Consider the following 121,896-nt stretch of genomic DNA (forward strand, 5'->3'; position numbering starts at 1 on the left):
CATGGGAACATGACAGGAGCCCCCATGGATGTCTCCCCGGCAGTAGTGATGTCACCAGCTAACTCTTTCAACCCAGAAGTGTCTTAAACAGTGCCTCTGACAGAAATGAGAACAGGGTCCCATTAACTTATATACAGATTGTAGTCCAGTGTTAACCTGAGATTATTTGATTATTCGTTGTTGGTAACCAGCTGCCAACCAGCAATAGAACAATTAATAGCCATCATGTGCCTTGAGGCAGAACAGCATTTATCATTGACAAGAATGAATGGATTTGATTTCTTCTACATTAACTGAATGAACTTCAGCAGAAGGAGCTTTCCCAGAATTGAGATGCTTAAGAGCTACAGGTTTCCTAAGAGATAAGCAGTGATGGGCTGCTACCGGTTTGGACTGGTTCTAGCAACCCGGTACGACTTGTTCAGAGTTTTGCAGCGTTAATTCAGTGCCAGAAAAATAAACTGATGGCTGATGCTTCATTTAACATCTTTATAAACATATTAAATTTTTACAATACCAGTTGTAGATTCTTCAAAATGGAGCAAACTCAAACAGAAGTAAACATTTTGCAACCAATTCAATTTCAGCAGCAACTCAGGAGCTCAGAAACAGACATCAGTTTCACTTTAGTTCAGCAGGCAAGCAGAGGAGAGAAGCAGTTTCATTTCAATAGATAGACTCAGAGCTTAACATAGCTTCAGAGTTGCAGAGCTTAACATAGAGTCACGCCTAGGCTACTTCTTGTTTCAGTTTCCAAAACAGTCCTCATTGGCTGACTTAGTTGCTATGCCTATTCATTAGCTGACCTTGTTACCATGCTCTATTCCAGTTCATGAATATACTCTGACATGACTGACAATCAGCTGGCCCCACCCACCTGCACCCGCCCTATCCAGTCTTACATTTCCTCCTTTTGCAGCTCAGCTGATTCACGCAGAAAGTGGATTACCGTGTCTCAGCTGTTCTACTTGGGAAGTCTAGAAGGTGAGCTGGAGAGGTTCAAATTGGTGTTTACTGAATGCATGCGCAAAGCGTGCGCCTACAGAGCCGGTTGTTAAACCAATTGCAGCCCACCACTAGAGCTAAGTCTGCACATAGCATTTCTGCTCTAATATCAACTAGCAGAGGTGTTCCTTTCTGAAGCCCAGTGATCAAATGAAAACCAAACATAACAGATTCTTGCCTTTCTTACTATGACTACACTGCAAGGCCTTTCCTGTAGAGCAGAGATAGGGAACGATGGCCCCTTTAGGACTTGTGGAATTCTGGGAGTTGAAGTCCACAAGTCATAAAGCGCCCATCATTCCCTACCCTTGCTGTAGTAGAATATCTGAGAAACTTGCACTTTTTTCTTTTTTTGCATTTTCAGAGCATTTAATACTACTGTAATTTTCGATTACAGTAACTTTCGACAGGTAGTAAATTATTATTATTATTATATTTTTTGTTATGAATCGTGCAGTATTGAGAAATTGCTGCCTGGAAAACTGAGTTCCTGGGATCCCAGAAGAAGAGGAAAATGAGGATTTGCTCATGTTATGCCCGCTTTGGAGGTCACTAAGAAGAATACGAAATATGCACACACAGCACTTTGTCAATACTACATGTGTACATGTTTAATATTCTTTTTAGTGACCTGCAGAATGAGGCATATGTCTATGTGATCCAGGTAACATCAGGTGAGCAAACCTTTCTTTTTATACTCTTTCTCCTCTCCCCAAGGAAGACAAGTACTGGCACATTTCCTACCTCCTAGAAGATAACAAGATCATTTTATCTATAATGTAGCCTAATTTTGTCTCACTGCCAGGCAGCAAATATTGTCCAATAAAACTGCTTTTTTTATACCTTCAAAACTTTATCCTCTCTCTCCCTCCTTTTTCTTTTCAACTTTATAAAATTGCTATTTTTATGAGCTATGTAGAGTTTTACGTACTGTGCAGCAATATATGTAGGTCAAAGACATTAAGTTTACTAACCTATCCTCTGGGATCCACTAATATTTGACCCGCATTTGCAGTTTCCCAAATATTAAATGCATATCTATAATTATTTCTGATGAAATATTCTTCTGTTCTTTCTCGTGAGAGTTAACGGCATCCACTGCAGAAAAGTGCTTTGTCTATTTTCTGGAGGTCACCTACTTGATCTTGCAAAGGTTTTTGAAGACATTATCCATTCGTTTTTGAAGTTCTTTGCAAAACTGTCAGAAAAGAGGCTGCTTTCTTGTTTAGAGAATAACACTTCCACCATTCCAATTTTTTTTAGAAGCAGAAGGAATCATGTTCACAGAATTAGTAGAGGAACTGGTTGAAGAAGATGAAGAGATGGCTATGGAAATTCTCTGTCATCCAGATAATAGTTGTCCCGAAAAGTGCTTTTTCAAGAGGCACTGGGCTTTCTTGTTTTGCTTTGAAGACGTTTTGATCCCAAAAGCTTCTTCAACTCTGACAGGATGGTAGGGAATGAAAGGATCAGAGCTGAAGAAGCTTCTTGGATGAGAAACAAAATGTTTTCAAAGAAAAACAAAGTCCAGTTGCCTACTGAAAAAAGCACCTTTGGGACAAGATGAAGAGAGGGTTTTAAAAGTGCTCCAACAAAACTTTGTCTTCAAGCTGCTCCAGGTTGCCCTTCATCAATGTTCATTATAAGAACTATGGGGGGAAAAAACTGAGAAATATAGTCCTCAACTTAAAACCACAATTGAGCCCAAAATTTCTATTGCTAAGTGAGACATTTGTCAGGTGAGCTTTGCAATCTTTCATGCCACAATTGTTAACTGAACCACTGCAGTTGTTAAGTCTGTAACACGGTTGTTAAGTGAATCTGGCTTCCCCATTAATTTTGCTTGACTTTGCCAAATGCCCAAATTTTGATCGCATGACCATGGAGATGCTGCAGTAGTTGTAAGGGTGAAAAGGGGTCATGTCGCTTTTTTCAGTGCCATTATAACTTCAAACATTTACTATATGAACTGTTGTAAGTACATGTAAATTTCATTCAGCCAAGAAAAACCCAGGAAGGTTTACACATCCATCTTGATTTAAAGCTTGCCACACTTCCCCAAATAATATTGGGGGAGGGAGGGCAGATGAATATCTTCCAAAATATATATAGAGAATAATTAGCAACACTTCTATGTAGAGTTATTTACGAATAAGCATTATTGCATGCATATCAGATTATTGTTTTGGTAGAAAAACATTCTCCTTGAAATTTGACATTGGTGATCGATCAGGAGGAGAAACCATTTTACAAAAATGACAGAGGGGAGATCAAAGCCACAATTTTGGAAGAAAAAGACACAATACCTTTCACTGTATCATATATCCTGGCACAAATTACCCTTTTGTTTGTGTTCTGGGTTAAAGCCATGGATACTATTCCTCTTCATCCAGTATCACAATTCTTAATCAAATAATCAAAATCATAATTCTTTACCTCAGTAAGAACCTTCAATATATGACCTTAAACATCAACTCAATCACTCCTTCAATTCAATTCAATCTTTATTATGGTCCGCAGACCAGCACAAAAAAAATCTAAATATCTAAACTAAACTAAACAGAACCAAACAAAACAAGGCATTGTGATATATTACAATTGATGGTGAAATCAATAGATGACCAAAATTTGCCCAGTTTTATAGACAGTAACAAAACTTAGCTATGTGTCCGAGGAACTGAATCATACTCATGTGATAATAATAGTTTTACATAAAAATGATAATAGTTTCCAGGATATTTAGCCAGGTAAGGTGTTACAAGTCTTAGAGTCCCTATAGTGGCAGCCATACAACGGGACATGAGTCAATCAATCATTCAATTACTGCTGTTAATTAATGCATGCTTAAAAAAATAGGGCATAGTCCAGGGGTAAGCTACTACTGGTTTGCACTGGTTCGAGTAAACTGGATGTTAATTTTACATCTGGTTCACCAAGCTGATAGTTGCAACAACTGAGTGTCCCCGCCCACCCTGCTCCATCCCTCCCAAGATTCTCCACATGGCCCATTTTGGATCCCAGGTAAGTTCAGGGCCTGCGCAGAGGCTTGGGGAGGGTGAAAAACAGGCCTCCCAGAGGCTCTGGAAGGCCGGAAATGGGCCGGTTTCCGGCCTCTGGAGCCTGGGAAGGCCGTTTTTGCCCTCCTGGAGGTTTGAGGAAAGCCTCCAGAGCCCGGGGAGGGTGAAAATGCCCCACCTCCTGCTGTGGTGCAGGAGGCTGACTGGACTAGACCCACCATGGCCACGCCCACCCAGCAACTGGGCACAGAACCGGTTGCTAAATTTTTTGAAGCCCACCCCAGGCATACTCTGATCCAGAACATAGATATCTACAATTCCATCGCCTGAGTTTATCATCTCTCACCCCTTGTAGCAGAAAATTACAGAGACCTGTAAAAAAACTCTGCCATGAACAGCCATAAGCGAGAACATTCCAGCCTGAGATGGACAGGAAATAGGTTTGCTTAAGTGCAGAAAGGCAAGGCCACCTTTCCTAACCTCTTCCTGTATTTGCAGTTTTGCTGCAGCTTCCTTTTATGATAAAAAGGAAAAGAACAGAATTCCTCCCTTTTGGCAGATGGGCCTTTTTTTTTTTTTCCCGCCAGAGATGAGCTCCGCTCTTAAACTAATGGGAGATTACAATACGGTATTATATATAAAGTGTCTCTTCCAAAGCTCTTGAGTTCAACTTCTTAATTGTGTGACTGTCGTAGTGTAAATAGCCTGAAGATAAGGTTGCATTGATGTGCAAACTTTTCTGATGAATTAAAAAAAAAAAAATAGCAAATTTTCCAGAAAAGGCAGAGACACAGATTATTTTACCAGAATATAACAGAAAGCATACAGCAGTCTTCTCCAACTCCAAAATGCATTTAAAGTACAGATAATCTGTTTACAGCCATTCATTTAGTGAATGTTCAAATTTACAACAGCACTGGCCTTATGACCATTTTTCACACCTAATGACTATTGCAACGCCCTCGTGGTCACATGATCAAAATTTGGATGCTTGGCAATATTCACGTATTTATGAATAAGTGAATGTTGGCACAGTGGTTAGAGTGCAGTACTGCAGGCTACTTTGGCTGCCTGCCGGCCGCCTGCAATTTGGCAGTTCAAATCTCATCGGGCTCAAGGTTGACTCAACTTTCCATCCTTCCAAGGTGGGTAAAAAGAGGATCCAGATTGTTGGGGGTGATAGGCTGACTCTGTAAACCGCCTAGAGAATGCTGTAAAGCACTATAAAGCAGTCTATAAATCTATGTGCTGTTGCTATGACAGTGGCAATGTCCCGGGGTCATATTATCACCATTTGTGACCTTCTGACAAGCAAAGTCAATGGGGAAGCCAGATTTATTTAGCAACCGCGCTGCAATGATTCACTTAGCAAGAAAAGTTGCAAAACGGGACCAAACTGACTTAACAATTGTCTCGCTTAACGACAGAAATGGGGCAGGGGCAATTGTTATTGCAAATCGGGGAATAACTTGTATAATTTCCAGCATGTGAGCTTACAGTGCCAATATAGCTAGAGAGTATAGTGGTTCTGGTGATAATGGTTGTAATGGAAGATGTTTTCCCGCTAGTTGATGACATTGGGAAGCGGAGAGAAAAGAAAGCTGAGGGAATAACTAATTACAGGAAGTCCTTGACTTACAACAAACAGTTCATTTAGTGACCGTTTGAAGTTACAACAGCACTGGAAAAAGTGACACTTTTGATCATTGCAGTGTTCCCATGGTCATGTGATTTACAACTTAACTGTCTCGCTTAGCAACGGAAATTTTGGGCTCAATGGTAGTCATAAATCAAAGACTACCTGTATTCTAAAAGGGATACATTTTTAGTTTTGAGTTGACTTGCTATATGTATTATTATGCTACCAATCTACAAGGTTTTTCAGGGGAATTTTGTATGTGAATTAGCACCGGTGGAAAAGAGGAGTTAGAGATAAAACAAATGACATGATCTATGTCTTTTATGTTTGTAAATAAAAGGATCGAAGATTGTAAGATTGAATTAAATAAATATTTCCCAAAGCCTGCCAAGATAATAACAAAAGAAGAAATTATTTTGGGTAATAATTCAAGAAGAAGGAAATAAAAGACCATCGCGGGTGGGGATGGGCACTCTTTCATATTTCAATACAGGCACGCAGGCAGGAATTTGGCTGAGAGAAAGCTTAAGGGTGTGAGGAATCATCATAGAACAGCTGGAACATAAATATACTCTACAATGCTGAAATGGGTGTAATTGTATTATTTCCTACCGGACCATTTGGTAGAAGGCTGCAGGCAAACTTGGTCTTCATTTCAGCACAATTAAAAAAAAAAATTGAGAGATTTATGACAACCACGGCTTTTGCCACCTAATGAAAAATAATAGTTTGAAAGCTGAAATGTTCTCAAGGGAGGACCTGATATATTCTTGAAGAAACCTGCTGTTTCAGTGGGGAAAATGGGATGGAGATTGAAGTAAGGCTGATGCTCTGGCTCCTTTCCAGATCAATCATTGTTACATTTTGAAAGGTAGTCCCATCGGAAAATCTTGGTTATAATTGTTTCCTATTTTGTACTGCTGAAGCTCGCATGCTGCCTTTCTTCTGAAGACCTTGGTCTTCCCTATATGATAGTCAGGTGAGCTAGATTAAACCATCACAACAATTGGGGTCAAGCAGACTAAAGTGAAAGATGATAACTGATGGATGCAAAAGAGATCGGAGGTCAATGTATTGTAAAGGTTTCTATAACATATATATTCAGTAGATGTACAGTATTTTACTATCTTCCCAACCACAGAAGGAGTGAGAATTTCTTATGTCCACAATCTATTAAGAAAGTTACCCAGACAGTAAGGTTTTGTTCTGATTTCTAGTAATGACTGTAATATTGTCCTGGTAATTACAAAACAATTTTCTTGTGATCTTCTTGGGGATTAGATTCAGAGATTCAGGGAAAGCTCTGATTTGTGGTTTGATGGATCTTCCTTTTCCCCCTTTCTAAAGATAAAAATAGGGAACAGTTTGGAACCTTGCAAAAACCCAGCTCCTTTAATTATTGAAATATAGGTTCTTTCTGTGCATTCCTGCAAAGCTTTGCAAAGCATTCCTGTAAATGCTTTGCGAAGCTTTGATTAATACATTTCCGGACTTCCCAAGGTTTTCTGGGTTGGAAACTTCTAGAAAAAAAAATGGTAATCTAATAGCCTTTTAATATGATGAAACACATTGACCAGCTGGTCACAGGACAGGTTACATGCAATAACCAGCCAGTCAAATGTCACATCACACAGCTTGACCTGCCAGTCATATGACCCACCGACCACATGACCACATGAGATCAATAAAAGCATTAAAGATCTGGAACAAGACACTTTAACTGAAGTCGTGCTGAGGATGTTACCTAGAACATGGTGTGACCAAAATGTTCAGAAGCTAAACAGCAAGCTCAAAGAACAAACCACTTGAGCTACAAATATTTTCATTCCTAACATATTTTAACTATTTTATCACTAGAATACACTCAGATCTAAAATGTTTACGTTAACATCTTCAACCTGCATGTCCTTTGCTTGCTTTTTCCATAGGCCTATTGCAAAATAGAGACTAGATTTCATTTCCTTCTCTTACCATTTTTCTTATAACGTTTTTTAGTTCCCCTTCTGCCTGAGCCTCTGGTCTTACATCTCTTCATAGTTTAATTCATCCACGATTTATAAGTAAACAGCTTTGGTTAAGGATAATAAAAGCAGTGATGAATCTGGGTCAGTGAGGACATTACTGGGTTTAAAACTAATAATTGCAGTAAGCTAATATAAAAGGAAGACTCAATTTTATAAATTGCATGAATGCCTGAAACATCTTCCATTGTTATTATTATTCTCTTTCTGTTCTTTCTCAATACAGGTAAGTCCTCAACTTATAACAGTTCATTTACTGACCGTTCGAAGTTGCAGCACTTAAAAAAGTGACTTATGACCATTTTTCACACTTAGGATTGTTGCAGCTTCCCCATGGTTACGTGATCAAAATTCAGACACTTGGCCACTGACTCATATTTACAACCATTGCAAGTCAATGTGATTGGCTTTTGCAATCTTTTGACAAGCAAAGTCAATGGGGAATCCTGATTCACTTAACAACCATTTTACTAACTGAACAACTGCAGTTAACAACTGTGGCAAGAAAGGTTGTAAAATGGGGCAAAATTCACTTACCAACTGTCTCAATTAGCAACAGAAAATTTGAGTTCAGTTGTGGTCGTAATTGAGAACTACCTGTATTACATTTTTATCCTGCATTTATTATTTTACAAGTAACTTAACTACAAGTAAAATAATGTTCTTAAATAGACATGTTTTATGCAATATATATATATATCTGAGGACAATATCATATGTTTGAAAGTGTATGAGCATGTATCACTTCAAATAATCCAGTGTGACTTATTAATTTAATATTATTTGGCAAATACTGGGCATGAGCTACAAAATTACAGCAATGGAACTTTTATCCAGTCAGATGTCTCCTAGCTACCATGATGCAAATTAATCTCAATACACCAGATTCTAATTGTAATGTTCCCTTTTCGTTCTGGCAAATTCAATTGATTGACTCCTCCCAAAGAAAAATAAAACATTTGCCTGAGCCTGCAAAGCCTTGTTCTGTATATGTTTAAAAAAAAAACCGACACCATTTTGGCCTCTGTGCTTTTCATTCATCTTCATGCTCTCCTCTCTTCTGTATAAATAATAATGCTCAGCCTTGTTTACAGGTTTATTATCACTAGTAATTAGCATTTTAATTTGATTTTAAATTAAACTACCCAACTCTGGCTGGTTGCCAACTGTAACAACAAGCTTATTATTAGAACTATTCAATTTGTTTTTATGCTCTTGGTTTATGGGGCTGCATGATATGAGGTTTTTGAGTACTATATTTTGGAATGAAGGATACGGAGTTGAAAAGGGTTTTTGCAGCTTTTGGTTAGTGATTTAATATCTGTTTTTGCAGCTTTTGGTTAGTGATTTAATATCTGGAGAGGGTTGATTGTTGAAAAAAATTAAAGGTGTTGTTGAACTATGTGATTATTAAAATTCAGTTTGTCTTTTTATAACTGCCTCTCTTATTCACTCCTGTGATACTATTGATAATCTCTAAAGAGAAGTAAAAAAAATAAAATGAGCATATAGATATACGTAATTCAATATTAATTAGTAACATTTTATTAACAGCCAGAATGTTAATTACTGTAATGTTAAGTAATAATAGACCAACAAATTACATTCTAAATTGCTGTTCAAAGTAGACGCGATAAGTAAAAGATATACATTACATAGACTCATAAACTATAACAAAGTTATGTTTTAATCTACAATACTAATTACTTCATTTTTCCCCCTGAACATTCTGAACCAACATTTCCCAATCTTGGCAACTTCAAGAGGTATGGACTTCAAATCCCACAATTCCCCAGCCAGAATTCAGGTTGATGGCTATGCTGACTGGGGAATTCTGGGAATTGAAGTCCACACAACTTGGAGAGATAGACGAATGACGTTTCCCGGATTTTACTATGGAATGATTCTTCACCGTTTACATATATCAGTGCCAAAAATTTAGCCTCACCATGCAAATTGCAAGCAAACAAGCGAGGGGCATATTTTAATTTAGAAACATCACTAAATACAGATATATGTATTTTTTAAAAGAAGGTTGCACCTTTTTTCAATTCTAGCTTTTCTGTGATATTGTAAAACTGCTCTGCCCAATTTACTAGCAAAAATGTCATATCAATGAACAGACTTTGGGGAGCTTCTGTCTGTTTCCCTGAAATCTGTGCTGTTGGTAGAACGATTAGATTTACTTGTACCAGATTGCTTGGTCTTTGCAGCCAAGTTTAATTTGCATTACTAGTATAAATCTCCTGTTTGCATGGAACAAACTCTGTCCAAGGGACTGATTAATCTCTGCTATATACCATATTTTTTTTTGTTCTATCTACAGCAAAGTATTTACATACCGTACAGTGATTCAGATCTCACAACGGAATCCATTTAAGTATAGCAGTTGTTCTTTTGTTGAGGCATTTTCTCTTAGGTCTTAAAAGACATAAAAATAGTTCATCCATAAAAGCACCTTGAGAAAATATGCTGTAGGTGTCTTTTGGTGACATATGATCATACTGCTGCATTTAATTAAAGTCTGGAATACCAGTTTCATTAAACATTTAATAAACTAATTCAAAATCCATGTAAGCATGAAAGGATTTAGGCCATACCCTACCCGGAATATATTTCTTTTTTCATATTGCCAGAATAGAAGGAGTTCCTGCAATGTGAGTACAAAGGTACATGCTTGGTAGTTTTAAACAGCTGTGAATTCACTTATTGGCTTTCTGTAGCAACATAAAGAAGATCCACATTCTATTTGAGGTTAATCATATTTTATATTTGAATTGTATTAGGTTCTCTTAGCTCCTTATTGTGTATGTGTGAGTCAGTGATGGGATTCAAAACTTTTTACTCCCGGTTCTGTGGGCATGACTTGGTAGGTGTGGCTTGGTGGGCGTGGCTTGGCGGGCGTGGCTTGGCGGGCTTGGCAGGGGAAGGTTACTGCAAAATCCCCATTCCCTCCCCACCCTACTAATCTGCTTTCCAGCTCCGTTCTCCTGTGCAGGGCAACAAAAGAAGACCCAGCCAATCAGCTGGGACTCACGAGGCAGAGAATAGATGGGGGCAGGGCCAGTCAGAGGTGGTATTTGCTGATTCTCCAAACTACTCAAAATTTCCACTACCAGTTCTCCAGAACTGGTCAGAACCTGCTGAATACCACCTCTGGTGTGAGTGAGCAAATGCGTGTATGAATAAAAGGAGTGTAGACCAACATCTTAAATGGTTTGTTACAGGTAATCCTCGACTTAACAACAGTTCATTTAGTGACCATTCAAAGTTATAATGGCAAAATCAAAATTCAGATGTTTGTCAGCTGACGGTTGCAGTGTCCTGGGGTCATGTGATCACTTTTTGCTGATAAAAAAAGTCACTGGGGAAGCCAGATTCACTCAACAACCATGTTACTAACTTATCAACTGCAGTGATTCACTTAAAGACTATGTCAAGAAAGTTCATAAAATGGAGCAAAGTTCACTGAACAAATACCTCACTAAACAATATAAATGTTGGGCTCAATTGTGGTCATAAGTTAAGGAATGTCTTCTGCTCATTGTTTTAAATGTCTTCTGCTCATAACTTCCTCTGAATAGGTATACATAAGATGGCTCTGCGAAAATAGTATTGAACCATCATGGAGTTTAATGTCTTCTATTAAACATAAAATTATTATAAATCGACAGCGATTGAAGACTGCAAAAGTTGGCTTTTTTTTTTTTTAGACTTAAATTGTATCTGCATTGCTATGAATGTACAGGAGAAAAACTGACATCCACAGCTGGCTAGTCTATATGTAGGACAGATTCAAATATCATTCTCATCCATGAATGAAGCATGGCACCTGATCACATACAGAATCAGACTATCCCAGTCTCTCCATTTGCTAGAAAAAGAGATTTTGGAATCCTTTGTGGTGGGGAAGACAAAATTTGAGGAAAAATCTGTGGACTGAGGTTGGATAAGGGTGAGGATTTATCATGCCTTCCGCAACCTCTTCCTAAAACAGAATTTCCCTCAAGTCTGGAGAAAGTTCAAGTAAATGAAGCAGAAGTCTAAATACTTCAATTTCAAATTATTCGAAGTTATAACAGTACTGAAAAAAATTGACTTATGACCATTTTTCACACTTACAACCACTGCAGCATCCCTACAGGCAAATGATCACAATTCAGATGCTTGACAACTGTTTTAAAACTATGAATTGGTCTATAATGCCCTTAATAAATAAAATAGTAAGTTGTACATGAAAATAACAGGTTATAAACCTCTTTATTGCTTTACCTTCATCCCTTAAAAGATATTTATTGAAAATACAAAAATCATCACTAAAATAATAACAAACACAATGTAACAAAAAGGAAGAAAGAGTACTGTATTTATTAAAATGATTAGTTTTCCATAGACATTTAGTTAAAGCAATGGCAAAAATATTGGATTTTTAGAAATGTACCATTTTCACATTATTGTTGATCGTCTACTATATGAGGTCTACTATTCTAATGTGATGCAATAGGATATCTATATCAAAAATTAAATACGAGTTTTTTTTCAAGTATTCATTAGTCAATTATGATCTCCAAACCCAGGCTGAAAATTATTGCCATTGGATAATAGCAATGCTTTGGTTTTTTTTTTTCTCCTGGCTGAATATATTATATTTTAAGTTCTACATTTATTTTCATTTTTAAAAAAGTTAAAAGCTCTTCATTGAAAATTCTTACCTTTAATATTGCTTGAAATGTCCAGAAATTGTAATGACCTAAATAATAAAGCAAAATAAAAACATCTGGAGAGTTTTAGAAAATGTGCTCGGATGAGTCCATTTTACCTAGTTTTCCCAAACGGCAATAATAGGGAACCTTTCAAGTTATAAATAAGGCTGCTGAAGCATAGCAATCTTTCTGAACTATATCAGAGTACTGCCAAACTACCTGTTGATTTAAAACTCTAAACTCTTTGAAGCTCATAACCAGCAAAGCAGAAAGTATGATTTACCTTAATTTCCCACTGAAGCATTTCCTATAAATCATTTGTCAGAGAAGTCTTTTCCTTAAATAGTGAAAGATCGCTAAAAGGCTTCTGGAGTGGTTCTCTATCCCTTCGCCTACGGTTCGCCTACGGTGCAGAGGTATAATTGCCATATAATTTTGTTCTGCCCTCAAACACGAGAATCGTTCTGGTTCAAGAGCAGAAAGTCAATTAACCTTCAGAGCTCTTCCACTTGATTCCATGGTAGAACTATCAGGTTTATTTGCAATGCTACTAGTGCATTGACACACGGGGATGAGGAGCCCTGCAGTGGTGGGATTCAACCGGTATAACAACAGATTCGGTGAGCGTGCAAAACATGGAAATAAAGGACAGACTAGGGCAGGGGTGGGACTATCGATTTGCCCGAACCAGTCCAAACCGGTGGAATCCCACCCCTGGAGTTCTGGAGCCCTGTCTATGTATTACAATGTTCAGGTATCCAAAAGGAGCAAGAAGATGATGTCCATCTCATTTCTCTTGAGGGCTGAAAAGAGCTACCAGGGGGGCGGTTGGATTCTAGAGCATGGCTGTCAAACTCGAGGTCCACGGGCCGGATCCAGCCCACAGGGTGCTTAGATCTGGCCTGCAGGGCCACCCTGGAAACAGTGAAGGACCAGCCTGCAGTGCCTCTGCCAGCAAAAATGGAGGTCGGGAGGGCTGCATGCTGCCCTCTTGAGCTCTGTTTTCACTTGCAGAAGGTTGCAGGAGGCCATCACAGCCAAAACAGAGATTGGGAGTCTGTTTTTACTGGCAGAGCACTTGGACCAGCACAGGTGCGCCTGGCACAAGTGATGTCAAGCTGGCCACGCCCACCTGGCTCCCTGAGGTCAAACACAACCCTGATGCAACCCTCAGTGAAATCGAGTTTGACAGCCCTGTTGTAGAGGAACCCATAATCTTTATAATCTTTCCATAATATTCAATATATCTGTAACTAAGTTCAATGGAAGTAAAGGTAAGTAATGTCTTCCTTCTGGAAACTAAAATATTGTCCTACATTGTATCTCAAAAGAGGGGAAATGCCTCTCTAAGATGCCATTCAAACTATAATGAATAGCCCGACATTCTCAGTTTCTTTTTCTCAAATTATCCTACACACACCATAGACAGCCTTGGAAGGAAGAACATGGGAGGGAATGACTGCTAATAATGGAACTTCAGGTGTGTAGATTTGTTCTGAGTGATTCAAATGATCAGGATTTATTTCTTAATTAGACATTACAGATCCCAAAGGAGCTTTTTCAAGGGGCAACTGGATTTTCTGGTTTTTTTCTTTGAAGACGTTTCGCTTCTCATCCAAGAAGCTTCTTCAGAGGTTTTTGGGTTTTTTTCAGAATTTTGATCACATAATCATAGAAATTCTGTAACGGTGGTAAATGGGAAAAATGGTCATAAATCACTTTTTTCAGTGTTGTTGTAACTTCGAACAGTCACTAAACAAACTGTTGTAAGTTGAGAACTAGCTGTAAATAATATCTATGGAGATTCTAAGTCATCCAAGTCATGAACTGAAGAAGCTTCTAGGATGAGAAGCAAAACTTCTTCAAAGAAAACCCCCAGAAAGTCCAGTTGAAAAAAGGCAACTCTGGCACAGCCATGACCTCTGGACAATTGAGAATCTCCATAGACATTTAGAGTTACACGGTACAGTGCGATGTTCTTTCTCTGAAATGTGCTGGCTGAGAAATTCTGGGAGTTGAAGTACATACATCTTAAAGTTGCCAAGTTTGAAAAACACTTCTATACAGCTAGTTTTCGACTTAACAACCAGACAAGAATTTCCATTGTTAAGTCAGGCAGTTGTAAAGGGAATTGTGCCCAATTTTTTGACCATTTTTTGCCACGGTTGTTAAGTGAAATGATTCCCGTGGTCATTGAGCAAATCCAGCTTACCCCATTGACTTTTCATGTCAGAAAACAAGCAACTGGAGACCCTGGGATGCTGCAACCATCATCATCACACAAAAAACACCACCACCACCAAACCCACTATAAAATACATGCTGGTTGCCAGGGGCTCAGATTTTGAGCATATGAGTGTCGAAATACTGCAATGATTGAAAATGGGAATACCTGTTGTAAGTCACTATTTCAGTGATATCGTAACTATGAACAGTCACTAAACAAATGGTTGTAAATGGAAGACTACCTGTACAGTATTTTCAGATTTATTTCAGCCTCTGCCTCCTGAAGGGACAGCCTCATCTTGCTCAGACTTTGCTCATCTCTTTCTTATTAATTCGTGTATATTTTCTACCTATTACTTCTTGAAAGACAATAAACTTCATCTCGTTCTATTCAAATTTAAATTTCCTTCTCCAGCCTGACTCATAGGACCGCTATAGCGCTACCTGGTTGGTTATATTTTCAGAACAGACATGCTAGATCCTTCTTTGATCACTCTGTTGATTGTTCATAATGATTTCCGCTTAGCCTCTTTAATAGGATTAAAATCCGTGTATTTAACAACTGGGTGAGTAGGTAAATAAAATATGTTTCCAAGTTATTGTTAACCTATTGGAAATACCAGTGCCCATCTTGCTCCAGCAAATTGTAATTGACAAGAAAGTAATTTTGGTGGATTTAGTTACTTTATAGAGATTAAGTCAATGTACTGTAATGTCATTATTGCTAAGTAAATACTTCCTTTTATTATAGTTGCAGAGCCCTGTCACCAGGCTCCGTCTCAAAATCCCAGCTCTACCTGTGAGCAATTGCTACAGAATAAAAGACGAGATTTGCTTCTGAGAAAATACAGGCAGGATTGGATACTGTAGCTAATTTTACCCAATTACTGTACAGAATCATTTCTGTTGTTTTCTAAAGCTGTCAGATGGCTCATCAGCTTCACATCCACAAGTTCTTCTTACGTTCTTGTAATTCCCATGCTGGAAAGCCTAGTGTGACAGATAACATCAACTTATTCCTTTTATTACAACAGAGAGATCTTAGTTCTGTTTCTTCTCCACACAGAGTTGAGTTATCTTATCTTCTGAGATTTGCAGTAATGTTGCCAGGACAAACAAGGCTTCTGGGCAAGATCCACATGGGCATTTTTGAATCTCCTGTTTTTCCTCTTTCTTTCTCATTTTACTTCCTGGCACTTTCCCCTCTCTTTCTCTTCCAACCTTTTTTGGTCTTCTTTCTCCCACTCCACCAAGCTGTCAAATTGCAATGCACTGCCCCCTCTCTCTTTAAAACAGCTTGGATGTACTGTGAAGAAAACATTTTGGCTTGCTGGGAGGGAAGAAAGAAAAAGAAAAGATAGCAGGATAAATCCACTTCTGATCTGGGCAGGGCATAGGACTTGGATGCCCATCTAAGGTGTGAGAAGAAAAATCCAGTCTGGTTTCAATCTGGGAGAAAGAGCTGGCAATAAAACAGAGGCTGACTGACTGCAAGGAAAGAAAGTTTATTTGATTTCCAGAAACTTCAATGACAACAGAAATGTTTCTGGGGTAGCTGACCCCTTGGCGTAGCAATGGATGGACTTTTATAGGGTTCTGAGATGCTCCAGGGAGTTGTGCAATGTAGTGAGCCTTGTGCCTTTTGTTATTTTAATGGTGATGGGGTAATCCTATTATGTCCTAGAGGTCATGTCCTGATGTTAGAATTTGGGTGGGGGATGTAAATTCTTAATCCCAGCCCGGGGAAGCTGTGGCTGATGGCGTTTTGTTTATGAATAGGATGGCCCAGCCTTTATGAATGAATACAAAATCTGCATTCCTAAAGACCAGTCTCTTCTGCTTGCGGCCGTTTTACTATGCAGGAAGACTAGGGTTGCTTTCTGCCTTTATGAACATGTTTCTCCATTTCTCCCTTGGGAAATATAATATTCTGCCTTTTTTAATATTCCCCAAAATATTTCATTCTCGGGGGGGGGGGGGCCTTCCTACAAAGGGTAGGCACATTTTTTGCTTCTTGTAACATATTCAATTTTATTCTAGCTTTTTTTCCCCTTGCCAAATAAACTTTAGGATCAATTTGTTTAAACCCTCAAAAAACTTTTTTTCTAGTTTTATCAGAATTGTTTGGAACAAGAATAAGAGCTTCGGCAGGATGTTCATTTTAATTGTAGCTATTCTTCCAACCATCAACGACTGTACATTTTTCAATTTTTCCAGGTCTAACTTTATTTGGTGTATCAGTTTAGAATAATTATCTTCTTTAATAGTTGCACATCTCGCTGTTAACCAGATTCCTAAATATTTTACTTTTTTAGTTATCTGAATGCCCATCTTTTCCATCAATCCTTTTTCTGTTTATTTGTAAGATTCTTGACCAACATCTTAGTCTTTTCTTTGTTTATTTTTAATCCTGCCACTTCCACAAAGTCTTCTATTTTTTTTGTATCAATTTCAATCCTATTTCCAGTGGTTCTTCTAGAATAAATAAAGTCGTCTGCAAATGCCTGTGATTTGTAGTTTTCTTTTTTTATTTCCATACCTTTTATTTCTGGATCTTGTCTGATCTTTCTAATCAAAACTTCCAAAATTAGTATAAATAATAGGGGAGACAGTGGACCTCCTTATCTTGTACCCTTGTTTATGTTAAAATTCTCTGTCATATCTGCATTTACTATCACTTTTGCCATTTGTTTATACATTTTTCGCCAAAGTCCATACATTTTAGTTGTTGAATCATAAATTGCCATTTCAAATTATCAAAGGTTTTCTGTGCATTTAAGAAGATCAGCGTTGTTTCTCAGAGTGTACTTTATAATATTCCAATGTATTCAAGACGATTCTCATCTTATTTTTAATTTGCCTTTTGGGTAAAAAAACTGTTCTGGTTGTGTGTATAAATTCATTCAAGAATCTTTTCAATCTGTCTGCTACTATTGAGGTATATATTTTGTAATCTTCATTTCATAATGATATTGGTCTATAGTTTTTTATCTGCTGTAAATCTGAGTATTCCTTTGGTATTAGAGTAATATTTGCTTCTGCCCATGTTTTAGGAAGATTAGCCCTTAACAACACATCATTATAGACTTCCAAAATTGGCAAACCTTGAAAATGTTTATAAACTTCTGCCGGAAGTCTGTCTGGTCCAAGCGTTTTAATGTTGTTTTGTAATTTTTTTACCCATCTGTTTCATGTTCAGTTTTAATTGAAATTTTGGTACTACCTGTGCCTTGTAGTTGACAAGCTGCAATATATAACTAAATAAATAAGTAGCTGTCCTTTTGCAACAACTTCATGTTTTTTTCCATTAAAGTGGCTTTCTTATTGCTTTTATTTTGCTATAATCTAGGTACAACCTCCATTGACCATTGATTCTTCTATTATTTCCCAATTTGAATTGGATTTGGTGTCAATACAGCCCACAGAGGATGACTATATCTCTTTGTTTTGCTGATCCATCTGATATCTGGGTTGATGAGATACAAAAATCAAAAGTGATAGAAAATCTGGCATTCCTTAATTTATTTTTTAACAAGATGAGACACAGCGCATAAGAAAAAAAAATCGGCTGAAGTAAAATGTTCAGCTAAGAAGATAAAATATCATAAGTAATAAGAACTCTCAGGAGCAAATTAAATATGCCAAAGAATTTTATCTTGCCACTAAACACCTGTTTCAATTTAGCAATAAACCTGTCACCAGAGACTATTCCCCACTTTTTTTATATATTATTCTCAAATTTATAACATGAAATTGAACACTACTTTGAAAGATAAAAATCCCTAATAACTCCAGAATCTATTCTATTCCTAGATTAGCAGTAAACCTCCAGTAGAACAGAAATGTGCATCCATTCTTAAAATCCAGGAGCTTTTTTTTCCCCATGAGGATGGGGGGGGGGGGGAAACACCTGGATTTTAAGAATAGATATAAGTTAATGATATAAGAATGGATATAACCCAAAGCAGTGTTCCATTCATGATGCTCCTACTGGTACAAAGTGGATAGAGAGGTGGTTTTTATGATCTCTTCTCTTGAATCCCCACTGCTGTTTCATCTACCCTTCCAGTAGGAGGGGGAGAGTATCCCAAATATACCAGGACCATATTTGGCACATTAGACTAAAAAGAGAGAAGTACAGGTAGTCCTTGACATACCACCACAATTGAGTTCGGAATTTATTTTGCTACGTGAGAAATTGGTTAAGTGAGTTTTGCCCCATTTTGACGACTTTTCTTGCCACATTTGTTAAGTGAATCACTGCAGTTGTTAAATTAGTGCCATGGGTTGTTAAGTGAAACTGGCTTCCCTGTTGACTTTGCTTGTCAGAAGGTTGCATAAGGAGATCACGTGACCTCGGGACACTGCAACCGTCGTAAATATGAACCACCTGTTAAGCATCTGAATATAACTCACATGACCATGGGGAGGCTGCAATGGTTGTAAGTGTGAAAAAGGGTCATAACTCACTTTTTTCAGTGCTGTTGTAACTTCGATTACTAAATGAATGGTTGGAAGTTGAGAACTGCCTATGATCTCTCTACCCACTACCTACTCCGCTCAGCTTTTTCTACCATCAGAATTTCTCTGCCATTTGTATGAGTGTATGACAATTGGAGGGACGCGGTGGCTCAGCGGCTAATACGCTGAGCTTGTCGATCAGAAAGGTCGGCAGTTCAGGCGTTTGAATCCCTAGCACCGCATAATGGAGTGAGCTCCCATTACTTGTCCCAGCTTCTGCCAACCTAAAAGTTCGTAAAGCATGTAAAAATGCAAATAGAAAAATAGAGACCACTTTGATGGGAAGGTAACAGTGTTCCATGAACCTTCAGCATTTAGTCATGCTGGCCACATAACCACAAAGACTTCTTAGGACAGCACTGGCTCTTTAGCTTTGTAACAGAGATGAGCACCAACCCCTAGAACTGGAAATGACTAGCACGTATGTGCGAGGGGAACCTTTGACTATTTGATACAGCCAACTTGCCATGGCCAACTACTGCATGGTCAACTTGCTACAGCCAACTCGCTGCAGGACAAGAATTATTCCAATCATTTAAAAAAGGATGCAAAAGGACGGACAGAATGTAATGTGAATGGCAAAAATTTAAATAATTTTTATTTACTTTGAATAATTACATAGAATTGTTAAATTGTCCCAGAATGAGTTGTCTCGTAGTGAGTTGGCCGCAGCCAGTTGGCTATGGCAACTTGCCCCATTCTCCTTTTGTATGCTGAACCCAACTTTTATTGCATTTAATTTCAGATAAAAGGGGAGACTATTTAAAATGTTTCCTCCAACCACTCTGCAATCTCTTTTCAAGATCCTTTCTCCTCTTCCTTGAAGAGGTCTAATGGTTTACAGCCTCAAACCCAGTAATTGTTTCCTTATTTAAAGTTGATTTGGTGCTTAACAAATTCTCTCAGATGAGCTAGAAATTGTCTCGGCTCCGGCAGCTGGTCCAAACACTTCAATTAACAGATGTTGCAACTGCACCTATTACCAGCTGTGCTCAAATGTAAACCGATATTTATTTGTAAATAGTTCGTAAGCCAGTAGACCAAAAAAGCCAAAGCCTCAACTGCCATGAAGCACATAAAAGAGGAGATATGGGGGGGAGGATAGTGACTAGATAAAAATGGGCATTTTTATGCAACATAAAATTACAGAGAGCTTTCATTCTTCAAAGCACGCAGCTATTGCAAGCAAAAAAACAGCTGGGCAGACAACCGAAAATACCAAAAGTGATTTGTAGCTCAAGAAGCCTTCTATTGAGAAGCAATTCGCTATTCTCTCTTTTTTTTAATCATTTTTATTACAAAGTTATCTAATTGTCCATCCCGTTCAATACAATCTCTTAATCTAAAATCCAATTGACCGTCATCATAATTCAACTATACTGCTTCTGTCATGTGCATTCATAATTCAGTCAGCCTAAGACAGGGGTGTCAAACTCAAGGCCTGAGGGCTAGATCTAGTCCACGGGGTGCTTAGATCTGGCCCACGGGGCTGCCCTGGAAATAGCGAATGAGTAGACTGTGATTCCTTTGCCAGAAAAAAATGGAGCTCACAAGGGCCACGAGGGTTGCAGGAGGCCGTCAGAGCCATAAACAGAGCTCAGGAGCCCGTTTTCGCTGGCAGAGTGCTTGGGCCACCACAGGTGCCCCCTGACACAAGTGACATCATGCTGGCCACACCCAACCTGGCACACACACACACACACACCCCTCCCCCCAAGGTCAAACACAACCCTGATGCGGCCCTCAATGAAATCAAGTTTGACATCCCTGGTCTAAGAACAAAACAATCCCTACAATGAAATCTGAAAAACACACCTATACACACAATACATAATCTGATCACAGAATTATGGGAAAGGAAATTGTGCTGTCTTCAAAGCATGTTCATAATTTAATTGGAGGCCCTAATAGTTAGGTCGCTTTAAAATCAGCTAAAACTAATTGATAAAAATAGGGAAAATATTGTATCACAGTAAAACCAGATATGGCTACATTGACTCAAGTGGGATTTGAAGCCAAATATAAGTGTCCCAAGATAATGTTGCCGGATGAGCAGCCTAGAGGTGGAGGTCTCACCTCACAGTCAGGAGGCTGTGAGTTCGATCCGAGGTAGAGGCAGATATTTCTCTCTCTCTGGGCACAATGAAAATATATCTGCTGAAAAAAAACACTCCGCATTGGCAACAGGAAGGGCATCCGGCCAGTAAACACTCAGCTTCATTCAGTTGCCCAGACTCCACCCCGCAAGGGTTTATGGGATCATTAAAAAAAAGATGATAGTAATGTTGTCAGATCCAATCTGAGTAGGTCACTGGAACCAAAGGTTTATTCTTCCAAGTTTTGGTGCATGTGCCGGAGTCCATGATCAGGGAATTTGTCCAGAATAAGAGAGAAATTCCCTGATGATTGGCTCCAGCATGAGCCCAAAAGCTTGAAAGAATAAACCTTTGATCCTGGTGACCTGCTCAGACTGGATCTTGCAAGTGTTGTTGGTTCTAGCTGGCAAGTGTGAAAATTCTGGCATTGATATCTCTTGACTTGCTGCTATGTTTTTAAAGTCTGGGTTTGAGAAATTACCAGCTAAAGCAGTTTTTCTCATTAATATCTTGTGCTGACCGGAGACAACGCCATGAAACCTATGTCTTTCTATTGCGCCACTATTATAAGAATGTAACAAGAATTAGCATTTTCTACCCAAATCATGTGGGGAAAAATGATTGCTCCTGTGGCATTAAGATACGCTAGAAATAATGACAAGAGATTTGGGGATGCTTGGCTTGTCGTTGTAAAACAACAGCAACAAGAATAAATGCCTCATTTCTGGCAATTGGCTTTCAGTGACTGTATCTTGTTTCCACAAATTTGGAGTCCATATGGTGGGAAAGAAAGACAGTAAAAGACATCTTTTTGTTGTGATCTGGAAATTCGGTAATAAATGGCAACTTTGAATCAGTGTAAAAATTCACTAACTTTCTTAAATGGACCCTTATCAGCTCACTAGGTAAACCAGACTAGGAAATCAACTCACAGGAAGGCTAAAGCTTATTTTATCGGCATTGGCTGTAAAGATAGAATCTTGCAAGTCTGATTGTACTATACATACCCTTGTTATACTCCAGTGAATCAGGAAGGCATATTAGGCAGGTAAGTGGCTGCTGCTGGTGGCAGGGGGACAATGACAGTGACAAGGGATTGCAAGACTGACGAGGAAACTCTCACAAAATCCTGAAAATGAAGATCATGAGGAGCAACCCAGCAGTGCAACAGCCACCAGTAGCACTGAAGCAGCCTTACCTTTCTCAAATTTCATTCCCTTGGGAGTCATGGGTCCCAGATTTTGGACACATGCTGTAAGTTAATGGTTGCTGGTCAAGAAGGAGGCACAGAGCTATGGGAGAGATGGTGCACCAGTAGGGAATGGCATGGAGGTGGATGATTGGGTAGGGAAGGGTACCGGAGATGCTTGGGAGTGTGAGAAGTAAGGGACGGCATGCAGATGGTGATAGCACAGCTCAGGAATGGTGGGGGTGCCAAAGAAGTGCCATGGTTCAAGGAAGGTTGGCAGGTTGGGGAGGGTGTGTGGAGGTGTACATGAGGTGCTGCACAGATAAGGGAAGTCTCAGGGAGTAGCATGGGTCAGGAAGGATCCATAGGGACATTCAAGAGGGGCCATACAGGTTATGGAAGGTTTACGAGGTATGGCACAGGTCAGGAAAGGTGCATGGGGTGCCTAAGACGTAAGGAAAATGGGGGGACAGCACATGGTGGAGAAGCTTGCAAGGGGTCGTGGCATGGGCCAGGAAGAGTACAGTGGGGTTCCTTCTTTCCTTTTCAGGAGGCAGGTAAGCGACTGCTGCTGAGTGGGCAGAGAGAAAAGCATTGTGAGACTGGCTGGGAAACTGATACAGAACATTAAAAATAAAGATTGTATGACCACAGCGGCAGCCCAGCAGAAGCCAGAAGCAGAAATTTGGGGCAGCTGCCACAACATCCCCAAATTTCATTCCCTCGCAAGTCATGGGTCCTGGATTTTGGACATATTCAATAAGTTAGCCCCTGTGAGTTACCTTTGTTCAAAAATTGTTTTCCTATAATGGGCTGTTTCACCCAGGTAAATGTGACGACAATTATAGTTTTAATTCTGGAACATTGTGTACAGTAAGATAGCTGGAGATGCACAACCATGAGATGCCAAAGAAAAATTCTTTCCTGAAATCAGCATTATTTTTTCCCCCCACTGAATTTCTGCACTGTGTGTTCTGCCTCCAGGGCATAAATCTTTGTAATTAAATGAGGATTCTTCATTTCAGCAAATAAAAAACTGTCACCTGGTGGCAAATGATGGAAATGAATTTCTTTGGTGGCCCCATTTTAGAAAGACGATAAGTAATGCTACTTAAGAATAAGTCTTATTCAAGGTTGAGGCCCATCAAGGTTGCTCCTGGAGTAGATTTGAATTGGCTTGGGGAACAAAACAACTGTATTTCGGGATGTCTTCAAACACCAGAGCACAAGAATGATAAAGATCTGATGTCAAAGACTTTGCTGCTTCTATCCTGCCCTTTTGTTTTAAATTAAATCTGCAGTTTGCAGTCTCTTTCTTTCTTTCTTTTTCTCCCTTCAATTGCATTTTGCGGCGTTTTTCAGATTTGAGAGAATAACATTCATTTTAAAGGCTGCCGTTAGAAAATAGGAAATAAATAAAGCAGGACAAATAACAAGCACCAAGGAAACCAGTAAATTAGTAAAAGGACATTGTGCAGAATTTGGTTAGATGTTTTTTTCTTAGACAGAAAATGCTCGTTGATGGAAAAGCTCCAGGAACTAAGCTATTATTCTTATTAACTGAGGGCATTGCATATAGTCTTCTGCTACTGCTTTTTACATTGGCTTAGGATTGTGAACACGTCTGACAAGCCAAGTCAATGGGGAAGCCAGATTCATTTAACAACCGGGGTACTAAATTAACAACTGCAGTGGTTCACTTAACAACTGTGGCAAGAAAGGTCATAAAATGGAGCAAAACTAACAAAGCAACCAAAATTTTAGGCTCAAATGTGATTGTAATTCGAGGACTACCTATACATCTCGAGTCTCTTTTTGCACTTTCTTTTACCTTACGCCTAAATTTTGTATGGTATGTCTTTTGTTGAGATCAATGTCTGCCTATCAATGTTTTTTTTTTATATCCACATTAAAAGTGGGAGCTGAATGGATAAGCAGTATTTCACATGTAGCAATGGCAACTCGTACATAAGGAGAATGCCATTCCTAGATGTTTCATAACTATGAAAACATTTTTTCCACTGTGTTACATATTATGTGAGCAAATTGTCCCAGGAGGTTTTGTCAATTTTTCCATAAAACCAAACCGTAGCAAGCTGCGACTTAAGTTGGTTTTACAGAGATCCAGATATGAGGCCAGGAATGTAGGGTATATCAGTACCAATTTGGAACAGATTGCTAGTACCTAATTATCATAACAGAGGAATAATAATGGGGGGGGGAAGTAATCGGTGCAAGTCGCTTATTAAATGAATTCTTAGCCTTCCAACTGAAATGCACATATTAGATTACACATGATGATGATGATGATCACATTTGAAATTCATGTGCTTCAAACAAAAAAATATCAGGGATTCTTTTAAAAAAAAATTTTTTTTTAAAAAAATAACCTTAATAAAGAATTTTACAATTTCCATCGGAATTCTCTTGGAGGAAAAATGACTATTATCCAGATTTCAAGGGACTCTGTTGTGCGGAAGAATTCCTACTGCTCATCCTGAAAATCCACTTACCCGTTCCCAAATCTATCTACCCCAATGCTGTCAACGCTTCTTCATTTTACCACATTTAAAATAAAAGATTATCACAAGAATGGCAGAATGCCACCCTCTCTGCCACCGCCCTTTCTTCTTAAACCTATTTCTACCATATTATAGAATTAAGGGGTGGTTTTAAAAAAGGGAGTTTTATATGCCTTGTGTGAAAATATTCTTTCAAAGGAAGCAAGGAAGAAAAGAGGGATTTCACAGGGTGAGTGTGTGCTTCTAAATATTTTGGATTAAATGTTTGTTCTCTAATAGTCCCAGTGATCTTACCTTCTGGTGTGATCTACGTTTTCATTAAAAGCACCACCAACCTTGCTCAATTCTTTATAAGAAATGTTGGTGTATGAAACTGGCCTGGAAGAATGTTCTTAAGGGGCTTTTAGATGCCGGCCTCCTTTACAATAAGGGATTTGAGGCTTTGTCCCTTTCCACTCCTCTGGTTCAGACAGCACATCTTTAAATCTTTACCTATGAACATTTACGAGGGCTCTCAGACAGGCTTGGCTTAAAGCCATTGACCTCTGTGGCCTGTCTTATTGACCAGAACGCAGCATCCACATCCCACGTACTATCTGTCTCTTTTTATCTTTCCGCAAGAAGAGGAAATGGCTCTTCAGATTACCAGGAACACAGTAATAAAGACAGGAGTTACTTTTCCATTCTCTTGGGGGGGCGGGGGGCGGCGGCTAGTCCTTATGAAGATAGTCTGCAGACAAAGTTCTGACTGCCTTCCTCTATTCACTCATTTGAGAACAAGCCTCTCTGGAAATTGGTGCATTTGCAACATGTAATTACCACACGAGTGACATTGTTTATGGCTAATCAATAGCCAATAAGATAGACTGCAGCTCAGTCAGGGCTGACTTACAGTAATCCCCAAGAGAGCACTTAGTAATGTCCAATCTGTGAAACCGCTGCAATTTCAAACATCTGCATTCAGGGCACATAGTCCGTAAATATTCACCCGTTGGCTTCTGTGCTCATGAATGAAACGCGTCGCTTTGGTTATTTATTCATCTTATTTATCCATTGCTTCACTCGTAGCTTAGTCCTTTCTGCACGCAGATACATTTTCTCCATCACTTCTGCAGCTTCTGGCATTACCATTTTAAAAGGTGCAGCCGATCAGTACAGCCGATCCATCTTTCCTTCTTTAATTAATCCCCCCTCCCCCGATAAGAGCAGAAATGGAAGGAGAGGTCATACAAAATTCCACACTCAAAGGAGGAGGGTGGCAAAAATTAAAGCACTATCTTGGAAACAGGGTTAGTTATTCAGAGGCCACATTAGCTCTCTGTCTCGTTTATCATAACTGCTTGAAGAAGTAAACCATCCCATTCTCACAAGTCAAAGCATGCAGAATCACCCAAAGTCAAAAGTTGATGGAGTTAGCAGAGATGGCTAAATTGACTGCTTTGGTCAAAGAAAATACAATTAATTTCGTTTCAATTTGGAAACTACTTAAGGACTTTGTGCTTGAAAACAATGGAAGTTTGATTTTGGGTTTTGCTGATTAGATAGGTTTGTTGTTATAGAAAGGGCTATTGTATATTATTATGTAAAAGTTAAACATTGAGGTTGTGTGTTATTACTTTATTCTACTGTGCCAAAAGGAGTTGGAAGTCATGCCTTTCTTTTTCTTCTCCCCTTTACCCTACACTTTTCTCTGTTCCATTATTTCACCTTTATTTTCATTTTTCTTTGTATTTTATATTTTGATAAACTAATACAAAGTATTTGAATCGCAGAATCACCCAAGGTTAAACGCAGCATTGAGCAAGCTAACAAAATGAAGGGCAAATAAGAGAAATGCAAAACAATCTCAGTTAATCATCCTTTCTCTACATTTGGCTTCTTTCTCATTTATTTTTCACATCCATTGTCATCTGTATAACTAAACCCTTCCAGAAAGATTGGAGAATGAATGGTGGAAGTAAACTGATAAGTCTATCCGTTTGCCCAAGTAAAACAAAAAAATTTTTCAAAAAGATGTCTGCATTTTTTTGTCCTTGAACTGGAGAGACTGTTCATTTCCCAAAACACTCTTATGTCAGCTTTTGCAGACCAGCTTTGAACCTGCTTTCCATGTGCAAATAATCTACTCCTCCAGACTGCAGGCAGAAGGAAAAAAAACTCCCTGATTTAGATAGAGGTGGCTGGACTTACCTGCATATTCTCTTCTATCAATTTAGCTGCATTGTTTTCTTTTATCTCTGTATTGCTAATTTACTCGCTTTCTCTCTGGATCAGTCTCCCACCCTCATTTGCTCACGTTGTCCTGCCATGCAATTTGCAAAAAAACTACATTTCAGTGGACAAAAAGGATGACCACAAACAACGTGAGGACAATTAACCAGTGGAACAGAGCTTGTCTTCGGAAGTTGTGGGGGCTTCATCCCTGGGGGGCTTTATAAGAAGAGACTGAACAGCCATTTTCAGCCACAGTCTGAAATGGTATAGGATTTCCTGCCTTCAGGGGCTGGACTAGAAGACCTCCAAGGTTCCTTCCAGCTCTGTTCTGATTCAATTGAAACATGTCACTTACTGAAATAGTTTCAACTAGTACTTAAATTATTAAGTAGTTTCTCTAGCTTTTGCTTTGACCAAAAGCCAACGTAGATTGTGTTAAAATCTTATGCTTGGCACTCTGGTGTACATTTGAATTCTGCACAGTTTCAGTTATGTCCGATTTTGTTAGGAGCAAATGGCTGAAATGAAGTAAAACTCAATTATTTGCAAGCATCACGTTGGAAAACTGTACAGCTGGCATCCACCCTTTTTTTTTTCCTCCTGTATTCTTGCTTGTAGAACTGAAGGAGGAAAATTCCCCATCATCCAATTTAGAGTGGAGACCACACATAAACTTGCTCGAGCTAAGTTTATCTAAACAGCAATAGGGATGGAGTACAGGATTCAACCCACTGAAGGAGGTTACAAGCAACCTTTATATACAGGTAGTACTCAATTTACAACCATAATTGAGCCCAGCAATTATGGTCATAAATCATGATGGTTGTAAAGCGAGTCAACACCTTTTGCCAGGCCTCATTTTGCAACCTCTTTTGTTTTAGTTGTTAAGCAAACCATAAAGCATGGTCATAGAGCAAAGATTGTGGTTTAAGTTAACACTATGGATATTAAGAATTTAGAATTAGAATTTAGAATTTACCTTTATTGTCATTGCATTCCTCAAATACAATGAAATTTGAAGGCCACTCCAGCACAGTGCCCCAAACACCACATCACAATCACACAAGTATTTAAAAATTAAAATAATTAAAGTAATAATAATAATAATAATAATTAAAAACCCAGTCTAAAACCTATCTAAAACATTTAGAAAGTTAAATAGTTTAACAATTCCACTATATACATAGGACTAGATCACAAATGTACTGTTTGATTCAAGACAATTATTGCCTTGGAAAAGAAACTGTTTCTCAGTCTATTAGTCCTCATTTTAAGACACCTATAAGGTCTCCCTGATGGTAACAGTTCAAAATATGAATGACCAGGATGAGAACGGTCTGAGGAGATTTTTAGTGCTCAAGAGAGGAGTCTGGTCTTCGCAATCTCTTCCAAAGAAGAAAGAGAGCAACCAATGATTTTTTGTTCTGTGTTTATAACTCTCTGGAGCATCTTCTTATCCACTACAGAGCATCCAGCATACCACACCGTTACACAGTATGCCAAAATGCTCTCGATGGTAGAACGGTAAAAAGTAACCAGCAAACCTATGGGACATTTTTTTCTGGAAACAGGAAATAAATGTTGGTTTTTGGGGGGGAGGGGGAAAGAGGGGGTAATCTGTGCAGAGTTGTTGGATATGAGATGGGTGGCAAATAATTGTTATCAATAAATAAATAATCATGGTCATGTGATCAGGAGGCACTGTAGGACAGCTGTAAATGCGGGCTAGTTGCCATGCCCTCAAAATGTGCTCATGTAACTATAAGGAGGGGCAGACTTCAGAGCTTTTGAGGATGGTCTATCATAACTTCAAACACTCTCTAAGTAACCAGTCATAAGTCAAGGACTACTTATAGTCATATAATAAATGATGGCTAGTAATGATGTCGAACGTCATAACATGGCTTAGATTTTCTCCTTACAGCTTGTTGTGCTTAAAAAACAGAATATTAACTGGAAGTCAGCACTAGTTGCCTTTTGAGGTTAGTTACTTCCTAGTGCCTGTTTTAAAATACTAGTCCTGATTTAAGGTAATTTGTGAGCCAGAATGTTCAAAAAGCTAAGCAAGCTACTAAAGTGCCTTACTTGAATTCAGGGATCTTGATAGTTTGGAAGTTTTGGTTCGGGCCCTCCTTCACTTCTGTCTAGCTTTTAATAAGATTTTTTTCACAGGGTTGGTTGGCTTTCCTTTATTGATAGCTCTTACAGTGCTGCTCTTTAAATCAAGGTTTAAAAAAAAGAGTGGCCATGGGTATAAGGATTCATGCTTGCCCAAATGTAGAAGATACACGCACAGTCGTGGCATTCTCCGCTTTTCGAAATCCCCACCAGTCTTTAAAATCTTCAGGAAATGTATTCATTTCCTTCTCCCTGTGTCATATTGATTACCATTCTAATCATCCGGGAACTGTGGCCTATATCGCTTCTCCACTGAAATTGCTGGTTTTATTCGCTATAACTGTTCACTGTGCAAAGACTGGAAGTGGCTGAAATGACACAAGAGCGAATGAATCCATCACTCCAGAGCGTTTCCATCCCCCTCTTTTTTAACTGCTGCCCACCAGGAAAGTCACAATTATAGGTGCAGGGAGACGGTAACTGCTCATTTTGCATAGCCAAGAGCGCATTTTCAACAGATGCCGATCAGCTGGCTAACAATACTTGGATGCAGAGAAGTATATCATTATATGTCACTCTATAATACCGCGTCTACTCCTGTATTGGAAAGATCAGGACAGACAGAGGTGAAGGTGAGTCTGGGCTGATGCAAACTCTCCCGGATTTCATCTTCTGTAAAAGCAAAGGAAACAAAAGCTGGTTTTTCAGGCTGTATCTCAAATCTCTGTTCTCCTCTCTCAAAACATAAACATGTCTTTCATTCTCTCCAGGGGATATGGGATAGCGAAGAGACAATATTGATTTTTCTTTTCTCCCTCCCTCCCTCTCTCTCTCTCTCTCTCTCTCTTTCTGGAGAGAAAAGCTCCAGTAATTTATTGCTTTCATTTTGGGAATCGTGACAATTGGAATTATGTCTGAGTTTCCAGGCCTGACCTTCCGTGCAATACGCAGATAGTTTTATTATTGAATTGAGTATCCAACTGATTTCAGTGAAATAGGTTTTCATGGCATGTCCGGTTCTGTTTTGTTGCTTTTTAAAAAAAAATTTTTTTCCTAACCACAGATTGCTTTTAAATTATAGATCGTTTCTTTTCTTTTTTTCTTTTTGCTCCCATTTTCAATGGCTCAGCAGTCATTCATATATTCAGACACCTTATTTCAGTTATAAGTTCTGCCATTTCCATGAACATTTTGCATACATTATTGAATATAAGAAGTACCGAGGGCCAATTTTATAGTTCACATCCAGCTTCAGGTGATGTGAAGGCTGGATGATTGCCACTCTGGAAGAATAATCAAAAACCCTTATCTTTCTTACAGTATACCATACATAATATTACAATCCTGTTGCAATTTATGACATTTGAGCGAGAAAATACAAATTATGGTTAAGCTACTAAAAAAAAAATGGATTAACCCCAAAGACTTTCAAATTGCTTTGTAATCATAAAGAAATTACATTCTTCATTTGATTTTACTCACTATTTGTCCCAAAGAATAAATTTGAAAGCATAATTTTGTAATTGGGATCTAAAAGGTCTATTAGAGGATTTGCCAACCGTGGCAACTTTAAGATCAGTGGTGGTATGCTACCGGTTTGGACCGGTTCATCCAAACAGGTAGTAAAAAAAAGCTGATGATCAGCTGAGAGGAGGAAAAAAAAATCCTGGGACAATCAGCTGAGAGGAAAAAGCAGGATTGGCTCTCTCGCCTACCTCTGCGCTTTACTCTTCTTTATCCTCTCAGCTGATTGGCGGAAAGCTGCGTGCCTGCTTAGGCAAAGCATGCCCACCAAGCCACGCCCACCACATCGGTGATAAAACAATTTGAACCCCCACCACTATTTAAGATGTGTGGACTTCAACTCCCAGAATTCCCCCAGCCACCACCGCTGGTTGGGGGATTCTGGGGGTTGAAGTCCATGCGTCTTAAAGTTGGCACGTTTGGGAAGCCCTAGTGCAGGGGTGTCCAACCTTGGTAACGTTAAGCCTGGAGGACTTCAACTCCCAGAATTCCCCCAGCCACCACCGCTGGTTGGGGGATTCTGGGGGTTGAAGTCCATGCGTCTTAAAGTTGGCAAGTTTGGGAAACCCTAGTGCTTTGCTGGCTGGGGTATTCTGGGAGTTGAAGTCCTCCAGGCTTAACGTTACCAAGGTTGGACACCCCTGCCCTAGTGTATGAGATATGGTAGAGGTTTTCTTAGGGTGTTGCAAGCTGAGCTAGATAACAATGTTTGGAATTGCTGGCACAATACACTCTTGTGTAGCCCTGCTAGTGGGAGAACCCAACTAGGGTAAAACATGCAATAAAAACATACCCCATATAGTGAGACATTCTTCATATGAGCTTGTTGATACTAGCTTTACACTAGTGATAAATACAAGAATTAAAATGAGGAACCCACATATGATTATGTCCTATCACAGGTAAGGCTATAAAAGGGTAAGCTATACTTCACCGCCCACCCTCTTCTGTTTTCAATGCAATATTTACCATATTCACAGTTAATTTCTATTCAATTATTCTTACCCGGTCCCATTGGCATCTTGAATTACTGTTTCCCAAACAGGCTATTCACCTTTCTGTAACTGTTGGAAATCTCTTTCCCCATGCATTAAATTAGCCGTCTGTTCCTCTTTCCATTCCTAAGCCTAGGGCAGATTTTCTGAATGTTTCCCTGATGCCTTAGCTGACTATGCCACGAATTGGACACAGTCTGATGAAAGTTGGGTAAATCACAATGGCTTCTTCTGCCTTCTACTTGGTCTTAATCTATGTATCGGTTTGGAAACACCCAACTAAGCAGGGAGGAGGCGTCAAGCATGGAATTAGACTTGAATTCTTGCACAGTCACAAGAGGTCCAGAATCAACCCCATTAAGCTCTACAGAACTTGATCTATTCCCAGGGTAAAGCTGGCAGTCTGGAGGATCCCTTTGTCAGAGGCAAAATATAACATAGGTAGTCCTTAACTTACAACAGTTCATTTAGTGACCACTCAAAGTTATGACGACTCTGAAAAAAGTGACGTGATTGTTTTTCACAGTTACGATCTATGCAGCATCCCCATGGTCACATGATCAAAATTCAGATGCTTGGCGACTGGTTCATATTTATGGCCATTGCTCTACCCCAAGGTCATGTGATCCCCTTTTGTGACCTAACAAGCGAAGTCAATGGGGATACATTCATTTAACAACCGGGTTACTAACTTATCAACCGCAGTGATTCACTTAACAACTGAGGCAAGAAAGGTGGTAAAATGGGACAAATGTCTCGCTTAACAACAGACATCTTGGGCTTAATGGTGGTCACAAGTCGAGGACTATATTTCTGAGGGGAAACAAGTCAGCAAGTTCATAATACATAGATCTTTGAGGGGATTTTCAAAATTCTGGTCTGATCTTCAAAACAACAACATAACTTGGGGATTATTTTAAATTTTGGCAAGCACCCATTAAATTGCAAGACCAAAATTTTAGACTGGTGGTTTTTTTTCTGTGCCCTCTCCTCTTAGTCTCCCTTCTTCATGGCCGTGCCATTGAATGCTGGGCACAGTCTCCAACGTTGTAAATTTTCCTCTTTGTAGATGTTGGTAAACAATATCCCTATATCCTATAGTCCAGACTATAGTAAATTTCTTAATAGCCCTTGCGACGGGCACTGTCCTGAACTCAGAAGTCATGCAGGGAACCTCTGGGTTTGATCTTCCACTTAGACTAGTTGAACACCGAGTCTTACAGACGATCGCACTTGTGTGGTTGTCTGCCTTTACAACTGCCATCCCAGCCACTACATTGTGAATCACCCCAAGGGTGAATTAACCGAAGAATAAGAATATAGACTAATATAGACCAGTGGTGGGATTCAAACATTTTTACTACCGGTTCTGTGGGCTTGGTAGGCATGGCTTAGTGGGCGTGGCAGGGGAAGGATACTGCAAATCTCCATTCCCATCCCACTCCAGGGGAAGGATACTGCAAAATCCCCATTCCCTCCCCACCCTACTAACCTGCTTTGCAGCTCCGTTCTCCTGTGCAGGGCAACAAAAGAAGACCCAGCCATTCAGCTGGGACTCAGGAGGCACAGAATAGATGGGGGCAGGGCCAGTCAGAGGCGGTATTTGCTGGTCTCCGAACTACTCAAAATTTCCACTACCAGTTCTCCAGAATTGGTCAGAACCTGTTGAATATCACTGCTGATATAGACCTATTGATATCAGTTAACACGACACTATAGGAATCCCCTTCAGTTATTTGCCTCTTTTCCATCCATTGCTCAAGGATGTGTATCCAATCCTTAAAGCCCAATTCATAGTATCTTGTCTTATTTCTGGGTGGGGCTACTTCTAAAGCTCTATCATCTCGCCACTCGCCACTCAATTGACCTCCCCTCATTTCAAAGCTGCTGTTTCCATTCTCGTACTGTAAAAAATCATGTTGATTTCTCTTTGGTAATCAGCTTCAATTACTCCTCCCAGTTCTCAAGTTCCCTTCACTGCCAAATTCATTTTCTCTGTCAACCACGTATGTAATTGAAGGCATTATCCCCAATACGCTACAGGGAGTCCTCGACTTAAATCAACGGAGGTTGATCTTTTTCTGCCCCCTTGCAACTTCGACCAGGGATGATCTTATTCGTTCATTCTTTCATTCATTCATTCGTTTATCAAATTTCATTCCTCCTTTTATTCATTCATTTCATAAATCTATGCCCTGCCCATCTCACCCGCGTGACTCGGGGCAGTTTTATAAATAAAATCATACCGTCGTATAAAAGATAGGGGCATAAAAACAGAATTCAGAAAGGAATTACAGGTAGTCCCCGACTTACGACCACAATGGAGCCCAGCACTTCTGTTGCTAAGTGAGACATTTGTTAAGTGAGTTTTGCCCCCATTTTATGACCTTTCTGGCCACCGCAGTTAAGTGAATCACTGCAGTTGTTAAGTTGTTAAGTGAATCTGACTTTGCTTATCAGAAGGTTGCCAAAGGTGATCACATGACTGCAATCATCATAAATATGAACCAGTTGCCAAGCGTCCAAAGTTTGAACACGTAGCCATAGGGATGCTATAACGGTCGTAATTGTGAAAAATGCTCATAAGACACTTTTTTCAGTGCCGTTGTAACTTTAAACAGTTACTAAGCAAGCTGTTGTAAGTTGAGGACTACCTGTGTTATCCCTAGAACCCAGAACCAAGTCTATTTGAAATGCATAGGTAAAGATTTTATCCAGCATTGTATCATTTGAGGCTCTAGTAAGCAAGTTCCCATTGATTGCAATCTTTCCCTACAAAGCCAACTGTGGCGAACCTGCGAGGAGCATTTGATGAAAGGCCATGCTGGCCCCTACTGGTCAGTGATTCAAAGGCATTAAAACATTTTACAGCACTTTCCTCCTCCTTGTCTTTGGAGCCGGATCTCCTTTGGCTTTTTAATTAGGGTTTGGTTTTTTTTTCCCCTCCAGCAATCCATTACAGCTTTCCATAAATCAGTGGCTTGAGAATAACTAGCCAGGTGAAAAGTCCACAACTGAGTTGTTTGAGGCTGCTCGTTGTATATGCAGCATCTCCCTTGCACGGTAGGTCTGAATTAGGAATAAGTATCCACATCCGTCAGCGTGTAGCATCTTCTGTTTTCTTAACAGAATAACAGAGTTGGAAGGGACCTTGGAGGTTTTCTAGTCAAAGCAGGAGGTCCTATACCATTTCAGACAAATGATTGTCCAGTCTCTTCTTAAAAACCTCCAGTGTTGGAGCATTCACAACTTGATTGTTCGAACTCCTCTGGAAAATTCTCCTTAGTTCTAGGTTGCTTCTCTCCTTGATCAGTTTCCGTCCATTGCTTCTTGTCCTGCCTCCTGTTGCTTTGGAGAATAGATTGACTTCCTCTTCTCTGAGGCAGCCTCTTAGATATTGGAACACTGCTATCATGTCTCCCCTAGTCCTTCTTTTCATTAAAATAAATATACCTAGTTCCTGCAACTATTCTTCATGTGTTTTAGCCTCCAGTGCAGGGGTGGTGTTCAGCTGGTTCTGACCGGTTCTGGAGAACCGGTAGCGGACATTTTGAGTTGTTCAGAGAACCGGCAAATACCACCTCTGACTGGCCCCGCCCCCATCTCTTCTCTGCCTCCCATTGAGTCCCAGCTGATCGGCTGGGTCTCCTTTGATTGCCCTGCACAGGAGAACGGAGCTGGAAAGCAGGTTAGCGGGGTGTGGAGGGAATGGGGATTTTTGCACTATCCTTCCCCTGCCACGCCCACCAAGCCACACCCATAGAACCAGTAGTAAAAAAAATTGAATACCACCACAGCTCCAGTCCTCTAATCATCTTCGTTGCTCTTCCCTGCCCTCTTTCTAGAGTCTCAACATCTTTTTTTATATATCATGGTGACCTAAACTGGGTGCAGTATTCCAAGTATGGTCTTACCAAGGCATTATGAAGTGGTGGTAACACTTCATATTCTATCCCTCTGTTAATGCGGCCTAAAACTGTGTTGGCTTTTGGGGCAGCTGCAGGCACACCGCTGGCTCGTATTTAAATGATTATCCACTAGGATTCCAAGATCTTTCTCACAATTACTACCGTACTATTGAGTCATCATTACTCTTGAGAGTAAACCCACGTCATCTACATGCCCCACTTGCCCAGCAGATCTCCTCTGCTGGTATGTCCCAAAGGATGGTTTTGCAATTGAATTTCATAGATATTTTTGAACCATTTCACATTTTTCAATAATGGTGCCTGGTAATTCCCTCTTAGGAGGTCTACCAAATTGCCCAATCCATTTGAGATTTTCTTCTGTACCAAAATGCCCACTTAGTTCATGGCCTCATCAAGTTAAAGCTATTGCTGTGCTTCTATGACTTTTAATGATATCCACAGAGCTGCATCTGCATTGTTGTGCTAATTGTGCGGTGTTGTGCTATTCCTCTGTTCACAAGGGCTTGAAAACATGGGCATCCATGATGCACTCCATATATTTCACCGTCACGGTTATCACTAAGGCAGCTGTTTTTAATTCTGTATATCAACTAGAAGAGCTTTGCTCTTTCAGAGGCAAAAGTTAGCCTTGCAGAGGGGTTAAATGCTTCCTCTTTCCACTGCTCCTTATCTACTTCATGATAAGCAGAGTCGCCTGTGAAGCAAAATGTCCCTTCTCCTCCTCAGATGCCAAAGCTCCTTTAAGTGGACTTGCTTTGAAGGCTGCCAAAGGAGAGGGACTTTCTACCTTGCAGAGGTAATTCTTTGCACTGTTATCTGGGTAAATCCCAGAAGATCCTATCCCTTTAATCAGTACTTTCCCGCCCCCCTGGAAATAAACTAAAAAATAAACGTTTTTTGTCCTGATGCAACAATTCAAGGTCCCATCATCTCACTCTTCCTGCAATTGGCAAATAGTCCCAAAGGTGCTTTTTTTTTTTTCTTGCAAAAGGCAACTGGACTTTCTGGTTGTTGTTTTTTTGGAGATGTTTCACTTCTCATCCAAGAAGCTTCTTCAGCACTAAAAGTCCAGTTGCCTCTCGAAAAAGCATCTTTACAGTGGTGAGATTCAAAAAATTTTTACTACCGGTTCTGTGGGGGTGGCTTGGTGGGGGTGGCAGGGGAAGGAGACTGTAAAATCTCCAGTCAGAGGTGGGATTTGCCGGTTCTCCAAACTACTCAAAATTTCCACTACTGGTTCTCCAGAACTGGTCAGAACCTGCTGAATACCACCTCTTGTTTTGGGACAATCATGACCTGGATGACCAAATCTCCATAGACAATTGGCAAATAGGTTCCCTCCCGCACTTAACCTCTGTGCCTGGCTGTAGTTAAATCAACTGGAGTTTATCTTTTTCTGCCCCCTTGCACCTTCGACCAGCAACGATCTTATTCGTTCATTCTTCCATTCATTTGTTTATCAAATTTCATTCCTTCTTTTAATTCATTCATTTAATAAATTTATGCCCTGCCCATCTCACCCGCGTGACTCTGGGCAGTTTTATAAATAAAATCATACCGTCATATAAAGGATAGGGGCATAAAAACAGAATTCAGAAAGGAATTACAGATAGTCCTCGACTTAGGACCACAATTGAGCCCAGCATTTCTGTTGCTAAGTGAAACATTTGTTGAGTGAGTTTTGCCCCATTTGACAACCTTTCTTGCCACCGTTGCTAAGTGGATCACTGCAGTTGTTAAGTTAGTAACATGCTTCATTGTTAAGTGAATCTGGCTTCCCCATTGACTTTGCTTGTCAGAAGGTCACAAAAGGGGATCCTATGACCTCAGGACATTGCAACTGCCATCAATATGAGTCAGTTTCCAAAAATCTGACTTTTGATCACATGACCCTGGGATGCTACAATGGTTGTGTTAAAAACAGTCATAAGTCAATTTTTAGTACCGCTGTCACTTTGAACAGTCACTAAGTGAGCTGTTGTAAGTTGAGGACTCTCTGTATTTACCTTCTGGTACAAACGGTGGAAGCAGAGGTGGTATTCAGCAGGTTCTGACCAGTTCTGGAGAACCGGTAGCGGAAATTTTGAGTAGTTCAGAGAACCAATAGCAGAAATTTTGAGTAGTTCGGAGAACCGGCAAATACCACCTCTGACTGGCCCCTCCCACATCTATTCTCTACCTGCCGAGTCCCAGCTGATTGGCTGGGTCTTCTTTTGTTGCCCAGCACAGGAGAACAGAGCTGGAAAGCAGGTTAGTGGGGTGGGGAGGGAATGGGGATTTTACAGTATCCTTCCCCTGCCGTGCCCACCAAGCCATGCTCACAGAACCGGTAGTATAAAATTTTGAACCCCACCACTGTCTGGAAGGCACAACAGTTGCATCTACTTCAAAAGGCTTTCTGAATGTTAAAAGTCCCAACCACTTCCTGAGTACTCTCCAAAGGGCCTATTTACTAGGAATCTTTTTAGAAGTTTTCTTCTTTCTCTTAATTCCATAACCCTGATTTATCTTGAAATAATAAAATAATAGAAATATTGGCACTCAGGTCAGAGATTTTTTTAAAAAAAAAGTTTTAAAGGAAACACAAGGTACAATCCTAGGGAGATTTATTCTGAAGCCACTTCTCTTACATTCTTCTGGAATTATTCTTTGGAAGTGCTGCAGAATTGCAGATTTAAGGTGTTCTCTGCAGTAAAAGACGAACGCTAGACTGAACTTACTTTGATGATAGGATTTTTTCACCACTAGGTGGTGACAAACGACTATTCCACCCACCTGAAACCTGAAACAAAGAATAACAGAGAATCTTTCTTTATAGCACATATAAATGCACACGCACAGCAGATATTTTCCATATGTTGTTCTTTAATTGTTTTTTTTTCTTTTGCAGAAAAGAAAAATCAAAGTCATGGTTAAAAACATGGGAAGAGTGCAAAGAGCCTTTGTAAAATTCCAGATTGAGGCTGGGCATAATAAAACCCTTATCTGGAATCATCCTGCCCATTAAACTGCATTGAATGACTGCGATATGATTGCCGCAAGAAATATTACAATATATTGCTTGAAAATCAGCTGCAGGCTTTGATTTTATATGGGATGTTCTTTGGCGGCCTGCAGATGAAATGGTGGTGTGTCCCTTGCCAGACTTCCAAAATGGGCTCCCACAGATATTCCTGGAAGTGGTGGGATCAGAGTTATTTTTAGCTCAGCCTTGAATAAATTACCCAAAGGCACACGGACACTTCAAGCAATTGCAGAAGTTTGCAGAAATAGGGACAGGATAGGAAGAAAATCAACAATCTAAATAAACAACAAGGGAAAAGCTGGACTAACTGCTAACAGCTGCTTCGTGTACTGGGCTGTCATGTGACTCAGAGGTCACATCAGTCCAGTGATTAGATGTGCTTAATGACACAATTAGAGCTTCAGCTTTGGGCCCTTGATCTGCTGTCCTTTTTTTCTCTCGGTAGACTCTGCATGCCATGTTACACACAAAATATTTATACAACACGCTCAGTCGTGGTTTCTTCCGCTGAGACTGATTGCCTAAAACCTTATTGGCTGGATGAACGTCCTCATTAAATCATAATTCATGTCTGAGTCCGCATACAAAACCCTAACCAAAAAGATTACAGCCAATAATACTTCGTGCACGGTGTCGGAGCCCAATCTGATTGCAGGATCTAATCTGGGTCGGTCCCCAGGATCAGACGTTCTGTCTTGCGAGCTTTCGGACTCGTGTTGGAATCCAACTTTAGGGAATTTCTCTCTCACCAGAATGTATCCTGGGACAAGTATATTTTCCCAGTCTGGTTATACAAAGTGTAGTTGGACTAACTGAGTCGTCTAAATGAGAAATAGTTCGAATTTTGATTAAAGAGAACCACCTTACAGACATAGTTGTGGTAGTTGGTAGTAGGTAAGCTTATTTTGACAAAGCCCATCCAAGCTAATAAATAGTAATTTTAGGGTTCTCGGATAAATGAGCCAGCATAGAGGAAGTAGATACAAAGTGGACTTACAGTTTCCTACATTAGACCAATGACTGTCTTAAGTAATCCTTAAGTCTTTTAAGGTGGAGTTATAGGTTTAGTTCATATCACAGCAATTTATCAGATTCTTTCATTTTAGAGAAGTTTTGCTGCTACAATAAACAAGCAATTTTTGTCTCCAAAGATCTTTTTTTCTAGATTATTTGTTAATTTAGTTTAGCCTGGAAAGTTACATTAAAACTTACAGTAGCACTGTATAATTTTAAAAACTTAGATGAAACAGAAATCTGGGGAAAGTTTAGCGAGATCTGGCTCAGCCTAGATCATGAATCTGCAGCTTTGGCAACTTTAAAACGTGTGGACTTCAGCTCCAAGAATTTGGGATTGGCTGGCTGGGGAATTCTAGGAGTTGAAGTCCACAAATTTTAAAGTTGCCAAGGTTGGACACTTGTGATCTAGATGGTTTGCTGAAGCAGCTTTTAATTGTCATCCTGTATCTTGATAGTTTCAGATCTTCTGCTGTACGTTTGAAAGGCACCCCATCACCACCAATAAGGAACTTTCCCATCAAAATATCTGCGGCACACAGGAGAGACTAAATTATGAATTTTGGACTGATCATCACTAACACAGGAAAGGCAATGATTCTTTCAGAAACTCAAAATGAGGGCAAATATTTTCTACATTGACTTCATACTTCTCAAATACAGGGAAATTGGGCTCATAGCCACATGCCTGGGGAGGCATATTTCAGGAACTTCAGGATCTCATCATTGGTGGGATTTTCCTGGTGACCACCTAACTTATACATATAAAGAAGGTACTAGCTGCTACAATTCATTCTTCTCCATTCTGTAGGGTTCCTTAGCTCAGTAAGATAAGCCATGGACTGTTATGTAAAGCATATTCAGTAAGGGATGGCCTTGATGATGATTGATGTTAAACCATGCTTTGCCTATGAACAGCCAGTGAATTTTTCTTACTTATTCAAGGAATGTCTGTGTGTGTGTGTGGGTGTGGGTGTGTATTATACATAGATAAATAGGCAGTAGGCAGATAGATAGATAGATAGATAGATAGATAGATAGATAGATAGATAGATAGATAGATAGATAGATAGAGATAGATGATAGATAGATAGATAGATAGATAGATAGATAGATAGATAGATAGATAGATAGATAGATAGATAGATAGATGATAGATAGACAGACAGATTCATTGGGTGAATTCTGTCTTAGCTGCAACACTATTATTTCGATTTCATTAAGAAGAAGCTTTGATCCTCTCTGAATTTTTTGCACTTCCTCCATTCGATTGGAATCCTGCAGCCATTCAGGGCTGAGACTGATAATGCTAACTATTCCTTACCTTATAGGGTAATTATTCTTTTCTAATGGGCCTTTTGCAGACTCCTGGGAATTAATGAATTTCAGGCTCTGCTGTTACTTTTATGCTGCATTTATTTTGTACCTTTCTGACATTCTCCTAAATGAGCATTGATTAGCTGATGACCTACTCTTAATGGTGGAAAATGGAGCCAGAGCTTGCCGCAGTAATTTCATTACTAATCTTTTTGCATTGGTTATAAGCACTTTAATTTTTTTTGCTCTTCAAGTTTTTTTTAAATGTGTCTTGAATTTAATATGGCTAATATGGCAAAGCATCTGGCTGTAAAAAACACCATGATTGACTTTCTGTTAAGGACTGCTGTGACTTTTCTGAGATATACTGGGATATTGTTGTTTCTAGGAAGGGATATATATGTGGGAAACCTTGCTCCTAAATGGAAATCTACATTATTTCAACGAGTTAATGGTTGCAATAACAGACCTTTGATAAGAAGGAATTTGGGATGGGTTTGTCAAACTATGTTAGAAAAAATGGTAGCTACAAATAATTCCAGTTTGCATAGTTTGCATAATACAGAAGTATCATTCCTTCTACGGAGTCATTTTATAGTAGGCTCTGTAATAAGTTACCTGAAAAACTAAGCACCTTGTTGTCTATGGAGATGCTCAGTCATCCAGGTCGTGGTTGTCCCAAACATGCTTTTTGAAGAGGCAACTGGACTTTCTGGTTTTTTTCTTTGAACACATTTCACTTCTCATCCAAGAAGCATCTCCGGCTCTGATCCTTCCATTCCCCACCATCCAGTCAGATAGATAGATAGATAGATAGATAGATAGATAGATAGATAGATAGATAGATAGATATTCTTAAGTTTTCGTGGGTACTTACATGTATGGTATTCAGCTTTCTTCGGGTATTTTCCCACGTCATTATAGTTGTGCTTTTAAAGTTGTAGCAATGTTTCGGCAGAATCTCATCTGCTATCATCAGGCTCGTGTATTGGGTTCGTCTTCATTGTGTGTGTCAGGCTTTCACAGCCGTTTCTGTTTTAAATTTGGTGCTAGCCTCGTGCTTTGTTTGAATGGTTTTTTCTTCATCCTGATTGGTTGGGAGTCTTGATCTGTGTTTATTGGCCTTAGAGTTGGCTGTGTTCTGCTTGATTGGTGTTTCTAATATCTTTTGTCTGTTTTGTAGTGTGTTTTTTTTTTGTCTTGATTAGTTGGCAACATTGTGTTTCATTTATTGGGGGCTTTCAGCGCAGCTTGGCTTTGGGTGAATGGCCAGCTGTCGTTTATTAGGAAGCTAGGTTTCATCTGGGTGGCTGGCTGAGGTGAAACCTGGCTTCCTAGCTTCCAATACTGCGAAAGCCTGACACACACAATGAAGACGAACCCAATACACGATCCTGATGATGGCAGATGATATTCTGCCAAATATATATATAAACACTATACATATAAATATATATAAACACTATACATAAGCCTGGTGATGGCAGATGAGATTCTGCCAAAACATTGCTACAACTTTAAAAGCACAACTATAATGACGTGGGAAAATACCCGAACAAAGCTGAATACCATACATATATACACACATATATGTTCTGTCTCACTTGTAGCCACAAGTGAGAGTCCAATGTCCCCAAAGAAATAAACACGAACAAATAATACCAGAAACCACAGAGTTAACTTTTCTCTGTAATCGTCCTTGGCAGCTCTCCCAGAAACTGTCTTCAAGCCGAGATAACGAGCCACAAGATAATTCAGGAACAAAAAGGCAAACAGGAGGCTTCTTCAAAGCTGCAAAGTAACTAACAAAGTTTGATCCAGACAAGGATCGTTAACTAGCACGCCTCCTTATATTCCTTGAAGGGGCGAGTCAGTCTCTCTAATTAGTCTCTGACTTGACGTTTCTTTTCAAATTGTGCTTGACGTCTCAACCGCGTCTAGTCCTTGCATCAACCCAACATTCGTCATTTTGGTCATCACTCAAGGACTCTGGTATGTTCTGTGGATCAGCTGCTGACACCTGAGGCATGATTGATGTGGAAGGTTCAGGAGAGGATGGCGATTCCCCTCATCCTCATCCTCCTGGCTCACGTCTGCATCTCTCATTAAAGCAGGTGCCAATTCCAATGCCAAACCTTCCTCATCACTCGAACCTGTGTCTTCTGATACATCAGACTCAAAGCTCACAGCAGGCTCAAACCTTCCAGTCACAACACACACACACACACACACACACACACATATATATATACCTCAGAAAACCTCAGAAAACCTCAGAAAATATATATATATATATATATATATATATATATATATATATATATATATATATATATATATATATATATATATATATATATATATATAGTCTCTTGACTTTGTGACAAATAACTTAGAATACATTGGCTGTTTGCATTATACACTAATAATAATTATTAAACTCACATGTCCTCCAACTCTCAACACCTTTGGGCTGCTCACAACAATCAAATTACAATCAAATCAAGACAGCATAAGAAGTAAAGATTTGGCAAGCATTATGAAGTGAGAGATTTCACTGTCCTGAATGAAGATCCAAGTTGTGGAAGTTAATCCTGTTAATTAATCCCTCTGCTTCATGCCACACTGTTCCTACAAGCAGACTAATTACCAGATAGTAATTGCCCTTTCCTGCCTCTGAGATCCAGACTAAGTTCTACACAGTTCCTGCTGAAATGAGCTTCTTTAGGAATTCCATGTTGTTGTTTTATTCCTCTCCTTTGGCTGAATGAAAAGGAGTTGGATGAGGAAGCCATCCAAACAAATGTTGGCATCAATTATGATAATCAGACACTACAGTATAGCTTTCCTGTTGTTGTTTTCCTCTTTAATTAAAAAAAATTAAAGTCTGTAAATAACAAGCTCTGATTTTCCTCCCTTTGCAATAGGTAGGAGGACTGAAGAAATGGTTGATGCCCAGTTAATCCTGTCAACTTGGATGGAGGTGGGGGATCATTGTCAGTCATCTTGTGTGAAAATTTCCATTGTCTTGGATGGCAATTTTCTCTCCATGCATTGCACAGAATGAAGTGTTGTCTCATAAAACAGGATGTACAAAATATTGGCCAGTGCAACAAGCTGCAGAATTAAGTTCCGGAGTCTTTTGCTGGAAGACTTCTGGTGGTCATCTGTCAGAGGTGTTCCCTCGATCCTGCACTGAGCAGAGGAACTGGATGACTTCTAAGATCCCTTGCAAACGTATGATGCAGTTCTGTAGCCAGTTTTCTGCTCATGTTCCCTTCGTTGCCTCAACCACATTTGTTTTGCAAAAAGGAATAAGAAAACCCAACTACCGTTCCCAGGAGCTGCCCTTTGGATCAACCAGAAAGAACAGGGCATAGCACTATGGCCCTTTGCCTCTGGGGGCTAGAGGGGGAAATCCTGACAGGCTGGACAAAGCAAGAGCTCCCTTTGCTAGGAAACTGGAACTGTAAGGTGGACAAGAAATATTTTCACAGCATTCCCTCTAGAGCAGGGGTCTCCAACCTTGGCAACTTTCAGCCTGGAGGACTTCAACTCCCAGAATTCCCCAGCCAGCTTTGCTGCAAATTCTGGGAGTTGAAGTCCTCCAGGCTGAAAGTTGCCAAGGTTGGAGACCCCTGCTCTAGAGCAGAATTCCCCAAACTTTCCGGCTTTGTGGACCTGCCTCTCAGGCAAAGGGAGCATGCATGCATGTACTCACTTGCTGCTTGTGCAATTGTGGATGTGCATGCGTGTACACAGTTGCACCGGCCACTTTTGCAGCCCACTAGTGCAATCTCCTCATGGGCCACTAGTGAGCCACGGCCCACAGGTCGGGACCCCTGCTCTAGAGCTATATGTGGGAAGCCCCCTCCCAGAAGAATGAAATATTTTGGAAAACATTAGAAAGGCAGAATATTATCTTTCCCCGAAGGGAGAAATGGAGAAACATGCTCTTAAAGACAGACAGCAGACTCGGCCTTTTTTTTAACAGCCCCCCCACCCCCCAGCAGATATTTTGTGCCCATTAAGAAACACTGGGTCAGCCTAAATACAAAACAAAAGACCTTCAGCTCCAGGTGATGGGATTAATAACAGGACATGATCCTTCAGGACATAATAGGAATAACCCACTACCATTTAGCAGAAGACACCGAGCTCACTACATTGAACAATCTCCTAAGAGCATTTTCAGACATTGCACAAACCTCTCGCCCTAGTAGGATCTCCGAAACTTATAAAAATCCATGTACTCATCAAACCAATTGGTCAGCTGCATCAGAACCACAAACCCTGGCGGTTCTGTTCATCAATAAGTGGAGCTTTCTTTCCAATCAGCCTCCATTTTATTTCCAGCATCTTTCTCCCAGCTTGGAACTGAACCAGATGGATTCTCTTTCCAACAGCTACAATGGAACACACAGTACTTTCCCTTCCTGTTAGTTAACTTTACAAAGACCTAGGGGAGCATTTTGGGTGGTCACAGAAACTTACTAATGCCTTTCAGTAACAAACCTGACTATCCAAAGCACACCCAGAGGTATATTTGACGACTGCCCAGTAGCACTAAGTAGAGGCTTACTGAAATCTGAGCCTTTCTTTATAGCTTCGAGAAGTACGGTGAAATATTCTTATTTGGGATTGGCTTTTATTAGCAGGATTCAGCTAGTGGTGTCAGCTATAATTTCCATACTGTACTTTTTCTAAATTACCATTGGTTCTTTTTACAAAGTGAGTTATTATATAAGTATATCATCTACATGATTTTTTTTTTCTTAATTACAAGAATTACAAAAGAAGAATGAGAAATGACTGCATGCATGGAAAAGCTTCCATTGTGCTTCATGGGCAACACTTGATGAAGAATTAGCAAAACACCCAGGGAAAGTGACAAGGCTATGTATGAAAATGTAGAGAAAAATAGAAGGTCAAATGTAAGCATTTAAACTGATGGATAGCTGTTAGTCTTTTGCAGCAAAAAAATAGCAAAGTTATGTGATTTGAGCATCAAAAATTTATGGTAGCAAACATTTATTTTTAATCTAGGTACCACAATGCACAACAAACAAAAGATGTCTGGCTGCCTTGGACTTTATAGAAGAAATTTTGTATCACATTTTTTTTAAAAAATTGAACACTGGGGGATTTAAAAATACTTATCTTTGCTTGAATGACGCTATTAGTAATTGAGGAACCATAGAGAAATGCAAATAGAGGCAAGGGAAATCTTAGCAGCTCTAAATATTGGAATACTATATTTTCCAGCCATAATGTTATTGTACTTGGGCTTCAAAAATAGGCCACTTCCACATATGACATAAAACAGGGATCCTCTGATAATTATATGATGCCTACCTAAAATGATAAATGGACTAGTGGATGCACCTTCCCCAAAGGCCTTAATTTGGTTGTTTGTGCACTTGTTTTTGTTTCTTTTAGTCAGAAAACCAAGATACAGGTAGTCCTCGACTTACAACCATTCATTTAGTGACCATTCAAAGTTGCAAGGGCACTGGAAAAAGTGACTTAGGACCATTTTCACACTTACAACCATTGCAGCATTCCCTGCGGTCACGTGATCAAAAATCAGATGCTTGGCAACCGACTCATGTTTATGAAGGTTGAAGGGTCCTGGGATCACTTGATCTCCTTTTGGGATCTTCCAAGAAGCAAAGTCAGCGGGGAAACCAGATTCACTTAACAACCGTGTGACTAACTTAACAACTGCAGTGATTCGCTTAACAACTGTGGCAAGAAAAGTAGTACAATGGGGAAAATTTCACTTAACAAGTACCTCACTTAGCAACGTATATTTTATTCATAAGTTGAGGACTACCTGTATTTCAAAGACCGAGTTCTGTTGAAGCATTAAGTCTTACCATTCTGATCTCTCTCTCTCTCTCTCTCTCTCTCTGTGTGTGTGTGTGTGTGTGTGTGTGTGGCAGTTTTAGATTTTCTGTGTTTAATGCTAGGACACTGATACAGCCACACAATCAGAAAGATGTGATAGGAATACTAAGCCAAGCTTATCTTTGCTGAGTTGGCCAAAGTAGAGTGATTATTAATTGCAACAGCATAAATATATTTGTTACCTATATTTTGCATTTTGTTTAGAATCAATGCAGCATAATTGAAGCTTCCCCCTTCCATTTTTTTTTTTTCACAAGCCCAAACTTGTGGTTGGATCAAAAGAATATAAATGGCCCCTAGTGAGTCTCCTAGAAGTTCCCTAGTGAGCTGCTTTGACTGAAATTGGACCTAAACATATATTGGACCTAAACATATATTAACATATATTGTTGGCCACATGGTTACAATTATGGAACTGAGCTGCAAAATCCAGGCCATCACTAGATGGTACCAATGTCATAGAAAAACATGAACCCTTTGCTGTCATATAGTGGTTGTCCAAATGTTTGCAATCTGGATCTCATAGTCCTTAGCATAGTCATCATTCTGTTGAATTATACATTCAGTATTGTGAATGTAGACTATTTAAATGTGATACATGTCTTTTAAAATAGAGGGCAACTCAAAATTGACCCGTGACTCCAGCATATATTTGATTATTTGCAAGACTACAGTGAATGTTATCCAAAGAATTCAGCCATTTAAAGCCTGGCTTTGAATATTATTGAATTCCACTGAATAATTCTTTCTGCCTGAGCATAAAGCAGATTATTTCTATAAGGTTATTTTCTCTGTGAAATTAGTGGAGTTACTAGTATGTAAAATATAGAAGCTTATCCACATTTTTATCTAACTGTACAAACTGTGTGCGCAAAAAATATCTTTTTTTCCCCATTTCATTAATTGAAAACCCTTCAGGATTAAACTTTTTTGTTTGTTCACTTGTTTTGTTTAGGTGTGAAGCTGACTTGACAAGAAAATACCTTGTGTAATTTATCTCTGTTTACCAGGCAAATCTTAAATGGCACACTGTGCATCTTTTGGGTATTACAATGGCAATGTGACCTAGTAAACATTGGCATGTGAGGCATAGGATTTGGGGAAGCAGCTGCAGATGGGAATTAACTGGCTTTACACCTACGTTATTTGTTAGAGAATATATGCAGTGCAAGATACTCAGCATATTTTCAGTAGACAAAAATATCCTGGTTTTAACCACAATCATTATTATTTTCTAAGCTTATCAACCTGAAATGCGGCTTATTTTTCACAATTTTATACAAATGCATCTTTTCCTATATGTACGTTTGATTCTTGACACTTTTGACCTTGCTTATAGCATGTACCTTTGTATGTACATTGTATGTATTTGTATGTACATTGTATGTAGCTTGTATGTACCTTTGCATGTACCTTCACTGGATTACTGAAGGATGCTTTGCTTTCTCCATTATAACCTGGGAAATTATTATTCATATCTCTATTCACGTCATATAATTTACATTTTGTTTCCTCTAGCTCTGTTCTTTAAAGAGGGCATGAGTTAGGAAGTAATAGGAACATGATTACAGTTTCGATCCTCTTCTATTTCTCAATTGCAATTAGCATTTAAAAGCCTAACCCCAATTTGTATTTAAATATGCCACTTTTGTAGTCATGGTAATCTCGCTCATCAGCATTTTCAAGTTTAGCATTTACTGCTTTTAGCAACTATTTAGATGTTCTCATTTGGTCCTCTTTTTTCCCCAGTCTTCCCCATAAAGAGTTGTTTATACAACTCAAAAGTATAATTTAGGTCAGTAGTCTCCAACCTTTCTGGCTTGGTGGGGGCGGAGAGAAAAGGCTGGTTCTGCACGAGCCGAAGGCACATGCACCTGTCTGCTCTGCGCCCAAGTGGAGCTGCATGCATGCTCGCCTGCAGTTTCTGCAGCCTGGTACTAAACGAACCACAGCCCAATTTAGGTAATCAGTTCATTTAAATCTAAATATAGAAAAAATATGATCAATGCTGACAAATTATATGCTATTAACTCATTGTCCACTCCTACCAACCACATAGACAGATGTTTTCCACAATGATCTATCCCTAACCTCATTTTTTAGGTCTTCTAATGGTGTGTGTCCATCACACTGTAATTGAATCCATCCATCTTGCTGTTGGTCTTCCTCTTTTTCTCTTTCCTTTCACTTTTCTCAGCTTTAGAACTTTCTCCAGAGAACAAATGTGTCCAAAGAGAACCTGATCATTTGTGCCTTGAGTAAGAATTCTGGGTTGATTTCTTCAATGATCTGTTTGGATTATTTTCTTGGCTGTCTGCAATGTTCTCAAAAGTCTTCTCTAACGCTAAGGTTCAAAAGCGTCAATACTTTTCCTATTCTGCTTCTTCAAAGTCCAACTTTCACTTCCATAGAACATCACAGGGAATACTATGGCTTCAGAGGTGTCATTCAGCAGGTTCTGACCAGTTCTGGAGAACCGGTAGCGGAAATTTTGAGTAGTTCGGAGAACCGGCAAATACCACCTCTGACTGGATATTTTATAGTATCCTTCCCCTGCCATTCCCACCAAGCCACACCCACAGAACCAGTAGTAAAAAAAAAAATGAATCCCACCACTGTGTGGCTTGTTTGGTTATAGCTATATCACAGCATTTGGATATCTTTCCCAAGATCTTTATGACTGCTCTGTCAATTGCTAGTTTGCAATATATTTCTTGATAGTAGTGAGAGCTTTTGGGAGGAGGCTGTGAGTTCGATCCTAGGTAGCGGCAGATATTTCTCTCTCAGAGCACAATGAGTAATTATCTGCTGCAAACTCTGCATTGGTGACAGGAAGGGCATCCGGCCTGTAAACAGCTCCATTCAGTTGTCCCGATTAAGGGATTACACAGGTCATTAAAAGACACAGACAAAAAAACTGAAAGCTTTTGGGAGAAAAGAATCAGTGAATAATTGTGCTTCAGCAAGACAGTTACTCAATTCAAGTGGGTTCCAGTGGTGTGGACTTCAACTTATAGAATCCTTGCAACGTATCAGACAAATAGTTATCCAATTTTTTTCTTGAAAATCTCCAGCAATTGACCCACAACTCTGGGAGGCAATATGTTCCATTAATAAATTGTTCTATCAGGAAATTCCTCCTTATTTCCAGGTTGGCTCTTTCTCTGACGAGTTTCCACCCACTGCTTCTTGTCCTGCTCTCGGGAGCTATGGAGAATAACTCGATACCCTCTTCTCTGTGACATCCCTTCAAGTATTGGAAGATAGCTATCGTGTCTCCTCTAAGCTTTCTCTTAGTTAGACTTAACATATGGTAGTTCCCTTAGCCATATATCATATGGCTTATCATCTTTATTGCTCTTCTCTGCATTCATGATCACTTTTGCCTAAATTCTTACAAATTCCATTCTTCAACCGTTTCGGTAAGAAATAAGTCTAGTATAACTAACCCTCTGGTTCCCTCCTCCACCTTTTGGATGATGAAGTTGTCATCTGGGCATGTCAAGAACCTGTTTCATCTTCCACTCACTACAGTTTATGTCAGGGTAAAGTCCCTGGTTCATACAGTAGTGTGTTTCCTGTATACCTCACTACCAGATTTGCAAAACGTTCATCCATTTCCTTGGCTTGGTTGATTGGCCCGCAATACACACCAAGAGCAATGTTATTTCTTTCTCTTGTAATATTCACCCAAATACTTTCAAGAATGCTTTTGTCCTTGGTATTGTGTGTTTTTGCAGAGGTGTAGTACTTCTTTACTTACAATGCAACTCCTCTTTTGTTGGGTCTGTTTCTTTTGAATAAATTCTATCCTTCTAGCAGTATGTTCCAATCATAAGTTTCATCCCACCAAGACTCAATAATAGCAACAATATCATACCTGCCTTCATGTACTAGGACTTCAAGTTCTGTTTATTCTGCATACTTAAGAGTATTAGTGTACAGACATCTGAGCCCTTTATGGCTGACTGTGCATTTACTTCCTCTGTTTTTGAGTGCTCTTCCTTCTCACCAGGACAGAGAGGGAGGGAGGGAGGGAGGGAAGAAGAGAGGGAAGAAGGGAGGGAGGGAGATTTATTATTGATTATTGATTATTGAACTGATAAGGGATTCTACGTGTACACAGGGCAGCTTCTAATATTTCAGCACTGAAAAAAGATTTGGACTCAATTTAAGGATTATTTATTGTTATTTGTTCTAATGCAGGGCTTCGTGCTCTTTCACAGTTGCAAGAATGGTGGAAAAACAGCAAGTGAAGCTTTTTCCCGTCAACTCATTACAGTGCTTAAGAAAAGAGAACATTTTAAAAGTCTGTTATTCAAGAAAATAACAAAGAAAAAAAAAAACATGTAAAAACCCAGAGTCAGGATTTGTTCACCACTGCTGTTTTTAAAAGCTGTGTGGCAGGCAAGCCATCTATTAGTTCACCCTATTACAGTCTATTCACTTTGTTGTCAAGAATAGTCTTGACAAAATTTTAGCAAATAACATTGGAATAATTCTGGTTATTACTTATTTATTGTTCATGCATACAAATTCTGAAAATAGTACCTGAAATAAAACAGTGACATAATTAAATCCTCATTCTAAAGTCTTCGTTGGCATTTTTTGTGTTCTTTAAGCTGTGGAGAATTCGGCTTACATTTCGTGCTAAGCTATTTTGTGGGTTCTTTGGTTTGTGTTCAGCACAGCAATTGTCCTTTGCAAACTGCATTATGCTTTAGTTTTGTGCAGGAACCTAGGGCCGTGAGTCACTTGTTCCAATGAATAAAGCGGTTGCTTGTTGCTTGTTCAACAAACGATTAAAACAAGAGGCTTAGGGAGATGTGGGCATTCAGCTATTACTATTTTTTGGTCCTCTTACTTTTTCCATTGCCACTTTTCCAATTCCCTGATTGTCCTCACCTGCAGAATGATTAGAAACAGAATAATAGAATAACAGAGTTGGAAGGGACCTTGGAGGTCTTCTAGTTCAGGGGTCGCCAACCTTTTGGACATCAGGGACCACCAAACTCATAATTTTAAATCCCAGGGACTACTAACCTGTGGGTGTGGCCTAATTTGTGGGTGTGGCTTGGTGGCCATGTGACTGGCTGGGCATGGCTTCTTTGCAAATATTATAAATATTTATATAAATATTGAATTTTTTATTTCAAAAAGAGCAACTTTTACCCAAAATCAGGCAAAGCAGGCAGGCAGATTGAGTTGCTCACAGAATCAATCAGTGATCTATCTATCTGCCATCGGCTACCTGAGTCTGTCACATGAAATTTGCTTGCCGTGAGTCTGCACTGAATAATAGAACCTTCAGTCCTAACGGAGGTTCGGTTGTGCTTAAAAGCACCACATTATAAAGATGTTGAGACTCTGAACAGGGTGGGCAACTACGGCCCGTGGGCACATCCGCCCGTTGGTCTTTTTAATCCGCCCCAAGATTGGTACAGAAAGTTTGATGTGAATGATTGAATGATTGCATTCATTTGATTTTGACTTGTAATGACAGGCATTTCGACACCAGGTGGCGGCCTGTCTGTCAAATTTAAAAGTCAATGTGGCCCGAGCCAAAAAGTTTGCCCACCCTGTCTAGAAAAAGTACAGAAAGAGCAACCAGGATGATTAGGGGACTGGAGTCTAAAACATACAATGAACGGTTGCAGGAACTGGGCTTGGCTAGTCTAGTAAAGAAAAGGACCAGGGGAGACATGATAGCAGTCTTCCAATATTTGAGGGGCTGCCACAGAGAAGAAGGGTCAAGCTATTTTCTAAAGCGCCTGTAGGCCGGACAAGGAATAATGGATGGAAACTGAACAAGGGGAGATTTAACCTGGAAATAAGGAGAAACTTTCTGACAGTGAGAACAATCAACCAATGGAACAGCTTGCCTTCGGAAGTTGTGGGAGCGCCATCACTTGAAACTTTCAAGAAGAGATTGGACTGCCATTTGTCAGAAATGGTGTAGGGTCTCCCGCTTGGGCGGTGGGGGGTTGGACTAGATGACCTACAAGGTCCCTTCCAACTCTGATTATCTGTTAAATCTGTTAGATTAGCTAGAAAGCAAGAAATCCAATGATTTCCTGCTTTCTAGCTAATCTAAATCTCCTGGCACAGCAGAGCAGCTGATGGTTGGAAAAAGGAAAAATAGCAATTTTGCAGGCAAATTTGCCGGGTAAGGAGTTTCTGCGCAGCCTGGATTAATTGCTTTGGGAGGTGCTCTGGGGGTGACATTTCTGTACAGCCTACCAAAATTTTCTCGCAGCCCACCAGTTGGCAAACGCTGTTCTAGTCCAACCCTTGTGCACAAATATTATCCAATCTCTTTTTTTTAAATGCCCAGTGTTGGAGCACACACAAGTTCTGCAGGGAAGTTGTTCTACTGATTAATTGTTCAGGAAACTTCTCCTTAGTTCTAGTTTGGTTCTCTCCTTGATCAATTTCCATCCATTGCTTCTTGTCCTGCCATCAGGAGCTTTGGAGAATGACTCCCTCTTCTTTACGGCAGTCCCCTAGATATTGGAATACTGCTATCACCTCAACCCTAGTCCTTCTTTTTCATTAAAACTAGACACACTTAATTCCTGCAACCGTTCCTTATATGTTTTAGCCTCCAGTCCTCTAATCATCTTTGTTGCTCTTCTCTGCCCTCTTTCTAGAGTTTCAGCATCTCTTGCAATCTTCCAAGTAAGGCATTATAAAGCAGTAATCAATACTTCAGGCAATCTTAACTCTATCCCTCTGTTAATGCAGGCTAGGACTGCGTTGGCAATGTGTGGGCAAGGGGAGCAGGAAGCTTTGGAAACTTGCCTGTAGTGCATAACAACCCTCCTAAAATGGTTGGTTTAATCTCGGCATGCTTGTCTTTAAATTCCCAAAGAGTTTAGGGTACAGGTAATCCTTGACAGTTCATTTAGTGATCATTCATAGTTACAACGGCAGGTACTGAAAAAAGTGATTTATGACAATTTTTCAATACTTATGACCATTGCAGTATCCCCATGGTCACATGATCAAAATTCAGATGCCTGACAACTGGCTTGTATTTATGTCCTTCTCTGAAGGTTGACTCAGCCTTCCATCCTTCCAAGGTAGGTAAAATGAGGACGCAGATTGTTGAGGACAATATGCTGACTCTGTAAACAGCTTAGAGAGGTCTGTAAAGTGGTATATAAGTGGTATATAATAAGTCTAAGTGCTATAACAGCTATAGTGTCTTGAGGATTATCCCCTTTGCCAACCTTCTAACAAGCAAAGTCAATGGGGAAGCCAGATTCACTTAACAACTGCGTTACTATCTTAACCACGGCAAGGATTCACTTAACAACAGCGGCAAAGAAAGTCGTCCAAACGGGCAAAACTCTCTTTACAAATGCTTCACTCTTAGCAAGAGGCATTTTTTTTGGGGGGGGGGTGTCAATGGCGAAATCGACTCCCTGCAAGGAACCCCCCTGTATCCCTTTCTCACAACCACAACCACAATCCCGTGAGGGATTTTTTTTACTGAGATATAACTCCCCGCAGGAAGCTTCGCGGCTAACGCGAAGTGAGGGCGGTACACATCCCCTCAGAAGCCCGCGCGCACGCCCCCCCCGCCCTTTCTCCTGTTTCTCCTCAGCGTCCGGCGAGTCGGTGGGGTCGCCGAGGCTCGCTCGCGCGCGCGCGAGGGGGGAAGGAGAGGCTTTCGCCGGCGCGTGCCGCTTTGCCTGGGGGAAGAGGAGGGGCAGGCGCGAGTGGGCGTGGCTCCCGTGGTTGAAGCCGGACGGTGAGAGGAATTGCCGGCAGAGGCTGGTTCTCGTGTGTGTGTGTGTGTGCTCGTCTTCGCGGGAGAGCGGGCCGGGCTGAGCCGGCGCTCGTCTTCTCACGTGGCCCGGTAAGAGGCGGTGGCAGCGAGCGGCTGGCCGGGCCGGCGACTCGTCCGTTCTCCTGACCTTCCCCGCGTTTTGCCCGTGGCTTCTGTGGGCGGCGAGGGAGGGAGCGAGCGAGCGAGCGAGTCTCTCGGCTGCGGGAGGGCTGCAGCTGTTTGCGGCGCCTTGGAGAAAGTCCGAGGAAGGGAGCGGAAGAGAGAAAGGCGAGCCCGCGCTTCCCTCTTCCACCTGACCCACCTGCCCGTCGGGGCTCTTGAACCCGGGAAGTGGGGGGGGCAGGCGTCTTCGGTAGGAGCAGGTGATTTGCCCTCGCCGCCTTTAATTTCGAGGCTTTCTTTCTTGCTTGCGCGAACTTTCCACGCGCAAAAGGGGTGGGTGGGATGGAGAACTTCCTCCCGCGAAGTTTTCGCCGCGCCCGCAAAAAAAAAAAAAAAAAAAAGGCATGCCGGGTTTTTTTTTGGGGGGGGTCCCTTTTTGGGAGCGCCCAGCGCGCGGCAATCTGTATCTACCCGGGAGTTAAGAAGTGAGAGCGAGAGGGGATGGTTACTTTGCAGATCAGTGCGGGGCTCTGCACCAAGCATAATTACGTAATTTTAATTACTTCTTTTTTTTTTTAGTAGTGGATCTGCAGGGTGGCTCTTGACTCCGGCTTTTTAATCCGAACACGGTGAGAGAGAACGTGGTTCTTCTTCTTAATGGATTCCCAGAGCTGAATTGGAAATTTTGGTTTGGAATTGTGGGCTTTTTTTTTTTTTTTCTTTTTTTTTTTTTAAGGATTTCAATGATATCGTTTTGGGGAATAATTCCTTAGAAGCAACAGTAAGGTCGTAAGTAGTACAAGGGTTTCTGCATTGCACTGTAATCGGTGTGTTACTAAAAGTGCACAGGAATAAGAATTGAAAGAGAGTAATAATAATAAAAATAAAAATTAACTCTTTAACTCTTAGATATGTTGACAGGAATAGCGTTTTCTGGAAAAGAGGAGATTTAATTTAATTCTCTGGTTGTATATTTACCAACAGACCTGTGATATGGGTAGTTAGAGAAAGATCCAAGGAAATGTGGGAGGTTTTTTGTTTTTTTTAAACATTTTCTGCTTTATTTGAAATTACAGCAAAAGTCATATTCTATTTGGGTATGTTAATTTGAAGATTGATTCACTACTTGGATACTTTTAAAGTACCTAGGTGCCAGTTTATTTGGACTTCGGTTAGACCCATCTAACCAAAATCTAAAATAGCCTTGTGTTTTTAGAAGTGAAGCAGAACATCTTTCCATTTCGTTTCCCTGACAATATTTAAGGTTCATTCTCAGGGTCTTAATATAATAATGAATTTATGCTGGTTAATTAATGCACATAAAATCAGCTTCGATAAATTTGACAAGCATGCCAAGAAAAGTAATAAGTGGAAAGAAAGCTATTATGAAATTATTGCTCTGGAATCATGAAAGAAAGAAAAATTGACACTTTTACAGGAATTAAAGAAACAGAATCAAGGTTCAAATTTGCAATGTAAGATTAGCTTTTGAGATAATTCCAAGTTTCCCAACATGCATAATATTGAGAAATACTGGATAAATTTGCTTTTATTGTAAACTTATTTCATGTTATATAGCATTTTAAAACGTTAAGTCGTGTGTGTACAGGACAATGTTTTTAGGTGTATCTGAGCCAAACACTTCTAAACTGATGCAAATGTTTATCTCTTTAATCACAGCAAAGGCATGAGCTTCGTAAATCCTTGGTTCAGAGAAAACATCAAAGTACCGTTTAACTGAAGAATAAAGGAAGTATGAAAGAAAAACCTATTGGACTCTGAATTCTTGGACCGCAAACAAACTTACTTCAAAAATGGTTCAGTACAAAAATATTGCTGCTCACTTTCTTGAAGAGTGGTGTCTGCAGGAGCCATTGCTTGGCTTTAAGAAACATCCACATATAAGGAAAAAACAGAGACTGATTCGAATAACAGGACTTTTCTTGGGTATTATGGCCATGAGCACACTCTCACTTTCAGTCAGTGCCTTTTTCCAGTTAGAACCTTATAGCACAGAGACAATCAGCAGCCTGGACAGTGAAAAGTCCAAGTCAGTGCATCAAAGAAGTCTATTGGGCTATCAAGAACGGAATCAAAATGATACTCCGGATTCCCCTCTTTCTTCTAAATTAACAGATGATAACCACACAGAACATTCTCAGGGGGACTACCCAACAGATCTTTTTTCTCTTGAGGAGAGACGACGGGGTGCTGTGCTCCTTCATATCATTGGAATGATTTACATGTTTGTAGCCTTAGCTATTGTCTGTGATGAGTTCTTTGTTCCTTCACTGACCGTCATCACAGAAAAACTCAACATTTCTGATGATGTTGCTGGGGCAACGTTTATGGCCGCTGGTGGCTCAGCCCCAGAACTCTTCACTTCTTTAATAGGAATCTTTATATCTCACAGCAATGTTGGCATTGGAACCATAGTTGGATCTGCAGTATTCAACATCCTGTTTGTGATCGGGATGTGTGCTTTATTTTCTAAACAGATTTTGCACCTTACTTGGTGGCCACTCTTTCGGGATGTATCCTTTTACATCCTAGACTTGATACTGCTAATCATCTTCTTTTTGGATAATTTCATTAGGTGGTGGGAAAGTTTAATATTACTGAGTGCATATATAAGCTATGTGACTTTCATGAAATTCAATGTGCAAGTAGAAGAATGGGTGAAAAGTAAATTTAGCAGCAACAAAGTGGATAAAGTATCACCAGAACCTGATGGAAAGGTTAGTTATTACAAAGAAAAAATATTGTAATTATTAATTCTGTAGCCACACTTACATAACCAAAACATACCATTGGTATATATTGCCCTGAAGTTTGTATGCCAGGAGCAGACTATTTTAGCTTAATGTTTTTATCTAAATAACATTTCATCGGAGTTTTGTGTCTACAGGTATGAATCAATATGTGGTTAACAATCACTAAGTGTTTAATACTGCTATAAAAATTATTATTGAAATAGTAATAGGACAGTTTCTAAAGCCAAGCAAAGTATCAGACAAGCCCATATAACATTATCTGAATGCAATCACTGTTTGCTTCACCGTTGAAAATAACCAGGGTAAGATTTACGCTGAAGAAGAAAAGGCAATATAATTAGTTATCCTGCTTCCAAATCAATGCATAGTGTGTTGTGGATGTGTTATGCTGTTCGGTTTATGCATTATGCCAATCTGATAAGCAGTCTTTACAGTTTGCAATTCTGCTTTTGATCTCTTCTGTGGCATGAAATGTACTACTCACAAATATTGTAGGGAGGAAAAAGTTGACTCCTCACAAAATGTGGCCTAGTATTTCTCCTATATGTCAGAGATACCTGTTAGAAATTTGCTGCAAATATGAAGATTTTATGACAAAAAGTCTTTGGCGAAGTCTTTGTGAAAACTCTGGGAGTTTTCACATCTGGGTTATTTATGTGTGTGACTCATGCCTCAATTTCTTAATATTGGCCTCATTCAATTATTTGTTAGATAATTTTGGAAATGCAACTGATTTTTGTAATAGAATGGATATAGCCATTCCACAGTTTTGCATGTGAGCTTTTGTATTCCATAGAAAGTCTGCATTCCATTAGGCTTAAGATGACAACTCATGTTCATTTCAAAGGGATTAGAAGTTATTTCTATTGTTATAGCTTAGTTTGATTGCAGGTGTATTTATGACAAAAGACAGATTTCCCACTGGAGATGATGTAATTTGACACTTCTTCATGTTTAAATAATTCAAAATAGATAACCTTTTAATCATGTTTAAGAGCAGCTAAGTATATCCAACCCTAGTTTACTATTTAATTATTGTGATCAAAGATAACAAAGTTAGGGAACATGCATGCCACCAGGAAGAGTGCTTGCTTGGATGAATATTTCTTTAATCAGTTCTTACCCTGGTTAAGGAACTAAATTTGGAACCTTCTACAATGTGGGAAATTCTGATATGGGGAAATTATAATGAGTACTGAATGAAGAACTGAAAATTATTCTGGATAAGAGGGTTTACTATACTAGAACATATAACTTAATCCCACTAAGTAAGGTTTCAAATTATGTTTATTGCTAGATGAATATTCTTTCACTGAAATTCTTCAGAATAAATACATAGTTGCAAGGTTGTTAAAGTAATGTGAAGAAAGATTTTGATAAGAATTTATATGATTAAAAATACTTTATATTCATGTTTTTTGTGTAGTTACTATAACAAGCACAAAAAATAAATGTTGCACAGTGACAAGTTTTCAACTTTATCAAGTACTGAATATTATGGTTTTAAACCAAGGTACAGTTTTTCTTGTATGAGATTACATTTACGCCATGTGCCTAATCTATTACAGTACTTGGGGTTGATAAATATTTTATTCTTTGTTAGATTTATATTCTGCTTTTCATTCAGGAGTTTATTAGTCAAACTGGCTACTGATGTGGAGATTTGGTAGGAGTATGAGGTTGTCATTCATTCCACTTTAGTACTGCTGAGTAGCACATGGACTTCTTTTAGGCTTTAGGTGGTGGTTAGGCTTGATGTGGTGGCGCAGTGGTTAGAATGCAGTACTGCAGTCCACTTCTGCTGACTGCTAATTGCCAGCAGTTTGGCAGTTTGAATCTCCCCAGGCTCAAGGCTGACTCAACCTTCCATCTTCCAAGGTCGGTAAACTCAGGACCTAGATTGTTGGGGGAAGTATGCTGACTCTGTAAACTGCTTAGAGAGGGCTGTAAAGCACTATGAAGTGGTATAGAAGTCTAAATGCTATTGTTATTGAATGATTGAATTCACCATAATATACATCGTGATGCTTCACTAGCTTCCCATAATGGCCTACAAAGTTATGGTTCATCATTTATTGTGGTTGATCAAGTAATATTTTGTCTTGAAAGAGCTTTGTAATGGACACTGTTAATTCATTTTTAAATTCATATGTGTGGTGTTGTATTGATTGTTCACAATATTATAATAAACATTATGAAGGAACAAACATAATGATAAATAACATTGATAAACAATTAATTTTAGTTAAAATATTAACAGAATACCAATTAAAATATACAGTATCCATATCTGACATAGCATCAAGTTACAAATGTGCAATATTAGGACATAAATGCTTCTTTATGGAAGAAAGTATTTACTTATGTATTAACATCAACCAATGATTTGATCAACCCTCAGGCCTTGGATCTACCTTTTTCTAACCTAGGTCTCCTTTCTTGATGGCACTCATAATATACCAAATAGGATGCTTGGAAAGCCTATTCATAATTTCATGGAGAAATTATTATTTCATGTAGGCAAGACCCATAGATTTATATGTTAAACACTTAAAATTGAGCTCAAAAAGCAAGAGGAAGCCAGTGTAATTAAGCCAGAAGAGATGTCATGTTCCCAAAAGGAATAATAGAGGTTATTGCATTCTGGGTTTATTATATTTTTCCAGTTTTCTTCAAATGCATTCCCATGTGACTGCATTACAATAATCTATCCAGGAGGTAAGGAGGGAGGAAATCACAAAATTCAGTTCAGGTCTACGCTGGATAAAGTGAAGTTGATAACTCATACAGCTAAAAGAAAAGCATCCTTCGCCTCTATTCCTCGCCAAGTACTCATGAGATCAAGTAGTATCCTAAAGCTACACACTTCTTGGAGTGGAAATACAATCCTTGCCAGTGCAAGGAAAATGCCCCTTGTACTAGAGTTATCACCAACAACCAAACCCACTAGATCCAGGTTTACAGTTCATCAGTACCACAGTCTGGTCCAAGGAGGAGCTGATTACAGGGACTAATGCATCGTGTGAAAATAGAAGAAAACAGAAAGCTGTCTAAATCGAGCTTTATACCTCCTGACAATCATACCCCGAGTTTTCATATAAATATTGAAGAATATAGGAGATGGAACAGAAACCTGTAGTTCCCTAACAACTCTAATCCCCTTATATTGGACTCCAGAAGCTGCCATCGAGATAGGAGCAGCACCATGATAGTATCTGATCTCCAAATCTCAAGTGCTCCAGAAGGGCTTAGTAGCAATAACAAAAAGCTGCTGAGGGATCCAGGAGTACTGGCAGAGGGACACTTTCCCCATTACAGTCTTCAGTAGATCATCCGTCAGAACAATCAAAGTTGTCTTGGCTTGGTCTTGCCTGAAATCAGACTAAAACAGCTTCAGATAACCAGGAGTGTTTGAAATTGGTCAGCCAGCTTGTTGGAGAAACTAACTTACAATTGTTAAAAACAGAGGAACTGAAGTTGTTTGTTTCCATTGAGAGTGCTCTGGTGTATAGGTTTACTCAGAAATAAGCTCTGTGAGATTTAATGAAATTATTTCCAGATAAGTGTTTTAATGCCTTCGGCTCTGGGAAATATTTTGGAAATTTGGCCTTAATTTATAATGCAGATGGAATTTGTAAAGCTTGTAACATGATATTTCCATCTTCTCGGGCAAGCATTACATCAGTCTTTGGACACTGCTAAAGCAATTATTGAAGTGGTAGTCTTTGCAGGGCAGATAATATGCCTTGCAATGACATCTGTTATTGATGTTCTGTATTGCAAGGACATTATAGTAGTCAAGGACAACTAAAGCAATATTGTGATCAAGAATCAAGAGGAATTGATTTTGATTGCTAAGTATTTCTATACAGAGTATTTAATTTTTAAAAAGCAGCAGCAACCCATCATAAAAAATAAAAATACATTTATCTGGCAGTATTTCAGTATGGAGAACTGACCAGCTGAAGTTCTTTATTTTGGATCTACAGGTACCCAAAATGCCCTGTAGTGTTTGCAAATCTGGAAAGGTGTTAGCCAAAAAAAATTGTTGTCCCTGGTATTTATCTTTTAAGACTACAGTAGCCTAAGGGAAGGTCAGGAGAGTTCTAAGATACCTAATTAAAGAACCAAAAGGCTAAAGGGTAATCCTAGCAACAAATCTGCAGTCCTAACAAAATGTACACAGTCCCAATTAAAAAAGAAAAAGAAATAAGCTGTAAATATTCTGGAAAAAACTACTGGTACAGTAGACGCTCTAAGAAAATATCTAAAAACAAAAGCTGAGGAAGAATTTAAACATTATGAGTATGATGGATAGGTTTGCATTTAATTTTAACATTTGGTGAAATCTAGGGCTGCATGAAATCATAACACTTCAGACCTATATATTACCTAGAATTAAACCATTTAGAGTTCATTTTTTAAAATCCTCGTAAATTTGTATGAGATAGAAGCTTAAATTAATCATGTTTTTTTTTTCAACAGCTCTAAAATGTTTTGTACTAATCAGTTTTTAAATCACAGAAAAGCTAGTTTCTTAGAGTAAATATAAGAACATAAGAAAAAATGTACGGTAATTCTTGTTCATCACAGCTGTGAAAAAGTTGCCATTTTGTTTACAAAGCTTTGGTAAATAGGAGATATTAATGTATTGTATAAACTGACCAGAGTTGTACTAAGTTGGAGAGTTACAGGTTAAACTCCAAGCAGCAGGAAAGGAAGCAGCTTTAATACATAGTGTAAAAAAAACTGCAAGAGGTGGAATCAGGATGTTTAGCTGTTGTATAAGAATTGATATAAAGATGCAAAATGGGAAGATACATAGTTACAAAAGGATAATGGTTATTGCATTTGGCATAGGTTATTTGTAAAACTGCTTCTCATTCAGTATAAGCACACTGTAAAAATACATGGAGAAAATTGAAAAATTATGCTTCATGGGGATCTTAAATAAAAATTTCACAAGGGAAACAGATGGGAGAAAGTCTATCCATATCACTTTTTCTTTGTTCTTCATAAAGATACTGCTTTGTCAACAATTATCAAAGAAATAGCACAATACAAGGCTCTCCATTGGGGTTAATATTAGCATTTCTTACGCTGCTCTTTCTTTTTAAATTTCATTTAAATTCCCTTTAAATTTCTCTTAGTTAAGTAACTTTTAATGTATGTCATTCCCAAAAATGTTTTAAATATTTCTCTTCATAGAAGCATTTGTTTCAAAATTTACTGTTCCCACAAAACCCAAGAAAACTGTGATAGCTTTGACAGGTTCTATAGGTTTAATTGTTCACAAAAATAAACATTTTTGACAAAAAAAATTCCCAGGCTGTCCCCCAAAAGTGATTCAAAAGATTTTCTCATTATTTCACTTGTTTTGTTTAGCATCTGCTGACTATTGAATAGATCGGTTTTAAAAATCACTTTTAGTTTGCTGCATTGTTTTCAGAAACATGCATCTGCAAGAATTACAGAATAAAAAGATTCTATTTGCCCACATAAATATTTTTAATTATATACCTAATTACAAGATAGGTAGGTAGGTAGGTAGGTAGGAAGGTACATGGGAAACATCTAAAGTGGTGACTTTGGGAAAGTTTAAAGTAAGGAAATGTAAAATAATTTATTGTAATAGGATATGTGATTCTCTTTTGGCTAGTGACTCTTAATCTTCACCAGAAACATTCAGATCTGGAAGATATAATGAAATATTTCAATTTGAATATTGACTGTTTTTATAATTAGAGTTGACATGGACTTTTATACAATCAGACTCTTACTTGCATAACAAGACTTGCCCTTGCTTTCCCCTCCTCCCCTTCTCATAATCCTCTCAAGTAGATTTGGTGTGGGGGAATCCATTCTGCTGGCAGATGCATTCCCATCAGCAGGTAGAGATTATTGAATAAAATTAGTAGTGTTTTGGTATCTGATGAAATTAAGTATTATTATTCGTTGCTCACTGGAGAAAAAAAACACCCCAAAATGTATGTTGACTTTAATCAGGACCAACCAAATTATATAAAAGCATATCCACTTCTCAAGTGCTCTAGAATTCTTCAATAGACAAAAGGTTAACAGTCCCCTCCCAAGGGAATATAATAATGTACACATTTCCCTAAGAGAAAATTGGGACTTTTAGTTCCAATTAGTCATATAAAGGAATGAACTATAGATTAAACAAACAATCATTTTACCCCACAATCCTTTGCTGGACTACTTCTAAATATTAAGTTCAGTGGAACTGACCTGTCACATAAATAATCATTTCTAATATTTGACATATTTAATTGTAAGTGAGACATGTTGGTCTCTAATGCAAGTTACATTGAAAACCCCAATGACAATTCCTGAAAATTATTGCACTGTTGATGGTCTTTGATCCTAGAAAGGTGTTGTCAATATTAGACTGATTCCAAAGCAGTTGAAAATTATCATTCAGCTCTAGATCGATGGCAGTTGTAACTGGAATTATATTTTTGGAACTTTTATAGACATCTTCAAATGATGGCAAATTTAGAAAATTCTCATTTTTCACAAATTAAGATATCTAAAGAGTCTTAAATGGCCTAGTGAGTGGCCTTAATAGCTCTATAGAAGGACACCCCTGTAGAAAAGAACAGTGTAAGAGAGAGAGAAATTCACATATATGTATGTATGTATGCATGTATGTACATATGCATGTGTATGTATATGTACATATACATACACACATACACATATATATTTATATTTATATATATATTTATATTTATATTTGAATGTATGTATGTATGTATGGTATTCAGCTTTGTTCGGGTATTTTCCCACGTCATTATAGTTGTGCTTTTAAAGTTGTAGCAACGTTTTGGCAGAATCTCATCTGCCATCATCAGGCTTCTGTATTGTGTTCGTCTGTGAGTCAGACTTTCACAGCCGTTTCTGTTTTAAATTTGGTGCTAGCCTACTGCTGTGCCAGAATGGTTTTTTCTTCATCCTGATTGGTTGGGAGTCTTGGTCTGTGTTTACTGGTCTTGGAGTTTGCTGTGTTCTGCTTGATTGGTGTTTCTAATATCTTCTGTCTGTTTTGTAGCTTTTTTTTTTCTTGATTGGCTGGCAACATTGTGTTTCCTGTATTGGAGGCTTTTAGTGTGGCTTGGCTCCGAGTAAACGGATGGCTATCATTTATTAGGAAGCTAGGTTTCATCTGGGTCCCTGGTTGGGGTGTGTTTGAGCTGGAGGTATCAGGGGGGATCTGTTTGTGCCCAGATGTTTGCCTGGCTTGTGGTATGGAGATTTGTTTGTTTGTGAGGGCAGGCTTCCAAATAATTGACAGTCTGGTGGAGTCTGGTGGAACCATTCTGACAATACAGAAACCTGATGATGGCAGATGAGATTCTGCCGAAACGTTGCTACAACTTTAAAAGCACAACTATAATGACGTGGGAAAATACCCGAACAAAGCTGAATACCATACATATAAATACCCGCAAAAACTTAAGATACCCACAAAAACTATATATATATATATTCTTAAGTTTTCGCGGGTATACTCACAGATGAACACTATACAGAAGCCTGATGATGGCAGATGAGATTCTGCTGAAACATTGCTACAACTTTAAAAGCACAACTACAATGACGTGGGAAAATACCCGAACAAAGCTGAATGCCATATATATATATATATATATATATATATATATATATATATATATATATATATATATATATATAACAAATATTTTTACAAATATTGAGAATTTTCTTTGGCAATATGCCATTAGGACAGAAAGCCATATACAGTATATCCAAACAGTTTTTATATTGTTCAAACTGTACTGTAAATATATTTCTGAAAAAGTTGAAACTACAGTAATGGATGCAACAAAACACATCACAAATTATACTCAGAAAATAATATTGCAGTAATGCTTATTACTATTGAAATAAATAAAAATAAATGGCATTATGAATAAATATCACGTTCACTTTTTAAACCTGATGGATTATATTTGGCATTCCTAAATCAGTTATGAATCATTCTAAAATTTATCTATTTGATTTAGCTTTTCAGGTTTCTTTGATCAAGAACCAGGAGAAGTGGCAAAGTTGTACTGCAAACTTCAGTGATTTTTGTAAAAACACTGATTTTAGTAAAGTTTGATATGGTTCAATGAAGCATATCTCACATTAACCAAAATGCCCCTGAGATCATTTAGCATATAGTAGTTATTGTTAGAAGATCCTGAATATATAATCTAATATAAGCTTAAAACTAGGGATTTTCCTAAAAATAAAATTCATAAGGAAGAACTAGAGACAATGTGGTCCTGATATTTTATGGCTTTATGACAAAGAATGACACAGCAGATCAATTTCATAGCTATTGAGCATACATCAAAGGAATTAAGAGCATGAAAATGGAAGTATATGGACCATCAAATGTATCTTACTTCTTCATATTATAAAGCTAATTATTTTCTTTCGTTAAGCAAAATCACTCATTTTATTTTTTAAATCTTAACTATTTAAATTTATTTATGTAAATACTGTAGTTGTATTAAATTAAATTTTATACATTAGGAAATAACTTGGGGGAATGAAATATTGATATTGTGCCAACCTAAAAGGTGATAAACTTTGTGGAAATCTTGAATTTTGCTACTTTATATGCACTTAACCTTCCACTGTAATCTCTATAGGTAAACTCAGTTGTGTTCTCAGGGTTTGTCATGTCCAAATCTACTAATAATTCTTGAACATAATAGTTAAACAACAAGAAAGCATTAGGTTGATGGATACAATTCTAGAATATAACTGTATACATATTGTTTATATTAAAATAAAATCATGCTTGAAAAATTGCAATACATTTTTTTGCATTTCAAATTGTGGAAGAAAAAGGAACATGAAAACAAAGCAAACGTGTCTGGTTTTTAATTTTTGCTGGAAAGCCGATTCAAAGTAGTGTAAGAAATTGCCAGTTTTTGAGTAGTGAAAGTACATGTGAATTTTTTTTTACCTTCATTTAATCCAATTGTACAGTCAGAAAGGCATATTCTACAGAGTTCACTGAAATCATGGCTTAAAAGCTATGGTTTTAATGATTAATGAAGACAAATGAATCAATAGAATATAGACTCTCAGCATCTTAATACTGCTTAGTTTTTGTATTTGGATTATATGGCATTTCCCAGTAAGGCATTAGTTGTAGAAGCATAGAGCCAAGGATATCAGAAGCACTTTGTGCATTTTTTTCAGACCTCATTGCAAAAGTAGCTACTTCGTGTTGGATAGAAGAGGTTTTTTTTCCCAGGCGTTCTTATCACATATTAAAAGCAACAAAGTCAAACCAAAGAAATGTGTTGGATATAATCAATATTAGCTTGATGGAATGAAATAGTAAAAAGCCAATGTAACATTTTGGCATTGCTTTGGCTCAAAACCACAGGGGTCCCCAAACTTGGCAACTTTAAGGCTTATAGCTGGCTGGAGAATTCTAGGAGTTGAAGTCCACAAGTCTTAAAGTTGCCAAGTTTGGAGACTTCTGCTCTATATGGTTACAGGTATTACTTCAAGATAAAATAAAGAACAATTTCAATAAAAGAAAAATCTTAACATGTTTACAGAGACAAACTTTGTACAGTGACAAATGAATTTCACCATTGGCAATAAGATTTGCCAAGTCGTAAGGCACCAATTAAATAACTGTTTAATATCAAATAAATAATATTGGATGAAATAACAATATTCTTAGGCATGGAATATCTTCTACAATTTAATTTTAAAATATATTAGAAAAAAATTGAAATCTCCATCTCAGGTTCATAAGAAAAATATAAATTTATTTTGGTGGTGGTGTTGTTTTTGGATGAATATAATCTTGACTGGTTGACTTGTCAAAGTCTTAATGTTCTGTATATTATGGAAAAATGAGTTTTATTCTTGAAATAGTTACCTGTGAACCGAGGAGAGTGGATGCTTTATGTCCACTGGGAACAGGTGCTGTTGAAGGGGAAAGAATAAATGGCAGGCACCTCTATGGTGGAGGTCTTTTAAGATATATTATATCTGGCCAGACAGTTTGAGTGAGGAAAGATTTGTTTGGTTGAATTGACCATTTTTTGCAACATCTAAATAGGAGTTTTTTCTCTTATTCGTTGTTATCCCATCTTTTCCCAGTTGACCAATCTTCAATATTTATGGAATTATTTTTCCTCCATGAATTTTGTGTGCATTTTAGTAAATGTTAGTAAATGTTAGAATGATTGGTATATAGTCACTGAATGCTATATGTACCATGGTTTATTTAATAGCTAGATAATGTAGTCATTCAATTAATATTTATTTCTTTTTTCTAACCCTTGCTTTTGTTAGATTGTGGATTCTGGCAGATACGTACTATATGCAAGAATATCATATATAACATTGATTGTGGAGAAGAATATCTAGAATTGGTTTCAGATGGACTTGTCAACTGTGGGTTAACAAAGTAGAGAAATAGGGCATTGAACAGCTTTTTTGTATGTTTAGGATTTGGATTTTGGGGAGAGGGCTGCTCTTTTGTGGAAATCATACTAAATTCAGAGTTGACTTCCTTTCAGTTGAATGTTTTATAAGGATTAATGATCACATTAAAAGCAACAAAGTCAAACCAAAGAAATGTGCTGGATATAATCAATATTAGCTTGATGGAATGAAATAGTAAAAAGCCAGTGTAACATTTTGGCATTGCTTTGGCTCAAAACCACATTTTTTTTGTTTTTGTTTGGTTTTCATGGGTTCCATAATTCTCTACAACAGGATATCAGTTACCAATTTTCTGAAGATTGGCTCAGTTTATGAAAATCGCCTTTTTATGTCATAGAAGTAAACGTGACTAGTTTTTGAAAGCTATATAGACAACTGGTATTAGATGTGTTTTCAAGCACCACCAAAAAGTAGCATATGACAAGCTAAATTTAGATACCGGCTTGAATATATTTATTTGAGAAAACCCAGCTGAATTTTCATACTCCATTCTCCATTCATGTTGGTTTAACTTGGTTTTTAACTTGTCTGGTGTATTTCTAGCAGCAGATATATTTAAAGTCATTATTTGTGAAATTTGTACTTAAAATCTTAATAATTTTGCAAGATTTTCAAATAAAAATTATTAATAGAAAAATCTTTTAACGAATGAAAAAAATTAATTCAGAGACAAGCAATTACCTTGTTATTATGATTCAGATAATAAAAATACTAAACAGCGCAATTGATATTAGCAGCCCAATTGTTTTTCATGATTTATTGATGGACATTCCATATAGAAATAATACAGTCTTTAAACAAACAATATGTATGGTGGAAATAGAGCAGAAAATAAGCAATAAGTTATGAACTAGTATCATTGTCAAGACAAACAGTGATTCTTAGAACTCTCTGAGATAATTATAGATTAAAACCTAATTACATTTGGAATCCGTCTACTGAACTATGATTTTGTCATCATTTAAGTAACTGCCATATTAGCAGGCATGGAATGGTTTCATTTGATACCAGTTCTGCCAGTTTTATTTAATTTAATTACCTCAGGAATGGACATCAACAAAGAAAAGATTGGAAAATACGAATTATAATTCCAATTTTATAATGTCACCATTGTGTTCGGATGAAGCAACCATAACAGCAGCATCTTTCTTAGTACTTCCTGGTCATCCAGATTATATAGAAAAAGTCAACTTGTCCCTTGCACTTTACATTACTCCCAGTATTATTAGTTATTAAAAAATCAATTGAGAAACTGTGAAAGGTACAATTTTATTGAAAATAGTAGCCATTGCACGCTGCTTGTATTATCATTTGCTCTGTAAACTGCTTTGAGATTAAAAGAAGATAGATATGAACACTAGGAAAATAGTAAATGGAATGGAACAACAGTGATCAGAACAATGAATGTTATGGAAAAACTCTTAAAAGTTCAACGTATTTATTTGAACTCCATGGTCAAAAGCATTAGAGATATTATTTACAGTTTTCTGTAGATCAATGACAAAAACTTTCCACAGCATTCTACATTTTGCTTTTAGTTTCTGTCTCAATCCAAATTGAACCTATGGGAATTCAGCCATTACTATAAAATCACTACACAAGTAAATTATTAATTAGAACCTATCTGTTTATCACTAAGCAAAAACTGAATTTGAATAATATAGTATAAAGCTATGGTACAAATGCATCTTTATTATTTTATTCATTTGAGAAATGGAAAATGTCGAGGGAATTATATCTGACAAAATCAGTGGAACATGCCAAAAGATTCTTAAAAAGGGAGGGGGACATAATTTAATAATCTTTTTACGGAAGCTATATTGGCTAATTCCACTTCTCTAACCCCCAGCCTTTGTAATATCACTCTCTGTATACATTATATTATACACATCATATTATACACATTATATTATACAAATCATACTCTAAACAAGATAAGATTACAGGAAATTGCTAAACGAAGTCATTTTTATGACCTTTTTGCCATGAGTGTTAAGCAATTCACTATGGTTGTTAAGCGAATCATGGAGTCATTAAGCAAACCCAGCTTTTTCCATTGACTTTGTTTGTCAGAAGGGAAGGTTGCAGTTGATAATTACATGACTCCCATATAAACATATGCCAGTTGCCAAACATCCAAATTTTGACAACGTAACTGTGGGGATAACGCAATGGTCATGAGTGCAAGGACCAATGATAACTTACTTTTTTCACTGCTATAACCAGTTGCTAAGCAAATGGTTGTAAATTAAAGATTACCAACATTGCATTATTGTTTTAGTGCCTTCTAGTAAATGTTTCTTTTTATTTCAATTATATTTGCAGCTCACGAGATTCTTAAGATTTGTTCAAAGCGATAAAATTTTGTGATTAAGTGGAGATTTAAATCTACTTCAATTGGGTAAAACTCCAATAAACCTATTAAAAGTAAAAACCTATTAAAGAAGATAAGGAAATTATATGCTTGTTAAAATTTTAACCCCTTTTTTCAGTTTTAAAGAAAGAGATCCCAAAGAGGGTGACAATTAAAAGTTGATTACTATAAATTGAAACAATTAGAACATTAGTGACTCAGTAAAAATATCTTAAAATAATGTTTTGAAAACTTAAAAATTATGATACAAGATATCAGCTGGATCAGAAAACACAGCAATATCATTTTGACTAAATATCTGCTTAAATATAATCCAGATGTACCCCATTCAAGAGCCATTCCTACAGATAGTCTTTGACTTATAACCACAGTTGGGACCGTAATTTTAATTGCTAAGCAAGGCAGCCATAATAAGAGATGACACGTGACCGCCTCTTACCAGCCACAATCCTGGCTTTCCCCAATGCCATTGTTAAGCAAATTTTACCAATCATTAGCTGAGGAGCCATCTCAATCCAAGCCATTTTGGGCTTGGCTCCTCCCATCCCTGAGCTAAGGTAAGGGTCAAACTGCAACTTCCCCACCTGCTTATATATCCCTACCTGCTTATATCCCCCCTCATCTGCAGCTCTGTGGATGTTTGTCAGACTCCAGGAAGCCTCAGATATTTGAGTCCAATCATAATTGTGTTCAACATCAAGGTAGGTAGGTAGGTGGGCAGTTAGGTAGATAGATAGATAGATAGATAGATAGATAGATAGATAGATAGATAGATAGATAGATAGATAGATATTAAATAGGTAGGTAGATGTAGATGGATGGATGGAGGAGAGAGAGAGAGAGCATACGTGAGATACTGCTGTTGATCCAGTAACATTCTTGAGTGTCCTACCACTGAAGAATTTCCAGGCAGTGAAATAGATTGGGAGGCACCTAAAGTACATGTAGCAGAAATTTCAGCAAGAAACTGAATGAAAATTGGGAAATAAAGAACAGTGCCGTGCCTATTATATAGCAATAAATCCTCTGTTTGAGAATAACTGTCCCAAGGAAATATCTCATATGATTCAGGGGCTTTCAACTATGCTCCATAAATTAAATATTGGTGCTTATGGTCCTTTTGTAAGGCAATCACTTGCCTCAGTACTGACCTGGATGCCATAGTTGAGGCAAGTTCAAATTAGAGATCCATTGCCCCATCTGGTCTGGATTTGTGGAATCATTTTCAGCTCGTGATAATGCTTAAAGCTACACATTCAGCCACGTGCACTTATGACCCAATCTGTCGTGACTGATTTGATCTACCCAGGGAGATTAACCAGACAGATCCAGAGTGTAATAAATACATCCTTGTGGAAGAGATGGGTGTCAGATACCTTCAGCATTGTGCATGTTTTTCAAGAAATCCACACTGGGTTTCTTTCATTTTCAAAACAATAATCCAATTGCTAGTACTTCCTAATGTTCCCTTTGGGGAAACATCTTCATAAAGGTAGTGGCTATACAGTTGTAGGCTAAATCACTAAACCGCATGCTTTGTAGATCAATCTCATCAATGAATTAGAGGAAGTAAGATTGAATTTGCAAAATATATTTAAGTGAACCATAAAGTAAGTAAACATGCTAAGGCACACACAGACAAAAAAAAACCCTAACCAAAGTTAAAACAAAGTTGTGCAAATGCAGCCATGTCATCTTTAACTGACCTGATTAAACATATATGAACCCAACCACACTAAATTAAGTAAAGTTATGAACCTGCTCACATTTGGCTAAATGGTGGTGTCATTAATAAAAAGAACTGGAAGTAAAACTCTTGGCAAGAGAATATTTGCATTTCCTCTTGACATAGTCACGCAGTTTCAAAATTCAAGCTAAATGATGACTAAACCGTAGAAAAAGCATTTTAAGACAAATCTCTAATCAGGACCATGGAGAGCTGCTACCAAAATAAATACAGTATGTGGGGCAAGGAACTCTTGGACCTTAAAATATTGTACCATGCCTTTATACACAAAAATAATGGTGGATTCATATTCTCATTTGTAATAAAATTATGCCAGGCATATTTTAGTCTCTTTTACAAGAAGTGTTATGTTAATTAAACTCTAATGGGAAACAAATCAGTCAAATACTATTTTTATAAAAATAAAACTGGAGATCAGGACAGCACAGAAAGTGCTCACAGTTGGTCACCTCTGGATTTGCTTAGAAGAAGATATGTTCCAGATGTGCTGCAGATTAAGATAGAGATGTGTGAGATTAGTTTGATCTCATGCCAAATGCCTACTTACCTTTTTCATTTTCAGTGGGAGAAACAGTTGATTTAACTGGTTCTGAAGCCCCTTAAGCAAGAGTGAGTTAAACAGCCTAATTAAGATTTTACATACATATGAAATTGACTGATGGCTCCATGCAAAATTTATCCTTCAAAAACTTGGTTGTTTACATAGAGGGATGTGATGAAATATATTAAAAGATGCATGTGTTTTGTAAGAATGTGCAAATTGTTCAGTTTCTCTCACTATCCGGGAGTTCACTGGCTATCTTTCTCCCAGTTTCAGGCATATCTATATTTATATTTAATATACAATAACAATTGATATTTCTCAGCACAAGGAAGGCTATTCTGAGGGATTATAAGGGCTAATTATAGATAGATAAACAGGTACTAACGTTAGAGATATCTAGATGTTCTGTAGCTATTATTTCCATAATTTGGTAAAATTTTGCTCTCTAGTATTTTAAACAGAAATTTTTAGAATGTGGAATTTTGAATTGTTTTTCATTACTTTGCTCAGATGTAAAAAAAATCAATACCTACTAGCATGACTTATTTGTATTTTAGAGATGCATTCTGTTTGTGTAACATCCTGACCAAATCCAATGAAAATGAAGGGGAGGAAATAAGTCTCTAAATTTGGCATATAACATAATTAATATTGAAAATGTATTCACACATGCAGTTTCACAGGGTAGTAGATAAAATAATAGTAACATTTTCATTAGTATTTGAGTCCTATTTTTAGAGGTGGCCTTGAACAAATTGAGAATATTTTTTAAAAAATGTAAAATATATATTCCTTTCCCAGATGGAAATGAAATAATTAAAGCAGCCAGATCTTTTTTTCATATGCATGTACAGCCAGTTTATTTTGTTGTGAAAAAAATAGCCATATATGTAGTTATATACCGAGCAGTTTATGAAGTAGTGTTGTAAGGCTGAAAGAGGGGGCACACTGCTTTTATTATTCAAAGAGAGTTGTTTGTACATATTCTTACACACTGCAAAGTATCTCTTTCAAAGGATTTACTCATCCCTAATAAATATAGAATATGCTTTATTTTACTCCTGCAAAAGTTTTATTTGTAGTATATAAATACATGTACTTTTGTGTAAAGGTTTTTATCTGTGGTGAACCAATATGTGTACTTTTGTGTAAAAGACTCAAAAAACAGCATGGTCCAATTCACAATGTTTTAATATCAAAGAAAAGGGTATAAAGAGACTATTTCTGTGTTCTGTTTGGAAGCACAGTCTAATAGATGAAAGCGCCTGTTTGGAAGCACAGTTTAACAGATGAAAGTGCCAGAAATAACTAGATGAGACTCTACTGCATTCCCCAGTAGGGGTGAAACATTTTATCTATAATGAAGAATTTGCTGTTCAGACTTTGTGTTGCTTTTGTTCTGATTAACGGGCAAACAAACTGCATTCCCATGGTAATGGTTGCGTGAAGGAAAGTTGTCTGTTTGAATGACTGTCACAAGGAGACATTAATCATTGCCAAACATTGCATTCAGCAAGTTAGTTTGTAGCCTTTCCAGTATAATTTGTCTTGTTACTTGATTTGCTTTTAAGCCTTTAATTTTTTGTCATGCATCTTAATTCTTAATTTGTATTGTTTAGTACTGTTTACTATTTACTTTCAGTGAGATTACTTCTGAGTGAGGATACTTAGGATCTCAATCTTGCGTTCAGTTATAACCCTTAAGTTGGCTATTCTTTCAAATTGGTGTTGATGCTTGGTATTAAATTCATTTTCTGAAGATAAAAAAAACCCTTACTTCAAATTCACATTGAAACCTAGGTAGTGGAATCTTATCTACCCTACTCATACTGCTAGCAGATAGTTGTCTATCTCTACTTATTCTTCTTATGAGACCCTTACAGTTCTGAGTAATTAGTTCCCATGTCAACTTACCTTACCTTTCCTTACTATTAGGAAGGGTTTCTTTTCTATAACATTCAGTTGGATCTATCTTCCTGAAACTTAAATTCATTATGCTTCATTCTGCACTCTATAATGATAGCAAAAGGTCCTGATTTTTTCCATCTGATTCCTTCAGATATTTTAAGGATCTTAATTTGATCTCCTCTCTTCTCCCTTTTGACTTTTCTGCTCCTGGTCTTCCATTATATTTTCCTTCTGTCCTCTTATTGCCCTCTTATCCTTCTGTTGTTGACCTTCTTTCCTATTCTAGCTTTGTACTTTGATTCTTCTGCTCTTGATCTTCTCTTCTCCTACCTTTGACTCAATTTTCTCTTTTCAAGAATAATCAGTTCTAGTATCTTTAATATTTCTTCATAGGACTTAAGAATAAAGAAGTCAAACGGAGTAGGGAGACTTACGGATGGATATGTGCATTTATGTCATCTAGTCAGTTTGATCTGATTCATGGAAATTGAGCATAAATTTTAAGTTTAAGTTTAGCTTATATTTTATCAATTATTTTTTCCCCAGAAAAAAATGAGAAGCAAATAGTTTACAAACCCACACTAATGGGCAAGGAGAAAGAGCAAATCCTTAGTTAGATATAGGGCCTGAGATGAACTCAATTTGCTAAAAGCACAATGTTTTGAACCATTGAAAACTGGGAAGAAAAGCCTATCCCAATTGTAGAAAACCTCGGAAGTCATGAGTATCTATTATGCCAATATAAGGGTAATTTTAAACACTGATCCACTTTTATGTATTGGAACAGAAAAAGGAGTTCAAGGCTTGCTAGTTCCCATTATACTGGGGGGGGGGGCTTTACCTTACTAGTAAACATTTTGCAGTTATTTTTTTTTCTTGCTGATGTGATCACTAAAGCTTATCCTGAATAAGTCCACGGAACATGAACATTCCCAGCAAACACAGAGTTGGAGGAGTATTTTTGGATAGGGGAGTAGAACTGATGGAAGTAAGCATAGACCTGGCTGTTTATTATGGCAAATTAACATTAAAAACATTTGTTGCCTAATTTAAATAGCACCTATTAAGGGTATAGGATAAAATGTCAGCTTTGGAAGCCATATTTTACTCAGAAGCTTCAAGGCTGCCACATTTAGTGTCTGGGAATTTTTTTGGGGGGGGGATTTCATAGTGAGGTAGAAGATTAGACGCAACAACATTCTTTCTCAAAGAGTCAAGGACATGTTGCCCTGCACATTGAGAGGAGTGTCTGGAGGAATGGAGAATGGTTTGGAAAATTTTGAAAGTTCAGAATATCTGAACATAAAACATCTATAAAACATGTCTCTAAAACGGATAACTAAGTTTCCTATTCATCGAAATGTTATTATCAAGAGAATGAAGAAAACTTTGCCCTAGCAAACTAAGATATAAATTGAATCCTAAAAGTGAAATATTCAGTTATCAAGAATTCTATAACTTAGTCCCTTTCCTTTTGAATAAATCTGGCTGGAGAAGCCAATATAAACACCTTCTTTTTGGATGTTTCCATATCCAATACCTTCAGATGCTCCAAGACTACTATTATTTAATCCACCTTGCAAAACACTGTTAATGCTCCAGACATGGTTTTGGAAAAGATTTTGTTTTTTAAAAAACAAATTTTATTCAATTTTTCACATAAAAACAAAACGCTCTTTTTAGTGGACAACATATTTCCGGGTCATCACTTTTACATACAAATATGACAATAGTTATACATTCATATATGCATGCTTAATTCTATTGTTACCTTTTCCATTTCAAACTTTCCAAAAGGAGAGAAACAAGCAAATTAATCGTAATCTCTTACATTAATCTCAATCAAAACATCTTTTCATTCCATTTCAATTATTTCAAATATAATCCTTTAATATTTATTTTAAAAATAAAAGTAACAATATATGTTTGCCTAATAAAAAAAGTTACCAATGTCTTTCCTTCCTTTTAATAGTCTGTATTGGTTTATTAATTTAAGTAGTTCTTTAATCTGTCATATTTTCTTTCCATCACACATTCTTTCTATAGATTCTGGGTTAATACAAGTTTTAACACAAAAGAAAAAGAAACAAGTATAGGTTTTCCCCCTTTTACTGCTTTGAGTGTGACACCTCAGTGTTTAAAATATACCTTTATTCCCTCATCTTAATTCCGTAGTTACAATAATAATCATTGCATCTTTTCATTTGGATTCCGCAACATATTTTCCCCCCTTAATTTTATTTCTAATTTCAAAAGAAGTAAAAGGGAAAAAATTGACTATTCAATTTCTGGTCACTGATATTAACCTCATTTTTAAACATCTTCACATCCATTTCAATTATTACAATTTCTTCAATAAACCTTAACTTTCCTTTTGAGAATAAAAATAAAGATATATATTCATCTAATAAAAGTTATCAGTATCTATCCTTTAATAATCTATATTACCCTATTTCCTAAGTATTTTTTTAAAATTGCAAATATATTCTTATTACCCCTTGTCACCCTGCAGAATCCCCTTTTTAATTCATCAATTATCTCTGAAAAAACTATTTATTTTCATCATTTTACTATTTCCATAGTTCTTTATTTCATGCACCTGTTTCTTACTGCCTCTCCTCCCCCTCTTTTTCCCATATCTTTTCTCATTCCAGTTTATATCCCTCTCTTTCTTGATATCTTCCTTTCCCCTTTTCTGCTTGGTCTTTCTATCTCTCCTAATTTCACAGGTATTGCCCTTTTTGATTACCTTCTTAAATCTCAACTTTTTAGCCTTCCTTCTTTCCCCTCGTCTTTGTAGTGTTCTTTGTGTTAATTATCTATTTAAGATGGTTTCTCCTTGAATCAACTCCTCGTCCTCTAAAGTTCTTGCTTCTTGTTCTTCAATCGCCATTTCCATTTCTTCTAACACAGAGCAAAGTGATTCGCCTCTTTCCTGTAATAGTTCTCTCATATTTTTAAGTTCCATTTTTAATTCGCGAAGAGATATAATCATTACACACTCTTATATTTTATAATCATTAAAGTCCACAAAAAACACTTTTACTTTCCTTCTTTCTTCTTCCAGTTTTTTAAAGTTCTCAGTTGTTCCAGCCCAGGGTCTATACCAAAGACGTCAATCAATCTCACAATCAGTCTTTCCTTGCTTCTTTCTTCATTCTGGTTCAGCTTTCACTTTCTAAGATTCTTACTTTGTTTCAATATTTCTTTAACATTATATCAACACAAGTTCATACAGAATTCAAGTTTTTGTCAGAGGATGGCACTCTCCATCATACAAAGTCCTCACCTTTTCCCCCTATTTTTTTTATTTAGGGTTTTTCGAGCCTCAATATTCCAGCACAATCCAGTCTCCAATTTGTAAATTTTATTATTATTATTTTTTGACAATCTTAAGTCCAGCTTTATTTTATGCCTGTTTATTGCCAAAATATTTTAGTCCAAATTAATTAAATCTTTAGTTCTGGCTTCTTCCTTTCCGGGTTCAAAGCCCCACTTAGCTGTCAAAATTATTATTATTTTTCCCTGTCTCTTTGTATTTCCGCCGCTCACTTTTCTTAAAAGTTCAATGTTACCTTAATCCTGGGGTACTTTTTGTTTAGTTGTTTCACCCAATTGTCCCGGTTCAGATGTTACCCACCTCTTTCTTCTCTCCTGCACAAATCTTAGTCCAGCTGAGTCCTCCTCTTCGGGGTGGCCACTGCTTCAGTCGTCTTCGGGGGAGGCCAAGCCCAGGAGGGGAGGTGTAGCTCCCCTCAACCTGGCTTGCAGCTTTTCGTTACACCATTGCCCCTCCAAGGCAGCTTCAGCCCCTAATCGCAATGATCGGGGCTCTCTGACGAAAGAGCACGGACCGTAGCCACAGACAGTTGCGATCTATGGTCCATCAGCGAGGAGGGCTCAACCCAGAAGTCCGGAAAAGATTTTGAAAATCAAAAATAATCACCCATCATTTGTTAACTTTTAAAATGCCTGGGATTGAAAAGTGGGACTTGAATTTTGGGTTTTAGTATCTGACTATGAAAATATGTATGTTTCCATAAAACTGTGGGGCCTTTAATAATTTATTTAGTTTACTTTCCTACAATTTTAAAATTTACTGAAATTTAACATCCAAAGATGTTTCATCATTTTAACTCTGGACTTTTCTTCTGTTTGCTGTTTGCTTTGTTACTACTTCATTGTATAGTCTCTTGAGGATTTTTGTGATTTCTGTCATTTAGGTTTATGTAATGATTTTGATTTGGAGAATATTTTTCAATGTTTTGCTTTACTAAACCATATAGGTAGGATTGTTCTCTTAGGTATTTCTATAAAATCGAATGGATAAATGGATAAATCCTTGTGCTGTATCACTACCACTGAAAAAGCTGTAATTCTAAGAATGCAAGTAGAACACATTTTGTGCTAATGTACACTCAACTCCTTAAATGAAGTTAAAAATAATTTCCTACAAATAATACTATCTGTATTAGGTGTTGTCTTTCCACAAATGTGCATACATGCACACACACATACACTAGCATGTGTGCATATATCTATAAACTGATGACACTGTAAGGCTAGTATTCTCTGGATTGATTTCTGAAACTTTATAAAATGTTTAACAAGGTTTTATTGTTTAGAACAAAGTGAGAGGGTTAGATCTTTTTAAAACAATTTTTTGTTAAGTTTCATAGGTCAGTAGTTTGGGTTCCGCAACCCTATCTTATAATAAAAAATATAGAGGTTTCAGAGACAAGAGTATCCATTCTTAAAGCAAACCTGCAGCTCAAATAAACCTGGAATTCAATTAACTTGCAACTTCAGTTCAACTGGTAAACAGGTACATAATCTTTCTGACATACTGTGATTCTTTGCAGAGTAGACTTGTTACAGGATAATACATTAAGCTCCTACTTTGGTAATATGAAAGAAAATATGGCATGATTTGTTGGGACCTTAATGCTCTTAAATGTTTGTCCTGTCCTTAGACCTGATTATCGTAGTTATTAATTAGATAATGGCTATTACTATGATAGATATGGATTGTATGTGATTTAAAAATAAATATTATACAGCATGGACTGAAATGAATGTTAAGGGAAAAATTAAACTTGCAACTATTGGGGAGAATTTCTGTGATAAAACAAAAGTTTAACTAAAGATGATATTTTTGTTTCAAATAATACCTGTTTTGCCAACAGATGTACAATTTAAACAGTGACAAAAAGACATAGCTACATTTATATGGCAAGGGGAAAAACATGAGTGTTAAACAGATGCAAAGGAAAGAGGAGGATTGGGTTTACCATATTTGAAATGTTATTTCACTGCTTGTTTGGTCTGGATGAAAGAATGAATGTTGCTGAAAAACAAAACTTTTACATTGAAAAAGTAATAATTGAGGTTTAGATGGCATGGATATTTATGGTATAATAAAGTTAAAATTAATGTGGATTTAAAAATCATTTTATTAGACATGCTGTATTGATCATATAGAATATGAAATAGATACATATAAGACCAGGTTGTGCCCCAAAGCATCTTTTTGGATCTCAGCTCAAGAAGTATATTATAAAAGAGAAGTGGCAAATCAGATAAATAGTACTGTGGTTTATTAGAAAACTATCAAGGGAATTTAAAAACAAATCAAGGAAACAATTAATAGCAGAAGAATATACTTAGCAGTGGTTTTCCTATTTACAATTACCTAATAAATGGATAAAAAAGGCTTATGGCATAGACAAGAGCAATGTAAGTCATCATTATTTGTATAATGATGATGAATATATGCTTCTAAAATGTACAAACTTTTGTTGAAATTTTTTTAAAAAAGTATAACATAATGTATGGTAAATCCTATTTGATGAAATAAACTGTCTGGGTGTCCCAAAGAAATAATTATTGTTTTGAAACTTTTCATTTTTTGTTTTGATGATAAGATAGGATAGATAATAGAAAGAAGGAGTTATTTGTAACCATACAGCAAGTAGTTAATTTATATTATATTTATAGTAAAGAAGATTGGAAGCCTCTTTGTATCTTCTTTCTTTCCTTTTGCAATTTTAGCATCTTGATTTCCTTCTGCCTTTTCATTTTTCTTACCGTATCATGGTTCCTGTTGGTTTTTAATCTTTCTTAAAATTTGTAATAAAATTGTGTGTGTGCGTGTGTGTGTGTGTATTGTTTCTCCATATTAGGAAGTAGTCCTAGCTGATTTGAAGAAAGCACTTTTATCTAGTTTCTCTTAATCCTTTCTGGACCTCAAATATATCAATAATTATCTAGCTATTGCCTCTTTTTGAGATAGCACATTGAATCATAATATTATTTCTTCAATAAAATTGACTCTTCACACCAGATTTAATATGATTTCTAGCCCTGTTTTGGCATGGAAACCATTTGATTCATTTATCCTTGTACAAGATACCTCCCCCCCCCCTTTCCAAAATCAAGCAAACAATTTCAGCTCCTTGCTCCCATCTTGTGGTCATTTGGAGGTTTGCAGACCAAATCTGGTATCCCTATATTCTTGGAAAATATTAGACTACATACACCGTAGCTGTCTTTTATATTTCTGTTCCCTACTGTGTTTTCCTATTGTGGGAGGGAAAAATACCCCACCCCAGAAGAATGAAATATTTTGGGAAATATTAAAAATGTGGAATAGAATATTTCCCCTAAAGGAAAAATGGGAAAAATCTTAAGGGAAGCAGAAACAAAGCACCAGTCTCTCTGCTTCCAAGCAGAAACTGAGGAGGCCAGCTTTTAGAAATGCAGATTTGGTCATCAGTTCAGAAAGACTGGGTCAGACAGGAAACTCCAAATAAGCAATTAGGCAAGCCAAAAATATTGAGAGGATTAGCTCAGACAAGCACCTAGCATTTGCATTTCCCCTTTTGCCTAAAGAGCCAGCCATGACCCCCTAGGAATCTCACAACAGCCAATAGAATATGTTCTTGCACAGGAACAAATAGCTTAAATACAAAGCCCAAAGAAGGTATAAAAACCCACCCACTCTCAACTCCATTTTGTCAGCTGTCCCAGAATCACATGGGGTTGGTGGTTCTGCTTCATCAATAAAGGGAACCTTTCTTTCCAATCAGCCTCCAGCCTCCATTTTATTTCCAGTGCCTTTCTACTGGTTTGGAACTGGACCTGGATATTTCTTCCAACACTATTATATCTATTTTTTTTCCTTTTGCCTTTTTTATAATTTTCTCTTCTGTCTCCTTTTTGTCTTTTCCACATTTTCCTGTTTTAAAACATGAAATTATAAAAATAATGTATATTAATTACAAATATATAATAAGTACTACAGAAGTGGGAATTGGACATAGATATGACAGGAAATAGAAAATCTGAATTCAAAATACGTTGAGGAAAAAAGAATCGGTCAGAAATAATTAGTAACAGCATTTTCAATATTTGAAACATTTTCATTTTCACAGAAGATAAACTTCCCTTTTTCATCAGAGTCTTCAGTTTTGAGACAAAACCAGCAAACTTCCCACCAACTTTAGTTGGCTAAAGAAACGACTCTTTGGCTGCTATTCTGCTGGTTTGTATTTTTTTTAAAGTGAATTGTGGCTTAATAGGTATACTATTTAATCCTGGCTCCTTAAAGTCTGGAAACTCAGGAAACCTAATTTGTTTCAAATTCTTTTACATAAGATGCAGATAATGTTTTGAAAGCAAAACAACCAAGGAAGACAAATTTGAAGTGCATATAACCTTGGCCCAAAAGAAAATGAGATGGGAATATGTATTTTAAACTGGCAAGATCAGGAAAAAAATACTTTGTACAAATGCACTCATTTTCTGCTGCATCAGGGTAGAAACTGGGTGACTGTGAGTTCTAGTACTGCCTTAGCCATAAAGCCAGCTGGGTGACCTTGGGCTAGTCATTTTTCCTCAGCCTTAGGAAGCCTCATAGCCCAGGCTTAGATTCTGACCCTGAGGAAGTTGCTCCAGCTGAGCCTGTGGAATATCAGCCTTAGGAGACACAAGGCCAGGAATGGCATGAAGTTGATCAAACACAGACGCCACCTGAGAAGCTGGAGAAGTCAAATAAAGATGACATATGGCCTCCTTGCACCAGCATTCCATGCTGGAGTGCAGAGCAAGGAAGATCTATTATTAATTCCTTGCCAAGCAAATGGTGTATTTAGTAAAGGCAACTGGCTGTGGCCTTATTTAAAAAGCAGTTCTGACCATGCTCTTTTTGTTGGAAACAATGGCTGACCTCTGGCATTTGATGTTTGTGAGAAAAAGCTTGAACTTCTGGGCTAGTGGACAACCCTGATCTAATTTTTGGGACTCTGGATTTGCTTTGGATGTTTCTTCTGCTCATTTCTATTTCAAAGCAAACTCTGCTGGCAAGTCCCTGTTTTCTTTACATTCCTTTGATATTGTTAACCCTCCTTCAGCCTTGAAGTAAAACAGAAAATCTTTAGAGCGACCATGTTTGAAAGCCTGAGGCCGGGAAGAAGGAGGCAATGGCAAAACACTTCTGAAAAACCACAGGAAAGAAAACTAGCCCAAGCAGTCTCCAAAAAATGGTTGGAATGAGTGAATGGGGTGGGGGGAATAGAATTCCAGAACAGACTTTAATTCCTAGAGATGTAATTATAGAAATATGATATAGGCAGCTATTGCATTTATGCTACCTCTGTGGGTATTATGTCAATGATGAAATATATCACAAAACTTGCATTCCTCACAAAATTCCTCAGATGAGATGAAGCCATTTTAGTACAATGATATTGTTGTTCATTACCTGTCCAATTTTTTAATTGGCTTCATGAAAAGGCAATCCTATTTTCCCAATTGAGATTGCAAATGAGGTATAGAAACAGAAGCAGAGTAAGTTGGAAACAAATTTCTCTTTTGTCTCTTTCTTCCTGTCATTTAAACATTTTATTTAGGAGCATTTTCCCCAAATTCTATGCTCACAAATCTCCTCCCCCCCTCTTTCTTTAGATTAAACCATGCCTCCAAAGAGGTGGAAGTTCTGCATCTCTGCACAATAGTCTAATGAGGAACAGCATTTTCCAACTTATGATCCACACACTTGATCCACTGGCTGAAGGTATCTGTTTATTGTTGCTGATTTTTATGTTGTTCACTTACTGAAGTTAATGTTTACTAAAACTATCTTCATAACCACATATTTCTCTATTATTGTTAATGGGCACAGCTCTTAAATATGTCTATCCGATTATCTCAGTAAATGTATGTGTCAAATCCCATTATTATCCCATGAATATTTCTAAATGCCTGCTTTAAGATAGAAAACTTACTGAGATTATTTCTCTATTTACTCTATCTTACCTTAAATTAAATTAATAAATAACATGGTCATAGTTTGATGCATATATTTGCATATGTATGCATAGTCTATTATGATTTTTATTTTCAGCATTTCAATGTGTCTTCTGAAAGTATGTTTGTATTTGCAAGGCCTGAATATCCCTGTTTTAAGGCTCTCTCAAAGGAAGATCCTTCAGTTTCATTTTACATAATCACATTAATGCAACATTTAAAAAGGTGCTAATTTTCCATTCTCCTGCAGTTATCGGTTTGCAAGTAGTTTTAAATTAAACAATTTCATTCTTCTAAAATTAAGTATGATGAACATTGGCTTTCACCATGCTAATATTAGTCTCTCTTGAATCTGAATTGCGGCTTTTAAAAAATTTAAAGTGGAAATAGGGATGGTTGGATCATATTTACCATCTTAAAAAAAACACCTATAAGGTTTAATAATTGCCACTGGTATGTTCTTTTTTCCTTTTTGAAGCACACTAGTGCATCTGATCTACTGTATCTATGGTAAACTACACACAAAGATCAGAATGCATGTGTTGTTTTTTTAAATGGGGCAACCTTGAAGGAAATGCTATTATTTATTTAGTTAGTTTATGGCACATCATACATGTACTAGCAATATGAATTAACATTTCAACTAGATTGATTAGTAGAACTGAATAAAATATAAATGTTAAAAGGATCTATGTTCAAAAATCAATGTCTCTAGGCCAGTGGTGGCTAACCTTTTGGGCTCCTGTGCCAAAAATTGTGTGTACACTTGCACGCTTGTACTCACATGCCAGCACCCAGAAGGCAATGTGTGCCCCCCACGCCCCGTACGCACGCGTAATCCCCACCAATGCACATGTAATCCCTATCTACCCACCCACTCCCTTTGCCCCCTAACCTGCACTGCACCTCACAGCTGATTTTCGGCTGGTTTAAGGCCTTTTTCGGCCTCCCAAAGGCTTGAGGAAAGCTTTTGTAGGCCAAAAACTAGCCCCATTTCATCACTTCTGGTATTTTCAGAAAAACAGGAAATGACAAAACGGGGCTAGTTTTCAGCCTGCAAAGCCTGCAGAAGCCTTCCTCAAGCCTTTGGGAGGCTGAAAAAGGCCTTAAACAGGCCGAAAATCAGCTGTGAGGCATGCACATGCCCAGTGAGGGAAGTTTGCCTGCAGCTCACGTGCCGGCACAAATGGCTCTGCGTGCCACCTGTGGCACACGTGCCATAGGTTCACCATTTAGGCCATCTAACCCTTGTAGCACAGCATCATTTATATTAAAAAAATAAGAAACTGGACTGGTAGATGCCCTCAGTTTACAGCCAGTCACAGTGATCTACAATTTGATGTGGGATTCTGCAAGCACACTAAGGGGATGATACTATGCCCTATTTATACAGAGAGTCCCAGCAGACGCCATGCGAGGTGCAAATCCTATTCAGGATTGAAGGAAACATACTTCAATTTCTATGCTATAACAATACTAGATGGAATTTCCAGAAACCTATCGTCAAGACTAATGCTAAACTAGTTTTATTTGAGAGGTCTTAACCAATAGCTAGTTACTTAATCAAAATTTTTAAATTTTAAATGCTTTTTTTAAATGCTTTTTTTTAAAGGAAAAAAAGAAAGCCCTGCATAGAAAGAAAAAGAAAACAAAAATTAAGAGAGGGCAACATAGAGTAAGTTAAATTAAATAATACTAAATATGCATATGTTCCCTATTTTTTATATATATAAAATCTGTTCATGAAATACCTGGACCAGCAAATCTAGATTTAAGTTTAGTTTTTGCAAATTCCCGCAAAATTATTATCAAGACTTAAAAATGCACACATTACTGTTGAATTTGCTATATGCAATATATATTTGGGAAATGAGGTTCTAGAATGGTGGATTGATAATATCATGAGCCTTAGTAAAATTTTCTTCTTTCTTAAACCCACCCTCCTTTACACTAAGCTTAGTCTCTGGGTAAATTCCATGCACAAAGAGAGTTTGGTAAGGCTGTGTTATCAGTTTGAATAAACAGGTGATAAAATTTCCATGAAATAAAAATACCATGTCTTAAAAGGAGCCAAATTACATTTAAGTCAATCTTCCAATCTAACTTCTGCCTATATAGTAGTTACATTAAATAGAATATCACCTATGTCCAACTAGCAGTTTGTTACATATAGTCTTTACAATATCACAGATACACATTGACTTATTATACTTTCTAAAAAAAAATATTTTTTAGGATGCATTGATCTAGTAATGCTAGTGATATACACTTCTTGAGAATGAAACACAAAAATATTCTGCATCAATTTGTAATTGATAGCTTTAATTAATAAAAAATAGTATTCCACTGCTATTTCATTCATTGTTTATTTTATTAACAAAAATTTAAAAAATAGATAGAACTAATTAGGAGGGAGGGCAAAAGTGGGAAAACTAAATTTTCTCTGCAGAAGGAGCTGCTTTCTCTAACTGTAGGCATCAGATACTGCAGGGATGGGATTCAGATTTTTTAACAACCGATTCTGTGGATGTGACCACATGACTGGGTGGCCATGGCTTTTTTTGCAGCAACCCCCCCTGTTTTTGGGGTCTTCTGGGCATCAGGGAAGCCTCCTGGGGGGCGTTTTTGCTTCCAGGAAGCTTCCCTGGGGCCCAGGCAAAAAATGGAGCAGGGGGGCAGATGGGGGGCTATTCCCCCCTTCCATTTTTGGCCTTCCTGGGCCTCAGGGAAGCCTCCTGAGTGAGGCAGTAAGACAGTGAGGGGCACAGCTGATTGTAGAAACAGTTGATTGTCGGGAGGGGGGAAAAGAAATACCTGAAGGAGTGACTGGGCAGGGAAGAATGCAGTCAGCGATGTCAGGCATGCACACGATGTTGCGCATGCGCGATAAGGACTGATTGGGAGGGGAAGGGAGGGGTGGGTGGAGAGGGGAAAGGCCTCTGCGCAGAATCATAACAACCAGTTTATAGAACCAGTCCGAACTGGTAGAATCCCACCCCGAGATACTGCCTTTAAAGTTCTAGTTGAGCCATATGAAAAATGAGTCAAATAGTCACTAACTAATTTAAAAATACTTCCCAAAAGTAAAGTAATTGATTATTTAAGATATCTTTTGAAAAGTTACTGCCTTACCTTTTATTCATTTATTTTTATCTTCAGCTCAGGGGCCGCATGCGGACAACTAATAATGCAGCCCCAGAAGATTACTGCTTCTGGATTTTTAAAAAAAAGATAAATAGAGTATATCGATTAAATCAGGAGTATGCAGAAAATAAACTGGGATTTAATGTTAGCTTTCCAATGATTCAGAATAATCCTTAAAAATTTCAAATTCCCTATTGCTTAAAGTGGAAATAATAAAGTCATCTCCCATTATTATTACTATATAAAAGAAGGGATCTCGTTTGGAAGAGGACAAAAGGAGAACAAGTTCTCTCTTTGTCTGACATACTTCTTTTGCCAAGTCATGTCAGCAGCAGAGTCCTAATTTTTTGATTAATTAGAGAAAAAAGAGGAAGTAAATCAGTGCTCATTTATCCTCATGGGAGATTATTCTGTGGCTGCTGCATTCATTGTGGTTTGAATTAAATTAATTGTTTTTACACAATATTAGGGCACATTTTCGTTTCCACAGCAATGTATTGTCATTTTTTTTATTACAAGATTCTATCACATATTAATAAATTATATTTTGACCAACACCTGATTCTGTGTCCTGATTCTATTGCTCACATCTTTCTATACTAAGAAAGTAATTCTATGAAAGTAACATCTTATTTTACATTTCATAATGTGAACCATTTTTATTTTTCTGATTAGTCTGTTTCCTGTCTCCTCTCATTTCATCTACCTTTGAAAATTGTAGTTGTTAATTAGTTTTCAATGTATGAAGAACTAATACTAAATGCCATGAATGTGGAATGATATTTAGTAAAAACCCCTACTTTAAGGAAAGGTATATTGAACAACCTGAGATTAAAAAACAAACAAACCTGTGAAGTTGCTTTTTAATGGTTCATAAATTGCAATGGAGCATATCAGAAAGAATTATCTATTTTAAGTTACAACCCCAAAGTTTGTATTAATTACCATGTAGTCATCATTACCATTATAAAATAATTTGATGAAACTTTATTGTTGGGCACAAGTAAGCAGAGAACAGGAGTTGAATTCAAAACACTAAAAGTTTATTACATGTTATCTATACACAAGAATTTGATCTACTATTGGTCAAGGCAAATTGGTGCTAGGTAAGAGTCAATGGAATTCATAGGGGGCTGGATTTGGTCCTCTTGTGGCTGTATAAGTATTCCAAATTGATATGTTTGACCCCACCGTGGGCTCCGCCTGGTCATCTCCTACATTTATGTTTGTAATCTATATTGTGAATAGTGCAGTATAGCAATATTCCATGAGCAAAAGGTTGGATGTGTTTTATTTGTGCATTACAAATATTTATTAAGCTACAAATCTGCTTGTTCCATTCTGCTTACATAGAATTTAAGTACAATAGGATGAATCAAGGACATTGCTTAATGGTGTTTGATAGAGTGATATGACATTTTTTACCAATTTCTTCCTTCACACAGTAGCCATGAAAGATGTTGTAAAGGGAGAATTGGTGTTGGGTACTAGAAGGGGAGAAGGAATTGGTAGTAACATCATCCTAGTCACATTGTCTAATGCAGGGGTGGGCAAACTATGGCCCTGGGCCACATCCGGCCCGTTGGTCTGTCCAATGCGGCCCGCCCTGAAAAAAAATTGCTGCCATTGGTCTGTCCAATCCGGCCCGCCCCTGAAAAAAATCGCTCCCAGCACCCGAGCAACTTCCCAGCAACTTTGGCTTCCTTTAACTCGCGGGCGCCGTGCCTGGCCCCGAGCCGCGCGGCGAGGGAAGCCCGGTGGCGGGCAGGCTGCTTGGAGGAGGCGACCGCGGTGCTCCGGCAGCAGCAACAGGCAGTTTCGCCCGGGCTCCGCTCAGGTGTCCGGCTGGGGCTGTCAGGAGTTGCTACCGCTGGCGCAGCTCCGTGCGGCTCCAGTCCCGTTGCCTTGGGAAGGAAAAGGCAAAACCAGGAGCCGCTGAGCCTGAGCCTCCGGTGCCGCTGCTCCCCTTGCAAAGCACCGCCGCGGCTCTTCCTTTTTGCCTTTCCCTTCCCGAGGCAACGCGGGACTGGAGCCACGCGGAGCCGCGCCGGTGGTAGCAACTCCTGACTCAGAGGGCCTCCAAGGGGAGGGGAAGGAGGAGAAGAGGGGGCGGGAAGGGTGGGGGGCGATTCCCAAAAATCTTGTGCTGACCCGGCCCGTCTGTCAAATTTTAAAAGTCAATGCGGCCCCCGAGCCAAAAAGTTTGCCCACCCCTGGTCTAATGAATTGTCTCTCTAGGAATTCTGGCATTTTCTATTCACAGGGCAGCTAGCAGATTTGAATCCAAACCAGTAACTTTCTTGCATAGTTTGAGAGGTGGATAATTATCTGTGGTATCAGAAGTTTAAATGAGATATTTAGATTATTTCACAATAGTATAATGATTTTAGTCTTAAATTAATAGCATGGGTTCTACATCATTAGACTCATTAGCAGTACTGATGTGTTTTGTTCATATTGCTTTAATGCTTAAATTCTCCATCCTTTTTTGTTTGTTAATATGAATTCTATTTTAGAATTTTATTGATGTCCCTACTATTAATGGAATAAAATGTTTACAAAATAATTCTAGTTATCTAATCATCTTGGATTTCAATTATTGTATTTTATATGCTTTTGATTTGCTATATGTATTTTAGCCTTTCCAGGTAGCTTTTATCTTCCTGTAAATGTTTGGTTTATAGTAGTTCTTTTAATAATTGCAACATTCTGTTTCACAGACATTTATTTTTAGCCATCCTAGATTTGATATTTTCCTCATTTACCAGGTTGTTTTACATCATGGATAAGAATTTAAACCAAGCTATCTTTCTAGAATTAAGATTGCATTTTATCTCAGGTTGCTATCATTTCAACTGAGCAAGAAATGAGAAGAGATATTATAATGCATTTTGCAGGAAATGTTCCGGATTCCATCTCTATTTTAAATACTGTGCTGATGTCATTAACAAATATGTTACTACCGGTACATTATAATAAGTAGCATACCCAAACATAATATTTTTGAGTTGTGTTGTATATTCCAATAAAAACTTGACCATTAATTCATTAATTTGCATTCATGCATTATTTTAACGGCACCCCTTTTGGCTAGCTTCTACTTAATACTAAGTAGTTGTTAGAAAGCTAGGACAGGATTTTACTTTGTGAGTTAACTGATTCTGTCATTTTAGTGAATAAAGAAAATGTGTCATTTGTGGTGATACAGAAAATGAAGGAGAAAGGTTGAGCCTTCTCAAATGTAGGACATCTTTTAGCATAAGAGCTGTGGTGGCGCAGTGATTAGAATGCAGTACTGCAGGCTACTTCTGCTGACTGCCGGCTGACTGCAGTTTCGCAGTTCAAGTCTCATCGGCTCAAGGTTGACTCAGCCTTCCATCCTTCTGAATTGGGTAAAATAAGGACCTAAATTGGTTTTGGGAGCAACATGCTGACTCTAAACCACTTAGAGAGGGCTGTAAAGCACTGTGAAGTGGTATATAAGTCTAAGTACTATTGCTATTAGGATAGGAAGGGACAGCTTTCTAGTGGAGCCAATCAACCTTTAATAAGTTCATCTATAGTCCCTTGTCACCAGGCAAGCAGAAGCACAAATGAAACTTAATTTTCCAAGTAGTTGTTGGGCTGTCAAAAGCAGATCAGAACCCATTATCTGACGTCTCTTGTTCCCTCTTTCAATCTAAAGGTTCTAAGACACAAGGAATAAAATACAGTATGTAGAAAGAGATAAGAGGGAAAGACTTCCCTCAAGAATCCTCAATATTGAACACATAAAGTGAGGAAGAAGTCCCTTCATAGCCACAGGTAGCCCAAAAGTAAAGCAAGAGAGCAGAAAGATTGCTCAGTTTGAATCAGAAGCTAGTTAGAAAAAAGAAAAGTATATTTCCGTCAGGTGCTCCTACCTAGAATATACACATTCAGATTCCAGAAATGGTCATATTTACAACTGATGAATAGTTACAAGCACTGAATATAGTTTAATAACACATGGATCAAATGGAATCACTGCTTGAATTATAAGACTAGCATCTAATGGTATGCATTCTATGAATATGTAATCTAGGCAAGTCTCGGAAATCAAGCTGATTCTTTAAAATATAATTTTGACTATGAAATTCTGCCTATGGTTACTATAGTCTTTTAAAAATAATCAGAGGAAACAGAAGTAAGTAGAATTATTGAGAGTGAGCATGAATAAGTAAATGAAACAGCTATTGGGTATTATTGCAGAAAATTATTATTGCACAAAATCACAAGTGATTAGAAAAGGAAATTTGTCCATAGACTTTTTTAATATTGGGGATCAGATAAAGTCTTTCCTTGAAGCACAAGTTATTTATTATGCTACTGAAGGCAGCAGAGGCCAGCCTAAAGAGGGGCAGGACTACAGCCCTGTGATACAGACCTCTGAAAATTACAATATACACTGATCAGTAAAATAATTTATTGAATATTTAACCTTAAATGAATTGAACATGTATGATGATGCATGATAAGGATAGTGAGGGTAGTATATAGACAATAGCTCATTAAGTTGGAGAAAGGCTTTGTTCCTAAATTAAGTCATTATTGATGTATTATTTCTTTTCTAGGTCCTATCTTCCAGAGGCCTTGCTTTATTTTTATGTATTTAACTTTTTATGAATATACTTTATATAGCCATACATCTCACACAAGTAACTCTGTATGTCTTTAAAAGATAATAAGTACAGAAACCCACAACATATATTCCCCCAAGATCCAAGGATAAGCTATAACATTGCTCACAGAGGGGGAAAAACATTTCTGTAACAGGAGATCTTTCCACTTGATTCCAGTACCTGAGGAAAACAGCCAGGTCTTCAGTGTCTTAAAAAGGCTAACAGGTTCACAGCCATCCAAATTTTTGAGGTAATGCTGTTTCATAGGGCAGGCACTGGCATTGAGAAGACACAACTTTGGGTTTCAACAATCTGGCATTGTTTAAGAAAAGGCACCCACAGCATGCCTTCTCTATGAGATCTGGTGAAGGGAACAAACAATGGGAGTCTGTTCCTGTTTCTTAATGCCCTAATCAACATTTCTTTCTTTTATAATTGAGTTGACAGTTCATTTGGGAAAAGTGAATTTTGGGAAGAGGTCATTTATTTGACTCTTCTGATGCCATTGTTCTATTAGATCTTACAAAATATTAATAAAACAGGAAGAAGATGAGCCTGATAGTACGATCCTACATTTCCTTATGAACAGAATCCTTTTCTTTATGAACATCTGAATTATATTGAAACGTGTTTTATTATTGTCCAGCTATTTAGTCCTTCTTTATAAGAATTCTGTTATGTAATAAAATGTAGTATATGAGTTAATGATATTATATTAATTAAATGTACTTTATGAATATCCTTTCCTATTTTATTTATCTTATTCCATTAATTTCTTTTTTATTGTTATTTAATGTCATAATTGATCTTCAATCATTCTGTCATAAATCATTATAGTTTAAAAACCATTAAAGCTAATTGTTTACCCTTATCAAAAAAAATCATATAGTTTTGTTAAAGAAAAAATGTTCTTCTGATATTGCAAAAAGTAGAGAATTGTTTACATTTTCATTTCTTAAGTGAAATTCTAGTGAATACAAGTTTCATTAAGTGCACAGTTGAAGGTCTTGAGGACTTCACCTACAGTAGTGTTAATTATAGAAATATAAAAAACTGTTAACAAAGAATATATGTTTATACATTAATTCAGTAACATAAATGCTATTTCTGTGGCTTCTGAAAGACAGTTTTTTGATCCAAAACTTTAAAGTAATACACAATTTCACTCATCTAGTCTAAATTACCCTGAAGAGATGGGGCCATTACAGAGACAAAATCTAACACTTTTTCATTATACTTAACAATATAATAAGAAAATACAAATTGCAGATTGTAGGACTGAGGAAAAAAGATTATTCTCTTTGCATGTTCAGCTGTGTTTAAAGCACTTTGCACAACATGCTCATTATAAAATAATATTTAATTATTTTTAAATTTTTCCAGAAAAACAATTGATTTGGGATTTCAACAACTTGAAATCTACTCTATAGAAAAATTACTGCTATGGAATTGATTAAGAATGTATGAAAGCATGTCAATTACCTTGATGTCTGAGAGTTCCTTATCTCTGTTGTCTTTTACTATAATGTTGTAGAGCTTGGATCATATGGAAAGCTAAAATATTATGACACAATGACTGAAGAAGGTAAGAAATATTTTAGATTTTTTGTGTCAGACTTTTTATTTTATTTTTTATAAGAAAACCTATCATGGTTTTTTTTTTCTTTCAGTTCCTCTCTGCATGACATCAGTGGCATAATGTGATGTGTTACCATTTTAACATTTTTAACTCTTAATATTTTTTACTAACTTGCATTTTTAATTTTATTTTCATGCAGCATATACGATCAACATATTATTAAGAGCACATATAATATTGATGAATGTTTGATAGATAAATATTGTATATATTTTAAACCCTGCATTCTTCAAATAAGCGTATTTACTTTTATTAACATTTAGGAAAATTGTTCATTGTAGTTATTGTTTTTTATATTCAAAAGTTAGAAATTGATCTTTTTAGTTCCACAAATAGATATTTGTAAATATTAGTGTTTTTGCCAAATTTCCTATAAATTAATTATATGCCTTGTACATTTTAGAAAATGATATTAAATTTCATGTATTTAGGAGAGCACATGAATGCATGAACAGGTTGATCTGCTGCATTTTCTGGCTTTCTATAGTAGGTGCATAAGAATTGAACATCAGAAGAATTAGTGTATAAATGTCATCACAGAGATTTTAGAAAATGAGAAGCACTGAATATCACTATCATGTTACTAAAATAGAAATAGGTTCAAGTCTTGAATTCTGGAAGCCAATCATACTATAGAACTGTATTACTGTATTTAAATGAACATCTACTTAACAGTGTACATGACTAAGGGACAAAAAGTACACCAGAAATACTCTCAGTTCTTTCTGTACTGAAATTCAAGCTCAATTTGAACTTCAAGAAAATTATTTTTCCTTAATTTTATCTTTATATTTTTTTTAAACTGCATAATTATTATTCTGAACTGTCACTTGCTATTCAGAAAGTCTTCACTGAATGAAAGGACAATATCTGAGTCGTGTATGCTATTGGTTTAACAATATTTTAGGACAATCATTTTGCAAAATCATGTGAAATAGAGAGAAACTGAGGAGCATCAAATTGATTTGATTTAGTACTTAGTCTGTTTTCCCTAGGCCTTTTGTAATTCCACAGGCAGCAGAAGGGGAGCAGCAGCTTTTAAAACCTAGGTGACTCCATTTTTCATCCTGATATATTTCTCTGTTGAAGGGCCATTCGGCTTTGATGGTGTTTATGTAGCATCACTGCTACTTATCCAGGAGTCTGTGACCTTTTCAGTGTACTTGCAAAACAATATCATATTTCTCTGATATATAAAAGGTGGTGTTGCTGTTCTGCCTAGCCCAACATTGGATTAAGATCAAAATTTCACCTGGATATGTTTTTCTTACAATTTTAAGGAAGTACAATGAAGATGGCAGATATACAGAAGAATCTGAGCAGGAGAGAAAGAGAAAATTGTTTAATCTTTTCCCCACCTTCCAATTTCCCTTTACTGTCCCTATCAAGTTTGTCCCAGCTGCTCAAACCTTGTTAGAACTCTGATTTCTTTTCAACTCATGTAAATCTTTCCTCTATTAACCAGATACGCATGTGTTTTTTAAAAAGTGTTTGTTGATGAATGCAGTGTGGAATTCAGTTCTTTTTTAATTAATCTATAGTTGTTTACCTAAAAACATATTCCTTGTCTGCATATGTTTAAAACAGGAAATGAGAATGGCAATGCTACAGAATAGTTTCTTCTTTAAAGGACCACATCATTTCCGAAATCTTTGTATTTAACTATTGCTTTTCTGGAGGGGCAATAGGGAGCAAATGCCCAAACACACATTCCAACTTCATCACACAAGCTTGCATATTTGCATCAGTTATATTTGCATCATGATGACACCACATATATGTTGCCATTTCTGACATCCTTATACTTTGTTTCAAATGTCTCAGCTTTTTTTTTTAATTTCTCCTTGGTAATATATCTTCTTTCAAAAATGATCACAATTACTTTATGGGAAGTATCTTAAAGAAAAAAAATATGGTACTATACCCAAAAAATATGGTACTAACCTAAGTCTTTGAATAATTTTTAAAAAATCAGGCTGCTCTTCCATTTATTTATTTATAAATTTTATTGGCCACCCATCTTACCATAAGGTAACTCTTGCTTTTTCTTTCCATTTTTTAAAGAACACTTATATTTGACAAATCTAAGAGTAAATATTTCTGTCAACATTTCACTTTCTTAACCTAATCTTTCTTGATAGTTATGGTATTCTAATGTTAAATGGGCTGATAGCTATTTGAACAAACAATGGCTGAACCAGAGGAAGGAAGCAAAGCTATTTGATTTCCTGACAAATTCTTCAAGGGACAAACTTATTCATCTCAGATAAGGACCATCTGATTTTGTGTTTTCCTGGTTCTCCTAGACCTCTAATATGTCTGAAAGGTTAACATGGAATTACATGTCATATCATATCATTTTTGGAAGTATAAGTGTAATGACAGTCTGCTGCTATCACTCAGCAACAATCTATATGTCAGTTCTAATGATGGCAAGGAACAGTACCTGCAGTATTGCACCATTATACAACTAACCACATAATGAGATGGTTCAAGTTCCAGGAGAGTAAATTTACATTTTTGCTTTATGCATTTTTCACTACTGATTTTCTATTCAAATGCAAATGTATGTTATTTGAGAAGTTGATGCTATTATTTTAGGTTTGACTTTTCCATTTATATGTTAAATGAAAGGAATAACCAGACTTATCTATTTCTGTCTTCAGCATTTTTCTTTGAAATAACTATTTAAATAGCCTGACTTTCTTTTCTTGAAGGGTAATATTTGTGTATCCTGTGAAGTATTGTTGTATATTTATTTATTTATTTATTTATTTATTTATTTATTTGATTTGCCAATTGTTTACAAGATAATAAGTATAAGTGTATACATAGTTGTGAATACATGAAATGGGTACATATAAGAAAAATAAAAGAAGAATAAGAGAAACAATAGGACAGGGATGGTAGGCACGTTGGTGCGCTTATGCACGCCCCCTACAGACCTCTTAGGAAAGGGGTGAGGTCAATAGTAGACAGTCTAAGGTTAAAGTTTTTGGGGTTTAGGGAAGAAACTACAGAGTCAGGTAGAGTATTCCAGACATTGACTACATCTATTGCTGAAGTTGTATTTCCTGCAATCAAGTTTGGTGCGGTTAACTTTGAGTTTGTATCTATTGTGTGCTCTTGTGTTGTTATGGTTGAAGCTGAAGTATTCATTGACAGGTAGGACATTGCAATGTATGATTTTATATACCATGCTTAAATCAGACCGAAGACGGCGTAATTCAAGGTTTTCTAGTTCTAGAATTTCAAGTCTGGTGGCATAAGGTATTCTACAATGAGTAGAGGAGTGGAGAACTCTTCTTGTGAAATATTTCTGGACTTTCTCAATTGTGCTAATATCAGATACGTAATGTGGGTTCCAGACTGATGAACTGTATTCGAATATTGGTCTAGCAAATGTTTTGTATGCTCTGGTTAGTAGTGTGATATTACCAGAGAAAAAGCTACGTAGGATTAGGTTAACAACTCTTAATGCCTTTTTGGCTATGTAGTTGCAGTGGGCTCTAGCACTTAGATCATTAGAGGTGAGTATTCCAAGGTCCTTTACAGAGCTTGGGTCATCAACAAGATATCTTGTTGTATTACCTTTATTTAAATGCTGATATGTTTTCAAATTGTGTTTGGTAAACTAAATATATTGTTCTGTGAAAAATAGTGTAATTATAACTGAAATATAACTCTGAGGTGTTAATTCTATCATAATAGCAATTCTCCTGAAAGAATATGTGTGCCAGTGTCCTACCTGGGAAAAAACAATTGTATTAGTGACTATTACGCTTCTCAAATATTGTTATTTCATAATGAGGCTGTATCTAAGCTTTCAGGTATATGCTTATCATCTCCTATTCAATGGTTTATTACTTCTGATGTAATAAACTATTAATTTTTTTAGATTAATGTAAAAATCAGGAGTTTTGATTTTTCAGGAAGGAAATAAGTGAGTAATCTGTAACCCAGACATGTTAAAAAAGAGAGAGAGAGAACCAAAACAGACTCTTTTGCCTTCCCCTACAAATACTAAGATTGGTAGCTATTCTTCCGTGCTTATTCTCTACAATCATGTTTGAAACTATCTAGTTTAGGATAATAGGAAAGCCTAAGTCTATTTCATATTTTGAAATGAAATACTTATTCTATCTGCTGGGAAAAGTTTGGAGTAGGGAGCAGACCAAGTTAGGAGAAACCAGAGTGACATGCTACCACTGAATGAATCAAAAGTGAGGCATTAGCTGAGAAATAACTATGCTTTAACAAAGATGTGTATATTTTGTAGGAAAGTTCAAAGAAAGGGCATCTATTCTTCATAAGATGGCCAAAAAGTCCCCAGAAATTGATGGTGAACAACGGAATGGAAGAGCCAAAAATACTGGTAAGTAGAAGAGATCAGCACTGTTTTCTTCAAAACAGATATTTCTTTTATTACCAAAGGTTAACATGGCTATCTTCCTATAATGTTTTTCTGATATGTTAATTTATTGGAAAGTTCCACTGGAACTTTTACAATATATTGCAAAGTTGTTTATGTATCATTGTGATATACATCTGAATGCAAGTAAACTTATGTTAGGTCAATAATGAGACTATTATATATTATAATTCCTATGCTGCTCTTGAAAAGTATTCAGAAGCTTTAAATATTGCAAAATGCAACTGCATAGGTGTCAGATACTCAATTCATGTAACATCATGACTACGTGAGTTGCAAGTGTGATTCCAGGAGCCATTCAAGATGCTAGTTGTCACCTTTTAAATCCTTATGGCTTTGGACCAGGTTACCTGATGGATTGTCTTCTCCTAGGTGTTTTTACCCATCCAATTTGGTTCTATAGGTTGAGCATGTTAGAGGTCCTGTCAGCCAAGCAATAGCTTGGCTTCTTTGCTGTAGCCCCTGCCTTCTGTAATTTTGTCTCTTCAAACATTATGATGACCTTGATTCTATTGGCTTTTTGTAAGGCTGTGAAGATCTGATTTTGTGCCCAGGTCTGGGACCCCAAATGTGCATAGGACCCCATTTCCTGTCTATATTATAACTATCAACCTATGTTGATAGTTTTCTTGCTGCTGTGTATATTAATTTTTGTATTATACTGTAATTGCTTAAATTGTTTTATGGTTGTTTACCACACAGTGTCACTTGTTTGAAATGGGTGACAAGCATTTTCTCAAATGAAAGCAGATATGAAGAACTTCATAATTTTTCCAAATCTTTTTCATTTTTAATTATCTTTAAATTTAGGCTACTCCATTTTGTCACATATAGGATGGCCAAGTAGATTGTCTCACTTGCAGTTCACCAACTTGTTTATCCAATTTAATTTGTACTGAATTAAAACACGATTATTGTTATAACTGACTCCTGAGGAAAAAGGCTTGAGTGATCTTTCCCCCCCACCCCCCAATATTTAACTGGAATACTGAATAGATAAGACAAATTATATGTTAAACCTACATTTCCCAATAAGATTACTTAAACCAGTTTTTCAGAGTAATGACACCTAATATAGGACAGGTATTTCAACCCATGTCAACATTTCAGTTTGTTTGTCATATATAGGGTACTGAGCTCTCTGCATTTTGTCTTGAACTTACTTTAAAAAATAAGATACTTGCATTCAATTGTTCAATCAAACCAATGCATGGGCAATGTCCAAATTAGCCCAGAATCAAAGTGATGTTGTGTGATTTATAAATTGAACAAAAGACTGATTGGTTTTCAGTTTTACATTTCTTTCTTCAGAAAAAATTGAGGTTGAAGTGACACCACCCAGTGATGGACCACTGCAAAATGGAAGTGCTGTTGGTGCAGAAGAGGTATCATTTTTTTCATTCTTGTTTTTTTCCCCTGTTAAATGTGCTTTGTGCTTTAAACGTTATCCTAGAATTATCAGAGTCTGAAAAATGAAGGCCGTTTGTATTTGTGAACCATAGAAAGATGCATTCTCTCTTTCTTTTATTTTGGGAATGTGAGGTCACTTTTTGGCCTTCCAAATAATGCAAAGTTACCTTATGGAATCCAGTGCCCTTGGTTCTCACATATTATTCTCTTCAGCTACATCATTCACAAACAACATGGGCAATGATCAAGGGTAAAGGGCATTGTACTCCAACAATATTTGCAACTTGGGAGTTGAAAATCAGTGCTTTAAATGCAAATTTAATGGAAATTTACCCTTGAGACCTACATGGAGACAATGCACAGTATCTTTACAAACCAAGTTTATTGGAAGCTATAAACTTACCATTAGGATTATGAGGCTATGTAAAACTAGGATTTAATAATATAGGGCTCTCTGTGAGTATTATCATATTAAATTAATTACTTAAATTACTTAAGTTATTGGGAAGGTGTTCTTATTATCAAAAGAAGGAAAATATACCCTTGTTTTTAATGGCTTGGAGATGAATTGTAGCTTCATAGAAGCTTACTGTATATTAATAGTGCACTGCAATATATATACTTTTTAAAAAACATGTTGAACTATTGCATTGTTGCCCAAGTCTGATGTTGTAGCCTAAGAGACAAATGCACCCAGCTGGCTTTCATGCCTAAGACAGAACTAGAACTCACAGTCTCCTGATTTCCAGCCTGGTACCTTAACCGCTGGACTAAACTGGCTCTTTCCCCTTGACCCATTCACTCTTCATACCATTGTTTTGCAACTTAATCTTTATTCATGCTGTCCATTTGACCAAGGCCACCTTAGTATTATTTTGGACTTTTTTTGTATTCAATCTACATTCATTAATAAGCCATTCATCTTTGACCCTATCTTTTCACCATGCACGCTTATTTATTTATTTATTAAGAAAATTTATATGGTCACACTCTCGGTGACTCCAGGCAGCTTACAAGGATAAAACACCAATCAAACCCCTACGAATAATGAACAGAACGAGTTCCCTGTTCTGAAGTGCACTAGGCATGTTAATCCATGATCTATCAAAGTGAGCAATAGCCTTTATGTTAAAATCCCAGAGCTGCATTGTTCTCATCATTACTCTGTGAGCAAGATAATGTGTCAGTTATGCACTATCTGTGGAATGCTAGGAGCAAGATGTTCTCAAGACATTCCACTACAAATGTCTTACACTCTAGACAAATAGAAAGTTTTTTATTGACTTGCCCTGTTGCTGGGTTACCAGTCCTCAACATGACAAAGCAAAGCCTGCTGTCTACAATTGCACACAACTAAAATTAGAATTAATCTGAGAATGTGAGATCCTTGACATTATTGCTGTGTATACATTACTGTGATCAAGAGTAGATGTCCAAGGGCACCACAATATCAGTCTTCACATGGCTATTGATATTTATTCTCTAGAAAGTCAATCTGTGGTATCCCCAAAGCTCTCTGAGCTTGCTTGTTTTCTTGCATGAACCTTGAGCGTTCATGACATTATCTAGTTTGTGTAATGAAACAGATACAAGAAATCAACTGACTCAGAGAGAGCACCAAGGACCCCTCGTTTCAGCCCTGATCTATAAATATTCTCCTTTATAAATCGATCTGTATTTAGTAACAGCAGAAACATCAGAGGTTCAAAATAGTCAGATACATTATTATTCTAATGTAAACAAGAAATGTCACACCACATACAAACATACATATATGTGTGCGCAGACGCACATACCACAGACAAACACAGACAAGATTTTCCTACAGCACAACATAGGAATCAATACATCAATCACTGTCTTTTCCTCCTTATCTTCGTTTCCCCCTCCAAATTCTTAGATTCTTAGCCTACTTCTCTCAGCCTTTCCCTCATTTCTTTGATATTTATATGATTTCTTTGGCCTGAAAATAACTGATTTCCTCATAACCAGCCTTGGCTTTCTGTGATGACCCGGGGCGTGGCACAAAGGCAACTCAGCCAGATAATAAGTAGATGTCCCTTTATTAGCTCCAACTTTGCCCCCAATGTCCCGAATACCCTCCGCTCTGGAGAAAAACTCTCCCAGGAACCTCCAACAGCCTTTAGCTGCAGATATTCCAATCCAAAACAGTGTAAACAGAAAACTTTAAACTACAAATCCAACAAAGCAAGATAAGGTAATAAATCCGGCAGAGCAAGAGAAGAAGTTCCAGAAATGAAGTAACACGGCAGTAAATCCAACCAGTTTGGAGGATGCCAGGAACTCAGATAACAGCAGCCAACATTAGATAAACTCAACATTTGTTCCCGACAAATGGCCCTCCCAACTGGTTCTCCTTTAAGCTCCCTCCCCAGTTGTGCCTTGTGAAGGGAATCAGGGCCCTTTCCTCCCTTGTAAGCCATTCAACCCACGTTGTTCTCTTCTCCATTCTTCCCTGCGTGTCCTAGGATGAAGAGGGGGTGGGCCTTGGTGTTCCTGTGAACCCCCTCTCCCTTGTTCTACCTCTTCCCTGCTGTGCCCAGCCTGACTTTGCCCTTCCCCAGTTTCCCCCACAGCCAACGGAACCACTCTCCCACTCCCTGATGACTGTTCATCTTCCTCCTCGGATTCAGACTCTGATGGGGGCATGATACTTTCAAATACAGTTAGTCTTTGACGTATGTTCACAATTGAGACTAGAATTTTTGACATAAGTTATTGAGATAATAAATTGAAACATCGTATGACCAAATCCAATTTTATAACCATACATACTACGGCTGTAAGTCAAGTCACCATGGTCATAAGTTGAGTCATATGGTTGTAAAGTAATCACAAGTTTATAAGTGTAAATCCAACTTAACCAATCACGTTTTTTTCTAGAAACACTGGACAACAAAGATTTTACTTCATGAATACTTTGGATGTTTCTTACAAATTTTTAGCTGTTAATCATTAAAATAACCTATAATTTAACTTATCACATGCCATTTTATAGAAATTGTTTTTACACAACGGCAGTGTTCATCCTTTGGTACCTGTTGGCTTTGCTGCGCACATGAAAGAAGCATACAAAAATATGGAACTGTTTTGAAGTACATCCAGTACAGCAAGTACAATTGGAAAACAGTGACTGCTGCAGCTTTGATACCAAGTACTGTTGTTACATATGTGAATGGGGCAGCTGTGCATGAGAGCAAGATAATTACATTAAAAAGAAATGGCCACTTGGAAAGAATTTGGTTCCAGGATAGAAAAATGTGGTGCGTGAACCACTTTGCTGATCCAACAAATATATTTTTGTCTTCACTTCACATAAAACTTGGACCGATGAAAATTTTCGTGAAAGCAATGGACAAGGATGGTGAAGATTTTCATTATTTGAGACAGATGTTTCCTAGAATAACTGAGGCCAAGATTAAGGAAGGCATTTTTATTGGTCTACAAATCAGTTCTGTGACAAGCAGTTTGAAGATCAGTTAGTGGAGCCAGAGAAAATCACCTGGAAAGCAAGGATGTTATTCAGAATTTTCTTGGCAACTACACAGCATCAAACTACATAGAGCTGATTGACAATCTTCATAGCGTACAGGACCATGAAGTGTAACGTGTCACTGAAGATTCATTGTCCACATTCACACTTGGATGATTCACACAAGCATCCGAATTGCAAGGACATAATTACATGGGCAGGGCGACAGTTATACATTTGAATTTAGGTTGTAACTGACTTTTTGGGATGCCATTGTTAATTTGAGTTATCATTAGACAAACAATTATTAGTCAAGGAATTACTGATGCCTCTTGACTATTTAATTCTACTTGCCTTTGGTTTCTAGATATATTTCCTTTCGATAAAAATCTTTCCACTGAAATTATTATGAAATTCCAGCTACAAAGGATTTGCGTATCCCTCTGATCAACAACCTGATTATCTATCACCATTGATGTTAATTTTACCAAACCATCACAAGAAATCATTGCCTGCCCTATAAACAAACAGTGACAAACCAATTTATCTTGCAGATGTTGAATAATTATTCAGGCCTCACAGATTCCCAACAATTTATTTTAGCATTGAGGGTTTATCCCAAATAACTAGGATCAACTTTCTATTTTCTTGCAACTCAAGAGATTAGTAGGAACCTAGACAATTTCTGAATATTAAAGCAATTCTTCAGAACATTCTTCAATTCCATCATGGTCAGCAATAGAAAAGGTCATTGAGATTGTTATGCAGTAACTACACATGAGACTGAACACCGTAAAGGCAATGCCTTAAACATTGGCACAGTTAAAAATCAAAAGTATAACTGGACAGCAAGTGAAGAATCGATTTGATATTACTGCTTGCCATTGTGGAATTCTGCCCAAAGGCACCTTGTATGCTAACAGGAATTTGTTCCAGCTGCCAAAATGTAGGCTTTTTAGGCTACATCAGTAGAGCTATAGCATCAAAATCATAAGAAATAATAGTTCTGCTCTACACTGCACTGCTCAGACCACTCTGATATACTGTGTCTAATTCTGGTCACCACAATACAGGAAGAATGCTGAAGATCTGGAAAGTATGAAGATAAGAATAACAAAGAGGGTAAAGATTTTGGAGACCAAGATCTTTGGGAGTAAGGAGAAAAAAATATAACGTGTTTTTTTTAAACCTAGATTAAATAGACAAGTTGCAATCCTGGCTAATGTTTAATGGATTTTTTTAACTAGGACTGGATGACAATGTTTTAAGGGCTTGTTTATAGATAAGAGTTATAAGAGCTGTGGTGGTGCAGAGGTTAGAATGAAGTATTGCAGATTAATTCTGCCAACTGCCAGGAATTCGATCCTGAGGGGCTCACGTTTGACTCAGCCTTCCATCCTTCCGAGGTTGGTGAAATGAGGAGCCAAATTGTTGGGGACAATTATGCTGACTCTGTAAATCGCTTAGAGATTATTGTAAAATACTGGGAAAAGGTATATAAGTCTAAGTGCTATTGCTATATGGGAAAGAGGTTTGTTGCATTTTAAGTTTATCTGATTGATTAAAACAGTTACATTGTTACCTTTGACATATTTATTAAATTTTTACTGATTAGATTTAAATAGTGAGGTTTGGGGGATTTGTTTAAAAATAAAAAAATGAGACAAATAGAAAAGAGAAGATTTCAAGTGTTTGGGTTTTCTTTAGAAACAGGTTTATAATAGATATGTGGTTATTTCTGGAAACTCTTAATAGTCTTTTGCTGATTAAGATGGATGATAAGGCTTTAAAGATTTGTTTATAGAGAATGAGGTGAGATATGGGATGAAGAGATTTTATGTGTGGTGATAAGAGATGTTAAACAACATTTAAGAGATGTTATTTATGCTTGCTGGAATAAAGAGGGAAGTTTTTTTCTTTTAACCTGTTTTATCTTTCAAAGTTGCAATTAGTTTTATATTTATAATGGAATCTCTAATTTTAAAAAAAGGAATAAACAAAAAACTTGATTTTATAAAGTTACAAATGGTCAAGGTCCAGAAATAAGATTTTGAAATTAATTAATTTTGAAATTAATTAATACTTCTTATAAGAATTTTCCATGGGAAAATACTTTTAGTTCTTTGAAAAAAAGATGATTGGATACGACTTTAAATGTTCTAGACCAGGGGTGTCAAAACTCGCAGCATCGCATTGTTGTGTGATGTATCACAATTTTTTTCTCTTCACCAAAATGTGGGTGGCTAGCATGTGACTCATCCAGCCTACAGGCCGCGAGTTTGACACCCTTGTTCTAGAGGGAACAAGTCTAGAAGATACTAAATATTACAAATAAAGGAGAAGAACTTTGACTTACTTATACAGAATAACATTGATTGGACATAATAAGAATATATTTGAACAATGGACCCAGAAGGTAACTTTAGGAGTGTTTGTCTCTATAGATAGACTATGTTTAAATGATGTTGTACAAGAGGAACGAGTTTTACTGGAGAAGACTGAGGCTGATCTGAAAGTGAATTTAAAAATGACAGGTTACATATTGACAAAGATGCTACACTGGAGCTACAAAAAAATGATGTTTTAATTAAAAAGGACATACAAACAACAAACCAAGAGGATGACCTGGATAACTTTCCAGATTGGACTTACAAAAGAGACTTGTTAAAGCTTTGAAGAATCTTGTGAGAAGGAACAAAGAAAAAATTACAAAAAAACAAGTTCTAGGATATTATTTGAAGGGGTTAAACAATAAGATTGTTAGAGGTAAAATAAAGGAATATAAGAATGGTTTATTTCATCTGTTTAAAATAAATATGTTATCTCTGGTAACCCTTAATGGAGGACTTTTACTGATCAGGACTGAAATGACAAGGTTTTAGAGATTTGTTTATAAATAAGAGATGAACTATTGAAATAAGAAACAATTTGTTGACTTTAAGAGAAGGTGAGATTCAAAATTAGCTGAATTATTTTCACTTCTGACTTTCCTAAAAATAATCAACTTCATATTCTCATCTCCTCATACTCAGGCATGTTCCTTTTTTATCAGTTTCTATGGAAACCAGCAAGGAAAGAAAAATATGTGTGCCTCACATCACAAAGATAATGTTAAGTAAAAGAAACAGGCAGCCTATACTAACAAGGAAGCAAGGCTTTCATGATGTGCTATATGATCATTACGTATGTTATTGAACAACTGTTATTCAGTAGGGCCCTGGCACACCAGAGTGTTGATTAGTTTATATCAGTAAAAGTTCTTGTAGGAAGTGTCTCTACATTCATATTTGACCTCTTTTACCAAAGCAACCTAAACTTTATTAAATTTTGTCTAGGCAGTTGTGTTTGTGTGATTCTGTGCATACAATATAGTGCTAAAAACAGCTTTTGAGGGGGTGTTGGAGTAGAAAATATACATTTAAATGGGTGAAATTCAGAGGTCATTAGTCTTAGCTGGAGTATTATGACTCTTATAAGGCCTGTCACATTGGTATTAAATTTCTTTTAGCAGCATAATAGCCATTTTTTGGTTTAAAAGGATAAACAGAAGAGCAAACTGTGCTTATGTAATTTATTTCAATCTGTACTTAATGCCATACTATAATTAGTTTCAATGAAGAGGAAATCAGTTTTCCGTCTAGGTTTTTAATGGAGTTAATAGGTTGGATTCTGTTCTTTAACTCCTTTTCCATTGTGTGCACAGTGAATCTGTCACTCAAAACTGAAATGACTGCAATTAAAGAGTTATGTGTATTATCTCAGCCAATTGATATCTCACAGGTGTTCCAAAAAATAAATCAGTTTTCTCCTTCAGGAGAGAAAAAAAGAATATCTTGCAATACAGCCATGGGCTTATCTACATTGAAGAAAGGAGTAACAACTGTTTTATTTTGTGGAAAAGACCAGTGAATTAAAGTTTGATTTCTCCCTGCTCTCAAGCTTTGACCACCAGCTTTGTTGTATTTAGGAAGAAATATTATTAAGTCATATATTGCCTGGGAATAGTCTATTTTTCTCAATCTACTCCTGCTCTAGGAACAAACTGGATCAAAATATATCTCAGAGGATCCCAGAGTAAATAAGGTTATTTCTGGAGTTACAAAACTGGACATCAAACCATTATAATGTTTATACATCTCTAGCACATTATCCATGTAAATAGTGCATCACCATTTGTACTCTGTAGTCCTGGAAGTTAGGTTTATCTGTTTTAATACATTGGTATGAAAGTTATGACTGCATAGCAACTCTTGTTGAATCACTGAAGCCCAAATAGAAAATATAATCTGCACAGTTTATATAAACTTTTTTGCATTTGTCTGGTTTTTATCAAAGTAAGCTACTTTCAAATATTATTCCCCATGTTGAATTTAGCATACTAAATACATATATGTACATGTGACTTTGAGAAAAGCATATAGTGGGCAGAAAGGAAAAGAAATACAACATTTTTCTCTCCATTAAATTTTTTTGCAAATATATTTAAGCAAATATATTTAAGTAGGATGTACAGTTTTCATGTCTGAAAGGATAAATTTAGTAGTACAGCGATATAATTTTGGAGAATTGATTCATACATTCCATTACTGTTCTTATATCATGAGAAAGTCTGAGTAGGAAAATAATTGTTAAATATAATGCACAGTATAAAGTACAATTTGAGTAGTTTTCCAAGCATACAGACAAATGGATTCTGTGTTTGGAACAAGTACATAATCAATGATAGAAACTCGTCTTTATTTTTGCAAAATAAATATTTTAGAGAATATTGAACATAAAATGTAAGATGTACCATAATCTTAGATAAAGTTTTATTCCACCATTTCCATAACAGAAAAAAAGTGCTTTGGAAAGCCAACAATAAGACAAGAGCATCTGATTTACATAGAATCCTAGAAGAAGTTTGAAAGGACTTTATTAATCATTTAGTCCAACTTATGGAGATGGCCTTGAAGAAGGAATTCAACAACCATTATGTAAAAAAAATCAGCTTAGTGTAGGATATAAAGGAAGGAGGGAGGAAAAAAATGAAGATTGTCAAGTCTTGATTCAAGATTCTGTTATAACACCCTATAACAATAAAGTTCCAGTGTTTTTTGTGGTGTTTATTTCCAGATTTGGTCTATGTTGCAAGGCAGATATTTCCCTCCCCACTTACATTGATGAACACAGATAGCATATACACAAATACCTCAATAAGCAAAATTCTCCTTCAAAATCTGGTATACATTTTATGGCATTGCTGGATATTATTTTTCTTCAGTTTATTTTATTTTTTCCCAATAGCAATTGAAGGCAGCTTGTTGTAGACTTCCTTTAAATTAAAAAAATACATTTTTCATTTAAATTAATATTGTCTTTTTCCCCCCACAACAGGAAGATGAGGACGATGGTCAGCCCCTCAGCCTAGCCTGGCCTGATACGCCCCGGAAACAGCTTACGTATCTGGTTATTTTGCCTATCGTTTTTCCATTATGGGTGACTCTACCTGATGTTAGAAATCCAGTGAGAATGACTGTTTTAACTTTTATACATGAATTGAAGTGTAAAGTATGTTTGTAAAGGACAGATCTAGCCTTGATACTATTATTGCGCATATGTACATAAGTTCATTTTCAGCTTTCATTAGATTGCTTGGGAGAGAAAATACTTGATAAAAAAAAATATCATGATAAATGACATTTGGCTTGAGCTTTTGGAGGCCTTGCCTGGCAGACAATAACAGTGAATACATTGCCATTTACCTGTATAAATATTTAATGGCAACCTATAAAATATTGTATTAATAGTTCTTTTATGTTTGTCTGCATGCCTGCTTCTTTAGATGTCTATTAGACTTCATATGCAGAAGAAATTTTCTCCCTGAACTATGAGACACCCAACAATTTTTCCATCAAGAGCAAATCTAAAGCTTCTGCTATAATTTAACATTACTTTAAATCCTAACAAGATCCATTCACAGTCTAAGCTCCTTTCAGAGTCATTGATTTCAAAAGGCAAGTTTGGAATAAATGGTCTTCCAGAGTAGGCAAAAGACCTCTTAGGTATCTTGAACTTAGATTCCCTTCTTCAGCTTCCCCCTCAGATCACCCGGAGCAAGATTGGGTTCTATTTTATTCATCAAATTTGTATAGCTTCCCATCTCACAAAAAGGTGACTCTGGGCAACATACAGCAAGCAATAAAAAAAAAACTAACGTATAAACAACAAATATAAAGATATAAACCTCCAAAGTGAAAGAAAAATGTTGTAAAAACAAATATACAAACCCTAAGCAAAGAGAGAAGAAAAATGGCCACCTTAGCAATGGAGCTATTGAAGCATGTCTTTGGATTCCTGGGATCCCCAAGTTTGATAACATAACTAGGTCTTGAGGGACTTCCGGAATATCAAAAGGGATGGAGCTGATGTAATTTGGGAGGCGGGGTTGTACCATAAGGTGAGCACCATGGCACAGAAGGCATGTCCCCTGGAACACACAAAATGTATTTCCCTTAACTTCTCCTAACATGTCTTTTCTACCAGATCTAATGGGACAGGCTGATGTAAGCGGATCCCTCAGATAGTCCGATCATGGAGAGTCTCGCAAGCTCCGTTTTCGGCTGCAACGGCCTCCTGCAGCACTCTGCTAGCGAAAATGGAGCTCGGGAATCTCCGCTTTCACTGGCAGAGGGACTGCAGGTCAGTCCTTCCCTTTTCCAGGTCAGCTCCGTGGGCTAGATCCAGCCCATGGGCCTTGAGTTTGACTCCCCTGGACTAGATGCATCACTTTTTATTAGGGCATTTAAAAAGTCCTTGAGCTACATGCTCTTTTATTGCTCTTTCTGCAGGCTTTTATCCATTCTGTCTAGAAATAATTACCTAACAGAGTATTACTTATATTTGTCGTTCTCCCCATCTAAGCATTGTTCAGATGTATCTTCCTGGGTTGCCCGAGTTTGTGCCTCTCTATGCACCATTCATCTTTCCTCAAGTATGAAAAAATTACATCAATTGTTCTTATTTTAAGCTTCCATTTTTCCTTTCAATTTGTATCTAATTGTTGGCTTTGTGATTATACAGTAATAAAGATTGGAATTGAACATGAATTTGATTTCAATAGGTAGAAAGAAAGAAAGAAATCACGTTTGGCACAAGTAGTCACAAAACTTGGCAAATCTCACTGACTGGTTGTAAGTGATTTGGTAATAGAGGAAACAAGGGGTATATAATCACATCAAATTATTCTCGACAGCAGCAGGGGAAAATGTGAATTCCATATTGTGAATCATTACAAAAAGGATCAAAACTAAAATTGCCTAAATTTTATCAACATGGAAGAGTTCCAGTTGCCAGAACTGTGTTTTAATGAGAAATCAGTGTTTTAGAACAAAAAAGCTAATAAGAAATAGAACGATAAATATAAATACTAGTTTATGTCCTTTCTTGAAGTTATTATATGGATTTCTAATTTTCTGACAAAATAGTTCAAAACTGAATGAAAAGGATTTTGCTTTTAGTTACTGAATGCAATCATAGCATTCATAATTTTATATAGCTATTAAGTAGAGAAACACCTTTCCTCTGTCTATCATAGCGGCATAGGAAACTGAATTTTATCTAATGCATGCAATCCCAAATAATATAGTACTTTTTTATGGATGGGATCCATATTAATTTGATGAAATTTGGTTTGAAATTGATAAACCCAACCACACTGTATTGTATATACTATGTTCAAGTGGAAAGGCTTATGATATTACAGAATGTGTACACTTAACATTTTTATTATTATTCTCTTTCAGTCATCCAAAAAGTTTTTCCCTTTCACATTTTTTGGATCCATCTCTTGGATAGCTATATTTTCTTATCTAATGGTCTGGTGGGCACATCAGGTGAGCTATTTGTTGGATTTGCTCTTATGTTTTGGCTTATATTTAATTAATTGCATTGATTGATTCAATATTGAACATTATTTTTGAATGTAAGTTGCCTAGAGTCACTTAGAGTTGCCTCCAAATTTCATAAATGAATAAAAATTGCAGTTTAAATATTTCACTAGGTGGCATGCTAATGCATTTTCTCCAATGGCATTTTAAAAGTAAAGCTTTTTACTGATTTTAGTTTTCCATCTTGATAATTGGGTGTGACACACACACACACACAGGGAATGGGGATGTCAGGACTGAGAGCTGAAGTGGTTTCAAAACTACATTTTGCAATCCAAAATAAATTTCCAGAGTCTCCTATAGTATGGGGAAGAACCAAACGATGAAATTCAGCTGTCTAAATAAATTAAACATTATAATGGTAAGAAATCTCATTATCAAAATAAAATTAAAAGACCATAATTTTCACTTAACAAATGTCTCACTTAACAACAGAAATGTTGGGCTCAATTGAGATCGTAAGTTGAGGACTGCCTGTATTTTGCAAATGATTTCAGTAGTTCTTTCTCTATTTAGGTAGGAGAGACCATCGGGATCAGTGAAGAAATCATGGGTTTGACCATCTTGGCTGCTGGCACCTCCATCCCTGACCTAATCACCAGTGTCATTGTGGCACGAAAAGGACTAGGGGACATGGCAGTCTCCAGTTCTGTAGGAAGTAACATCTTTGACATCACCGTGGGGTAAGTACTATTGCAAAGTCATCTCCTTATATATTTCGTTCCTTTACTTTTTACTTTCAGGTAGTCAAGATTATAGATCAAGAAGTCTAAGGCTTTGAAGCACGTTACTTTGGTCAGCAGGGATACATTGAAATAAGGGAATGCACAGCATACCAAGGTTCTCTGTTAAACTACATAAACTTTGATAGTTACAGCTGCTTGAGCTTTACACACTGAGAAATGTAAACTCGCTCTCTTGTGCTCTTGCTCAGCTACAAAAGTGTTAATGCACAGAGCTGGGGAAGACGCGAGTACTCAGCGGATGTCGATGGAAGCATGACAACTGGAGATCTTCTGACAGAATCCTATATAGCCTGGCCTTTTATTCTCTGCTAGTGGTATTCCACCTTGCATTACCTCACCTGTTGTTTCGTTGAAGGTTAGGTTGCTAAGTCAAACAGGCCTTTTTGTACAGCAGTTAACTTTCTTACCTCTAGTTGCTTAATGGAAGAGTCAATTGGAGACAAGCAATCCCACTAATATCCAAGCACTTACAGAGGATAAGCAGCACAACAGGTGTGTTAGATGAGTGAGGCATCCCCAGGACTTCATTCAGGACTTGCTATAGCCCCCAAAGTGGCTTTTAAAGGAAGAGCCATAACGGACTAGGGCTATTGCATCTGACTCTTATAAATTTATTTAAATCTTAATCAAGAAATGGTAAAATGTTAATGCCTCATCTCTGCTTCAAATTCTGAAAGAGCTATCCCATTTTTTAGTCTTCTTGTTTTGGAGAGAGGGAGGGAGAGAGAGAGTGTGTGTGCTAATTAATTACACAGACCTCCACCTTCTCTTTTTGTACATTTTGTTCCCTTCATTTCCATTATGGCTGATCAAATTTTATCTGAATTTTTAAATGTATGGTTCTTAGTTATTGCTTTAATGTTTTATGTGGTATTTTATACACCTTATATGGTATTTTTATTGAATGACTGCAAGCCAACTGTAGTCAGCTTGGCAAGATGGGCAGCAAAGAAATTTAATATACATACGTGTTGTGACTCCGGGATTTGAATCTGGTCCATTGGCAGACGTGAGCTCGAGTGAAGAGGATCTGGCAGTGAGATTTGAGCCTGCATTGTTGAGTGATTTTGAGGGTAGCCAGGATGAGGAAGTGGACTTAGCTATGAGAGATGAACCTAATTTATTGGAGGTGTCAGAGTCTTCTACCTCCCCCGAGTCTCCCTCTCTGATTACGCAGCAGCCGGTGGCAGATAATCAGGAAAACGTGCGAGAGGTTTCAGGCGAGGAGGAGGACTTTGAGGGATCCTGGCTTGATGTGAGAAATAGACGGAGATTGAGACGTCAATCTCAATTGGGAAAGAGGCGTCGAGCCAATGATTAATTAATGAGACTAACACGCCCCCTTAGGGGATAAAAGGAAACGGATTGGCTTGAGAAATTTGCCAGAAGCAAAGTGTCTTGTTAGAGTGAAAGTACTGTGAAGATTATCTGAGGCATTGTGATTTATAGGCACTTCAGGATTGCCAAACAGATTTCAGAACTACTGCTGAGGACTGGAAAAACCTCAGCCGTTATCTTTGTTGGGGTTTGTTTTTGGTTGCTTATATTTTTGGAACTTTAGTATTTTGATTGCTCACCTGTGGATACAGGTGAGACATAACACATACGTACATACGTACGTACATACATACATACATACATTATAAAATAAAGGCATAAATAAATAAGGTAAACCATGAGGCTGCTGGGAATTATAGTTTGCTTTATCTGAAAGACTGCATATTTCCTGCCCTTGCTTCAGACAAGGATGACCTTACTGTATTACCTAACCACAGTAATAGAAATTGCATTGAAATATGTTTCTATCTCCCAGAACCCAACTGCTATTTAGCCTAAGAATAAGAAAGTTGATCATTTCAATGCTTTTCTATAGGTTGAAATGTCATTTTAACCTATCTGCTGCAAACATATTGTAATGATCTGTGTGTGTGTGTGTGTGTGTTTATATGTATATGTATATATCACTTCACTCTCCAATTAGCAGCAAAACTAGCTTTTACTGGCATTTTTTTTCCTTCAACAGCCTTCCTCTGCCGTGGTTCATCTATGCTGTAATTAACAACTTCTCCCCAGTGGAAGTAAGCAGCAATGGGTTATTCTGTGCTATTGTTCTTCTCTTCATCATGCTTCTCTTTGTCATCCTCTCTATTGCATTCTGCAAATGGAAGATGAACAAATTCCTAGGTTTCACCATGTTCGGGCTCTATTTTATATTCCTGATTGTCAGCGTCCTTCTGGAAGACAGGATTATTGTATGCCCCGTGTCCATCTAATAGGAAGGAAATACTCCTTTGGGAACAACAATCAACCAGACAACAACTGAAGGGAGAAAAAAACTAAAAACAAACTCTATCTTTAGAACTGTCCAACTTAAAACAATAGAAAAAAAGAGGAACTGAAATTACACATGGACAAATACAATTGATGCAGTAGCTGCCACCAAACAAAAATGATGCACAGAGTGAAAACTCACAGCTTTAAATATGCTCCAAGAAGCTTTTATTGCTTCTTTGTTGGAGGTATGGTACAACTGTTGTTTATAAGTATATTCAACTTCTTGCATGGGCTCTGTTTAGGATCTAGTTCCATGCATGTCTTTCAATCTATCTGTAATATTACAGATATATGTATATCAAAAAGAGAGAGCTGCATCTATAAATAGAAAAAAATATTATCTATCTTTGGAAACAGCAATTCCTACTTAAAATTGTACATACTCATTTTAAGCTGATAGAAGATTTATTCAGCACCGGCAGCAGAAGCAATCTGACAAACAAGGTTGTGGAAAGATGCAGTTTGTACATCACACATTTGAGACTCTTGAAGAATTTTAGAACTGAGTTAATGCAAACTGAGAAATGGTAACCAACAAGGTTATCGTGATGGATCCAGTAACATTACTCACAAATTATGAGGGTGAGATTTATTTATTATCTATCATCTATATCTACATATCTTCTATCTATTTATCACCTATCCTTAGCAGTTCACAAAGATAAAAGACATATTTACAATTAAAGCATCCCCAGTGGATTAACATTCAAATATGTTCATGCATTTTCAGATGACATTGTATCACTGTAACATATGACTATGTATAGAAGAAAAAGGAACTTTCCCAGATCAGAGGGAGAGAGAGGTTTTTGTACTGCCACGTTTTCAGCAGCTTGTAAAATAAGTTGCACATTATGAGGGATCAGAAAATCAAGCAATGTTCCTGCCTGCCTTCATCTGTAAGCTTTAGCCTTACAGATATTTGCTGACTGGTTTAGGGCTTGCTGGAAAGGCCTTTGTTGTTCTGCAGTTTGTTCTCTTTCTCTATAGCCTGATCGTATCAGAAGGACATCTGAGATGCTTACTGAGAAAATCTTCATTTAAGGATGTTGATGTCTCTTCTACAGCTACTAAGTGCAGCAATACTGTAATAATACTAAATCATTTTAAATATTGTTTGCTTTGTCATCCCTAAGAGGCTATGTAGCTTTGAAAATAGAGTTTTAAAACTGCTGGGTGAACGGGTGGCAGAGGCGCAAAACTGAATGTATTCTGTGGGTTTGTTTTCTTTTGTTACTTGCAAAAGCTTTGCGGTTTCATTTTTATTGTCTCTAAAGCTTTGGAAATGTGTGGGAAAGTGGAATTGCTGAACTGAAATTAGAGTTTTCCAAGGCTGCTGGAAAGTATTGAATGCAGCTCTGATTGTTAGATCAACAAATAAAATTATGTCCTGCTCTTCTGGAAACATCAGAAAGAGAAGCACTTCCAGCATCATAGAAAACCAAATAAGGTGTTTGGTGTTTCTGTGACCTTGCATTAACTAGAATGGCTGAAACAGCAACTGTCTGCAAACAATGGGCAACAGTTATCTGTGCTGTATTCTTGATCTTGTTAAAATGTAGTGCAATTCCTATGAGTCACCCACCCATCACCAGTGTTCATCATGTCTTGGGTCCATCCACGCATAATAGAAATTTGGCACCTCACATCTTTGGAAAATTGCTTCCATGTTTTTTGCTATTATGTTTGTCTTGTACTTGCACTTTCGCTCTCTACAGCACTTTTTAAAAACCTTTCATTGTATTCCATGTATAAAGATGTGGATAGCAACATCTAGGTACTTCTTAGAAAAATCAAGTATACATAAAACAAGTATGTCTATTTAAAAAAAAAAAAAGATTGTGGGTGTTGAAATAATTAAGAAAGTTACCACAATAATTATTGTAACAATCTGCTGTCTCTTCCTTGGCTGGGTGTAATGGTTGAGCTAGTTGATTGATTGATTGATTGACTGATTGATTGACTGACTGACGGACGGATGGATGGAATAAGATAACTCCATCCCAACCTTGGGCATCTTATTACATGAAACAGTTAAAAATACAATAATACAGAGATCCTGCAGAAAAAAAATGTCCAGAAGGGCTCCACAACCACTCCAATCCAAGGACTGGGGCACAGGCCAAGGTTTAAATTCTTCATTCAGTAGAGTCAGGGTGGGGGCCATACAGATTTCTAGGGGCACCTTATTCCACAGGGTAGACACTATGTGTCCTTTCAGATGATGCTATCTAATTGATGGCACCTAAGGCATGCCGTCCAATTGTATAAGACAGGTGGACGCTACAGAAGTAGATGGCCTCTGAAATAATCAACCCTTATGCTATAAAGGGATAGGTGAATCAGGACCTGTAAGTTACCTGGAGATTTGAGATGTGCAACTGAGAATCACCGGCACTCTGAAGATGCCTGATGACAAACCAATAGATATTCTTGTAATGTCTGGTAGAGCTGAATTATGATGAGTTTTATCTGGTTTTGGCTTGCCGTGATGTGTGAAATCAGCCATGGTTTGTACCTTATTGTGTTTGCGCAAATCCAGCCTAAGCCATGGTCAATAAAGAAAAGGATTCTCTATTTGTTCATCATAAGCCCCAGAATTGTAACCTGAAATTGTATGCCGCCTTCTTTCTGGCAGTGAATTTTAAATGCAGCCTTATCATAGGCATGTTGATATTTTTCCCTGATATTTTAAGATTTACCCGGGTCCTTTTCTGTCTCTCAACATCTGTCTGAATGTACAAAAGAAGTGTCATTATGTTGTTTATAAGTATTTAGACTAGGATTTAAAAAACTAATGGAACTAGAATCCAATTAGGTTTCTCATACTACAGCCACAAATGCTAATGAAAACCCTTTTAGACATCTTTAAATAACTTCTTGAGTCCTGACTTGGTCAACCCTATTTAGATTCTCAAGACTTTCAAATAACTTTTTCTCATGTAGAATTCTTATTTAAAGCAATGAATCAGTAAGAAAACCTTGGAATTTTGCTCACAGATTTTTCTCTGTGAGGTAATGCTGGCGGCAGCCTAATCATACTGACCTGGGAGCAAGCCCCATCAAATATATGAAACTCACTTCTGGTTTACTCTCTAGTTAAGTTTAAAAAAAAAATCCAGTTTTTAGCTTAGACAGGGCTAATGGAGCAAAATAGCTTTCCAGGAGCCCCCTTTGCTGACGAAAGAACCACATTTACTAATGAATATAACATTACTGTAGCTGAAGGCATATAGATATACCTCCACACACCTATACACATATATTGTTTTTTATTCCATAGCTGTGCTGAGTTTTGCTGCGCACTTATGCCTACCATGAAAAAAAATGTGCAAAATATAAGTAGCTTCCGTGGCCAGAAACCAAAGGCTTTAATTTCTTATATTCACGCACAACCAGGAGAAACTTCAGAAGCAAAAGGGTGGCGATGACTAAGAATGTGGGCTGCATGTCATAGAAAGGAAGGCTGGAGAAACACGGCACATTGGCAAATCAGTGAGCTTTGCAAAAAAACACCATTTGTGGAGACAACTGTGCAGGAAGCTGTGGGGTGGGTGGTTCTACGGAAAGGAACACTGGCATTTGGAAGAGGCAGAAAACCTTCACGGGAACAAACCGCTCCCAACACATTGCTAGAGTCTCCATGCAGGAGAGCTGTCCTTCATTAACTGCTGTTCCTTCCATTGCTTAGTTTCTATGGCTTTGATATTCCTAGCTGTTTCGGGGATACTTTCCTGAAGAACTAAAAGTCCTGAAACCAAACAGTTGGGTGGGGACTTAAAACTGGCACAACTGTTGCCCAGATACACAACTGTCACGCAGATAATAGAGGCGTGCAAACTCTCACACCAGAGTTATTTACTTCCTGCTCTGCGTATTTATCTGATTAAACATTTGCCACCTCCTCCCTGGTTTTAAACCTGAATTGGTGTGGCTGCTTTTGGCTGATCTGAGAAGCAGCTAAGCAGGTATGGTTTAGCCAGTGCTTTGATGAGAGGTCAGCTTTGGTGAAAGAGCCTAGCTTCTAACTTGGTGTTCCCCCAATGTAGAAAGCGGGGCACATTGTTATCCAGCAATGGCGACATCGTGGATTTATCGTGTTTTACCTAGGCCTTTTTTTAATCAAAAGGAAAATATGCATTTATTTAGTGAAATTCTGAGAAGAGAGCTCTCGGTGTCCAATGGTAATAAAGATACCTGGAGAATGCAACCTGCTGTCAGGACTCCAACAAATCCACCCCCATTCAAATCATAAGTCTTTAGCCACATCTTTCAGAGAAAATAAAATTGATTTATTAGAAGTGGCCATGTTGGTGTTAGCTGGATGCACCCGACACTAAAATACATCAGTCATTTACCCCTTGACCCTGATCTTCCCCCCACCCCCTGGATATATATTCTCCAGTGGGACACATCCATAGCCAAGAGTCATCAATCATGCTCTCCAGTAATATTCTTGCACTCCGACAACTTTGGGCTGCCAGGTGATTATCTAGGCACTTAAGGAATGCACTGTTTCCCCCCCCTCCCTTTTTCTGGCAGCTAAAAAGATACTCATTTGGTCTTTTTAGCTGCCACCTGCCTTTAGGAATTCCAAGTAGTTGTTGTGTTTTCCTTGGAAATTAGCTTGAGTTATTCAGTTCAGTTCCTCAGGGCGTGTAAATTCTCCCACTCCTTGTGCCTAGAATCCTTTACTCTTCCTCAAGCTATTAAGAAACATTAATGAAAGAAGAACTGTAGTTCAATATTATTCCCACCAACAAGTTATATCAGAGATACCGAGTCACACCTAGTATTCCTAAGGAAAGATGTTTGTGATATGTCCTGCGTGGATGACCTTGGAAGGTGTGGGAAAGAGATGCTGCCTAGGAAACTATCAGAGAAGAGAAGGAGGAGCCTCCAGTAGCTTAATGGTCAGAGAAAGAAACTTAGAAAGGAATCGCCCTAATGCCGGGGTCTCCAAACTTGGCAACTTTTAAGACTTGTGGACTTCAACCAGCTGGCTGAGGAATTCTGAGAGTTGAAGTCCACAAGTCTTACAGTTGCCAAAGTTGGAGACCTCTGCCCTAATGGATCGAGCTGTTAAATGTGGTGGCAGGACGCTTGTATTCTCGGGCTTGCAAGATTCTGTTAACCTCGCCTTACAATAAAGTAGAATTAGTTCATCTAGCTATGTTTCCTGTCTGGTTTACATGATCTGACATGATGGAAAACGAACATGAGATATTCTGCACCTGGAAAGTATGTGTAGCGTTTCTTAATGAGGCCCTTTGAAATGCTGTAATGAGTTTGAACCAGTTCCCATTGCTCTAACGTTCCAGAATATATGGATTATTATTGTTGATTAACTCAGTGTTAGGTCATAATCCTGTGCATCATTACATTAGAGTAATAAGCAAAGAAGAATTTACTTTGCATCAGTTGCAATGTCGGACATCCAAAGTCTAGGATTAATTTTAACTAATTTAAGAAATCAGTCTCAGAAGTTGTTTGGTTACATTTTAATACCAAGACAATCTGTAGACAGTTGTTTTTTTAACTGCCTCGCTGAATCAAATAAAAAATGAAAAGAGATTTTATAGGGATTTTCTGAAAAGCTTCCATGGGCAATCCCCAAATATCACTGATTTTTTAGTTTGAATAAAACTGCTTGCATCCCAGTTGAAATCATATATGCATACATACACAAACATATACACACATACATAATTATATTATTCCAGAAGTTGGGCTGGAATAATAATTTGTGTTGTAAGAGAAAAATATCATTGCCATTGGATCTCTGCATGTACAATCAATTTCTTCTTGTTATATTTTGAGTATAGAGAAGCAACATAATTTGAACTATTTTATTTCTGAATTCAGACTAGTGCTTCAAATAAACGTGTTTGTGTGGTTTTAATTTCAGAACCAGCAGGGGTCATCTTTAATCACTGTGAAAATAATTTAAAGCATTGTATCTCTATTCTTAAAATTAGTAGAAAATTCTCCCAAACAAATACCCTGTGGATTTCATTGGAAGGACCCCTTCACAGGGTCAATAAAGATGAAACATGCGTGATGAAACATTGCAAACGACAACCTTAAAGCCCAAGGGAATTTAATTTTAAGGGAAAATATTCATTTGAAGCTATGGATTGTTGGTTAATATCTTAAGATAACAAAATGTATGCTATCCCCTGATACGGATTTTATTATGTGTGTTTATTGTTAGATATTGCATGAAAATAGTCAGGGGTGGGATTCAAATTTTTAACAACTGGTTCCGTGGGCATGGCTTAGGTGGTGGTCATGGCTTGGTGGTCATGTGACTGGGTGGACCTGGCTTGCTGGTCATGTTATTGGCTGCGTGTGGCCAACTCAATATCACTCACATCAAGGCATGCATCTCCTCGCCTGGCCTCTCATGACTGTAGGGATTCTGCAACAGTTGTAACTGTGAAAAATAGTCATAAGTCACTTTTTTCAGTGCCATTGTAACTTTGAATGGTCACTCCACACAAGCAAAGTACCAGCAAAGGAGGGGAAAAAAAACTCCAGAGAAGTTCCTGAGACAGGAAGTCTAGTCCTGCCAAGAATGTAATTAGGGTTAACGGAGAGGCAGTTTCTGTAAGCAACACCAGAATGTTTCCTTCCTGCCTTCCTTACAGGATTAGGCCAGTAATTTCTTCTAACAACCGGTTTCCAAACTGCTTAGAATGTTAACAACCGGTTCTAGCGAATAGGTGCGAACCGGTAGAATCCCACCCCTGAAATTAGTACGATAGAACTACTATTTTTTTTTAATCATGAAACAGGGTTGTATAGTGTTTAAAAAAATAAAAGCTCGATCTATAAATATATCACCATCTTCTTGAATGTATGGCTATAAATGCTGGATTTTAATCATTGTGGTTTGCATACAGTTTTTCCACACTCCCGCTCTGTATTCCTGTTAAGTACTATAAATAAATGATTTTTTTTTTTTTAAAGGGAATGATTTAAACAAAGCTTTGGTGTTTTGTTTTCTTTTCCTTGTCTCAGTTCAAATGGGATGGTAATGGGAGGGAGAGGAGGGAGGAAGATGTGAGGGGGATGGCTCTTGCAGGAGGCACGTGCAATTTTAGTAGCATGCAATCCTGCCCTCCACTTTTAGGTCATGATGGAGAAGGTAGAGAAGATTGAAATCTGCAGAGGAACCAATTCCCAGCAGCCAAGTTGGCCCTTGATATTTTTAGATAAAAGCCGCTTAGGGCTCTCTAAATCAGACAGTCCAGAAACATCCCCCAAGTTGATGTTCAGTAACCACTTTGCGGACATAAATAGCTTAATGCAGTTGTTGTTTTAGGCTCACAGGGAATATTATGCCGTTTTCAAACAACCGATAAGATAAACAACCAGTTGGGTTGGACTTTATGCCTCCCACCGGTGAGCCAGTCATTGTCCTGGCCACCCAACCAAAATAGCTCATGAGCAAACAAAAATAGCATGTTTAGCATAAGATGGCCTTAACATCGGCTGTCATTAGGCTTATTTCATGACAGGCACCCTATCCCCAGCCTTCGAAGAGGGTGGAGGGCAGCCACAGAATCTCAATCGGCTCAAACCTGTTACTGAAGGGAACCAGGTAGCAAGGTACTGCTGTGTTCTACAAGCGGTTGTAAACAGGGAAGGGATTCTCGAGGGATCAAGTGAGTACAGGGACCTAGAGCGGCATTTTCTGCCGTTTGGTGAAAGTTGTACAGTTCAGCAAAGTCCTGGTTTTGCAGTTTGGGACCTCCTTAAATCTCCCCCAAAGCTTGCAACATGCTTCACTAATACTAGGTAATGCAGATAGTCCTCAACCTATAACCACAACTGAGCGGAACATTTCTATCGCTAAGTGACAGTTGTTAAATGAGGATTGCCCCATTTTACGACCATTTTTTTAAATCACGCTTGTTAAGTGGATCGCTGCACTGTTGTGCCTAGTAACATGGTCGTAAAGTGAATCTGCCATTGACTTCGCTGGTCAGAAGGTCGCAAATGGGGATCATGTGACCCTGGGTACTGTTGCAACTTCAAATGGCCACTGAACAAAGGGTTGTAAGTCGTGGGCTTCCTG

General features: G+C 37.5%; 1 protein-coding gene and 1 long non-coding RNA gene across 7 annotated transcripts; one reads left to right on the forward strand and one right to left on the reverse strand.

Moving 5' to 3' along the window:
• Positions 1 to 54,753: 54,753 nt before the first annotated feature.
• Positions 54,754 to 115,691, forward strand: SLC24A2 (solute carrier family 24 member 2). Of its 6 annotated transcripts, XM_087957639.1 has the most exons (11): positions 54,754 to 54,849; positions 55,462 to 55,511; positions 56,563 to 57,620; positions 83,706 to 83,814; positions 93,366 to 93,416; positions 97,750 to 97,845; positions 99,214 to 99,287; positions 108,182 to 108,310; positions 110,590 to 110,679; positions 111,250 to 111,416; positions 113,503 to 115,691. In XM_087957639.1, exons 3-11 carry the CDS (start codon positions 56,697 to 56,699, stop codon positions 113,750 to 113,752), a joined length of 1,890 nt encoding a protein of 629 aa, XP_087813765.1. In that variant the 5' UTR covers positions 54,754 to 54,849; positions 55,462 to 55,511; positions 56,563 to 56,696; the 3' UTR covers positions 113,753 to 115,691. The 6 variants fall into 6 exon arrangements, with proteins under 6 accessions (XP_087813765.1, XP_087813771.1, XP_087813766.1 ...); XM_087957645.1 differs by lacking the exon at positions 93,366 to 93,416 and having other exon boundaries at positions 54,755 to 54,849; XM_087957640.1 differs by lacking the exon at positions 55,462 to 55,511 and having other exon boundaries at positions 54,755 to 54,849.
• On the reverse strand, positions 115,635 to 116,098 carry LOC148132447 (uncharacterized). Its single transcript, XR_015748008.1, has 2 exons — positions 115,999 to 116,098; positions 115,635 to 115,830 (listed from the first exon to the last, which is right to left on the reverse strand). It is a non-coding gene; the product is annotated as an uncharacterized LOC148132447 (long non-coding RNA).
• Positions 116,099 to 121,896: the final 5,798 nt, after the last annotated feature.

The sequence above is a fragment of the Notechis scutatus genome, chromosome 2 (assembly GCF_049901735.1).
Source record: "Notechis scutatus isolate UNSWTSFEM ecotype Mainland chromosome 2, rNotScu1.2, whole genome shotgun sequence".
Taxonomy (NCBI): Eukaryota; Metazoa; Chordata; class Lepidosauria; order Squamata; family Elapidae; genus Notechis; species Notechis scutatus.

Bases quoted from the DNA above. Each gene is read 5' to 3' on its own strand.
- SLC24A2 (XM_087957639.1), top strand. From the start codon at position 56,697: ATGGTTCAGTACAAAAATATTGCTGCTCACTTTCTTGAAGAGTGGTGT. The intron at 57,621-83,705 runs GTTAGTTATTAC...CTCTTTCTTTAG, and splicing joins CACCAGAACCTGATGGAAAG to ATTAAACCATGCCTCCAAAG. The intron at 111,417-113,502 runs GTAAGTACTATT...TTCCTTCAACAG, and splicing joins ATCTTTGACATCACCGTGGG to CCTTCCTCTGCCGTGGTTCA.